We start from the raw sequence: 103,555 nt of genomic DNA, 5'->3' as shown, positions 1-103,555 counted from the left end.
ATGGATGATTAGAAGTTCAAAGTGATAAAAGCTGTAAATCGATACAAATTCAAAATCTCATGATGCAGTATAAGAAAATTGAAACCTCATGACTCATTTTAAAAACCACCTCAACAACAGAGGGTGTAAAATGTAGCTAACTCTATTAGAAAAACAAGAGAAAATTAGAAATTGAACCCGCAAGTGTAAAAATTCTACAAGGCAAAACGATGTTTAAAAATTCTACACGTGTAAAATCAGAATATGAATTTGTTGGGACTAGTGTGCATGTGCCCTCTTAAAGTGGAGAGTTTTATTAGCTTGGGGTTGCCTTTTAGTGTGCATGTATGATGTGAGTAAGGCAGAGTGGAAGGGAAAAGGTAGAAAGTTGGAGGAGAAGCGATACGGAGGTGCCCTGCGACAAGATTCGATATACAAACTAACAAACTTGGAAGGATATACGTAACAAAAATGTGCATACCATTACCATAGGCTCTATCCCTATTGTATTCTATTTATTTATGATGAACTTAAATCTTTATCATGAACATGTACACACCATAGCTGTATGAGCAATAGACATCAATGGCTCCAAAGAAAGCGACGGACGCGCAGACAGGACTTTCCTTGTTGAATTGTTTGTAGTTTAGTCTCACTTGCTGGCCGTATCTTGTTCCATTTTTATTCCAATTTTCAGTTTCCATTTCCCCACTAACATTTATAATTCAGACTCTCCAGAGTAAGAGTGGGGATTGTATTAACAATAGTGTATATATCGTAAAGAAGAATAAAGGAAGCACTCAGAGAAAAGAAGGAAGTTTAGAGAGAGAAGTAAAAGGGTTTCTTGTATATTCAATCATATGTGACCAATGGTCTGTATACCATGGTTATATACCTATCATCCATATTACAACAATGACTATAATACCCTCTGGTAGTTGTACTTCTAACTAATTCTGTTTCCAACTAACTCCCAATTGTAACTAACTCAACTTCTTACAATATAACAACTCTCACTCTCTTGTTATATCTAATACTCCCCCCTCAAACAGTGCTGGGATCCTCACAGCAGGGTTTGACTGATGGAAACTGTGGAGATGATGAACTTGGAATCCCTATATGAAGACTCCTACAATGCTTGAGATACACAGGACTATGTAAACCTTTAGTAAGCACATCTGCAACCTGATCTTCTGTTGGTATATACTGAACCAACAAATCTCCTTTCTGGACCCTTTCTCGAACAAAATGATAGTCGGTATCTAAATGCTTAATCCGAGAATGGAAAACCGGATTAGAACATAAGGCTAAGGCAGACAGATTATCACAATGTAATAGAGGAGGAGTGGATATAAACTGATGAACATCCTTAAGGAGTGAACGAATCCAGAAAATATCAGCAGCACAGTGAGCAAGGGCTTTGTACTTTGCTTTCGTAGAACTTCGAGAGACCGTGGATTGCTTCTTAGATTGCCATGATATAGGATTGGATCCTAGATATACAACATATCCAGTAATAGATCTCCGTGTGTTAATATCAGCTGCCCAATCAGAATCTGAAAAGGCTGAGATATGAAACTCATCAGACTTTGTATATCGCAACCCACACTCCAATGTACCATGCAAATAACGGAGGATTCGTTTCACAAGATGCATATGTAAATCATTCGGACTTGTCATGTATTGACATACAACGTTCACTGCATGTGAGATGTCTGGTCTTGTAAAAGTAAGATACTGTAAAGCACCTACTAAGCTGCGATAGTGAGAGGGGTTTGATAACAATGTTCCTTCAGTTGTAAGTAACTGAGAATGAGGCTTCGAAGGAGTTAATGTGGATTTACAATTTTCCATTCCAGCTTTCTTCAATAATTCCTTGGCATATTTCGACTGATTGACAAATAATGAGCCATCGGAACTATACTGAATTTGTAGCCCGAGAAAATATGTTAACATTCCCATGTCTTTAAGATCAAAAACTTCTGCAAGCTGTGTAACAACTGATTGAATCTTGGTAACAGATGACCCCGTGAGAATAATGTCATCCACATACAGTAAGAGAAGTATCACATCGCCTTTGTCAATCTTCACAAATAGACTGGAATCAGATAAGGACGTTTTGAACCCCAATGCTGGTAAAAAACTTGTAAATTTAGAATTCCACGCTCTAGGCGCTTGTTTTAAGCCATAAAGTGACTTAATTAACTTGCACACATGGTTTGGATGTTTAGAATTCACAAAACCCTGAGGTTGCTTCATATAAACCTCCTCCTCAAGGTCGCCATGCAAGAACGCATTTTTAACATCAAGTTGTCTTAACTGCCAGTTGAATTGAGTTGCCAAAGACAAAATAAGTCTCACAGTTGTATGTCGAACAACCGGGCTAAATGTTTCGAAATAATCTAATCCTTGTTCTTGACTGAATCCTTGTGCAACTAACCGTGCCTTGTACCTCGACACTGTCCCATCAGGATTTCTCTTCACTTTATAGACCCACTTACTTCCAATTATACCCCGATCTAAAGGAGGAGGAACCAGTTTCCAAGTGCCCTGTGATTGTAAAGCATCAAACTCTTCCTGCATTGCATTCTGCCACTGTATAACACTAGAAGCAGCTTTGAAATTCTTAGGTTCATTAATATCCTGTGTATCAGCAAGAAGTGAGAAGCCACATATGTTTGTCCCAAATATATCCTCATCAGTGTAATCATGTAATCGGAGGGAAGATAATTCAGGTATAGTGGTCAAGAAGGCTGAATAATCTTTTCTAGGTATAACACCTGTCTTCAGTCTTGTTTGAATAACATTGCTTGAGGAAGGTACACTAGAGTGCATATCAGAGGTAGAAATAGGAAGAATTACCTGAAGTTGCGCAGGACTGAGGACAGGAAGCAAAGAAGGTGTATCAGTTGATGAGGAAAGAGTAGGACTTGAGCTTGACAATGACTGTGATCCAATCTGTTGAGAATCGACAACTTGCTCATCTGAAGGCAGAGAAGAATTGTCTATATGTTGGTGTAGCCCTGAAGACTCTGAATGAACATGGTGACCACTGGAAGATAATGAACTGCTCACTGGAATAGGAATTGGTACTACTGTATGTGTAACTGAACTAGAAGATATACCAGATTGTTTATTTTGGAGTGTACTCTGAGATCTTGAAAAAGGAAAATCACTTTCATAAAAAATGATGTGGCGAGATATGATACACTTTCTTGTGACTGGATTATAGCAAATGACCCCTTTATAACCTCTACAATATCCGAGAAATACACAGACTTCAGAACGAGGCTGCAATTTATGATCATTATATGGGCGAAGCCAAGGGTAAACTGCAGATCCGAACACTTTTAAAGATTTCAGCTCAGGTGGCTTCTTATACAATCTGATATAGGGAGAATCCAATAATAATGACTTACACGACATCCTGTTGATGAGAAATACTGCATGAGCACATGCATAATACCAGAAAGAACTTGGTAATCCTGCTGTTGTAAGTAGTGTTATTGCTGTTTCTACAATGTGTCTGTGTTTGCGTTCTACTAAGCCATTCTGCTGTGGAGTATACGAACATGAAAGTAACTGTTGTATTCCTTTAGCTGCAAGAAATGCTTTGAATGAATGACTGGTGTATTCCCCACCCCCATCAGATTGTACAGTCTTAATAGTCACACCAAACTGATTGAGAACATATGCACAGAAGTTCACAAAAATACTAAAGACATCAGATTTGTTGCTCATAGGAAATATCCAAACATATCGTGTATATTCATCAACAATGGTTACATAATATCTGTGACTTTCGAGAGATTTTACAGGAGATGGTCCCCATATATCAGTGTGGACCTTTTCAAAAGGAAAAGAACTCCTATCAGTCCTAACAGGAAATGAAAGTCTAGACATCTTGCCTTTGATACATGAAGTACACATACTATGTTGACTGTCTATATCTACTGGTATACTAGAGTTTCTCAACATCACAAACATTATTTCATTAGTTGGATGACCTAATCGATGATGCCATATGCTGGATTTGACCAATTGTCCAAGATAAGCAGCTGAACCTTGAACCACAGATTGCATTCCCTTCGACCTTTTGAGTACTGGAATCTGAAACAGTGATCTGGGCCTACTCTTTCCTTGATACAGAACCTCCTTTGTCTTTTTGTCCTGCACAAAAAATTGTTTATCATCACAAACAAACCAACTATGATTATCTGCACATAACTGTTGAACAGATAATAAATTGCGGGCTATTGTTGGAACATGCAGCACATTTTTAAGCATAAGAGCATGTGAATTGGTGTGAATAGTTGTAGAACCAGTATTGGCAATGTGTAAACATGTGCCATTTCCAATTGTAATTCTGTCAGAACCTTCAAAAGGTGTAACATTGTTCAGAGCATCCACATCAGCTGTGATATGATGTGATGCACCCGTGTCAACAACCCAAGAATCTTGAGGAACATAGTGAGACATTTGCTGTGCAGCCATAGCATTAAGAGATGGTGGTGGAGGTTGACCTTGAAAGGCATAATTTCCCCTGTGATAACATTCCAGTGCAGAATGTCCTCTCTTGCCACAAATTTGACACTCAAGCAAATAACCAGTAGATGGAGTATTAGAATTCCTATGAAAACAAATCACAGCTGTGTGTCCTCTCTTATTGCAAATTTGGCACTCTATGACTACATTAGATCTATTCTCTGCATTACCAGACCATGTTCCAGTACTATTCTGCCTTGAATTTCCAAAAGAAGAACCACCAGGAAACCCTCCATTGAAGTTCTTGCCTTTGAACCCCCCATTAGTTCTGTAATTATTTCCACCATTAGACTTGTAATTATGACCACCATTAGACCTGAAGGTACTGCCTCCATTAGAATTATGACTCCCATTCTGACCAAATTGTTGTCTTGGATTTGTATGAGACATATTCCCTAGAAACCCGAAACCAAGAGATTGTTGTGGATACACAAGAGATGATGGAGTAGGAAACTGTTGTGACATCTGAGAATTATATGGCTCATGTGGAAATTGTAATTGAGATGGATTGAGATATGGAGATGGAGTAAGAACACCTCCTGTAGTAGACGGCAACTGACAGTGTCCTGCAGGATTTGAACCAGAAGCAGAAGACGAGCCCTGTGAAATACTAGATCCCTGAACATACAATGCAGACAGATTCTGAGATAAGACATTAGTATCCCCTTCTATTTTTTTTTCCGCCCCCAACAATTGAGCTCGAAATTCTTTTAGAGTTATAGATGATTCTCTAGCCAAAATGACAGTGCGAATGATAGCATATTCCTTTGTTAAGCCTGCAAACCCTGCAATAATCACATCATTTTCAGACACAGATTCTCCAGCTGCAATCAATTGATCTTTGATACTCTTCAACCTCAACAAGTATTTATCAACCGAATCACTCCCTTTTTGTATGGTATGCAGCTCAGTCTTTAGATGATTAACTCGGGATTTAGACACCAATGCATATCTATCAACAAGATTAGACCAGGCTTCAAACGCAGTTCTGCAACCAAGAACATACTCAATAGCTTCATCAGAAAGTGTAGCAATCAACAAACTCAGTAAGGCCATATCCATAGACTCCCATTCAATATATGCATCAGTAAGCCTATCAGTTACTCCTTTTTCCGTATCAATGACAAATTTGGGTGGACAAACAGTATCCCCATCAAAATGACCAAACATCTTATACCCTCTCAAGACTGATTGAAATTGGAACGCCCATTTAGCAAAATTATCATCCCTCAATTTTATAGTCAACATTCCCAAAAGATTCTCAACTTTGATATTCATATTCGCCATGATCAACAAAAATTAAGAATGACTGAAACGTTCAGATAGCAATGCAATTCAAGTTCACGAAAGACTGACACTTTCGTATTCAAGAAAGACTGAAACTTTCTGTAAATCAAATGTACGAAAGACTGACACTTTCGTATACAAGAAAGACTAAAACTTTCTTCAAGCAACTGGGAAGCAAGACAAATTGACGAAAGACTGACACTTTCGAAAAAACAAGAAAGAATGAAACTTTCTTCCAATCAAACTTTAACCAAGACACGAAAGACTGACACTTTCGAATCCACCAAGAAAGATTGACACTTTCTTATAGCCAAGAGAGATTGACACTCTCAATCTAATACTTTGAAGTAGGAATCATCCAATTATCACACAACAATAGGAATAACAAAATCCCCAAATGAACATAGCACAGAAACGAACACCTTGAATCTGTAAATCAATCAGCAACACAGAAAGCGAAACATCGGAACAAAATCACCTGAAAGATTTCTGCACTTAGAACACCAAACTTCTGCCCAGTTTCAACTTCCATTCTTCTCTGAATTTCTGATGAAGTGCTAACGAACCCACGATCACAACTGCAGTACAGCGGAAGAACCCTAGAATCGGAATCGGCAACGAACCTCTCCCGGCTCTGATACCATATTAACAATAGTGTATATATCGTAAAGAAGAATAAAGGAAGCACTCAGAGAAAAGAAGGAAGTTTAGAGAGAGAAGTAAAAGGGTTTCTTGTATATTCAATCATATGTGACCAATGGTCTGTATACCATGGTTATATACCTATCATCCATATTACAACAATGACTATAATACCCTCTGGTAGTTGTACTTCTAACTAATTCTGTTTCCAACTAACTCCCAATTGTAACTAACTCAACTTCTTACAATATAACAACTCTCACTCTCTTGTTATATCTAATAGATTGAGCTTTCTGGAGTTGCTGAAGCTATCGCAACCTCTCTCTCTCTCTCTCCATGACTTTCTCTCACTTCAGCACTCATAGATGTGTTAGAACCAATCAAATGTCACTTGTACAATATATAATAATTTGCATAGTTTATTTTCGAATGAAAACTTGAACAACAAATACAATATATCAAAATATAAACACTTAATGAAATTGCATATAAAATCACAAATCACTGACTTGTTCTTTGAAGATAGAAGCTTGCAGAAGCTATCTCCTAAGATAGAAATTCGCCCCTATAACAGTGCAGTAGTTCAATGGACGTCTATCTTACAGGATACAACTATCTAATCCAAGTTCTTGCACTCGAACTTGGATTCTTGGCGAATTGGTTGTGGTGTTTCTTTGTGAAATATGGAAAAAGGAAGCAATGAAATTGTTGTTTTGGTTTCTGATCTAACGGCCATATTTATAATGGCGTAATGGAGCAGTTAAAGCCGTTCATTCTTATCTTTAAGAATGGTTGTAACTGTTTATATGATCAGTTTTATCCTTAAAGAAAAAACTGAATGCAAAAATCAAAAACGTAAAAATGATACTTGTGTTTTTCGTCCATCTGAGCCCCGAGGCCTAAGGCCCATCTTTGACATTTAATATATGCACCCAAACCCTTCAAGTCTAAAGCCCAAGGTACATGGCCTTGGCCTAATTCTTTTCAAACCATAAGTGAGTGAACTCACTCATAAAGAGATGTTTCTAAAAAGGTTTGGGCGATGTGGACTAGGAGTCCCTCACAAGTTCCAACAAGATGTTCCTCATTTTCCTCACCAGGTCTCTATCTCTCTTGCCATTTTTCTGTGGTTTTGGTTTTTTGTTTCTTTTCTTTTGTTTGTTTGTTTGATTGTTTGTTTTTTTGTTTTTTTTGTTTTTATAATGTTTTTTGGGATCATGCATGATTTTCTCAAATTGGGTATTTTTATTTTTGTGTTGAATCTTTGTTATCTTGAAAAAGCTTGTGCCCTAATGACAAGATTCTAAAAGACATTAGACGCTTGTCGGGAGGTGGGCAGCGCCTAGGCGGGCGGTTAGACGGATTTAAGTAATTTATTATATATCGTTTAATAAGCCTAATTATACTTAGAAACATACATAATTGTATTAGGATATATAAATTACAAAATAAAATGACATATAGAGTAAAATATGGAGAACAAACATATAATGAGTATTCATTCAAGTATTCAAGAAGTCTCTTTCAATTATTGAACAAAAATAAAATCCAAAATGAAAGTTATCGATTTTCTGTCGGAGTGAGAGTTGCCACCTAAGCGGATGCCTAGGCGAGGCGGATGTCCAAGGAGGTCTAGGCGCATTTTTTAATTTGTAAACGTCTAGGGATTGATATTTAGGGTTGTGGTCAGCCACCTAGCGCCTAGGCGGGGGCCTATGTGGCACTAGACGAGAATTTTAGAACAATGCTTGATGGTATTGATGTCCCAATTTTAGAACTTCACTTGTCATAGATTGGTAAAACTGTAATTTTGAGTTGTTAGTGAATTTATTGTCTAGGTGGGTTTTATGGGACTTTTAAAGTTTGGGTATGATTTTGTAGATATGTGTGTAGCTAAGTTGACTAGAGTGTGCTTCTCAAGTATCAATTATGACGTGATTGTTGATAATTGAATTATTACTTAAATATTAATTAATGTGCTCATTTCTTATTGATGGCACACATACCTAACATTACTCCATGCTTATTACAAGTAAGAGGCCAACTTAAAGTTGCTTTCCGTTTCATTGTGTTTCATTACGTGGCCTTTGTTTTGATACGGGCTCTCTTCTTTTGTTACGAGGATTTGGATCCTTTCCGAGGCAACTGGTCGGGATCATCCTGACTAGTGCTCGTGGACTGTTAGATTTTTATCCAACGGCTACAAACATGGGAGCCCTCTAAAAGTTATAATAATTGTAACCGTTGGATAAAAATCCAACAGTCCACGAACACTGATCATGAGGATCCCAACCAGTTGCCTCGGAGATGATCCAAATCCACGACTTGTTTGACTCGGCCTGATCCTGTGCAATCGGCTATTTGGTTGTATGACAATTAGTTACATTGAGATTTGGTGAGCTTGAGACTCTTCCATGGGATATCATGTAAGCCAACGAGACACCAAAACTGGGACAACAGACCAACAACCCATTTAAACCATATTGACTAAAAAACTCATCAATTAAATGGATGATTAGAAGTTCAAAGAGATAAAAGATGTAAATGAATACAAATTCAAAATCTTATGGCGCAATGTGAGAAAATTGAAATTTCATGACTCATTTTAAAAATCACCTCAATATTAGTGAGTGTAAAATGTAGTTTAACCGATTACAAAAATTAAAAAATTGAACCCGCAAGTATAAAAATTCTACAAGCCAAAACGATGTTTTAAATTTCCACGCGTGTAAAATTGGAAATTGAATGTATAGGTTAGTGTGCATGTGAGTAAGGCATGGTTAGGAAGGGAAAATGTACATCCCACATGTTGCAGGAGAAAAGATTCGGAGGCGCCTTGCAACAAGAGTCCATGTATAAACTAACAAATTTGGAAAGATAAACGTATACCCAAAAAAAAAAAAAAAAACTCGATATCAGTTCAATTTTTTAAATTATATTAAAAATAGTTTAATTTATTAAAATAAGTTTAATTCCTTAAATTCAAAATTATTTTATATCAATAATGATTTATTTGTTGATAACATTTACTGTAAAATTTAATTTCTTTTTCTTTGTTATTTCTTGTCCTTTTGCTCCAAACCTCATTAATAATTTTATTTTTATTTTTATAATCAACGTCTATCACATGTTAATTGTATTTATCTACCTATATGAGAGATTTTATTTTTATTTTTTATTTAAAACTGTATCACTGATTAATGTATCTTATTTGTAGGTGTGGTATGTTTTTGTATCTTTTAGTTAGGTTTCATATTTCGCTTATAGATATTATGTTTAATTTTTTATCTACCTATGACCTGGATTTTTGTTCATAGTTTACCTATAACACAGATTGTATTACGTATTTTTTCTTTTTATAATCTACCTTTATCACAAAAGTTAATGAATTTAATTATTTTATCTAAAAAAGACAAAATTAATATAAAAATATGTAATTAGATAAATGAACTCAGTGTAAAAAACAACCTATATTTTTTAACCCAGATATAAACGCCCTAAAAAAATGTGCATACCATATTACCATGTGCCATTCCATATTGTATTCTATTAACATATGACCACGTGATATGCCATGTGCTATAGCATATTACCATGTGCTATCCCATATGCCATATTGTATACTATTTATTTATGATGAATTTTTTACGTTATATAGCAAGTCTAAATTATAAATGTAATATATAATAAGACTCTCCAGTGTGAGAGTGGAGATTGAGCCTTCTGGAGTTGCTGCATCTTTCACAATCGCTCTCTCCATGACTTCCTCTCACCTCAGCAATCTCAGATGCTCCACCTTTCCCCCACGAGGTCTCTCTCTCTCCCATCTCTGGCCATTTTTTGTGTAGTTTTGTTTTTGTTATGTTTTTTTGTATATCATAATGTTTGCCGGGAAATTTAGAAAAATAACAATATTTTAAATCCGTATAGAATTATAACCATTATTATAATTTTATGATAATTATAACCATTATTATAATTTTATGATAATTATAACTAAAACTTGATCTCACAACAACCAAAACACAACCTTTAAACTACCTTACAATGAGAAATTAATCTCCATCATTTTTTGTTTTCATTATTCCCTACAACTTTTGAACTACTTTGCAACTTTCGCATTTCTCACCTTAAATCAGAAAGAATGAAAGCATCCTTCAATTTTATATAAGCAGCAGGGATTTTGCATAACACAATATAGTGAACTTAATTGGGGCTATGGGACACAGCAGCCTTTTTTGATCTCACAACAACCAAAACACAACCTTTAAACTACCTTACAATGAGAAATTAATCTCCATCATTTGTTTTCATTATTCCCTACAACTTTTGAACTACTTTGCAACTTTCGGATTTCTCACCTTAAATCAGAAAGAATGAAAGCATCCTTCGATTTTGTATAAGCAGCAGGGATTTTGCATAACTCAATATGGTGAACTTAATTGGGGCTATGGGACACAGCAGCCTTTTTTGACCTATGTCTTTGCAAGCATTAGAGATTTTGTATAAGCCGCATGGACGCGAGGAATATATTCACTTTGCATAACTTTGATTTTTTTTTTGTTTTTACTTCATCCTTTCATTCTGGTTTAAAGGTTGCAGACAATAATGAAAACAAAAAAGTGATCGAAATTAATTTCTCCAATTGGAGCCAATTTTTAAAAAATAATGTGGGAACTCGAAAAACTCTCTCCATCTACATTCAAATCTGGGAAATTTGGAAAAATAACCAAATTTTAGACCACATATAGAATTATAGCCACCATATTAATTTTATGATAATTATAACCAAAACTTGATGTAAAAGTACTAATATACCCTTAATATTAGGGTTTCTCACAACAACCAAAACAAACCATTAAACTATCCTAAAATGAGAGGATGGGGGCCTAGTGCAGTGGCACTAGAGCCAAGAAAACTCCCACCTCATCCAAGGTTCGAATCCCCCCACCCCCAAATTTAACTAATGACAAAAAAAAAAAAAAAACTATCCTAAAATGAGAAATTAATCTTCATCACTTTTTTGTTTTCACTATTCACTTTGCATATGCAATTTCGTATTCTTTCTTCATCCACTGGAAAAATATATTGGAATGTATGCAATTTAGTCAGTGAAACACTAAATCGAAGTATCTAATTACAACAACAACAACAACAACAAAGCCTTTTCCCACTAAGTGGGGTCGGCTATATGAATCCTAGAACGCCATTGCGCTCGGTTTTGTGTCATGTCCTCCGTTCGATCCAAGTACTCTAAGTCTTTTCTTAGAGTCTCTTCTAAAGTTTTCCTAGGTCTTCCTCTACCCCTTCGGCCCTGAACCTCTGTCCCGTAGTCACATCTTCGAACCGGAGCGTCAGTCGGCCTTCTTTGCCCATGTCCAAATCACCGGAACCGATTTTTTCTCATCTTTCCTTCAATTTCGGCTACTCCTACTTTACCTCGGATATCCTCATGCCCAATCTTATCCTTTCTCGTGTGCCCACACATCCCACGAAGCATCCTCATCTCCGCTACACCCATTTTGTGTACGTGTTGATGCTTCACCGTCCAACATTCTGTGCCATACAACATCGTTGGCCTTATTGTCGTCCTATAAAATTTTCCCTTGAGCTTCAGTGGCCTACGACGGTCACATAACACGCCGGATGCACTCTTACACTTCATCCGTCCAGGTCGTATTCTATGGTTGAGATCTCCATCTAATTCTCCGTTCTCTTGCAAGATAGATCCTAGGCAGCAAAAACGGTCGCTTTTTGTGATATTCGCTAGATTGCTCCGGTCATTAGTGTGGATAAGTATATAAATGAATAGAGATAGGAGAGCAAACACAAGATGTACGTGGTTCACCCAGATTGGCTACGTCCACGGAATAGAAGAGTTCTCATTAATTGTGAAGGGTTTACACAAGTACATAGGTTCAAGCTCTCCTTTAGTGAGTACAAGTGAATGATTTAGTACAAATGACATTAGGAAATATTGTGAGAGAATGATCTCGTAATCACGAAACTTCTAAGTATCGGAGTGTGGTATCGTCTTGACTTGCCTTATCTGTCTCATAGGTAGATGTGGCATCTTCTCTGGAAGTACTCTTCCTCCATCCAGGGGTGGTATCTTTAACTGGTGGAGATGCACAAGGTAATGTATCAATTTCACTTGAAGCTTACTTGTAGTTTCAGGCTTGGTCAAGCGCGATACAAACCATGTAGTAGGAGTCTCCCAAGTCGCCGAGCTAGGGGATCTGCTGAAAGAGGTGACAGACAAGGTAAGCAATCAGAGCTCCGGCTGATTGTTCACCTTCTCCCCATCTTGCAGCAGCATGAAGGATAAAGAGAAGAAAGATGAGAAGAGATGATATGGGATACTTTTGCTTTTGAAGAAGTAACTTTCCACAGGCTTATTCTTGAACTGAGCTGGAGGGTTTTCTGGTTTCCTCCAGGGCCGACTGAAGAATTTGAGGGTCAAAACAAGTCCATCAAATCTAGAGTACGTTCGACCCTGCTGATATGGGATACTTTTGCTTTTGACAGAGTAATGGATGTATCGGCACGTGTGCTGTTACGCTTGTCTCCACATGCTTCCTTGTATCCTTCGCACTTGCCCTATCTGTTCCTCAAGCAGATGCGGTATCTTCCCTGGAAACATAAGATGTTGAAGATGAGTACTCGAGAGCAATGCCAGGTAAGTAATCAGGTAAGGGGTTCCAGGCAGTCAGTTCCTGGCTGGAAGCTTGATTCCAAGTGCTGACTGATTGCTCTCTTTCTCCTTGTCTTGCAGGTAACAACAAGGCCAAAGGAAAAGACAGGGAAAAAGCATGATATGGGATACTCTTGCTTTTAACCCTGATGATATGAGATATTCTTGCTCTAGTATAGCTTGTTTGCAAAGGTATTATCGGGGGGAAAGAAAGCTGAATATTTCGAAAGGCTTCGTTGGGAGTGCCCTCTCAAATATGAGGAAGGGTTGAACATTTTTGCAGGTCTGCCTGTCCGTTGGGGATGGAGGTCGACATATATAGGAGTCTCCCTAACAACAAGTAGTAATGCTATTCCTTTACCCTGCTTGGTCATAGCACGGTAGTGGGAGCTGCCAGCTTCACATGTTTTAACTCTGTCAGAGCACTTTGAAAAAGTGGTATGTGCTCTCGAGAAGTCTTCGACAGAATGCCCATAATTTCCGCAAAGCTGAGTGTGCGTGTGACAGGTGCTGACAAGGCTAGAAAAGTAGGGGCCTCTTCGATTTCTGAGATCGGCCCTCGTGGTCTCTGAGCAGCCCAGCTTTTGAGAAAGCGAGCGTCTTTTCGATTGATTCGGAGAACGATGCATCTTCGATTTTTAAGAAAGCAATCATGATGGGGGTCTGGCTCTCGAGATTCGGAGAGCAGTGTCACTTCGATTTTTGAGAAAGTAATCATGTTGGGAGTCTGGCTCTCGAGATTCGGAGGGCGGTGCCTCTTCGATTTTGGAGCAAGCAATCTTGTTGGGAGTGTTTTCTCGAATGTGAGTAAAGGTTGGGCATGTTTGCTAGTCTACCTTGCCACGAAGCACAGAGGTTGACACACAGGGATTTTCCAATTATCCAGCAATGGTACTGTTCCTTTACCCTCTCTTCGATTTTTGAGAAAGTAGTCATGTTGGGAGTCTGGCTCTCGAGATTCGGAGGACGGTGCCTCTTCGATTTTGGAGCAAGCAATCTTATTGGTAGTGTTTTCTCGAGTGTGAGTAAAGGTTGGGCATGTTTGCTAGTCTACCTTGCCACGAAGCACAGAGGTTGACACACAGGGACTTTCCAATTATCCAGCAGTGGTACTGTTCCTTTACCCTTGTGGGTAATAATATGGTAGCTAGACCTTCAAAATTTATGGGTCTAAACTTTGTTAGTGCTGTTTCTTTGCTATTCTTTTACCTTTCTTGGTCAGAGCGATGTAGTGGGAGCTGCAAGCTTTACGTGCTCAATTTTGGCAGAGAACTTTGGCAAAGTTATCTGTGGTACCCATGAGCTAGTGTTGCGTGTGGGAAGTGGGTGATTGAACAGTAAGATTCATGTGTTTTCTACTTCCTCAGAAGTCTTCGACAGAATGCCCATAATTTCCGCAAAGCTGAGTGTGCGTGTGACAGGTGCTGACAAGGCTGGAAAAGTAGGTGCCTCTTCGATTTCTGAGATCGGCCCTCGTGGTCTCTGATGAGCCCAGCTTTTGAGAAAGCGAGCGCCTCTTCGATTTCTGAGATCGGCCTTCGTGGTCTTTGAGCAGCCTAACTTTTGAGAAAGCAAACGCCTCTTCGATTTCTGAGATCAACCCTCGTGGTCTCTAAGCAGCCCAGCTTTTGAGAAAGCAAACGCCTCTTCGATTTCTGAGCAGGCGCCTCTTCGATTTCTGAAGATCCGTCGAGTGCAGATTTTTATAGGGGCTGGCATTAAGTTCCAAAGCACACTTGAATCTCCACCAGTAGAAGCTCCATTCTTGCACTTCTAAGATCTTGATTTGTCCAACCTCTTCTCTCTTCAACACCTTTGAAAATGTCTGGCCCCTCCGACCGTCGTTTTGACTTGAACCTTGTTGAAGAGGCAACCCCGCCTTCTCCAGACAACATATGGCGCCCATCCTTCGTCTCCCCTACTGGTCCTCTTACCGTTGGGGATTCCGTGATGAAGAATGATATGACTGCTGCGGTGGTGGCCAGGAACCTTCTCACTCCCAAAGATAACAGACTACTTTCCAAACGGTCTGATGAGTTAGCTGTTAAGGATTCGCTGGCTCTCAGTGTTCAGTGTGCAGGTTCTGTGTCTAATATGGCCCAACGCCTATTTGCTCGAACCCGCCAAGTTGAATCATTGGCGGCTGAGGTGATGAGTCTCAAACAGGAGATTAGAGGGCTCAAGCATGAGAATAAACAGTTGCACCGGCTCGCACATGACTATGCTACAAACATGAAGAGGAAGCTTGACCAGATGAAGGAAACTGATGGTCAGGTTTTACTTGATCATCAGAGATTTGTGGGTTTGTTCCAAAGGCATTTATTGCCTTCGTCTTCTGGGGCTGTACCGCGTAATGAAGCTCCAAATAATCAACCTCTGATGCCTCCTCCTTCTAGGGTTCTGTCCAGTACTGAGGTTCCGAATGATCCCCCTCCGGTGCCTTCTCTTTCTGGGGCTCTACCGACTGCTGAGACTTCTCCTAAGCAACCCTTGTGAAGGCTCCCTCTTGTTTGTTTATTTTGACTCATGTATATGTACACATTTGTAGCTTATCGGGGATATCAATAAATAAGTTTTCCTTCATTTCAACGTATTGTGTTAAATACACCAAAACCTTCTTCGCTAAGTTCTTTGAATTTTCTTTTGTTGAAGCTTGTATGTTGAAGCTTTCTGAGTGGAGCATGTAGGTTGGGGTAGTGTTCCCTTAATTTCCCGAGTGAGGAAAACTTCTCGATTGGAGACTTGGAAAATCCAAGTCACTGAGTGGGATCGGCTATATGAATCTTAGAACGCCATTGTGCTCGGTCCTGTGTCATGTCCTTCGTTAGATCCAAGTACTCTAAGTCTTTTCTTAGAGTCTCTTCCAAAGTTTTCCTAGGTCTTCCTCTACCCCTTCGGCCCTGAACCTCTGTCCCATAGTCGCATCTTCTAATCGGAGCGTCAGTAGGCCTTCGTTGCACATGTCCAAACCACCGTAACCGATTTTCTCTCATCTTGCCTTCAATTTCGGCTACTCCTACTTTACCCCGGATATCCTCATTCTTAATCTTATCCTTTCTCGTGTGCCCACACATCCAACGAAGCATCCTCATCTCCGCTACACCCATTTTGTGTATGTGTTGGAAGTATCTAATTACAAAAATAATAATTAGCTATGGAATTAGTACCTTCTGAAGAACATTCTCATAGGTTGTCTTGCTAATTAAAGAGAAAGTTAATTCAGTGGCCTCAATCTGCAATAATCCTCAACATTTTAAGGTAGTTTAAAGGTTGTGTTGTGGTTGTTATGAGAAACCCTAGTATTAAGGGTATATTAATACTTTTACATCAAGTTTTGGTTATAATTATCATAAAATTAAAATGGTGGTTATAATTCTATATGAGATCTAAAATTTGGTTATTTTTCCAAATTTCCCTTCAAATCTGCAATCTTATAGGTTGTGTTTTAATTGGTGAGAAACCCTAAAATTAAGGATATATTAGTACTTTTCCATAAAGTTTTGATTATAATTATCATAAAATTAAAATGGTGGCTTTAATTCTATATGAGACCTAAAATTTGTTTATTTTTCCAACTTTCTCATATTTGCCCCCTCCCCAATTCTTTTAGAAAAAAAAAAAAGTTTGATCTTTACATAATAATCAACAAAAATTTTCAAAAAAAATCATGCACTTAATCACCTCCAATACCAGAGCTCTTTCAAATGTTTTAAAAGAAGAAAAAGAGAACGTGTTCATCACTGATATTGAAACGAAAAGAAAGTAAATTTGTATATTTATCTTTGCGCATTCCCAGTACATTTGAGAAATTTTTTCTTATCAACGAAAAGTAAATCACACTAACGCGCTTAATCATAGCACGCAGAGATTTGTAAACAAATTAATATTTCCAAACCACTATGAGAATTACTTATAATAAACCTATCTAGAAGTTGAAATTCAACCCAAAATAAACATTAGGCACATCACTAACAGTTTAGAAAGAGCGAAGGTGGATAAAAAAAACATAAACCCATAACTCACAATGAATCGATACTCAAAAGGCAGCAGCACAACAATTAAAAAAAGGTCGTACCCAGTGCACAAGGCTCCCGCTTTACGCAGGGTCTGGAAGAGGTGAATGTCGGCTAACCTTACCCCCATTTATGGAGAGCAGCACAACAATTGCATTAAAAAAATACATGTTTCACTAAACATTTGCATGCATATTTCACTTATAAAACCTTCAACATATCCATATCCAAAGCAGTTGAACCCACACGGTAAAATAAGTCTTTCAGTTTGGATCTACATTCTATTAACTTTACATGAAGAGCTTATGTACAATAAAAAAGGCGGATCTTTGAGTTTCAACTATATACAATTTCAAAAATTGCCCACATTGATTAGTCTTTCAGTTTGCACTTACATTTTACTGACTCTATATTAAGAGCCCATGTACAACAAAAAAAGGCAGACTTCAACAACGTAAAGGATGGACTTCTAAGTACCAAATATATACAATTTTAAAAATTGCCCACATTGTTCTATTTTCCATGACTTAATTTCTAAGTTATCTGTTCTTGGGCTCATCACAAACTTTTCACATTGTTCTGTATTGCCAACGAGCACCTCGCTCGTCTTTGTACTTCGTTTTCCTGTAGAGACACTTTTATTTCATTGAATATATTGTATGGCTGATACATTGCCAGTGAGATTTGTGTTCAAGTACGTTCATTTTTGAACCAACAAATACTATGTTGCCAACTGAGAAGACCCAATCTCAACCCAATTAGTAAGCAAGATCTGCCCAAAAAAAAGGATTGGGGTACCATCACCTACAAACAACCCATAAGTTGTTATGATCTCTATGGCATTTGAAGTGGTATGATTGTACACAAAGAGTTTGGAATGAAATTTATGTGCTGTTTGATTTTAAATTTTTCGAACTGCAGTTGAAGTCTTGAAGGTTTTCTCTCCATTTATGTCCTAGTTCCTATCCATCCTAAAATAAAAATGACTAAAACACTGATCTTGTTTCTCTCATATTTGTTCTTTTCTCTTCTAGCGTAACATACATTGTAAAGTTGCTTCTTACTGAAGTGTGTATGGGCAAGAACTATGTATTGAGAGAACTAAACCAGTCACAAGTTAGTTACAACAGTAAATAGTTAGTTGTGGTATTTATGTAATTAGTTGTAGAAGATAAGGTCGCTTGTGTAAGAGTCAGGATCAGCTTGCTGACATCCACACCAAGTCTCTGTCCAAGAGTCGATTTACTGCTCTCAAATCCAAGCTTCCTCTTGGTTCTTCAACTGCTCCCAAGCTCAGCTTGAGGGGGTGTATTGAGAGAACTAAACCAGTCACAAGTTAGTTACAACAGTAAATAGTTAGTTGTGGTATTTATGTAATTAGTTGTAGAAGATAAGGTCACTTGTGTAAGAGTCTTTGTGACTATATATATCCCTGTGTACAAATCCAAGTCAGTTCAGCTGCAGTGTGTGCTAGAGATCTGTATTCGGCTTCTGTGGATGACCGTGCCACAGTAGCTTGTTTCTTGGCACTCCAACTGATAAGATTGGATCCCAGAAAGATATTATAACCACTAGTAGAACGGCGATCAAAGAGACAGCCAGCCCAGTCCGCATCGGAGAAGGCTGTGAGATTAGGTGCACATTTTCTGAACCATAGACCCTCAGAGATTGTACCCTTGAGATAACGAAGAATGCGTTTGGCAGCTTGCATATGTTGGTCTCGAGGAGCATGCATGAACTGACAGATTTGATTCACAGCAAATGAAATATCTGGACGTGTCCATGTCAAATACTGTAAACCACCAACAATGGATCGATACTCAGTGGGATTGGATAAAAAAGGACCACTGTGATCCAATTTGTTAGAGCCAAGGGGAGTGCAGCAAGGCTTTGCACCAGCCATATTAGTTTTCCCAAGAAGATCCAGTAAATACTTTGTTTGATGGAGGAAGAGACCTGTGGAAGATCGTTGAATCTCTAAACCTAGGAAGTAGTGCAGTGGACCCAAATCCTTGACTGGAAAGATAGCACTGAGGTTTTGAATGAACAGATTGCATATGGAAGAGTCAGGTCCAGTGACTAATATATCATCTACATACACAAGCACCATGACAGGAGTAGGACTAGGGAGAACAAATAAGGAAGCATCAGAAGAAGATTGCTGAAAACCAAGTCGAAGAAGAGCTTGAAACAGTTTGTCAAACCAAGCCCGAGGGGCTTGCTTAAGACCATAAAGAGATTTCCTTAATTTGCAGACATGATGTGGCAGATTGGGATCAGAGAAACCCGGAGGCTGCTGCATGTACACATCTTCCTTCAAATCTCCATGAAGAAAGGCATTACTGATGTCTAACTGATTTAAAAACCAATTGAACTGCACAGCAAGGGACAAAATGATTCTAATCGTGACTGGTTTAGCCACAGGACTGAAGGTCTCTTGAAAATCGATACCTTCCTGCTGATGATACCCTTTTGCAACCAAACGAGCTTTAAAACGCTCAACAGTACCATTAGGATGCTTCTTGATTCTGAACACCCACTTGCAGCCAACAACATTGTAGGAGGATGAGGGAGGAACAAGGGTCCAGGTGCCTGTGGATTGTAATGCATTAAACTCATCTTGCATGGCAGATCTCCAATGAGCATGCTTAGAGGCTTGCAGATATGTAGTCGGAATATAGTCAATATCAGATGGAAGAGGATGTTTGGTAGCTGCATATACCTTGGGCTTGAAGATACCAGCTTTGGAGCGAGTGATCATAGGGTGAGTATTGGGAGGGGGCAGTGATGTAGTTGGTGCAGGGGAAGAGACAGATGCAGTAGACAGAGAATCTGTACTTGGAGCAGCAGTAGGAGGAATGGACTCTTGAGGAATGACATTGTGCGGACTTGAAGGAAAACACTCAGAGGTAGAGTGCAATTCTGGAACCAAAGATCCAGGAGAGGCACCAGGACGTTGAGGAACCGAGAACTGTAGATCCATGGGGGCGGAGACAAAGACTGAAGACATAACATGAATGGTAGGAGAAGACTGAAAATGATATGTTGCTTCATCAAACTGCACATGTCTGGAAATGTAGAGACGATTAGTGACTGGATCAAGGCATCGATAACCCTTGTGCTGTAAACTGTACCCCAGAAAAACACAGCTTTTGCTTTTTGCTTCTAACTTGGAATGAGTATAAGGTTTGAGCCACGGGAAACATCGACAGCCAAATACTTTCAATCTTGAGTAATCTGGTGGCTTGAAGAAGAGTAATTCCCAAGGAGAGGTAGAGAGGCCAGAGATTGGCAACCTGTTAATAAGATACACAGCCGTAGAAAAGGCTTCCACCCAATAGAGATGGGGAATATTAGAAGCAACAAGTAATGTACGAGCAGTTTCCACAATATGGCGGTGCTTTCTCTCAGCACAGCCATTTTGTTCAGGAGTGTGAGGACATGTTAATCGATGAAGAATACCATGAGTGCGAAGAAAAGACTCAAACTTAGCACCAATGAATTCACCCCCTGAATCGGAATGCACAACCTTGATTTTATTGCCAAGTAGATTTTCTACATAGTGTTTGAATACAACAAAAGTAGAATAGGCATCAGATTTTGCCTTTAATGGAAAAAACCAACTATATCTACTGTAATCATCTACAAGCAACAAGTAGTACTTAAAGCCATTAGGAGAAATGATGGAGGCAGGACCCCAAATATCACAGTGTAGTAGTTGAAGACTGTGATTACTTGTAGAACTGGCAGATGCAAAAGGAAGCTTGTGACTTTTAGCTAAAGCACAATCTGAGCAGAAAATATCACCAGTAGGTTTGCCTTGCACAACAAGCTTATTTCCTGAAAGAACCTTTCGAAAAATAGAAGAAGATGGATGACCCAATCTTCGATGCCAAATCTGTACAGGAGCTGTGACACTTATTAAAGCCGAGGGTGATGAAGAGGTGGGATGACCAGAGCCTTGAAGAGGATAGAAGCCATCTTTAACTGGTCCCCGCAAAAGCGTCTTCCCCGAAACTCGATCCTTTACAGTGGATCCATCAGGGTCAAGAGTCAAGGCACAATTATTATCTTTTAAAAATTGATATGCAGATAATAAGTTGTGTTTCATAGAAGGTACATGTAAGACATTACTCAACTTAAAAGAAGTATGAGATGTATCTAAAGTAGAGGTACCAATATTGTGAATAGGCAGACCTTTACCATCTCCTATATAGACCTTGTCTTCACCAGTGTAAGGAGAGGCAACAGAGAGATTTGCAATGTCATTTGTGATATGTGAGGTGGCTCCAGAATCCAATAGCCAAGATGGGGATGGTTTGGATGAGTAGTGAGCACAAAGAGCTGCAAGCTTGGCTGGTGGCACTCGTCCAAAGATTTCAGGATTCATCCTGTCAAAGCAATCAATTGCTTCATGGCTAGTTGAACCACATATTTGACAGGTGGTCTTGTGACTGGATGAAGAACCTTGGTTGTGAGATCGGGAGCCTGAATGAAAGGCACGAGGCTGATTTGGACGATAAGGACCAGTGGAGTTGCCACGTGAATTACTAAAATTGCGATTTCCTCTGAAATTGCGATTGTTCCGGCCTCTATTAGAATTGTAACGAGATGCAGATTGAAGAGGCTGATTATATGCAGCGAAGGCCTGTGAATAAGGCGTTGGGAGCAAAGGTGCTTGAGACTGAACAGAGAATGCTTGAAAAGGCTCAGTAGTAGGAGTGGACAGAGTGTTCTTACGACGAGCCATGGAAAGCTCTTTGGTTAGCAACAGACCATGCAATTCATCAAGAGAAGTTGACGACAACCGTAACATGATGGAGTCAATAAAGGACTCGAATTCATCAGGAAGACCGTGAAGTGTTGCAGCAATGAGATCACGATCAGAAACAGTTACACCAGCAGCACTGAGAGAATCTGAAATTTCCTTGAGTTGCTGTAGATATTCCGAGATCGATTGAGAGCCTTTTTGAATTGATTGAAGACGAGAACGAAGCTGGTGAATATGAGCTTCAGAGACTCCACCAAAACGTTGTTCAAGCTTCTGCCAAAGCTCTCGAGACGTGGACACCCCTACCGTGAATGGAATGAGATCTTCAGATAGAGTCGAGTTGAGCCAAATCAAGAGGTTTTGATCTTTTTCAAACCACTGCTCAAATGCCGGATTCAGTGAGCGATCAGGGAGAAGAGGAGCCGGACATGGCTCAGTACCGTCAACAAGACCAAGAAGTTTGTACCGGCGCAAAATCGGAGCAAACAATGCTCGCCATGGAAGGTAATTGGTGCGTTTGAGTTTGATTGGCACCATGCTACCAATGTTTTGGATCGTAAGAGACATATATGAGTTCTGAGGTTGAGGATTTTCAGAGGGATTAGGGTTTGGTAGTGACGATGAGATCGGCGGAGACGAAGAGCCAGATGGGGAGGCCATGATAGACAAGCGCAAAATGTGAGAGAGGAGGAAGAATCAAAGACAGAAAGCACAAGATCGATCACGAAATCAATCAAGAAATCGATCGAGAAAGAGAGAAAACGATCGAGAAATCACCGACTCAAATATATCACCGACTCAAATTGAAAGAAATTGCTGAGTAAAACTACCAAGACAGATCAAGAACAGTGATCAGAATACAAAATCAACGAAGAAATCTGATCAATTTGAACAGAAATCAGAGAAGTGGAGCGGAAGAAATGGAGGATCGAATGCCGGAAGGCGATTGGCGATGAAACCATGTAGAAAGTATTGACGAAGATATTTTCATTGTACTCTGAATTGTCAGTACACAGGGATATATATAGTCACAAAGACTCTTACACAAGTGACCTTATCTTCTACAACTAATTACATAAATACCACAACTAACTATTTACTGTTGTAACTAACTTGTGACTGGTTTAGTTCTCTCAATACTATGCTGTTATGTTTTCCTTTGAATGATCTTTTTCCAAATCCTTTACTGAAACGTGTTTCTAATTTTCGAACATCCTAATACATGGATAATGCTGCTTGGCCAGCAACTCTCCTTGCTCTGCTTCTTTTAAGCTCAAAACTTTCACACTCAATGAATCAAGTAATCCTTGTTTTTAATACCCTTTTGGAGTTTGATTTTGAAGTTGTTAATTTTTTTTTTCTGATTTGAATAAAGGAAGGAAAATAATTTTGAAGAGGAATATTTTTGTCGTTTTTGTGCTTAGAAGAGTGTTTTTCCTTTTTAATTTTAGTATATATAATTTTGTAGATAAGTGCGTAGTCAAGTTGACTAGAGTATGTGCTCTCCAAATTAATTCGGCTATGGCATGTGCTCTCCACCCTACGCGTAGTGTTGTTTTTTTTTGTTTTTTGTTTTTTTGTGCGTGTGTGAATAAACGATGTTATCTACACTAAGGGAAAATGGTGAGTCTATCCTCATAATGGACTAGCAATAATGTGATTCATATTCACCTTTAACGAGAATTGAACCTAAGAACAATAATGTGATTCATATTCACCTTTAGTGAGAATTGAACCTAAGACCTCTATTTATAAGTGAAGATGAATACCACTAGACTGTGTCATTTAGTACTACCGTCAAGTAGTATTCCTCTACACTTGTAAGTCAGAGATCTTAGGTTTGATTCTTGCTAAAGGTGAATTTGAATTATATTATTGTTAGCCCATTGTGAGGCTAAGTCTATACCCTTCCCTTTAGTGTAGATAATATCATTTGTTAAAAAAAAAAAAGTGGCAACACCCTACGCGTAGTTAGATTAATTAGAACATTGCACAGAAGAAGAAAATATAGAATTGATTGCAACTAGAAGAACCAAAAGAAAGTTCTTTAAAATGTACCTTCTTTCTTGCCACAAGCAGCTCCAACATCGCCGATATTAAATGAGGCAGCGGAGGTCAATGCCGCTGTTTTGGTAAGATTATCCTCCTAGTTCTATGATTTCCCACACTCTTTTATACTGTTTACGATATAAAAGTTTGCTTTTTTAATTTAAGCAGAGTTTTGAGGGGACTACACTAAGAATAAGGGAGATGTTCGACAAGATTGATCTCTCGGTTTCCTCATACGACACAGCTTGGGTAGCAATGGTCCCTTCTCCGAATTCCCCAAAGTACCCGTTTTTCCCCGAATGCGTAAACTGGTTATTGTGTAATCAACTCCGTGATGGCTCATGGTGTCCTTCTAATTTGTATCCCTTGTTCACGAAAGACGCTCTCTTATCTACCTTAGCATGCATCCTCGCACTGAAACAGTGGAATGTTGGGAAGAACAAATTAACAAGGGTATAACCGTTGTTCTTGGTTTCTTGCTAAGTTTCCTCCTTTTATGTTCTATAAATGAACACCTTATAGAACATCCATCTTGTTCTTTTAGGGCTACACTTTATCGAATCAAATTTAGCTTCAGCTGCTGATGAAGAACAACAATCCCCTGTTGGATTTAATATATTATTTCCTGCGATGATTGAATCTGCAACGAATTTGAAGATGAACCTTCCCTTCGGTGGACCAACGCTAGATGCTTTATTTCACAGAAGAGACTTTGAGCTGAAAAGGTATGTTTTCATTTTGTTTTCTTTTCTTGTTTTAAGTTCGGTTCCATCTTGTAGTAATTTATTTATTATTATATCGTGCTATCATTAAGCAAGTGACCCCATTGAGCTCACCGTTTTAGATGTGGCTTTGGCTTTGTTTATTAGAACCTCACGAAGTGTTCATCATGGATGTTCGCAATATAATCAGTTCATATGCGAGTCAGAAAAATAGAAATGCATTGGAAAAGGGAAGAAATATTTTTTTTTGTAGGCTAGGGTTCAGGAAACAGAAAACCGAAGCTCTCATACCATGTAGAATTGTAAAGTATTGATTCAATTAATATCACAATGGTACAAATATATACTAGTCAAGCGCCTTGTTGTACAAGTAAGCCTAAGCCCATGGGAATTTACAAAACCTAACCCCAACAGAATCCTAACCGGATTCTCCTATACTAACAGTTTTGCATCCAAAATTATTCTAATTGAAGATCTCTGCTCCAAAATGTTATTATTTAGAGGTTATGCGAGCAACTCAGAGGGGTGGAGAGCGTTCTTAGCATATATTTCAGAAGGATTTGGAAGCTCGCAGGACTGGGAGCTGGTCATGAAGTATCAAAGGAGGAATGGATCTTTGTTTAATTCGCCAGCAACCACCGCCTCTGCTTTTACTCACCTTAAGAATGCTGATTGTCTTAAGTACCTACGCACACTCTTAGAAAAGTTTGGGAACGCAGGTTTCGTACTAAATATTTTCCATTAATTTTTTAGGTGAATTTATTTACTATACTACATCAGGATAAAGCTTCCAATGTTTTAAACCTACCCTTTTCAGTTCCAACGGTTTATCCTCTACATAAACATGTCCGTCTTTCTATGGTTGCCAGTCTTGAAAGTTTGGGTGTTGATCGACATTTCAGGGAGGAAATTAGAAGTGTACTGGATGAAACATACAGGTAATTTTTGCCATATATGTATACCCCAGTTTCGAGATTTTATTAGTTTTCATCCATGGGGAAGCATGACATTAGCCAACAAACAGATGCTGGCTGCAGGGTGATGAAGATATATTTTCAGATGCTGCCACTTGTGCAATGGCATTTCGACTCTTACGTGTGAATGGATATGATGTTTCTGCAGGTATTTTCAATTTTGGGTACCTTGTCTTTCATGACTTTGTTTTGGCAAAAACAAATGCAACTGATTTATGCTGTCTTTTAGATCCATTAACTCAATATTCAGAAGATCGTTTCTTCAATTCCCTTGGAGGGTATATGATGAACATCGGTGATGCCTTAGAATTGTTTAGGGCTTCAGAAACCATCATACATCCAGATGAATCCGTTCTAGAGAAACAACATTACTGGACGAGTCATTTTCTGAAACAGGAGTTATCCAATACTTTAATTCAGGGTCATAGACTGAATAAGCATATCGGCCTAGAGGTAGCTTTCTGTGATAGACCTATCTTATTTATCTGGTGCCTTTAATTTCTTATATTCTCAAGATAGTTCATAAAATAAAGCAATTTTTTATTGTTTTCAGGTGGATACAACAACAACAACAACAACAACAACAAAGCCTTTTCCCACTAAGTGGGGTCGGCTATATGAATCCTAGAACGCCATTGCGCTCGGTTTTGTGTCATGTCCTCCGTTAGATCCAAGTACTCTAAGTCTTTTCTTAGAGTCTCTTCCAAAGTTTTCCTAGGTCTTCCTCTACCCCTTCGGCCCTGAACCTCTGTCCCGTAGTCACATCATCGAACCGGAGCGTCAGTCGGCCTTCTTTGCACATGTCCAAATCACCGGAGCCGATTTTCTCTCATCTTTCCTACAATTTCGGCTACTCCTACTTTACCTCGGATATCCTCATTCCCTTTCTTATCCTTTCTCGTGTGCCCACACATCCCACAAAGCATCCTCATCTCCGCTACACCCATTTTGTGTACGTGTTGATGCTTCACCGCCCAACATTCTGTGCCATACAACATCGCTGGCCTTATTGCCGTCCTATAAAATTTTCCCTTGAGCTTCAGTGGCCTACGACGGTCACACAACACGCCGGATGCACTCTTACACTTCATCCATCCAGCTCGTATTCTATGGTTGAGATCTCCATCTAATTCTCTGTTCTCTTGCAAGATAGATCCTAGGTAGCGAAAACGGTCGCTTTTTGTGATCTTCGCTAGATTGCTCCGGTCATTAGTGTGGATAAGTATATAAATGGATAGAGATAGGAAAGCAAACACAAGATGTACGTGGTTCACCCAGATTGGCTACGTCCACGGAATAGAAGAGTTCTCATTAATTGTGAAGGGTTTACACAAGTACATAGGTTCAAGCTCTCCTTTAGTGAGTACAAGCGAATGATTTAGTACAAATGACATTAGGAAATATTGTGGGAGAATGATCTCGTAATCACGAAACTTCTAAGTATCGGAGTGTGGTGTCGTCTTGACTTGCCTTATCTGTCTCATAGGTAGATGTGGCATCTTCTCTGGAAGTACTCTTCCTCCATCCAGGGGTGGTATCTTTAACTGGTGGAGATGCAGAAGGTAATGTATCAATTTCACTTAAAGCTTACTTGTAGTTTCAAGCTTGGTCAAGCGCAATACAAACCATGTAGTAGGAGTCCCCCATGTCGCCGAGCTAGGGGGTCTGCTGAAAGAGGTGACAGACAAGGTAAGCAATCAGAGCTCCGACTGATTGTTCACCTTCTCCCCATCTTGCAGCAGCATGAAGGATAAAGAGAAGAAAAATGAGAAGAGATGATATGAGATACTTTTGCTTTTGAAGAAGTAACTTTCCACAGGCTTATTCTTGAACTGAGCTGGAGGGTTTTCTGGTTTCCTCCAGAGTATAAGGCCGACTGAAGAATTTGAGGGTCAAAACAAGTCCATCAAATCTAGAGTACGTTCCACCCTGCTGATATGGGATACTTTTGCTTTTGACAGAGTAATGGATGTATCGGCACGTGTGCTGTTACGCTTGTCTCCACATGCTTCCTTGTATCCTTCGCACTTGCCCTATCTGTTCCTCAAGCAGATGCGGAATCTTCCCTGGAAACATAAGATGTTGAAGATGAGTACTCGAGAGCAATGCCAGGTAAGTAATCAGGTAAGGGGTTCCAGGCAGTCAGTTCCTAGCTGAAAGCTTGATTCCAAATGCTGACTGATTGCTCTCTTTCTCCTTGTCTTGCAGGTAAAAACAAGGCCAAAGGAAAAGACAGGGAAAAAGCATGATATGGGATACTCTTGCTTTTAACCCTGATGATATGAGATATTCTTGCTCTAGTATAGCTTGTTTGCAGAGGTATTATCGGGGGGAAAGAAAGCTGAATATTTCGAAAGGCTTCGTTGGGAGTGCCCTCTCAGATATGATGAAGGGTTAAGCATTTTTGCAGGTCTGCCTGTCCGTTGGGGATGGAGGTCGACATATATAGGAGTCTCCCTAACAACAAGTAGTAATGCTATTCATTTACCCTGCTTGGTCATAGCACGGTAGTGGGAGCTGCCAGTTTCACATGTTTTAACTCTGTTAGAGCACTTTGAAAAAGTGGTCTGTGGTATCTGGCTCTCGAGATTCGGAGAACGATGCCTCTTCGATTTTTGAGAAAGCAATCATGCTGGGGGTCTGGCTCTCGAGATTCGGAGAGCAGTGTCTCTTCGATTTTTGAGGAAGTAATCATGTTGGGAGTCTGGCTCTCGAGATTCGGAGGGCGATGCCTCTTCGATTTTGGAGCAAGCAATCCTGTTGGGAGTGTTGTCTCGAATGTGAGTAAAGGTTGGGCATGTTTGCTAGTCTACCTTGCCCCGAAGCACAAAGGTTGACACACAGGGACTTTCCAATTATCTAGCAATGGTACTGTTCCTTTACCCTTGTGGGTAATAATATGGTAGCTAGACCTTCAAAATTTATGTGTCTAAACTTTGTTAGTGTTGTTTCTTTGCTATTCTTTTACCTTTCTTGGTCAGAGCGATGTAGTGGGAGCTGCAAGCTTCACGTGCTCAACTTTGGCAGAGAACTTTGGTAAAGTTATCTGTGGTACCCATGAGCTATTGTTGCGTGTGGGAAGTGGGTGATTGAACAGTAAGATTCATGTGCTTTCTACTTCACCAGAAGTCTTCGACAGAATGCCCATAATTTCTGCAAAGCTGAGTGTGCGTGTGACAGGTGCTGACAAGGCTAGAATAGTAGATGCCTCTTCGATTTCTGAGATCGGCTCTCGTGGTCTCTGAGCAGCCCAGCTTTTGAGAAAGCGAGCACCTCTTCAATTGATTCGGAGAACGATGCCTTATCGATTTTTGAGAAAGCAATCATGCTGGGGGTCTGGCTCTCGAAGATTCGGGGAGCAGTGTCTCTTCGATTTTTGAGAAAGTAATCATGTTGGGAGTCTGGCTCTCGAGATTCGGAGGGCGGTGCCTCTTCGATTTTGGAGCAAGCAATCTTGTTGGGAGTGTTTTCTCGAATGTGAGTAAAGGTTGGGCATGTTTGCTAGTCTACCTTGCCACGAAGCACAGAGGTTGACACACAGGGACTTTCCAATTATCCAGCAATGGTACTGTTCCTTTACCCTCTCTTCGATTTTTAAGAAAATAGTCATGTTGGGAGTCTGGCTCTCGAGATTCGGAGGACGATGCCTCTTCGATTTTGGAGCAAGCAATCTTATTGGGAGTGTTTTCTCGAATGTGAGTAAAGGTTGGGCATGTTTGCTAGTCTACCTTGCCACGAAGCACAGAGGTTGACACACAGGGACTTTCCAATTATCCAGCAGTGGTACTGTTCCTTTACCCTTGTGGGTAATAATATGGTAGCTAGACCTTCAAAATTTATGGGTCTAAACTTTGTTAGTGCTGTTTCTTTGCTATTCTTTTACCCTTCTTGGTCAGAGCGATGTAGTGGGAGCTGCAAGCTTCACGTGCTCAACTTTGGCAGAGAACTTTGGCAAAGTTATCTGTGTTACCCATGAGCTATTGTTGCGTGTGGGAAGTGGGTGATTGAACAGTAAGATTCATGTGTTTTCTACTTCCCCAGAAGTCTTCGACAGAATGCCCATAATTTCCGCAAAGCTGAGTGTGCGTGTGACAGGTGCTGACAAGGCTGGAAAAGTAGGTGCCTCTTCGATTTCTGAGATCGGTCCTCGTGGTCTCTGGGGAGCCTAGCTTTTGAGAAAGCGAGCGCCTCTTCGATTTCTGAGATCGGCCTTCGTGGTCTTTGAGCAGCCCAACTTTTGAGAAAGCAAACGCCTCTTCGATTTCTGAGATCAACCCTCGTGATCTCTAAGCAGCCCAGCTTTTGAGAAAGCAAACGCCTCTTCGATTTCTGAGCAGGCGCCTCTTCGATTTCTGAAGCTCCGTCGAGTGCAGATTTTTTATAGGGGCTGGCATTAAGTTCCAAAGCACACTTGAATCTCCACCAGTAGAAGCTTCATTCTTGCACTTCTAAGATCTTGATTTGTCCGACCTCTTCTCTCTTCAACACCTTTGAAAATGTCTGGCTCCTCCGACCGTCGTTTTGACTTGAACCTTGTTGAAGAGGCAGCCCCGCCTTCTCCAGACAACATATGGCGCCCATCCTTCGTCTCCTCTACTGGTCCTCTTACCGTTGGGGATTCCGTGATGAAGAATGATATGACCGCTGCGGTGGTGGCCAGGAACCTTCTCACTCCCAAAGATAACAGACTACTTTCCAAACGGTCTGATGAGTTAGCTGTTAAGGATTCGCTGGCTCTCAGTGTTCAGTGTGCAGGTTCTGTGTCTAATATGGCCCAACGCCTATTTGCTCGAACCTGCCAAGTTGAATCATTGGCGGCTGAAGTGATGAGTCTCAAACAGGAGATTAGAGGGCTCAAGCATGAGAATAAACAGTTGCACCGGCTCGCACATGACTATGCTACAAACATGAAGAGGAAGCTTGACCAGATGAAGGAAACTGATGGTCAGGTTTTACTTGATCATCAGAGATTTGTGGGTTTGTTCCAAAGGCATTTATTGCCTTCGTCTTCTAGGGCTGTACCGCGTAATGAAGCTCCGAATGATCAACCTCTGATGCCTCCTCCTTCTAGGGTTCTGTCCAGTACTGAGGCTCCAAATGATCCCCCTCCGGTGCCTTCTCTTTCTGGGGCTCTACCGACTGCTGAGACTTCTCCTAAGCAACCTTTGTGAAGGCTCCCTCTTGTGTGTTTATTTTGACTCATGTATATGTACATATTTGTAGCTTATCGGGGATATCAATAAATAAGCTTTCCTTCATTTCAACGTATTGTGTTAAATACACCAAAGCCTTCTTCGCTAAGTTCTTTGAATTTTCTTTTGTTGAAGCTTGTATGTTGAAGCTTTCTGAGTGGAGCATGTAGGTTGGGGTAGTGTTCCCTTAATTTCCCGAGTGAGGAAAACTTCTCGGTTGGAGACTTGGAAAATCCAAGTCACTGAGTGGGATCGGCTATATGAATCTTAGAACGCCATTGTGCTCGATCCTGAGTCATGTCCTTCGTTAGATCCAAGTACTCTAAGTCTTTTCTTAGAGTCTCTTCCAAAGTTTTCCTAGGTCTTCCTCTACCCCTTCGGCCCTGAACCTCTGTCCCATAGTCGCATATTCTAATCGGAGCGTCAGTAGGCCTTCTTTGCACATGTCCAAACCACCGTAACCGATTTTCTCTCATCTTTCCTTCAATTTCGGCTACTCCTACTTTACCCCGGATATCCTCATTCCTAATCTTATCCTTTCTCGTGTGCCCACACATCCAACGAAGCATCCTCATCTCCGCTACACCCATTTTGTGTACGTGTTGATGTTTCACCGCCCAACATTCTGTGCCATACAGCATCGCCGGCCTTATTGCCGTCCTATAAAATTTTCCCTTGAGCTTCAGTGGCATACGGCGGTCACACAGTACGCCGGATGCACTCTTCCACTTCATCCATCCAGCTTGTATTCTGTGGTTGAGATCTCCATCTAATTCTCCGTTCTTTTGCAAGATAGATCCTAGGTAACGAAAACGGTCGCTCTTTGGTATTTCTTGATCTCCGATCCTCACTCCTAACTCGTTTTGGGCTCCATTTGCACTGAACTTGCACTCCATATATTCTGTCTTTGATCGGCTTAGGCGAAGACCTTTAGATTCCAACACTTCTCTCCAAAGGTTAAGCTTTGCATTTACCCCTTCCTGAGTTTCATCTATCAACACTATATCGTTTGTGAAAAGCATACACCAAGGAATATCATCTTGAATATGTCCTGTTAACTCATCCATTACCAACGCAAAAAGGTAAGGACTTAAGGATGAGCCTTGATGTAATCCTACAGTTATGGGAAAGCTTTCGGTTTGTCCTTCATGAGTTCTTACGGCAGTCTTTGCTCCTTCATACATATCCTTTATAGCTTGGATATATGCTGCTCGTACTCCTTTCTTCTCTAAAATCCTCCAAAGAATGTCTCTTGGGACCCTATCATACGCTTTTTCCAAATCTATAAAGACCATGTGTAAATCCTTTTTCCCATCTCTATATCTTTCCATCAATCTTCGTAAGAGATAGATTGCCTCCATGGTTGAGCGCCCTGGCATGAACCCGAATTGGTTGTCCGAAACCCGTGTCTCTTACCTCAATCTATGCTCAATGACTCTCTCCCAGAGCTTCATTGTATGACTCATTAGCTTAATACCCCTATAGTTCATGCAATTTTGTACGTCGCCCTTATTCTTGTAGATAGGCACCAAAGTGCTCGTTCGCCACTCATTTGGCATCTTCTTCGTTTTCAAAATCCTATTGAAAAGGTCAGTGAGCCATGATATACCTGTCTCTCCCAAAAGTTTCCACACTTCGATTGGTATATTGTCTGGGCCTATTGCTTTTTTATGCTTCATCTTCTTCAAAGCTACAACCACTTCTTCCTTCCGGATTCTACGATAAAAAGAGTAGTTTCTACACTCTTCTGAGTTACTCAACTCCCCTAAAGAAGCACTCATTTCATGTCCTTCATTGAAAAGATTATGAAAATAACCTCTCAATCTGTCTTTAACCGCGTTCTCTGTAGCAAGAACCTTTCCATCCTCATCCTTGATGCACCTCACTTGGTTTAGGTCCCTTGTCTTCTTTTCCCTTACTCTAGATAGTTTATAGATATCCAACTCTCCTTCTTTGGTATCTAGTCGTTTATACATATCGTCGTAAGCCGCTAACTTAGCTTCTCTGACAGCTTTCTTCGCCTCTTGCTTCGCTTTTCTATACCTTTCACCATTTTCATCGGTCCTCTCCTTGTATAAGGCTTTACAACATTCCTTCTTAGCCTTCACCTTTGTTTGTACCTCCTCATTCCACCACCAAGATTCCTTTTGGTGTGGGGCAAAGCCCTTGGACTCTCCTAATACCTCTTTTGCTACTTTTCGGATACAACTAGCCATGGAATCCCACATTTGGCTAGCTTCCCCCTCTCTATCCCACACACATTGGGTGATTACCTTCTCTTTGAAAATGACTTGTTTTTCTTCTTTTAGATTCCACCATCTAGTCCTTGGGCACTTCCAAGTCTTGTTCTTTTGTCTTACTCTTTTGATATGTACATCCATCACCAACAAGCGATGTTGATTAGCCACGCTCTCTCCTGGTATAACTTTGCAATCCTTACAAGTTATACGATCCCCTTTCCTCATTAGAAGAAAATCTATTTGTGTTTTTGACGACCCACTCTTGTAGGTGATCACATGTTCTTCTCTCTTCTTAAAGAAGGTGTTGGCTAAGAAGAGATCATATGCCATTGCAAAATCCAAGATAGCTTCCCCATCCTCGTTTCTCTCCCCAAAACCATGGCCACCATGAAAACCTCCATAGTTGCCTGTCTCCCTGCCCACGTGTCCATTTAAATCTCCTCCTATAAATAACTTCTCCGTCTGAGCAATTCCTTGCACCAAGTCTCCAAGATCTTCCCAAAATTTCTCCTTCGAACTCGTATCCAACCCTACTTGAGGTGCGTACACACTAATCACATTGATAAGTTCTTGTCCTATTACAATCTTGATTGCCATGATTCTATCTCCTACCCTCTTGACATCTACAACATCTTGTACCAAGGTCTTGTCCACGATGATGCCAACACCGTTTCTCGTTCTATTTGTGCTCGAATACCAAAGTTTAAACCCTGAGTTTTCTAGATCCTTTGCCTTACTACCAACCCACTTAGTTTCTTGTAGGCACATAATATTTATCCTTCTCCTCACCATAACTTCCACTACTTCCATAGATTTTCCCGTTAAGGTTCCTATATTCCACGTTCCTAAACGCATTTTGCTCTCTTGAACTCTACCCTTCTGTCCTAGCTTCTTCACCATCCCCCGTCTAATAGGATCAAAGTACTTCTTTTGTGTGTCCCGGGTAAAGTTGATAGGAGCATATGCTCCCAAACAACTTTGAGTGGAGTCGTTCGAAAAGAAGTTTCTATAGCCCCCTTGCTCATTTAACACTGCATCCGGGTGCCGATGGAGATACAGCGACCCTTGCTCACTTATCACTGTGCTTGGGCCACACAGCGCGCCACTTACGGGTGACGCCCTAGCTTTAGCGCGATTTTGTTCTGGATTCATTTTCATAAGGATTCGACGTGATCATGAAGTGCCGGCTGTCGACTACCTGACGCCCTATTGTTTTCAGGTGGATGATGCTCTTAAAATTCCTCGTTACGCAATTTTGGGTCGGTTGTCAACCAGGACAGCTATAAAATATTACAACACAGACAGTACAAGGATTTTAAAATCTTATTATCGGTAAACTTCTAGTATTTTCTTCGACAGCACCTCTTCTTCCTTTTCGCTTCTTTTAAGAAGAATTTGATTTGTTTTGAATTATTCTGAAGGACCAGTGCATATAACTTATTATTCCTTGCGCTCGTCTTAGGTTAGTTGTTTGAATATTGGAAATGAAGATTTCCTAAAGCTGGCTGTGGATGACTTCAATAATTGCCAATCTATACACCGTGAAGAACTCAACCATTTTACTAGGTACGTACAGTACTCTCTCTCCCAAGCCGAGCTTCTTGTTACTAGAGTTTCCACCTGATCTTTATTTTTTGTAAGTGAAGGAGAGTGCAGTACCTAAGCAGGTCGTTTGAGGAGTACAGAATAATCTAATTTATTTTTTGTGATTTTACCTAAGCAGGTGGGTTGAGGAGTACAGATTAGACAAGCTAAAATTTGCTAGGCAGAAGCAGGCATACTCTTACTTCTCGGCTGCTGCAACCCTTTTTCCTCCCGAACTATCAGATGCACGCATATCATGGGCCAAAAATGGCGTCCTTGCGACTGTGGTCGATGATTTCTTTGACGTTGGAGGTTCCGAAAAGGAACTGATAAACCTCATACAATTGGTTGAGAAGTATGTTTCCTTTTCCCATTTGTATCTTATTTCTGTTGGACCCATTTTTGGGCAACAATTCCCGCTTGTGCTCGTAGTCATTGTTAGTTGTTTCTGACATGATGGTCTTAATTTTCATGTATTTGGGCTTCAGGTGGGATGTGAATGTGAGTGTTGATTGTTGTTCCGAGAATGTTGAAATTATATTTTCAGCACTCAAGAACACAATCAACGAGATTGGAGCCAGGGCATTCACGCGGCAAGGACGCAGTGTGACAAGTCATGTGATAGAGATTGTAAGTTGAAATATTTTAATTTGTCCTTGTCATTGTTGTTTCGATTCATATAAAATGTTTTTTCTTAGAGCACTAGCTGTCTCCTGAACTACTTAAAATGTTTCAAGTACTTCACTTTCACGAAGTGTCTTACAATAACCCGAACACTCCCTTAACATTGATTCTGATGGTACTTTATCGTGACTGTCTAGTCGATGATAAGACCGTTATTTGAGTTTTCTATTCATTGACTTCATGAAAAGAGAGTAAAGGGATGAAATGAGCTCTGTTTGATTTTCCAGTGGTTGGATTTGATCAAGTCTATGTTCAAGGAAGCCGAGTGGTTGAGAAACAAGTCAGTTCCAACAATGGAGGAGTATATGGAAAATGCATACGTATCAATTGGCTTGGGACCAATTGTCCTTCCTGCTCTCTATTTGGTTGGGCCTAAGCTTTCAGAGGAGGCTGTTGGCAGTTCCGAATTCCATCATCTGTATCGACTTATGAGCACTGCTGGGCGCCTTCTCAATGATATCCAAGGGTTTAAGGTAGACAACATCCCCCCATTCTCCTATAAAAGTAATAGTATCCCATCTAAAATTGTTAACTCTTAACTCTTGGCTACGTTGCAGAGAGAATCTGCAGAAAGGAAGCTAAATGCTGTGTCCTTGGCCATGATTCATGGCAGCGGTGTTACTGAGGAAGAGGCCATTAGCGAGATGAAGAATGTAATAGTCAGTAAGAGAAGAGAATTGCTAAGATTAGTTTTGCTTGAGAAGGGTAGCGTAGTTCCGAGAGCTTGCAAAGATTTGTTTTGGAACATGAGCAAAGTGCTGCACCTGTTTTACGCTAAGCATGATGGATTCACAGCACATGATATGATGAAGACGGCATACGCAGTAATAGAAGAACCCATCCTTCTCAGTGAACTGTAACTTTTGGCATGTGTAATAGAGCTACAAATAACTGTCTTCTACAAGTTTGCATCTTTTTTTCTGAGATAATATAAGTTTTCATTTATATAATTTTTACCAAATCCAAATGCAGATTCAGAAAACTTGCTTATCCAATGCTATTAACAAAGTTAACTAAGTTTCAAGTCTACGAACCAGTCTCTCCCAAAGCAGCCATTGCCATCTCTGCATTTGCTTGCTCCTTTCTCTAAGAGCTCTCCCTCCTTCCGACTCCATCAACTCCCTCACTTTCCTCTCCAATTCGTCCCCGCTCAGGAATCCATCTTCCTCTCTCTGCTCCACCCCGGTCGCTATTTCCATGTCCTTCACCAGATTATTCCTGTCCAGATGCTGCTCCGCGTACAGTGGCCAATCAATCAATGGTACGCCGGAAACCACCGCTTCGAGCACCTAGTTCGGGCCACAATGTGTCACAAACCCACACACCGATTCCTTCTTCAACACCGCTGCTTGCGGAGCCCATGACTTCACCACCATGCCCCTGTCATTGGTCCTTTCCAAGAACCCTTCAGGCAACAGACCCTCCAAATCAAAGTCGTTGTCAACTCCATGAAGCTGCTTTGTTTTCACATCTGCCGGCGGCTTCTTCACCACCCACAGAAACCTCTTCCCATCCCATTTGTCTCCAACCCTTTTGCTATCTCCTTCAGTTGAATCAGCGAGAATGATCCTCTGCTTCCGAAACAAAGAAACATCACGCTTCAACTTTGCTGCTTATCTAGCCACTAGAGGCAGTCCTCCTCCACCTCGGTGGCAACATTACCAGATTGTTTTTCTTTTTCGATGAAGGATCCAATGCAGTATACAGGTGGAGTGGGGCGATCAGAAACGCACAGACCTTGAACTATAGCCTTTTAGGGTGGAAGTGGGCTCGAGCTCTTCAAATGTGTTGTCAATGATTCCGTCGGATTTGAGAAGATGTGAGCAGAGGTAGAGCATGTCGTCCCAGTAAGCAGGGCGGTCTCGGTCGAGCATTGGCTGGACATTTGGATGTCCTTCAGAGGGGACTTTAATCAGGGGATTACGAAAACAGTGTCGGTGAGGTCCTTGAAACTCTTGGTGGTTTGTTCATGGAGTTAAGTGAAGTACAAGAAAGCCGCAAGAGCTGCTGAACCAGAAGTGTAGAAGTAGTAGGTGGGAAGGTGCAGTTCCTTTGCTATGGGAAGCGCAGACGTGGAGAAGAAGTTGATGATCAAGCGCGAATGGGGAGTGCTTAGAACCGTGGTTGATGATTTTGCTGACATTGGAGGTTCCGAAGAGGAAAACGTAAACCTGATGATACAATTGATTGAGAAGTATGCTTCCCTTTTCCCGTTCATTTCCCATCTCCATTAGATCCATTGTTGGTAAAAAATTTCTGCTTGTGCTCCTGATTTTGACTTTCCTGCATGTAAATGTGAATGTGATTCACTTTCCCATCTCCATTGATCGATTGTTGGTCCTAAAGTTCCTTGTATTTGAAACCTCAAGTGTGTGAGCGTCGATTGTTGTTCTGAGCACGTTGAGATAATATTTTCAGCACTTAAGAATGTGATCAATAAGATTGTAGCCAAGGCATTGGCACGGCCGCACCGTGACAAGTCATTTAATTGGGATTGTAAGCCGAAATCTTTTAAATTGTTCTAACAAGGGAATCTAAGGCTTGTTCTGGTTTGCTATGTAAGAAATACTTACGTTCGTAAACAGGATAGAAATGCTTTTATTAGAAGCATGTTGAAATTAGTATTGAAAATCCAAGTGATTTTTGAAAAAGGACTTGGAAGTACTTAGTGCTTATGACTCAAAGTACTTTTAGGTTTTTCTTGTCGAAACGTAAACTACCTTTGTTGGCCGACCCACAAGGCCTTTTTAGGGAGATAGAGAGAAAGTGAGATGTGACTCATAAAACAATAATAAATTGAACACATTTCTGTAAGGACATGCTAGAAACGGGTCGGGCTGGGGGCCCGTTCACTCCTATTTTAAGAATCGCCCCGCCCCAATAAATTCATATACCCGCCCCGCCCCGTCCCGTTTGGTGTTCTGAAATTTTGGACCCGTCTCTTACCCGCCCCAAATTGCGGGTACCTGCCCCGACCTGCGGGGTCCTGGACCCCCCACCCCTAGATCCCACAAGTTGCAGGAGAAAAGATTCGGAGGCGCCTGGCAACAAGATTCCATGTATAAACTAACAAATTTGGAAGGATAAGCGTATACCCAAAAAAAAAAAAAAAAAAAAAAAAAAAACTCAATATCAGTTAAATTTTTTAAATTATATTAAAAATAAGTTAATTCCTTAAATTCAAAATTATTTTATATCAATAATTATTTATTTGTTGATAACATTTACTGTAACATTTAATTTCTTTTTAATTATTTATTTTTCTTTGTTATTTCTTGTCCTTTTGCTCCAAACCTCATTTATAATTTTTTATTTTTATTTTTATAATCAATGTCTATCACATGTTAATTGTATTTATCTACCTATATAAAAGATTTTTTTTATTTTTTTATTTTAAACTGTATCACTGCTTAATGTATCTTATTTGTAGGTGTGGTATGTTTTTGTATCTGTTAGTTAGGTTTCATATTTCGTTTATAGATACTATGTTTAATTTTTTATCTACCTATGACCTAGATTTTTGTTCATAGTTTACCTATAACGCAGACTAAGAGCTCGTTTGGATGTGCTTTTAAAATGATTGAAAGCGCTTTTAGAGAAAATATTTTTGAGTTTTAAAAGCACTTGAAGTGCTTTTTACAAGAAACACCAGTTATGTGCTTCATGCATGAATCACTTTAAGTGTTTTTTTTCTTTAGAATTTACTAGCATTTTTATTAAGGATTGTTTCAAAAAATATTTTCACAAAAAACGCTTTCAGTCATTTTAAAAATACATCCAAATAAGCTTTAATTGTATTACATATTTTTTCTTTTTATAATCTACCTTTATCACAAAAGTTAATGAATTTAATTATTTTATCTAAAAAGACAAAATTAATATAAAAATATGTAATTAGATAGCTGAACTCATTGTAAAAAACAACCTGTATTTTTTAACCTAGATATAAACGCCCTAAAAAAATGTGCATACCATATTACCATGTGCCATTTCATATTGTATTCCATTAACATATGACCACGTGATATGCCATGTGCTATAGCATATTGCCATGTGCTATCCCATATTGTATACTATTTATTTATGATGAATTTTTTACGTTATATAGCAAGTCTAAATTATAAATGTAATATATAATAAGACTCTCCAGTGTGAGAGTGGAGATTGAGCATTCTGGAGTTGCTGCAGCTTTCACAATCGCTCTCTCTATGACTTCCTCTCACCTCAGCAATCTCAGATGCTCCACCTTTCCCCCACGAGGTCTCTCTCTCCCATCTCTGGCCATTTTTTGTGTAGTTTTGTTTTTGTTATGTTTTTTGGTATATCATAATGTTTGCCGGGAAGTTTAGAAAAATAACAATATTTTAAATCCGTATAGAATTATAATCATTATTATAATTTTATGATAATTATAACTAAAACTTGATCTCACAACAACCAAAACACAACCTTTAAACTACCTTACAATGAGAAATTAATCTCCATCATTTTTTTGTTTTCATTATTCCCTACAACTTTTGAACTACTTTGCAACTTTCGGATTTCTCACCTTAAATCAGAAAGAATGAAAGCATCCTTCGATTTTGTACAAGCAGCAGGGATTTTGCATAACTCAATATAGTGAACTTAATTGGGGCTATGGGACACAGCAGCCTTTTTTGATCTCATAACAACTAAAACACAACCTTTAAACTACCTTACAATGAGAAATTAATCTCCATCATTTTTTTGTTTTCATTATTCCCTACAACTTTTGAACTACTTTGCAACTTTCGGATTTCTCACCTTAAATCAGAAAGAATGAAAGCATCCTTCGATTTTGTATAAGCAGCAGGGATTTTGCATAACTCAATATAGTGAACTTAATTGGGGCTATGGGACACAGCAGCATTTTTTGACCTATGTCCTTGCAAGCATTAGAGATTTTGCATAAGCAGCATGGACGCGAGGAATATATTCACTTTGCATAACTTTGATTTTTTTTTTGTTTTTACTTCATCCTTTCATTCTGGTTTAAAGGTTGCAGACATCTAAAGATGTAGTTAAAGGTTGCAGACAATAATGAAAACAAAAAAGTGATCGAAATTAATTTCTCCAATTGGAGCCAATTTTTCAAAAATAATGTGGGAACTCGAAAAACTCTCTCTATCTACATTCAAATCTGCAATCTTATAGATTGTGTTTTAATTGGTGAGAAACCCTAAAATTAAGGATATATTAGTACTTTTCCATAAAGTTTTGGTTATAATTATCATAAAATTAAAATGGTGGCTTTAATTCTATATGAGACCTAAAATTTGGTTATTTTTCCAACTTTCTCATATTTTCCCCCTCCCCAATTCTTTTAGAAAAAAAAGAAGTTTGATCTTTACATAATAATCAACAAAAAATTTCAAAATAAATCATGCACTCAAACACGTCCAATACCAGAGCTCTTTCAAATGTTTCTAAAAGAAGCAAAAGAGAACGTGTTCATCACTGATATTGAAACGAAAAGAAAGTAAATTTGTATATTTATCTTTCCGCATTCCCAGTACATTTGAGAAATTTTTTCTTATCAACGAAAAGTAAAATCACACTAACGCGCTTAATCATAACACGCAGAGATTTGTAAACAAATTAATATTTCCAAACCACTATGAGAATTACTTATAATAAACCTATCTAGAAGTTGAAATTCAACCCAAAATAAACATTAGGCACATCACTAACAGTTTAGAAAGAGCGAAGGTGGATAAAAAAAACATAAACCCATAACTCACAATGAATCGATACTCTAAAGGCAGCAGCACAACAATCGCATTAAAAAACATACATGTTTCACTAAACATTTGCATGCATATTTCACTTATAAAACCTTCAACATATCCATATCCAAATAATTCAAAAACTAATCAAAGCAGTTGAACCCACACGGTAAAATAAGTCTTTCAGTTTGGATCTACATTCTATTGACTTTACATGAAGAGCTTATGTACAATAAAAAAGGCGGATCTCTGAGTTTCAACTATATACAATTTCAAAAATTGCCCACATTGATTAGTCTTTCAGTTTGCACTTACATTTTACTGACTCTATATTAAGAGCCCATGTACAACAAAAAAAGGCAGATTTCAACAACTTAAAGGATGGACTTCTAAGTACCAAATATATACAATTTTTAAAAATTGCCTACATTGTTCTATTTTCCATGACTTAATTTCTAAGTGATCTGTTCTTGGGCTCATCACAAACTTTTCACATTGTTCTGTATTGCCAACGAGTACCTCGCTCTTCTTTTTGCTTCGTTTTCCTGTAGAGACACTTTTATTGTCATTGAATATATTGTATGGCTGATACATTGCCAGTGAGATTTGTGTTCAAGTAAGTTCATTTTTGAACCAACAAATATTATGTTGCCAACTGAGAAGACCCAATCTCAACCCAATTAGTAAGCAAGATGTGCCCAAAAAAAAGGATTGGGGTACCATCACCTACAAACAACCCATAAGTTGTTATGATCTCTATGGCATTTGAAGTGGTTTGGAATGAAATTGATGTGCTGTTTGATTTTAAATTTTTCGAACTGCAGTTGAAGTCTTGAAGGTTTTCTCTCCATTTATGTCCTAGTTCCTATCCACCCTAAAATAAAAATGGAATAAAACACTGATCTTGTTTCTCTCATATTTGTTCTTTTCTCTTCTAGCGTGACATACACTGTAAAGTTGCTTCTTACTGAAGTGTGTATGGGCAAGAACTATGCTGTTATATTTTCCTTTGAATGATCTTTTTCCAAATCCTTTACTGAAACGTGTTTCTAATTTTTGAACATCCTAATACATGGATAATGCTGCTTGGCCAACAACTCTCCTTGCTCTGCTTCTTTAAAGCTCAAAACTTTCACACTCAATGAGTCAAGTAATCCTTGTTTTTAATACCCTTTTGGAGTTTGATTTTGAAGTTGTTAATTTTTTTTTTCTGATTTGAATAAAGGAAGGAAAATAATTTTGAAGAGGAGTATTTTTGTCCTTTTTGTGCTTAGAAGAGTGTTTTTCCCTTTGAATTTTAGTATATATAATTTTGTAGATAAGTGCGTAGTCAAGTTGACTAGAGTATGTGCTCTCCAAATTAATTTGGCTATGGCATGTGCTCTCCACCCTACGTGTAGTGTTTTTTTGTGTGTGTGTGTGAATAAACGATGTTATCTACACTAAGGGAAGATGGTGAGTCTATCCTCATAATGTGCTAGCAATAATGTGATTCATATTCACCTTTAGCGAGAATTGAACCTAAGACCTCTCACTTATAAGTGAAGAGGATACCACTAGACCGTGTCATTTAGTACTACTATCAAGTAGTATTCTTCTACACTTGTAAGTGAGATATCTTAGGTTCGATTCTCGCTAAAGGTGAATTTGAATTATATTATTGCTAGCCTATTGTGAGGTTAAGTCCATACCCCTTCCCTTTAGTGTAGATAATATCATTTGTTAAAAAAAAAAGTGGCAACACCCTATGCGTAGTTAGATTAATTAGAACATTGCACGGAAGAAGAAAATATAGAATTGATTGCAACTAGAAGAACCAAAAGAAAGTTCTTTAATATGTACCTTCTTTCTTGCCACAAGCAGCTCCAACATCGCCGATATTAAATGAGGCAGCGGAGGTCAATGCTGCTGTTTTGGTAAGATTATCCTCCTAGTTCTATGATTTCCTACACTCTTTTATACTGTTTACGATATAAAAAGTTTGCTTTTTTAATTTAAGCAGAGTTTTGAGGGGACTACACTAAGAATAAGGAAGATGTTCGACAAGATTGATCTCTCGGTTTCCTCATACGACACAGCTTGGGTAGCAATGGTCCCTTCTCCGAATTCCCCAAAGGACCCGTTTTTCCCCGAATGCGTAAACTGGTTATTGTGTAATCAACTCCGTGATGGCTCATGGTGTCCTTCTAATTTGCATCCCTTGTTCACGAAAGAAGCTCTCTTATCTACCTTAGCTTGCATCCTTGCACTGAAACAGTGGAATGTTGGCGAAGAACAAATTAACAAGGGTATAACCGTTGTTCTTGGTTTCTTGCTAAGTTTCCTCCATTTATGTTCTATAAACGCACACCTTATAGAACATCCATTTTGTTCTTTTAGGGCTACACTTTATCGAATCAAATTTAGCTTCAGCTTCTGATGAAGAACAACAATCCCCCGTTGGATTTAATATATTATTTCCTGCGATGATTGAATCTGCAACGAATTTGAAGATGAACCTTCCCTTCGGTGCACCAACGCTAGATGCTTTATTTCACAGAAGAGACTTTGAGCTGAAAAGGTATGTTTTCATTTTGTTTTATTTTCTTGTTTTAAGTTCGGTTCCATCTTGTAGTAATTTATTTATTATTATATCGTGCGATCACTAAGCAAGTGACCCCATTGAGCTCACCGTTTTAGATGTGGCTTTGGCTTTGTTTATTAGAACCTCACGAAGTGTTCCTTCATCATGGATATTCGCAATATAATCAGTTCATATGCTAGTCAGAATAATAGAAATGCATTGGAAAAGGGAAGAAATATTTTTTTTGTAGGCTAGGGTTCAGGAAACAGAAAACCTAAGCTCTGATACTATGTAGAATTGTAAAGTATTGATTCAATTAATATCACAAACTAGTCCCATGGGAATTTACAAAACCTAACCCCAACAGAATCCTAACCGGATTCTCCTATACTAACAGATTTGCATCCTAAATTATTCTAATTGAAGATCTCTGCTTCAAAATGTTATTATTTAGAGGTTATGCGAGCAACTCAGAGGGGTGGAGAGCGTTCTTAGCATATATTTCAGAAGGATTTGGAAGCTCGCAGAACTGGGAGCTGGTCATGAAGTATCAAAGGAGGAATGGATCCTTGTTTAATTCACCAGCAACCACCGCCTCTGCTTTTACTCACCTTAAGAATGCTGATTGTCTTAAGTACCTACGCACACTCTTAGAAAAGTTTGGGAATGCAGGTTTGGTACTCAATATTTTCCATTAATTTTTTAGGTGTATTTATTTACTATACTACATCAGGATAAAGCTTCCAATGTTTTCAACCAACCTTTTTCAGTTCCAACGGTTTATCCTCTACATAAACATGTCCGTCTTTCTATGGTTGCCAGTCTTGAAAGTTTGGGTGTTGATCGACATTTCAGGGAGGAAATTAGAAGTGTACTGGATGAAACATACAGGTAATTTTTCCCATATATGTATACCCCAGTTTCGAGATTTTATTAGTTTTCATCCATGGGGAAGCATGACATTAGCCAACAAACAGATGCTGGCTGCAGGGTGATGAAGATATATTTTCCGATGCTGCCACTTGTGCAATGGCATTTCGACTCTTACGTGTTAATGGATATGATGTTTCTGCAGGTATTTTCAATTTTGGGTACCTTGGCTTTCATGACTTTGTTTTGGCAAAAACAAATGCAACTGATTTATGCTGTCTTTTAGATCCATTAACTCAATATTCAGAAGATCGTTTCTTCAATTCCCTTGGAGGGTATATGAAGAACATCGGTGATGCCTTAGAATTGTTTAGGGCTTCAGAAACCATCATACATCCAGATGAATCCGTCCTAGAGAAACAACATTACTGGACGAGTCATTTTCTGAAACAGGAGTTATCCAATACTTTAATTCAGGGTCATAGACTGAATAAGCATATCGGCCTAGAGGTAGCTTTCTGTGATAGACCTATCTTATTTATCTGGTGCCTTTAATTTCTTATATTCTCAAGATAGTTCATAAAATAAAGCAATTTTTTATTGTTTTCAGGTGGCTGATGCTCTTAAAATTCCTCGCTACGCAATTTTGGGTCGGTTGTCAACCAGGACAGCTATAAAATATTACAACACAGACAGTACAAGGATTTTAAAATCTTATTATCGGTTAACTTCTAGTATTTTCTTCGACAGCACCTCTTCTTCCTTTTCGCTTCTTTTAAGAAGAATTTGATTTGTTCTGAATTATTCTGAAGGACCAGTGCATATAACTTATTATTCCTTGCGCTCGTCTTATGTTAGTTGTTTGAATATTGGAAATGAAGATTTCCTAAAGCTGGCTGTGGATGACTTCAATAATTGCCAATCTATACACCGTGAAGAACTCAACCATTTTACTAGGTACGTACAGTACTCTCTCTCCCAAGCCGATCTTCTTGTTACTAGAGTTTCCACCTGATCTTTATTTTTTTAAAGTGAAGGAGAGTGCAGTACCTAAGCAGGTGGGTTGAGGAGTACAGAGTATTCTAATTTATTTGTTTGTGAATTTACCTAAGCAGGTGGGTTGAGGAGTACAGATTAGACAAGCTAAAGTTTGCTAGGCAGAAGCAGGCATACTGTTACTTCTCTGCTGCTGCAACCCTTTTTCCTCCCGAACTATCAGATGCACGCATATCATGGGCCAAAAATGGCGTCCTTACAACTGTGGTCGATGATTTCTTTGACGTTGGAGGTTCCGAAGAGGAACTGATAAACCTCATACAATTGGTTGATAAGTATGTTTCCTTTTCCCATTTGTTTCTTATTTCTGTTGGAGCAACAATTCCTGCTTGTGCTCCTAGTCCTTGTTAGTTGTTTCTGACATGATGGTCTTAAATTTTCATGTATTTGGGCTTCAGGTGGGATGTGAATGTGAGTGTTGATTGTTGTTCCGAGAATGTTGAAATTATATTTTCAGCACTCAAGAACACAATCAACGAGATTGGAGCCAAGGCATTCACGCGGCAAGGACGCAGTGTGACAAGTCATGTTACAGGGATTGTAAGTTGGAAATATTTTAATTTGTCCTTGTCATCGTTTGGGTGTGATGAATATAATAAAATGTTTTCTTAAAGCACTAGCTGTCTCCTGAACAATTAAAATGTTTCAAGTACTTCACTTTCACGAAGTGTCTAACAATAACCTGAACACTCGCTTAACATTGATTCTGATGGTACCTTGTCGTGTCTGTTTGGTCAATGATAAGACCGTTATTTGAGTTTTCTATTCATTGACTTCACGAAAAGAGAGTAAAGGAAATTTAAATGTTCATTACTAAGTTCAACTTCCTTTATTCATTTAACTGGGGATGAAGTGAGCTATGTTTGATTTTTCAGTGGTTGGATTTGATCAAGTCTGCCTTCAAGGAAGCCGAGTGGTTGAGAAACAAGTCAGTTCCAACAATGGAGGAGTATATGGAAAATGCATACGTATCATTTGCCTTGGGGCCAATTGTCCTTCCAGCTCTCTATTTGGTTGGGCCTCAGCTTTCAGAGGAGGCTGTAGGAAGTTCCGAATTCCTTCATCTGTATCGACTTATGAGCACAGCTGGGCGCCTTCTCAATGATATCCAAGGGTTTAAGGTAGACAACATCCCCCCATTCTCCTTTTATAAAAGTAATAGTATCCCATCTAAAATTGTTAACTCTTAACTCTTGGCTACGTTGCAGAGAGAATCTGCAGAAGGGAAGCTAAATGCTGTGTCCTTGGCCATGATTCATGGCAGCGGCATTACTGAGGAAGAGGCCATTAACGAGATGAAGAATGTAATAGTCAGTAAGAGGAGAGAATTGCTAAGATTAGTTTTGCTCGAGAAGGGTAGCGTAGTTCCGAGAGCTTGCAAAGATTTGTTTTGGAACATGAGCAAAGTGCTGCACCTGTTTTACGCTAAGCATGATGGATTCACAGCACATGATATGATGAAGACGGCATATTCAGTTATAGAAGAACCCATCCTTCTCAGTGAACTGTAACTTTTGGCATGTGTAATAGAGCTACAAATAACTGTCTTCCACAAGTTTGCATCTTTTTTCTGAGATAATATAAGTTTTCATTTATATAATTTTTACCAAATCCGAATGCAGTTTAAGAAAACTTGGTTATCCAATGCTATTAACAAAGTTAACCAAGTTTCAAGTCTACGAACCAGTCTCTCCCAAAGCAGCCATTGCCATCTCTGCATTTGCTTGCTCCTTTCTCTAAGCGCTCTCCCTCCTTCCGACTCCATCAACTCCCTCACTTTACTCTCCAATTCTTCCTCGCTCAGGAATCCATCTGTTGGTATATGGTCTATCCCATGATGAATGTTCTAGACTATTCTAGTAAGCAAGAGAGGTGGCTGAAGCATGCTAGACAATTCTAGCATGTTATTAAGTCGATGAAAGAAGCTAGAGAGTACTAGTTTCCTTGGTTGCAAATGGAAAGATCTAGAAGCTACAATTTTCACCTATAAATAGGTGTGTGGGTGTTGCTAGCATAGTAGTGAGTAGCAAAGGATCAAGTCCAAAGCTAGAGTTCCACTCCAAGAGTGAGAGTGAGAGTGTTCCATTACACATTGTGTGAGTAAAGTTTAGAGTGAGAGAAAGTGTGTGTTAAACTTTCTTGTATCCATCAAGCCTTGTATTTGGCTTGGTAAGACTACTCTTGTTGTACTCATTATTTTCATATAGTGAAGATTGATCATTGTTCTGTGGACGTAGGCATAAATTGCCGAATCACATCTTTCTTGGTGTCCATTTTCTACTTTACATTGTGCATTCTCTATCTTGTAGTACCGACATTCCTAACAAGTGGTATTAGAGCCCGGTTGGCTCGTACTACGAGATGGAAGGAAGTGGCACTATGATCAAACTCACCAACTCCAATTGGGTAACATGGAAGCCAAGGATGGAGGACATTCTCTATTGCAAGGATCTGCATGAGCCAATTAAAGGAGATGCCACTAAGCCTGAGAGCATGTCCGATGTCAAGTGGAAGAAGATGTATCGCAAGGCAATTGGCACAATTAGACAATGGGTGGACAATAGTGTTTTCCACCATGTGTCTAATGAAACCAATGCCTGCGAGTTTTGGACGAAGCTTGAGTCCTTGTTTGAGAAGAAGACCCCAGCCAAGAAAACCTTATTCTTGATCAAAGAGCTCATCAATGTGAAGTACAAGGATGGTTTAAGTGTAGCAGAACACTTGAATAATTTCCAAAATATCATAAACCAGTTGGCTACTATGAACATGACAATTGAGGACGAGTTGCAAGCGCTCTTGTTACTTGGATCCTTGCTAGATAGTTGGGAGACATTTGTGGTGAGTGTAAGTAACTCTGCTCCTAATGGTGTTCTTACTCTTGATAATGTTAAAAATATCTTGCTCAATGAAGAAACAAGGAGAAAGACTTCTGGCACAGATAGCAGCCAAGTATTTGTCACAAAGAACCGCGGAAAAAGCAAGAGTAGAGGGCCTAGAGGTCGTGGCAGGAGTCTTAGCAGATCCAAGTCAAGGTTCAGGGGTGCATGCCATCATTGTAGCAAAGAAGGCCATATGAAGAAAAATTGTTGTTGAGTTTGGAAGAGAGAGCAAAAGGAAGGAAACAATTAGAAGAAAGATGATATTAGCAATACCACCGCTGTCATATGTGGTGATGTACTAGAAATATTGTCTGTTGGTGAATGTCTGCATATGGGTGATTCTAACAGAGACATTGAATGGATTTTTGACAATGGAGCTTCCTTCCATGCTATATCCAAACGGGAGTTCTTCATTACATACAAAGAAGGTGGCTTTGAAAGATGTGAGACATATTCCTAATATACGTCTCAATCTGATATCCATCGGTACCCTTAATCGACAAGGTTATTATCACCATATTGGCAAAGGAAAATTAAAGCTTACTAATGGTAGCAAGAGCATGACTTTGTTGTACGTTATACCGGTCAAATGGCAAGGTTTTGAAAGGTGAGTTGAATGTTGTGGAAGACTCATCTCTAGACCTATGGAATAAGAGGCTAGGCCACATGAGCGAGCCTACAAGTTCTGGCAAAGAAGTTTCACATTCCCTTTGCCAAAGGTACGTCGTTAAACTCTTGTGAGCACTGTTTATTCGGCAAACAAAGAAGAGTTAGTTTTTCTGTTCCATCTACAAAGAAAGGAAATTTGTTAGATCTTGCTTATTCAGATGTGTGTGGTCCCATGAAAGTCGAGTCACTTAGAAGAAATAAATATTTTGTTACTTATATTGATGATGCTTCAAGAAGGGTCTGGGTGTTTTTGTTGAAATCCAAAGACCAGGTGTTTCAGACCTTCCAGGAATTCCATGCCATGATGGAGAGGGAAACTGGGAAACCTTTCAAGTGCCTTCGTAGCGACAACGGCGGCAAGTACACATCTCACCAGTTTAGAGAGTATTATGTGAAACATGGCATACGTCATGAGGAGACAGTTCCTGGAACTCCATAACATAACGGTGTTGCTGAAAGAATAAACCGAACCATCATGGAGACAGTCAGGTGTATGCTGAGGATTGCAAAGTTATCTAAGCAGTTTTGGGGTGAAGCTATAAGGACAGTCTGCTATTTGATCAACCGATCTCCATCAGTACCATTAGGTCTTGATGTTCCAGAGAGAGTATGGACTGGTAATAATGTGTCTTACTCTCATCTGAAGGTGTTTGGTTGCAAAGCTTTTGTACATGTGCCCAAAGAGCAGGGATCAAAGTTAGACTACAAAGCTACACCATGCATCTTTCTTGGTTATGGCGGTGAAGATTTTGGTTACAAATTATGAGACCTATACCAGAAGAAGTTTATCAGAAGCAGAGATGTGATCTTTTATGAAGATCAAACAATTGGGGATTTGAATAAAAAGGCATAACCAAATGGCGCAGTCAGGTGTATGCTGAGGATTGCAAAGTTATCTAAGCAGTTTTAGGGTGAAGCTATAAGGACAGTCAACTATTTGATCAACCGATCTCCATCAGTACCATTAGGTCTTGATGTTCCAGAAAGAGTATGGACTGGTAATGATGTGTCTTACTCTCATCTGAAGGTGTTTGGTTGCAAAGCTTTTGTACATGTGCCCAAAGAGCAGAGATCGAAGTTAGACTACAAAGCTACACCATGCATCTTTCTTGGTTATGGCGGTGAAGATTTTGGTTACAAATTATGAGACCCATACTAGAAGAAGTTTATCAGAAGCAGAGATGTGATCTTTTATGAAGATCAAACAATTGGGGATTTAGATAAAGAGGCATAACTAAATGGCGCAGCCAAGTGTATGCTGAGGATTGCAAAGTTATCTAAGCAGTTTTGGGGTGAAGCTATAAGGACAGTCAGCTATTTGATCAACCGATCTCCATCAGTACCATTAGGTCTTGATGTTCCAGAGAGAGTATGGACTGGTAATGATGTGTCTTACTCTCATCTGAAGGTGTTTGGTTACAAAACTTTTGTACATGTGCCCAAAGAGCAGAGATCGAAGTTAGATTATAAAGCTACACCGTGCATCTGTCTTGGTTATGGCGGTGAAGATTTTGGTTACAGATTATATGACCCATACCAGAAGAAGTTTATCAGAAGCAGAGATGTGATCTTTTATGAAGATCAAACAATTGGGGATTTGGATAAAGAGGCATAACCAGATGGCGCAGTCAGAGGAGTCGATCCATTAGTTTCAGATGAAGAAAGTCACGGTGACATCCCTAAAACAGCTGCCAATGAAGTGCCTGCATAACTGGATAATGTTGATAAAGGGAAGCCTGATCAAAATGAGCCAGACCATGAAATTGCTGATCAAAGAAAGCCTGAAGAGCAGATTCAAAGGGAACCTAATCAGAGGGAGCCTTCAGCCCCACAAGAGAATGAAGACCAAGTCAGAAGATCTAGCAGAAATTGAAGACAGTCTACCAAGTATTCTTCATCAGAGTATATCATTTGACTAATTATGGAGAACCCGGAACTTATGAGGAGACTAGAGCCCATAACGATAGTGATAGATGGATGAAGGCAATGGAGTCAGAGATTGATTCCTTATTAAAGAATGATACCTATGAGTTGGTGGAGCTTCCAAAGGGTAGAAAAGCATTGAAAAACAAGTGGGTGTTTAAATTGAAAAGAGACAACAACATGACAAGGTACAAGGCTCATTTGGTTGTCAAAGGTTTTGGTCAAAAGAAATGAGTTGACTTTGATGAGATTTTCGCACCAGTGGTGAAGATGACTTCTATTCGAGTTATCCTTGGTATGGCAGCAAGCATGGATCTTGAGCTCGAGCAGTTAGACGTTAAAACTGCATTTCTCGACGACAATTTAGAAGATGAGATATACATGGAGCAAACCAAAGGCTTTGAAGTCAAAGGTAAAGAATACGAGATACTATTTGGTGTGCAAGCTAAAGAAAAGCTTATATGGTCTTAAGCAGGCTCTGAGACAGTGGAATAAGAAGTTCAACTCATTCATGGTGAGTAATGGGTACAAGAGAACTTATGCTGATTCTTGTGTCTATATCAGACAATTTTCTGGAGGTAAATTCATCATCTTATTGCTTTATTTTGATGACATGTTGATTGTTGGTCAAGATGCTTTTATGATTAAAAAGCTCAAAGAAGAGTTATCTAAGTCCTTTGACATAAAGGACTTAGGGCCAACCAAGTAGATTTTGGGCATGGAGATAATTCGTGACAGAAAATCTAAGAAGTTCTGGCTGTCACAAGAAAAGTATGTTGAATGAGTGCTTGAAAGGTTCAACATGAAAGCAGCCAAACCGGTAAGCTCACCTTTAGCTAATCATATCAAGTTGAGCAAAGAGTCGTGTCAAAAAACATATGAAGAAAAAGGAGAAAATGGTAGTTGTTCCCTACTCTTCAACGGTAAGAAGTATCATGTATGCAATGGTGCGCACACAACCAGATATTGCTCATGCAATAGGTATGGTGAGCAGGTTTCTCTCTAATCCAGTGAAGGACCACTAGGAAGTTGTTAAGTGGATTCTCAGATATTTGAAAGGGAATTATAAGATGTGCTTGTGCTTTGGCGGTTCCAAACCAATCTTGGAAGGTGACATGAGAGGTGACATGAGAGGTGACCTGGATGGCAGAAAATCTACGTCTGGGTCCTTGTTTACTTTTGCAGGGGGAGCCGTCTCATGGCAATCCAAGCTACAAAAGTGTGTTGCTTTGTCCAAAACCGAGGCTAAATACACAGTCACTATAAAAGCATGCAAAGATTTGCTGTGGCTGAAGTGGTTTCTCCAAGAGTTGGGTTTGAAGCAAAGTGATTATGGCGTTTATTGTGATAGTCAGAGTGCTTTGGATTTGAGCAAGAACACTGCATATCATTCACGTACCAAGCATATTGATTGTGAGATCCCACATTGCCCAGGGGAGAGTATCCTCTATGCCTTAAATGTACATGCTCACCTCCCATTTGCAAGACTCATTTTGGGAACTCATTGGCTCTGGATCCCATAAAAATTCTGAAGTTAAGCGAGTTTGGGCGAGAGCAGTCCTAGGATGGGTGATCCCCTGGGAAGTTCTCGTGCCGAAACCCAAGAACAAATCCGTGAGGGCGTGGCCCAAAGTGGACAATATCTTGTTATATGGACTGAGATGTGACAATTTGGTATCAGAGCCATTCCCTGGCCGAAAGTGTGCTGACGAGGATGTCAGGCCTCTAAGGGGGGTGGATTGTGGTATTTCACATCGCCTAGGGGAGGATATGCCTTATAATATGTATATGCTCACCTCTCATTTGCAAGATGCGTTTTGGGAACTCACTGGCTCCGGATCCCATAAGAACTCCGAAGTTAAGCGAGTTTGGGCAAGAGCAATCCTAGGATGGGTGACCCAGGAAATTCTCGTGTCGAAACCTAAGAACAAATCCATGAGGGTGTGGCCCAAAGTGGACAATATCTTGTTATGCGGACTGGGATGTGACATTGATATTCGTTATCACTGGATTAGAGATGCTATTAAGAATAAGTTGCTACAGCTGAAGAAGATTCATATCGATAATAATTCCTCAGACATGTTGACAAAGGTAGTCACAAAATCAAAGTTGGAATTCTGCATTAAGGCTGTTAGGATAAACTCCAGGTAACTTGGAGTCATGATCAAAATTCCTCCCTCATGGACTGGATGGGGAGATTGTTGGTATATGGTCCAACCCATGATGAATGTTCTAGATTATTCTAGTAAGCAAGAGAGGTGGCTGGAGCATGCTAGACAATTCTAGCATGTTATTAAGTCGATGGAAGAAGCTAGAGAGTACTAGCTTCCTTGGTTGCAAATGGAAAGATCTAGAAGCTACAATTTTCACCTATAAATAGGTGTGTGGGTGTTGCTAGCATAGTAGTGAGTAGCAAAGGATCAAGTCCAAAGCTAGAGTTCCACTCCAAAAGTGAGAGTGAGAGTGTTCCACTACACATTGTGTGAGTAAAGTTTAGAGTGAGAGAAAGTGTGTGTTATACTTTCTTGTATCCATCAAGCCTTGCCTTTGGCTTGGTAAGACTACTCTTGTTGTACTTATTAATTTCATATAGTGAAGATTGATCGTTGTTCCGTGGACGTAGGCATAAATTGCCGAACCACAACTTTCTTAGTCACTACTAGAATTATGCTTATAGGACACCATTTTTTTGCACACCATTTGCAATTGGTGGCCATAGATATAAACCACTCACTCTTAGCATTTTTTGGTGTCTTTACAATGGGATGCCACTGATATGGGTGGCTTTTAACATTGAGACACCAATGATTGGTGTCTGTTAAATAGTTTTATTTCTTAAAATTACTTTTCTTCTACTTGTTTATTTTATTATTTATTTTGTAGGCACCGATCGAAGTGGTGCTAGTTAATTTTTTTTGTTTTCAAAGCTGGGATATATATATTGCAGTTTTTTTATTTGGTAATAGCAACACCTAGCCAGTTTGTGTAGCTAGGGGCTTACCTCCATAAGGGTATATCAATTAATTAATGGTTTTACTAGGGATTACTTGATGGGAGGACTTCCTGCTCACCTTAACTATCTGCTGGAATTTGAATATTGGATTTCAAAAAGCAAACATGTATGGCGTAATAGATATCACTTTATTCACTTTGCTTGTTTAATTGCATCAAGCTATCAACTCAAACAAGAAAATATCTTGAGGGCATAGAGGTTTCATTGAAGCCATTTCAGGAGGTATCTATTACTCTTCTCTTCTTACCAGAAAATTAACTGAGGTATTAAGTAGAAATGCTTTTGTTACAAATGTTAATGAGATGAAGTTGAATGATAGATGAAAGAAGTACAAGGCAAACCTTAAGAAGGCATACTATACTCCATGCCTGCACTTACCATTAGCGGAGAGGTTCCATTGTCATGATGGACGTGTCAACTAAGGCCAATGGAAATTGTTAGTGCAGCTATGGGATACCGTAGATGCTCAGGTACCACACACAATCAACAAATGTTCTTCCTTTTTTATACACCATATATGCTTCATTTAGTTATGACATAATATGGATGATAAATGTATGGATTGTATGTATTGGAAATTAGGATGAATTTCCTTTCACATAGCCCTACTAATGCATGCTAAACTTGACATATGCATAAGCGTGCTGCATCATGTAGAAAGAACAAGAAGATCCTACAAATAAATCACACGACTGGAACCAAGACTTTTGCGCAAATCAGACACGAATATGTAAGGCTCTTCCAGGTGTTTTGTGTTAGGTAAATTAAGTACATGTTAGTGCAAATGGAATGAAGGTGCTGATTGATGTCAAGATATGAAATAATGTGGAAATTAGTTGTTTGACAATTTATGTTAACAGGAACAAGTAAATGGAAGCAAATCGGACTGCATTACATTCTTTACGCTGACACATACACGGAAGAATGGGGAACCAGTGGATGCTTGGTCACCTGCAATAATTGTAAGTATGCCATCAATTACCAGCTGCTACTATTTATATGTAGGTATTAGACGATATGGGATGACTGATGCTGCATAGGACTGATGCTGCATATAGGTGAATGATACTGCATATGGTTTTAGGGTTATTAGACAATATAGGGTGATTGATGCTATATTAGACGATATGGGGTCACCCATATGCAACATCAATCCTTTGCAGCATCAGTTACCCATATGCAACATCAGTCACCCCATATCGTTTAATAGTGGGCAAGATATATAAAAGGTTTGTGGATTCTGGACAATCAGGTGTTTTAGATTAATTGCTATTTAATGTCAGTGAAACGAAGAGCATAAGCCAACGACAACTTGCATTAGTGCATACAATGAAGTAATGAAAGAGATTCCTATGCATATAAGTTTATTGGTATGCACTATAGCCTGAAGAACAGAACAATCACTCATAGTACACGTATTATTGAGAAACATGGTTGGAATATCTTTGATTTAGAAGGCTTTCAAATTATATAAAGTGCATATACATTAATAATTAATCTTGGCAAGTACTTGCAGGATGATTTCAATACAAAGCTGAAACTGTACGAGGATAGGAATGAGATCATAACTGATGAGGTTCGCCATATTGTGTACGCTGATGTATTGGGGCCTGAGAGAAACAACCTTGTAAGAGGGTTTGGGACAGGGGTTGTGTGGTCTGACGTGCCAGGTATTATAACTGAGAAAAGGGGAATTTGTAAAGAGGTTGAAGCAATTAGAGCATCATATGAGGAGCAAAGAAAAACTGCTAATATTGAAATTGAGAGACTTAGGATGGAGGCAAGTGAGAGAGAGAGGAAAGGCAAAGGATTGAGTCAGCAAATGTGGTTGCACAATTGAGGAAAGAGCATACTGATTCAATGGTGGCACACAATAGAAGGGTGGACTTGGAAGTGGAGAACATGAAGCATGAAATGAGGGCTGAAATTATGTCCGCGCTGAAGAGGATTGCTGATGGAGGCATGGTGGAACCAAATGGAGTTGATGTGACTCAAGTTTGTGTCAATAGAATTGAACAAGGGACTGGTTTGGAGATCCAAGCAAGTGGAGAAGTTGAAAATGATGGTTTTGTTGTGCTGCAGAATATTGGCATAGATTATGAGATTGGGTATCATCCATGCATGGTGAATGTCACTGGCATTAGTAAGTGAAAAGTTAACTGTGATCCTTTTTGTGAATTTTGCTTGATGTATATAGTATAAATGCCATAGGGAAGGCATAGAACCAATTAGCAGATTTTGTTAGTTATTAGTTTGTTGTTGGTGGATGTGCATAGGTACATAGGTGTTATAAAATGTAACGTCATCACCCTTGGGTACTTGGTTGTGTTGGACAACAGCGTTGAATGTAATATGCTTTCTTATGTAGCACAAACCTTGTTATTGACAAATCTATTGGATATAAAGTGTGGTTGGTTGGAAATGTGAATCCTTTTGCAAATTTAAATTTAATGTGAATTTTATATTAAAAAGCTGAGTTTTAATATAGTACAGAGATATCACTAAAATGCATGTAATACAATTCGAACCTACTGGCCATTTGGAATGCTGTAGATTCACACCATTGTTGGTGCCTATAATTTAAAAACCACTGATCCTAATAGAGACACATATGATTGGTGTGTGTATGAGTATGAAAGGCACCAATGTTAGTCTTAAATCTAGCCACTAATAAGAGGGACAATGAGATATTTTGAATTTTAGAAATAATTATAAAACCATAAAAAAAGTTGTACTATTCACATACACACCAATGCAATATTGGTAGCCATTGCTACAATAGAGTCCTCTACATAGAACATGTTCTCTAGTTTAGTGGCTGCTTGGTGCCCATTGAGGTTTGCCACCAATGAGAGTGTCCACAAATGACAATAGACACCAATGAAAAGAGTGGCTTTTAGCCAAATTTCTAGTAGTGAGTGTCTATTTTCTACTTTACGTTGTGCATTATTTATCTTGTAGTACTGACATTCCTGACACCATCTTCCTTTCTCTCCACCACCCTGGTCGCTATTTCCATGACCTTCACCAGATTATTCCTATTCAGATGCTGCTCCGCGTACAGTGGCCAAGCAATCAATGGTACGCCTGAAACCACCGCTTCGAGCACTGAGTTCGGCCTACAATGTGTCACAAACCCACACACCGATTCCTTCTTCAACACCGCTGCTTGCGGAGCCCATGACTTCACCACCATGCCCCTGTCATTGGTCCTGTCCAAGAACTCTTCAGGCAACAGACCCTCCAAATCAAAGTCGTTGTCAGCTCCATGAAGCTGCTTTGTTTTCACATCTACCGGCGGCTTCTTCACCACCCACAGAAACCTCTTCCCATCCCACTTGTCTCCAACCCTTTTGCTATCTCCTTCAGTTGAATCAGTGAGAATGATCCTCTCCTTCCGAAACAAAGAAACATCACGCTTCGACTTGGCTGCTTATCTAGCCACTAGAGGCAGTCCTCCTCCACCTCCGTGGCAACATTACCAGATTGTTTTTCTTCTTCGATGAAGGATTGTTTTTCTTCTTCGATGATGGATCCAATGCAGTACACAGGCGGAGTGGGGCGATCAGAAACGCACAGACCTTGAACTATAGCCTTTTAGGGTGTGTTGAGAATTAAGCTGCCTCCTTGCTTTAGAGGTATCCTGCAGAAGGTAATCCTGCAGATGAAGTCAAAAGGAAGCAGGAAAGTGTGAAGAAATGAAGACCTTACTAAAATTAGAAGGAGCTTTTTAATTTTTTAACAGCTAGTTTCTTCCCCTGTTTTTAGAAAGATTACAGCTGGTGTTTTATCTTTTATTTGTACTGAGCATTCTCATCTTCCTCCAAGTGGATGGATGATATCCTCTGATAACCATTTATGATCGGAGAAGAGTACTAGGCCTCTAGATGTAGGTTCTGGTTTTTAGACCGGCTGTGAAACAAAAAGATATAGTCTTTGTAATTTGTTTTTTGGACCTCAAGAAAATATACAAAGTGACTCTTGCTCTTCTGTTTTCTCTCGAGCCAAAACAAACACAAAATTTCGTCAAACCTTTATTCAAGTTTCAATCTTTATCAACAAAAAACAATATGCCTGGTACCATTTCAAACATGGTATCAGAGCTCTTGGTCTGATTCCGAAGAAGGGCGTGATACTGTGGGTGAGATCTAGCTCCGAAGGAAACCCAGAAAATCTTAAAGGTGGTTCCTTTGTTGGTTGATTCACTGATACTCACTAAGAAATGGTGGGATCGAGTTCTTCCGGTGGAGATTTACGAACTCCACAGTTTGATGGTGCAAACTACGATTTTTGGGCTGTCAAAATGGAAACAATCCTCATAGCACATGATCTATGGGATGTGATAGAACTCGGAATACAGCCGCAGCAGACTCCCGAGGAGGAAGAAGGTTCTGTAGATGAATGAAGTGAGGCTGAGCACACTCCAGTAGAAGCACCCACTATCTCCAAAGAAGACAGAATAAAAAACGCCAAGGCGTTAAGCCTCATTCAGGGAGCCATAACTGATGAGCTCTTCCCTCGCATCAGAAATGAGAAGACTGCTAAAGGAGCTTGGGAAATTTTGAGAAGAGAGTTCAGAGGAGACAAAAAGGTAAGAGCTGTTAAACTTCAAGCCATTAGAGCTGAGTTTGAATATCTGAGAATGCATGATGGTGAACCCTTAGATGACTACTTGGCTAGGTTTTTTGAGATAATGAATAATCTGAAATCACTAGGTGAGGATGTGCCTGAGAAAAGGATTGTGCAGAAGCTATTAATGAGCTTAAATAAAAGATACAAATCCATAGTGTCTATAATAGAGGAGACAAGAGATCTGGATGTTATAAGGGTTGAGGAAGTCTTGGCCTCGGTTAAAGTCTATGATAAAAGGGAAGACCTGCATGATGAAAGGGACAAGGTTACTGGTACTAAGAGGGCATTTAGTAGTCTAAAGATTGGAGGTAGTGTTCATGGTAGTACTAGTGGAAGTTATAAAGGTGCACAGAGTAAACAGAACCATAAATGGCAACAAAACAAGAAAGGAAGAAATTGGTCACAAAGCAGTAACTGGAATGGCAATGGTAACTCTAGTTGGAACAATCAAAATGGTGGAAGTTGGGGAAATAGAAGCACTTTTCAAAGCAAACAAGGAAGCAGTAGTCAAGGTGTCATGAAACCACACTGTCAAACTTGTGATAAATATCATTTTGGCATTTGTAGGTATAAGGGAAAACCAAAATGTGGCAAGTGTGGCAGATTTGGACACACTGCAAAGGATTGTAACAATGACAAACAGGTTGCTAACTATGCAAAAGAGGAAGGTGTGACCAATGGCACAATGTTCTATGCCTGTCACGCAGCATCAACATCTCAGGACAGATCCGTGTGGTTTGTTGATAGTGCCTGCAGCAACCACATGACTTCTCAAGAGTCTTTGCTACTAAATCTTGACAGATCAATTACCTGCAAAGTTAAAATGGGGACTGGCGATCTGGTTCAAGCTACAGGCAAGGGAACACTTGTAGTAGATACAAAGCATGGGAAGAGATACATTAATGAAGTTCTGTTAGTTTCAGGATTAGATGAAAATCTCTTGAGTGTTGGTCAAATGATGGAACACGGTTACTATGTCCTGTTTGGTGGTAATATGGCTATAATCTTTGATGACAGCAATATTGAAAATGTGGTAGCCAAGGTAACTATGGCTGGAAATAGGTGCTTTCCATTGTCTTTGGAATCTATAAATCCAGTAGCTAAAAGAGCTTCAATTGAAGAAGGGTCATGGATCTGGCATAAAAGGCTGGGTCACTTGAGTTTTGACAACCTAAAAAAATTGCAAAGAGAGGGAATGGTACTTGGTTTACCCGAGCTATCAGAAATGAATGAAATCTGTGAGAATTGTATTGCTGGAAAAATGCACAGAGAACCATTTGATAAGGAGAAAGCATGGAGAGCAAGCCATCCACTAGAATTGGTACATACTGATGTTTGTGGACCAATGCAAAATGAATCCATTGGTGGGAACATGTACTTCATCACATTCATCGATGACTATTCAAGAATGTGCTGGGTGTACTTTCTTAGAAACAAATCTGATGTGTTCAATGTATTTAAAAAATTTAAAGCCTTTGTGGAGCTACAAAGTGGTTTCAAGATTAAGAAGCTGCGAAGTGACAGGGGAGGTGAATATACATCTCATGAATTCTTAGATTTCTGTTCTAACACTGGAATGGAGAGGCAATTAACAGTTGCATATTCCCCTCAGCAAAATGGAGTTGCTGAAAGAAGGAATAGAACCATTGGTGAAATGGCAAGGTCAATGATGGCCGAGAAGAATATCCCTGTAGTTTTTTGGGCTGAAGCAGTTGGAACTGCAGTATACTTGCAGAATAGATGTCCCATAACCTCAGTGAAGGGCAAGACTCCATTTGAAGCCTTCACAGGTAGAAAACCAGGCATAAAACATTTGAGAATGTTCGGATGCATATGCTATACACACATACCTTCACAGCTAAGAAAAAAGTTTGATGAAAAGGCAAGAAAAGGTATCTTTATGGGGTATGGAAGCTGCGAAAAAGGGTATAGAGTTTATGACCTGCAGTCCAAGAAAATAATCCTCTCCAGGAGTGTTGTATTCAATGAGGATCAGTGTTGGAGTTGGGAATACAGGCAAGTTGAAACACCTGTGATGTCCCTAGTCTTTGAGAATCAAACACATGGTGGTGATGTGCAGGAAAGTCCAAATGAGACTCAGGTTGAGACTGCTCAAAGCTCTCAACCAAGTTCGAGCCCAACCAGTGCATCAACTAGCCGAAGTGAATCACTAAGTCAAAACTCAACTCCTAGTTCAACACCTGTAAAACTAAGGAGTCTAGAAGAGATATATGCTAGATGTCACATGAGTTTTGTTGAACCAGAAGATTATCAAGAAGCAGCACATGATCAAGCATGGCAAGAAGCTATGAATGCAGAAATCGATATGATTGAAAAGAATGACACTTGGCAGCTAGTTGATAGACCCACGGATAAGCCTGTTATTGGGGTGAGATGGGTGTTCAAAACTAAATTAAATCTAGATGGAACAGTTCAGAAGCACAAGGCTAGACTGGTGGCAAAAGGGTATGCACAAAAGCCCGGAATCGATTACAATGAGACCTTTGCACCAGTGGCAAGGTTGGATACAATTAGGACCCTTATAGCTTTGGCTGCACAAAAAGGGTGGAAACTATTCCAACTAGATGTGAAATCTGCGTTTTTAAATGGCATACTTGAAGAAGAGGTATACATTGAACAACCTGAAGGTTTTGAAGTTAAAAATGCTTGTCATAAGGTCTACAAATTAAGGAAGGCCTTGTATGGTTTAAAACAGGCACCTAGAGCCTGGTATAGTGAGATTGATGCATATCTCACCAGCTGCAATTTCATCAGAAGCACAAGTGAAGCTACTTTGTACACCAAGTCCGATGAAGAAGGTGGTATACTTATTGTCTCAATATATGTTGATGACATTGTGTATACTGGAAGCAGCAAAACACTACTCAGTGAGTTCAAAATGGAGATGATGCAGAAGTATGAGATGTCGGATTTAGGCTTACTCCATCATTTTCTAGGAATGGGAATCCTACAAACTGAAAATGATGTATTTATTCATCAAAGCAAGTATGCAAAATCATTACTTGTGAGGTTTGGTCTTGAAGACTGCAAACCTGTCTCCATTCCTCTGCTTACTGGTGAGAAGCTCAAGAAGGTAGATGGAAGTGAATTGGCAGATGAAACCATGTACAGGAAAATTGTGGGCAGTCTTCTGTATTTGACAGCAACTAGACCAGATTTGATGTATGCTGCTAGTTTGTTGTCAAGGTTCATGAATGGTCCTACAAAGAAACATTTTGGAGTTGCAAGGAGGGTTCTGAGATATGTGCAAGGCACGCTGAGCTATGGAATTGAGTATGCAAAAGATAGTGATGCAATCCTTGTAGGATTCTGTGATGCAGACTGGGCAGGGAGTGAGGATGATTGCAAGAGCACCTCAGGATATGCTTTTAGCTTTGGTAGTGGGATTTTCTCTTGGGCGTCTGTGAAGCAAAATACAGTTGCTTTATCAACTGCAGAGGCCGAGTATGTCTCAGCAGCAAAAGCCACGGCCCAGGCTATTTGGCTAAGATTTGTACTCGATGATTTTGGAGAAATGCAAGCTGATGCAACACCCTTATTCTGTGACAACATGTCTGCAATCTCCATGGTGAAAAATCCTGTCTTTCACCAGAAAACCAGACACATAAATAGGAAGTTTCATTTTATAAGGGAAGCACTACAAGAAGGTGTGATTAATGTGAAGTTCTGCAGAAGTGAAGAACAACTTGCAGACATATTTACTAAAGCCTTGCCTAAAGATCGATTCAATTACTTGAGGATGAAGTTAGGAGTAAAGCCAGTAAGCAGCTTAGGAGAGGCTGTTGAGAATTAAGCTGCCTCCTTGCTTTAGAGGTATCCTGCAGATGAAGTCAAAAGGAAGCAGGAAAGTGTGAAGAAATGAAGACCTTACTAAAATTAGAAGGAGCTTTTTAATTTTTTAACAGCTAGTTTCTTCCCCTGTTTTTAGAAAGATTACAGCTGGTGTTTTATCTTTTATTTGTACTGAGCATTCTCATCTTCCTCCAAGTGGATGGATGATATCCTCTGATAACCATTTATGATCGGAGAAGAGTACTAGGCCTCTAGATGTAGGTTCTGGTTTTTAGACCGGCTGTGAAACAAAAAGATATAGTCTTTGTAATTTGTTTTTTGGACATCAAGAAAATATACAAAGTGACTCTTGCTCTTCTGTTTTCTCTCGAGCCAAAACAAACACAAAATTTCGTCAAACCTTTATTCAAGTTTCAATCTTTATCAACAAAAAACAATATGCCTGGTACCATTTCAAACAGGGTGGAAGTAGGCTCGAGCTCTTCAAATGTGTTGTCAATGATTCCGTCGGATTTGGGAAGATGTGAGCAGAAGTAGAGCATGTCGTCCCAGTAAGCAGGGTGGTCTCGGTCGAGCATTGGCTGGACATTTGGATGTCCTTCAGAGGGGACTTTAATCAGGGGATTACGAAAACAGTGTCGGTGAGGTCCTTGAAACTCTTGGTGGTTTGTTCATGGAGTTAAGTGAAGTACAAGAAAGCTGCAAGAGCTGCTGAACCAGAAGTGTAGAAGTAGTAGGTGGGAAGGTGCAGTTCCTTTGCTATGGGAAGCGCAGACGTGGAGAAGAAGTCGATGATCAAGCGCGAATGGGGAGTGCTTAGAACCGTGGTTGATGATTTTGCTGACATTGGAGGTTCCGAAGAGGAAAACGTAAACCTGATGATACAATTGATTGAGAAGTATGCTTCCCTTTTCCCGTTCATTTCCCATCTCCATTAGATCCATTGCTGGTAAAAAATTTCTGCTTGTGCTCCTGATTTTTCCTGCATGTAAATGTGAATGTGAAACCTCATGTGAATGTGATTCACTTTTCCATCTCCATTGATCCATTGTTGGTCCTAAAGTTCCTTGTATTTGAAACCTCAAGTGTGTGAGCGTCGATTGTTGTTCTGAGCACGTTGAGATAATATTTTCAGCACTTAAGAATGTGATCAATAAGATTGTAGCCAAGGCATTGGCACGGCCGCACCGTGACAAGTCATTTAATTGGGATTGTAAGCCGAAATCTTTTAAATTGTTCTAACCAAGGAAGAAAATATCGGTAATATCGGAAATATCGGTAGTTCGAAAACACGGAAATATCGATGGAAATATCGGGATAATATCGATATCGATAAAAATTACATGGAAACCACGGAAATTGTAAGAAAAACTTGGAAATTTTTAATGAAACTTTGCTGGATGTTTATTTAGTCAATTATCTATTAGTTTATCACAAAAAATTGGAAGGAAATGCATTGCATGATGGATTTAACTGATTTAAGTTGATTATATAGCGAGCTGGCAAATTTTTCACTCTTTGAGGTTCAAATTTTTCACTATTTCCCTGAAATTTTATATTTTCACTTTTTCCCTGAAATTGAGTCATTTATCCTAATCTAATCTGGACCCCCAGATTAATTTATATTTTCACTCTTTCCCTGAAATTATATAAATTGTGCAATTGAGTCCTTTATCCCAATCTAATCTGGACCCTCCATCTTGATTCTCACTCTCTGTCACGCTGCCACGTGGCAGACCACTAATCCTGACCCTATCTCTCTCTCTCTCTTTTCCCGAGTCCCTCTCGGACCCCTCACTCTCTCCCAGTTCTCAACTCTATCTCTCTCTCGAACTCTCGTTCTCTCACTCCATTTCCCCAATCGCACCCACACCCAGGCACACCCAAATCCGTCCACCTCGATGCCAGCGCAGCATCTCCACCACCCTCTTGAACTCTCCCTCCCTCTCCTCCATCTCTGGGAAGCACGGCGACGCGCAGAGGAAGCTCCATTTCCCCAATCGCACCCACACCTAGGCACACCCATTTCCCCAATCGCACCCACACCCATTTCCCCAATTGCATCCACACCCATTTCCCCAAATCGTTCGATGAAGAGAGCATCATCGGGGGACTATTCGATTCGGTGGGGAAAGGACGAGGTGAATCTGTCGCTCTCGCTTTTCTCAATTCGGTTTTACGAGAAGATGAACTACACTCGGTGGGTTTTTCCCTAAATTTCCCTACTTTGGATATGTAATTCTTGTTAGATCTTGAAGCTTTTTGTGTAAATTAAGGTAATTTTTGAATCATTATGCACTGTAATTCCATAATTTGATCTATTGGAATTTGGGTTTGCTTCAACTTCGTGTTTGTTTCTGGGGATTTGGGGAAATTTCGGCGGTGGTGATTGTGATTGGCGGTCCCGAGGAGTCCTCGCGGTCGGCGGATTTCGGCGGCTCCACTCCCTTTGCACCGTTCAGTAAGCCCTCCTCCGCCTCTTCCAGCTCTGCTCCTTCTTCTTCCTCGTCGGGAGCATCCTCCTCGTGAAAATATCGAAAATATCTCGAAAATATCGAAAATATCTCGATATTATTGATAATATCGATAATATCGCGATATTTGGACGATAATTAAGTGGATATATGTAAAAATATCGTTATCTCAAAAAAAAAACGATATTATCGGCGAAATATCGCCGATAATATCGATATTTAAATCCTTGGTTCTAACAAGGGAATCTAAGGCTCGTTCTGGTTTGCTATGTAAGAAATACTTACGTTCGTAAACAGGATAGAAATGCTTTTATTAGAAGCATGTTGAAATTAGTATTGAAAATATCCAAGTGCTTTTTGAAAAAGGACTTGGAAGTACTTAGTGCTTATGACTCAAAGTACTTTTAGGTTTTTCTTGTCGAAACGTAAACTACCTTTGTTGGCCGATCCACAAGGCCTTTTTAGGGGGTTGGTTCACTTCAACTTCCCGTCTCAAATCAGGTGATTTGACCACCTTTCGGTTGAAAACACTTTTAGCCCTTCTAGAAACAGTAACAAACACAGCCTAAACGCTCTTTAAAAACAAAAAAAACAAAAAAAAAAAAAAAAATCAAGTTGAGCTATGTTTGATTTTCTAGTGGTTGGGTTTGCTCAAGTCTGGAGTGAAGGAAGCTGAATTGTTGCAAAACAAGTTATTTTAAAAAAATTTAATATCCACGTGGGCCTATATTGACACGGGACGTTCAGTTATTATCCACGTGAGTGTCACGTCACCAATTAATACTGATTTAACAGCAACTTTAACGGAAGTATGAAAATTCCCAAAAGTATGACTTCAGGTACAATTTTAGAATTTGATGTATCAAATGTTAAAAACCAATAAACTTTATGATAGTAATTGAGATTATCTATAAAAGTAATTAGAAAAATAGGGCCTTAGTCAATTGTCAACGAGGACAACAATCTAGAAACCATAGGCCATTGAATTCACATGCCATATGATACAAATTAGTAATCCATTGAAGCTGATTGCAAGGATTTACGCATGGGGAGCAGAGCAGGTAAGGAAATTGGCTTGGTTTCCTCATTGGTTTCCATATCCTAAGGTTGAAGGTGATCTGGGTCTTCAGGACAAAGATAGGGTTGTGTTTGAAATTTCGGAGGTGTTTTTCCTAGATTTTTTATTTTTATTTTATTTTTTAATGTCCACGTGAGCCCAAATTGACATGTGGCATCTAATCATTTTCTACGTTTGCGTCACGCCATAAGTTAATGACTGTTTTAATAGAAAATTTAACGGATGTATGAAAGTGTTTCAGAATTATCACTTTAGGTACCAGATTGGAATGAAATAAATTTGATGTATGAAATGTTGAAAAATAAGAAATTTCAAGGTAATAAATGAGAATTATCCTAATTTTAATATATGAGATGGTTTCTTTCTCTGGGAAGACTTTGAATTTTCTTACACTTTGTGTTGAAGTCTTTGTCTCCTATCTTCAAAATTGAAATTGGAAAGCTTGCATTATTATTTTGAACAGTATTATTCATATTGTCAAAAAATGATAATGAAGTATTTGGTATCAATGGTATATTTATTCACACCGAAATCATAAAATAAAACAGTATTATTCATATTGTCAAAATGATAATGAAGTATTTGGTATCAACGGTATAATATACCGAAAATCATAAAATAATTCATGCAATCAAATTCAATACATCATAGGCAAACTCAATTTTAAAAAGCACATGAAGTTAATTTTGAAAATAAAACCTACATCTTCTTCCCCTTGTCTTCTTCTTTTGATTGCCAAGGAAATTAGAATCCCCTACAACTCTTTTTTATATCTTTTAGACTAAACATTTGTGCCTTTTCAAGATTTGATTAAAGTATTTTGACCAATAGACACCTCACCATTTTCTGTTAAATTAAATTACATGTCATTATTGTATTTTCTTAAAATAAAATGTTAATTATTAATTTCTAAATTTATCCTCTTAGGTTTTTGATGCCATTTTTCCTCTTATTTAGTGGGATATTAGTTATTAACTCTATTATCTCTTTTTCCAATTATAATTTTTCGATCAATATAATTTTTTTGTTCTACAAACATTAAATATTATCTCTTTTTTCAAATGGTTCGTTTTATTTAATTTTTTTTTTTCCAAATGGTTGGTGATCCAACATAAAAAGCACTGTGTAATTTTTTCATTTTTTTTAAACTTTTTTTTTTTTGCTTTTTTGTTTTGTTTTGTTTTTGTTTTTTGTTTACTTATAGTTGTTGACAAACTAGACGTTAACGATCCGAGCTCATCCCACAAATTGAGGCCAAGATTGACAAGCTAATCGAAGCAGGCTTCATTCGAGATGTACAATACCCCAAGTGGATCTCCAACATCATCATTGTCTTTAAGAAATTTGGATAAATACGTGTTTGCGTAGACTTCCGAGACCTTAACGATGCTTGCCCAAAAGACGACTTTCCCCTGCCAATCATCGAAATCATGGAGGACGCAACCACTGGCCATGAGGCACTGTTATTTATGGATGGCTCATTTGGATACAATCAAATTCGCATGGCTCCCTAAGAAGAGGAACTAACAGCCTTCCGCACTCCAAAAGGTATCTAATGTTACAAGGTGATGCCCTTTGGTCTGAAGAACGCTGGAGCTACATATTAACGCGCAATGCAGAAAATTTTCAATGACATGCTACACAAAAACGTAGAATGTTATGTAGACGACGTGGTGGTCAAGACAAAAAAGAAATCAGATCACTTGAAGGATTTGTGTATAGTGTTCAAAAGGCTGCGAAAATACAACCTCAAGATGAACCCGTTGAAATGCGCATTTGGCGTCACCTCTGGAAAGTTCATTGGCTTCATTGTCAAGCACTGTGGCATCGAAATGGACCAATCAATGATCAAGGCCATTCAAAGCATGCCTAAGCCAAGAAACCTACACGAGCTGAAAAGTCTGCAAGGACGGCTAGCCTTCATCAGACGCTTTATCTCCAACCTAGCAAGGTGTTGTCAATCGTTCAGTCGACTCATGAAGACGGATGTTTTGTTTGCAAGGGACGAAGCATGCCACAATGCCTTTGAAAGCATAAAAAGGTATTTATCAAGTCCACTTGTCCTGGGGGCTCTTGTGCCCGAGAAGCCGCTCATATTGTACATCGCCACTTAAGAAAGTTCAGTTGGAGCACTCTTGGCATAAGAAAATGAATCCCAGAAAGAATGAGTGTTTTACTACCTCAGTCGAACTCTCACCGATGCCGAGTTGAACTACTCCCCGATAGAAAAGATGTGCCTGTTCGCCATTCAAAAGCTCATACATTACATGCATGCCTACACCATCCACTTGGTTGCTAAAGCTGACCCAGTCAAATACGTCATATCCAAAGCAGTTTTGACAGGATGACTAGCTAAATGGGCATTACTTCTCAATCAATATGAGATCATTTACGTCCCAGCTAAAACCGTCAAGGGACAAGTGCTAGTAGACTTCCTTGCCAATCATTAAATCCCAACCGATTGGAAAATCTCAAACGACTTTCCTAACAAGGAGGTGTTCTACAGCGACATATTCCCAACATGGACAATGATCTACGATGGATCCATATGAATGGACGGAGCGGGGGCAGGAGTAGTATTCATGTTGTCACAAAGACAAGTATTACCATGTTCCTTCCGACTAATCAAGCTATGCTTCAACAACGTCGCTGAGTACCAAGCACTGATCATCGGACTCCAAATGGCGATCAACATGGAAATCACAGCCCTAGAAGTATATGGCGACTCCAAGCTCATAATCAATCAACTCTTGACTGAATATGAAGTGAGGAAGGATGATCTCATCCTGTACTTCCGGCTGGCAACTCAACTGCTACAAAAGTTCAAGGCCGTGACACTGAAACATGTACCAAGAAAAGAATATCAAATGGCAGATGCTCTTGCTAACCTAGCTTTGAGTATGGCACTAGGAGAAGATAAAGCTACAGACGTGCCAGTCTGCCAAAGATAGGTGATCTTGCTCGTCACTGAAATGATATTGAATGATACAAATGTCATCTCAGTACTTCCAGTGGACGCTGAAGAGTGGAGGCAGCCGTTGATTGACTTGGAGCATGGAAAACTTCCAGATAACCTGAGACACCACTCTGAAATACGTCGACAAGCATCTCGCTTCCTCTACTACAAAGGAACACTCTATTGATGCTCTTTTGAAAGAGTAGTTCTGAGATGCCTAGGTAAGGAAGAAACCAATCAAGCCATGAAAGAAGCACACTAAGGCATATGCGGGGCGCATCAGTCTGGACCAAAGCTACATTTCCAACTCAAAAGAATGGGTTACTACTGGCCAAGTATGGTGAAGGATTGCCTGGAACATGACAAAAGGTGTCAAGCCTGCCAATTCCATGCCAACTTCATATATCAACCACCTGAGCCATTACACCCTGCAGTTGCTTCATGGCCATTCGATGCATGGGGATTAGACGTCGTAGGACCAATTACACCAAAGTCATCTACATGAGAAGCTTACATCCTAGTTGCAATAGATTACTTCTCCAAGTAGGCTGAAGCTATACCCTTGAGGGAAGTTAAGAAGGAAATTGTCGTCCGTTTCATTAAGGAGCATATCATCCACCAATATGGTGTGTCTCGCTACATTATCACTAACAATGGAATACAATTCTCCAACCGACTCATGGACTAGCTATGCAAGAAATACAAGTTTAAGCAGCACAAGTCTTCCATGTATCATGCATCTGCTAATGGCCTCACGGAAGCATTTAACAAAACTCTATGCAACCTTTTGAAGAAGGTCGTTGGCAGGACCAAGAGAGACTGGCACGAGAGAGTAAGCGAAGCACTTTGGGCATATAGGACGACACATAAGACTCATACCCAATCTACACCTTATTCTCTCGTATATGGCGTGGAAGCTATTTTACTGCTCGAAAGTCAAATCCCCTCACTAATGATAACTATACAAGAATGCTTGATTGAAGAGGAAAATGCAAAGTTGCGTTTTCAAGAATTGGAAGCGCTAGATGAAAAAAGGCTTGAAGCTCAGTAGCACTTGAAGTGTTATCAAGCACGACTCTCTAGAGCCTTCAACAAGAATGTTCGCCCTCATTCTTTTCAAATAGAAGATCTGGTCCTTGCATTGCGTAGGCCTATCATCACAACACATAAAACGGGAAGCAAATTCACCTCGAAGTGGGATGGAACTTACATAGTACAAGAAGTCTATATAAATAGTGTTTACAAGATCGTGGATGAAAACAGCTTGAGGATTGGCCCCATAACGACAAGTTCTTGAAGTGGTACTATGCTTGAAAAGAAGTGGTGCTCCTCGTTTGCACGAGCCTAAAAGCCTACATCAACTGCTCCTCGCCTGCATGAGTTGAAATTGCAAACGACACCAAACTCTCATTGTTTGCACGTGTCGAAACTGCAAACGACACCAAAACCATAATAAACGCTCTTGGCCTGCAAAAGCATAAACTGTGTACGAAAAAACAAAACAAAAAAAATCCATCATTCATTTGAACTACGTCATGACTTGATGCCTCCTCAACCGAGGGTACGTAGACAACTTGAAACTTCAAAAACTTCAAGTACAGTCACATCATCAACAAAAACACAAGCACATTGAAGAATAAATAGCAAATTCAAAATATAAATACTTTATTTCTTTAAATGAAAAAGAAAAAAAAAAGAAAAAAATGTACCATATTCTGGTGAAATATATTGTATTTAGCACGATACAAGGAATGAAATAAAGCTCATTTATTAATATCTCTAGAAATTACATATATGTGCATACTTATGAAAAAAAAAAGAAAAAAAAAGGAGCCTTCACAAAGGTTGCTTATGTGAAGCCTCATCACTCGGCGGAACTCCAATAAGAAGAGGCGCCAGAGGTTGATTGTTTGGGGCCTCAACACTCGGTAAAACTCCAGAGGACTAAGGCAATAAGTGCCTTTGGAATAAAGCCACAAGCATCCGATGGTCACTCTGAATTTGACTTTCAAATTCCTACAGCTGGTCAAGCTTTCTTTTCTTACTCGTTGAGTAATTATTTGCGAGCATATGCAACTCTCTACTCTCTTGCCGGAGCCCTTTGATCTCTTACCTAAGGCTTGCCACCTCAGCCATTAAGGATTCAACCTAGTGAGTTGGCCCATATTCGATACAGAGCCTGAACACTGAACATTGAAAGCCAAAGAGTCTTGAACAGCCAGCTCATTAGACTGTTTGGAAATGATCCTGTTATCCTTGGGTAGCTACCACTGTAGTGGTTATGTCGTTCTTCATTATAGAGTCCCCAACTGTAAGAGGACCGTTAGGGGATAAGAAGGATGGTGTTATATGTTGTCTTGAAAAGTCATGTCTGCATTTTCCCCAACATTCAAATCAAGACGACAGTCAGAAGGGCAAGCCAGTTGCAAAAAAAAAAAATGATGAAGGAAGAAGAGGTCAGATAAATCAAATTCTCAGAAATGCAAAAAAGAAAAAAGAAAAAAGGAGTTTCTACAGGCAGCAACTCTCTGAGCATGATTTTGGAACACAATTGATGCCTCTATATAAAAAAATGAGGTAACAGGGCCACTTGTTCAAAAATCGAAGAGGCAACAAAGCCGTTTGTTAAAAAATCAAAGAGGTACCGCTCTTCGAATTTCAAAAGCTAGCCACTTGTTCCAAAAATCGAAGAGGCACCGCTCTCCGAATTTCAAAAGTTGGCCACTTGTTCGAAAATCGAAAAGGCAACAAGGTCGCTTGTTCAAAAATAAAAAATGCATCGCTTTTCGAATTTCAAGAGACAAATTTTCTGGGATAAAGCTCGTCGACACATTTTAGATGCAACCTCAGCTTTTTAGATATCACGGGCAACTTTGTCAAAAAATCTCTGACAAAGTTGAAAACACATGAATTTTACTGTTCCAATTACCCTACTATTGCTGACAAAAGTAAAGTAATAGCACAAATCTCTGACAAAGCTGAAAACGCGTGAATCTTACTGTTTCAATTATCTAACAGTTGCCGACAAGAGTAAAGGAATAGTACCACTACTTGCTATTGGGCAATCCCTATATATGTCGACCTCCATCTTTATTAGCAAGACGGACCTGCAAAAAATGCTTCACTCTTCCTCACATCTAAGGATGCACTCCCAAAGAAGCATCTCGAAATACTCAGTTTTCTTCCTCTCTGAGAAAACCTCTTCAAACAAGTCAAACCAAAGCAAAAATATCTCATATCATGCTTTCTTCCTATCTTTTTCTTTGTCATTGTTCTTACCTGAAGAACAAAGAGAAAGAGAGCAATCAGTCAGCACTTGGAATCAAGCTTCCAGTCAGGAATCGACTGCCTGGAACCCCTTCCCTAATTGCTTACCTAGCATTGCTCCCGAGTACTCATCTTCAACTGCTAATGTACTTCCAGAGAAGATATCACATCCGGCTGGAGAACAGATAAGGCAAGTGAAAATGATACATTAAAGCATGTGGAGACAATCACAACAATACACGTGCCGATTCATCTGCTACTTCTTCAAAAGCAAAAGTATCTCATACCGTCAGGGTCAAAAGTACTCTAGATTTGACGGATTTGTTTTGAACCTCAAATTCTTGAGTCGGCTCGCTAAGACGTCGTGAACTATAGATGTCGATTCATCCCTAACAAAGCCGAAGGTCACTTGTCGTGAAATTGCTCGTGATCCCATTTCATTCAAGAACAAGCCTCAACAGCCCTTGAAGAAATCACAAGTTCGATTCAAGATCAAGTGTTCACCACCCTTGAATTAAATTCAACTCTAGATAAAAGGAGTACATTTAGACCTTTGGAGGAAGCCTGGCAGAAAAAAAAACCCTCCAACCCAGTTCAAGATTAAACTTGTGGAAAACTATTTACTCAAAAGCAAAGGTATCTTATATCATGCATTTTCCTTGTCTTTTCCTTTACCCTTACTCTTACCTGCAAGACAAGGAAAAAGAAAGCAATAAGTCAGAACCTGAAATCAAACTTCTGATCTAAAACTGATTGTCCATAACCTTTGCGTGGTTGCTTACCTAGCATTGCTCTCGAGTGCTCGTCTTCAACTGTTGATAGGTCTCGAGTTTCATTAACGAATACTTCAGAATAGTTGATATGATGTTGGCTCTTTACACTGAAGCTACCAAGCATGGATGAGTCGTTGAGAAGTGATGCTCTGAAGGACCATTCAAAGGCAAAAGGTTGCGCACCACTTCTGCCATGCAAAAGAAACAAGCAAAGAAGAATGCAGCATGGCGAGCTATAACAGATCATTATAGCATGGTGCCCTTCCCTGTATAACCACATAATCCAGATGGAGGAGTCTAAGTCAAATCCAAGCTTGGCATTGTTGCTCTAATTGAAGAGCTCGAGAAGCTTCAACAACCTTTCGCTGGCATCGTCGCCGAAAAGCAAAGTCTCGCTGTGCAACGCCATCAAATCGCCACCACCGCCAAGGAACTCTCCTCTTCCTTGCTTGGATCTCAAACCCAGTTCAAGAATAAGCCTGTGGAAAGTTAACAATTGGAGGAAACCAGAAAATCCTCCAACCGAGTTCAAGATCAAAGCTGTGGAAAGTTAACAAGCGCAACAAAATACGTGCCGATTCATCCATTACCAAAGCCAAAAATCAATACGTGCCGATTCATCCACTACCAAAGCCAAAAATCATCTACCACATGAAGCTCCTTGTGGTCCAATTTCATTCAACATCAAGCCTCGACAGCCCTTAAAGAAATTTCAAATAAAATCCAAGAACAAGCCTCAACGACGCTTGAAGAAATTTGCAATCCTTTTGAGATCAAGCATCAACGGCCCTTGAATCGACTTTTCCATCAAGGTATCAATTCACCAATACAACAATATATTTCTCTACTCCCAAATTGGAAGATAATTTCCCAAATCCTTCAAGCTTTGAACTCTAAAGCTTTTAAGCATCCAACCTCCCAAATTCCCAAGAATCCCTAAGGATCAAGAAAGCTCTCTTCGTTCTTTGTCAAATCCACACAAATTGTTCATCATGATCAAGCCCCGAAGGCACTTGAAGATCCGTTCATCCTCGTTCATCAAGATCAAGCCTTGAAGACCCTTGAAGATCCGTTTATCCTTGTCCATCAAAATCAAGCCCAACGACCCTTGAAGAAATCCACACAAACTGCTCATCAAGATTAAGCCCCAAAGGGCCTTGAAGATTCATTCATCAAGATCAAGCCCACCGGCCCTTGAAGAAATCCACACAACTGTTCATCAAGATCAAGCCCTGAAGGCCCTTGAAGATTCGTTCATCCTTGTCCATTAAGATCAAGCCCCGAAGGCCATTGAAGAAATCCACACAAACTGTTCATCAAGATCAAGCCTCGAAGGCCCTTGAAGATTTGTTCATTCTCGTTCATCAAGATCAAGCCCAATGGCCCTTGAAGAAATCCACACAATTGTTCATCAAAATCAAGCCCCGAAGGCCTTTGAAAATCTGTTTATCCTTGTTCATCAACATCAAGCCCAACGGCCCTTGAAGAAATCTACACAACTGTTCATCAAGATGAAGCCCCGAAGGCCCTTGAAGATCTATTCATCCTTGTTCATCCTAAGATCAAGCCCTGACAACCCTTTGGATCAACAACATCAACAAATCTGCACCACTATTCATCCCTAGATCAAGCCCAACCTTTTGGATCAACAACCCATCCACAAATCTACACCTTACAAAGATTGAATCAGGGATCAAATTGTAAAAGAGATTGTAACCCCAAAATTAATACAAAATATTACTTTGTACACGTGTTCTTGTTTCATTCATCGTAGGAATTTTCCGTGTTTACAAAAACAATAGCAATAAAATGATGCGAATCACATAAACAATGCTGGCTTTGTCAACCATTGTTTCATATCGAGATACAAGTTTGGCTCCTTCATTCTCTGACTACATATATATAATGCGATCTCTAAGACGCGTTAGAACTAGTATTGCATGCTAAATCAAGGGTTTTGCCCATTAATTATTATTTTATGAGAGTCTTCCATTGTTCCATAAAATATAGATTATGCCATGAGAAATTTCTTATATGTGATTGATCCCAGTCCATCTCAAATTTATGACTTGTACAAAAAGCTCGAGATGATAATATTATACTTATCAAATGATATAATTATTTTCGCTTTTCTTTATTTAACAACGTTTGGAGATAGGATACGGATGAATCTTTTTATCAGAGAGTTAGGCATTTCTAATCGTTCCGAACTCTTGGTTCTTTTCATCCATCTTGTGTGGGTTTAGAGAGTAAGGCTCCTACTATTGTAAACAAACGACCAAGCTTTATATATAGTTCGACTCGCTTAATGCATTATAATCCCTTCATTAAAAAAAGAAGACTAGTTTTTGTGTAAACATTGTGTGTGTTAGGTGTTCAAGGCAATTGGTAAGGTATATTTACATTTTTTCCCTAGATAATGATATATTTGGTATCGATGGTAATGTCATGCACCTAAATGATAATGATAATTACCGTAAAATTGTAAGACTTTGTTGTTTTCTTTTCATCTTTCTTACTTTATCTTTTCATCAGCCTTTTGCTGCAAAATCAGACAAACAAATAAAACAAAACATGCATAAGAGGGCTGAAAAGTATAAGGATATTTGCTTGCAGTCAATCAGTGAGCTGGACTAAAACCGCCGTTTTCTTTGACCAGAAGGCGAAGACAAACAGTCTTCCTTCATCGATTTTCTTTCTCGCTTACATACTCTTACGTCTGGTTTGATTTTCGGTGCTTTTAAAAAATAACAGTGTAATTTATAATTTATAATTTATAATTTATAATTCATAATGTCAAGAGTTGGTAAACTAAAACACAGCAGATTGGTTTAGAAGTTGTGGGTCACTGACAACAGCTTCCGGTTTGGTTTTTGATGCTTCTAAAAATAACAGCTTAATTTATAATTTATAATGTTAAGAGCTGTTAAACTAAAACAAAGCAGATTTATGTCATTCAGTACTACAGTCTAGTAATATTCCTCTTTACTTAAAAGTAAAAGATCTTAGGTTCGAATCTTGTTGATGGCAAATTCGATACCAAATTAGGCTGCCTATTATGGCTTAGCCGAACTCTCCCTCTCCTTAATGTAAAAATATAGATGTACTAAAAAAAAAAAACAAAGCAGATTTGTTTAGAAGTTGTGTCGTGGGTCATTGACAACAACTTTAAGAAGCAGTCAAGAGCGTGCTTCTAAATGTAAGGGAGATTAAAATTTTAAATTAAATTTTACAAATAAAATAACGTGGTTGTTGATTAAATTTTAAAAATTTGGTCTACCTAGTATTGTCATTTGAAGTAATAAATTTTAACACTCATTTTTCTTTCAAAATTTATGAGAGTCTTTGTTCTCGAGACTCACATACACCTCAAAATAAAAGAAAGTTGAGATTTCACTATAAAATTAATCAAGAACATAGGGAGAAGTCTAATTACTAATAAGCACATGCTTTTTTTCTTTCATTGATGTGAGATTCATATTCTCAACCTGCCCTATGGGTTCATACTTTCAACACATCCTCTAAGAGAATTTTCAAGCCTAACACGATATTGGATTCATAGCCTCAACACTTTGCTCATGTATGACAAATTTTCAAGCTTAGCATTTGAACACACAAAGCGGGTGACATAAAATACGTGTGACTGTTGATCCTCATACATAGAACAATTTGCTCTGAACCCACGCTTACTCATTAAAGTTGGAGAAAAGATTCTTTTAAAAATACAATTAACAATAAGCACTAACAACGGGAGGCAAGACGGTCTGAAACTATGGACTCATGGACATCCCTTTATCACTTTCACATGTATCCTATTTAGGGTTGCAACTTGTTTTCGATTCTGCAAATATTTTTTTTTAATTAGAATCCGAATGAAAATTCTAAATCCGAATATTTTAAAAAATTTGGAATAAAAATTAAAATGCACTTAGAAATTTCAATGATTCTGATCCGTCCCAAAATCATGCCTAATCCCACTCATGTCAAATAACCTAGGGCTCGTTTACGTAACTGAAATCAAAATAAGAGAAATTGAATTGAAGATGAATTGAATTGAGAAGTAATTAGAATCAAATTCTATTGAAGCCGTTTACTTGAATGTTCTGGAATAGAAATAAAAATTGTGTTGATTTCATTTGTGCTGTTTACTAATTCACAGAAATCGGAATGAATACCAATGTGATTACAAAAATGCCCTTGCTTATATAATGATTAATTGGATTATTTTTTTAAAGTAAATAATACAACAAGGAACATGACAATATTGATTTTTTTTTTTTTTGAACAAATGTTTACTTTATTGATAAAACTACAGATTACAAAACAGAAGGCCCAAATACAATAAATACACAAACAAAAAGATGAGCCTCCATAGTAACCCAACAACCCAAAACAAAGTTTTGAGCCCAAAATAGGAAATACACCAAAGCAAATCCTAGCAGCTTCCTACCTCCGCCGTCGAGTCTCTTGCCAAACGAACATCCCGTGCACCCACTTGAAATCCAAATAACTAAAGCCCCAAAGCTGGATGAAAAGAGAGCAACATCAGGATCCCAAAACAGAGCCTCAATATCACTTTTGTAGCAAGCTTAAAAAATTTCTTATTAAACCCAATTATAAAGCACAAAATCTTACCCAAAAATGAAAACAGAGACAAAAACAAAGCAAAAATCGAACAAAAAGAGATGGGTACCTTTGTTTTCCACTCCATATCTTCGGGTGCTTTGAATTTCTGCATACAAAAGTTGTAAAACAGTACCTACCCAAAGTAGGAAAACCAAAAACCAAAATGAAATAACAATTAGACAAGAACCAAAAAAATGAAAACGAAAAAGTAGAATCATAAGAGAAGTAACAAAGGTAGATGATATAAGAAAGTCCTTTCTTTAGTTAGATTGTGGAAAAACATTAAGAATTACACAAACAATGAAGCAGCACACAATAAAATATAACATATAAAACATTTAGCGCTATTAAACATGACATACCACAATTTAAAGAACTAATAAGGCTTAGAAAAATTGATTCAAATACTTTGTATTTATTTTGGTTATGTAAATCCACTGTAAAGTAAAATTGCATCCTAAGCTAATTATAATTGTAATACACAAAGTTTAGTGCAAGGGAGTTTGATATATAACTATTAAAATTCACATAAAATTCGGTATCCATGCAAAAAGTTCACGTTTGCAGAAGCAGAGCCTAAAAAATAACTAACCTCGTCGACAGCCCTTCCATTTGAAAGATCAAAGGCTGCAGAATTCAGCTTCACACATGCCCAAAACACAATTTCAAAGGCTTTGTCATCTCCACCTTTGTTACTTCTCTTATGATTCTACTTTTTTGTTTTCATTTTTTTGGTTCTTGCATAATTGCTATTTCATTTTGGTTTTTGGTTTTCCTACTTTGGGTAGGTACTGTTCTAGAACTTTGGTATATCGACAAATTCCCACGTTGTCCTACTTTCAAGCAATTCACATTTACAGGGTTCAACAAGGAGTTGATATTTCACGATCAAGGGTATAGTACTATTTGTAGTAGTGGTTCTTATATATCGTATTAACAATCGAAAGATGGTCGAAAGAAAAAATCTCTATTTGGCAGGGCTTCTTCCTATACCTATGAATTTTATAAAAAAATACAGATTTGGATCGTCATTAATTATTTTGAGATAGTATTTCAATACTATACGTATGTATATAGGTTTATCCTTCATCCTTTCTAAAGTTTCGATGGAAAGATCCTTTACCAACACAATGCAGCCATCTTTAGTAGGAACAAGTGCCCCTTAATTATTTTTTGTCACTTAACATTTTTTATAGGAGCCGGAATACCACTAGTGTAACAATAGCCGTAATGATTCCTCTGTCATTACAACCTTTACCACAATGATGCGGTCCATAGATCAAATTATTTCGTAGATTGGATTTCACTTGACTGTCTACAACTCCATTGCTTGTGCTTGGGGTAGAAATTTTGTATAAATGTATTGCCATATTATTAAGTATTTTGATTTAAGTTCTTTTCTTTCTAAGAGGTGGAATAGAATAACCCAGTTGAATTGTAATGATCATACGTCTATAATGCATTGTATGTCCCATAATAGTTCCCATTCTTCTACTATTTCCCAAGAGTCGATGACTATTCATAGCTATTAACTTGACACCAAAGAAAAGTTATACCTAATGCTTTATTTATGTCCTAGTTGATCCTGATTCGACATTAGAAGTATATTGATTTTTCTCCAATAACTGAATACTTTTGTCTGTAAACACTGCATATTTGATTCCATCCATAAATTTGTCTTCTTCCCTATGAGTTCTAGTCTAAATAAGAATGCTAGTTTTTACTGTTCATATGTTATGATATGAATATACCACACCAATTCGTTATGTATGGATAATGAGATTCCATTGATACACAACCAATTCCAATAGACTTATTAGAGGGTCCCATTGCTGTGCATCTAGTAGGAATTGAACCTACAAATTTGCCAATTATGAGTTGGGCGCTTTATCCATTCAACCATGGATGCTTAGTAGGGATCCTCTTAAATGGTGAATAACCAAATTCTAATTGAAATGAAATATTTAGGATAAATCAATGCAATTCAGGATGACGCAATGAAAGGACATCAATTCAAATCCTGGAGTGTTTGTGATTTGAAAATTGAAAATCATATATGAATTATTCTAATATATATGAAATATTCTTTGTGCTTTGGCTATGAAGGGTGTTAGCAGGTTGTTCCCTGTATGAGAAAATGATTGAAAAAGATGATTTTTTTATTTTATTTTATTTGTTGGTTGATTTGTGTATGGACTATGTTTTTTTTTTTTTTTTTTTTTGGGATTTTGTGTACAGAGTGCTGTGTGGAAACAACAATGCAAGGGTGAGATCTGATCGGTCGCACTCGAACAGGGGTTTGTTTCTCGAATCACATCCATTAGCTAGATTATTAATGTGCTTTGGTAGGGGTTTTCAATATGATTTTCTAATTTCTCTTTTTCAACATTCTCTTTTGGGTTTTTGAAGTATCTATGTGATTTATGATTGATTATAAAAGAAAAATTAATAAAACAAGAGATGCAGCAATTGGAAACATGGTTGCAAGTGATAAGTCAGAGTCTTTGTTTTAAATCACTATCACTTGCTACTTTTGTAGTGTGTACATGCGTAAGAGAAATTCAAATTGTAATACATGATCTTAGGGCTGTGCAAAATGGTGTACCAAAATACACGAGAATCAGAATTATGAAACCAAGTCAACTCTCACTTAGAAGTGTAAGTAATTTCATAATTTCTCCAAAACCTTGTACTTTCCTTCCATAAACTTGAAAGCAGGAAGCCAACTTTCCAGACTGCTCCAAGGGCTAGGAGGTCATCCTTGAACAACCTGGCACGAGGAATTTAACCGACATGGTTGGATTTCTGAACTTCATTATATTTTCCGCGTCTTTTTTCTTATATGGAATGTGCCTACTTGGGGATCAAAACAAGTCCTTTTCTGAATTTTCAAGGCATGAAAATTCAAGCTTAGGCGGTATTCCCATTCCAAGGCAAATGAGACCACCTGAGTATGGTAATCCAATGGCTTTCTTTGTTGCCTTTCCTTCATAGGTTATCGATTCCTTGCTTTTTACTGAGTATATGGCTGTGTATTTCGTATTCCTGAGCTTCAAGGCACAGTTGCCCAGTACATATACTTGTTGTCGTATTTTAATATTCAGCACCGCTTGCCTATTTATTGCATGAAAATTTTGAATATCAATGTCAAACTAAATTATGCTAGAAGTGGTTGTAACGCTAGAAGCCTTCGGGTAAATCAGTCTTTAATTGTCTGTCCACATAATTGATTTTCTATAATTACAGATGTGACGATCCGCCCTTAATTTTTTTATGTAAATTCTTTTCGAGTGTGTAAATTGACATTTATGCCCTTGTTGGCAAAGTGACATGGACGTGATTATGCAATTTTAAATTATTTTTCTCACTATCATAATTAAATTTTACTCATCGTTACGAGTGTGCGTTAAATTATTCAGTGTCAAAAACCTATCCTTTCTCTTCTTTAAATTTTTGATAAGGCACGGTAGATTTCTTGTGATTTCATCTGTACAAAATCCTATCCTTTCTCTTCTTTAAAACCAGACTCGTGCCTTACACCTCAGCACCAATTATTTTGCTTCCCTCATTATTACAACCAATTAGACTCACCCTCTCTCTTCCTTTTCCACCAATCAGAACCCATTTTCCCTCTCTCTCCTCACCCGAGCTTCTTCATCTCTGCAACTACAAGGACCTTCACCAAATTTTCATAGATCGAGTTTAAAAACTCCACCATCGCCCCTTGTCACCATGAACCCAACCATACAACCAAATCGTGAAACGGACGAGTTTTGACTCATCAACTCGAAAAGTTCGACTCAGATGAGTTTATTTCGACGTGATCCCAGCCGAGTCACGACGTTTTGAAGGTTGTAGGAGCTTCCTTTCAACTCCCTGAGGCCTTTAGTCAAGGTTTGAAGAAGCACTAACGTCATAGCAAGCAAGTTCAAGGAGTTGAGTTTTTGGCCGAGACTTTCGAACCATTTTCAGGCCATCTCCCATCCTTTTTTCGACTCCCAAAATGTATAATCTTGTTCATCTCCTCAAGATCTTCATTTCCATATAAAGTTGGTCAAAAATGGTTGAGAAATGAAGAAGTTATGCGAGTTTGAATTTTTCCCCAGAAACCGGCCTTTTTTCCAGTTTCCGATGAAACCAGACGGTAGGGGACGACGGTGACCCACCAGAGATGACAACGAATATACCGTCAGACTTGATGGAATATTCTAACGGCGTCAGGTAACGTCGTTACTATTTAATCGAATATTCCGTCAAATTTGATGGAATATTCCTAACGACCATAAGGGTTCTGTCAGGCGCATGCCTGCATGTGTGGCAGTAGGTTGGGCGGCCCGTGAAGGCGTGTCCAACCACCGGTTGGCAAGTGGTTTACACGTGCAAGTCCGTGACTTCGAGTAGAACATTTTCGTATATTCAAACCTTCCGTTTGAGCAAATTATGGAAAGTTTTTCCTAGCTTTTTCGTTATGTGTTATTTAGTTAATTATTATTATTTGTTTCGCTTATAGGGGAGACTTACCCTAAGGACGTACGTGGACAATCGAGGCTAGGGAGCTATAATTATTCTTAGTTGTTTCGCATATAGGGGAGACTTACCCTGAGGACGTACATGGACAAGCGAGGCTAGGGAGCTATGATCCTTCAACATATCAGTGAGTGGGCACTTTGTTATCATATATATATATATATATATAAACTTTATAGACATATATGCCATGATTTACTTAATTTTAAAAACGCTGTTATGTGGTTGAGATTATAAATTGTCATGGCATATCCATATGCATTTTACTTGCTCATAAATATTTTACTGTTGTTAAGTTCAGGTAAGTTTATTATGCTGATTGAAAATCATTGAATCATTATGGCAAGCATATATTCATATAGTTTGCTCATCATTGTTATACCCCAGTGTTAGTGTTCCCGCCCCGGGCCAGGGCCAGTCTTTCATGTAATGTTCACCTCCCGCACTGCACCCTTGCCTTGGATCCAAGTAAGTCCCAGTCCTGTCGAACAGGTCGCATTAGGCGACTCAGACTTGTAGGTGACCGTGATTAGTCTTCACATGAGCATAGCACTAGGGTGTATATTATTACACCCAGTCCTGTCGTATAGGTTGCACTAGGTGACTTCGACTCGTGTGCTATCATAGATTGATGAGCAATAGGTGCTGTTGTACAGGTCGCATTAGGCGACTCCGACTTGTGTGCACATGTTTATTTTTATATTGTTGATGAGATATGATGTTGTGGCATATTTCTGGATTTACTATTGGTATGCATTGGATTTCATACTTATACGTAGTATGATTTTCGGGAAACTATACTTGTTTTACAGTAGGGGGTTAGTATGTTCGGAAAATAAATGGATTTTATAAACCTTTATTTTTGTGCCCACTCACCCTTCTGTTTTTTGCCCCTCCAGGTCCTAGATAGCTGACCAACTCTGTGGCACTCGAGGATTACCCAGCGATTCTGACATATCTCCATTTTAACATAGGAACTTATTCCTAGTTGTGTAATAAGTACTTCTCTAGTTCGACTGCTTTACCCTTATGTTATCTATGCTCTGAATATTTGTAGCTTATGGGTTCTACCCATTACTGCGCACTTACTTTATTAGTTTAAATAAGTTCTAGTTTAGGTTTTAATTCATTCACATTTTTACAACACTCACATTTTTGGTTACGTCACTTTCGGGTGACGGCCATCACGCCTCGTCTCCGATCGGGATGTGTGGACAATAGTCGTAATTCATAGTCACAGCGGTTTGGAAAACATATGGTAAACCAATGGATAAAATGTTTACCTGATTATCTATTTGTGTGTATAAAGTTTTTTTTCTTTTTTTTTTGGGTGGGGGGGGTGGGGAATATTGTCATCTTTTCTGGTGTACAAAGGGATTTAAAATGCAATGTCAAAAAGAATTTGAGTTTTAGTTTACTGGAAATGTAATGTAATGTGTGTTTATATTTATGAGTTTTGGTAGTTATTACATCTTTTTAGTTATGTTCTTTCTTAGAAGTTTTGACCAGAGCATTGCTTTGTGACAATTGTGATTCATCTTGATTGGGAACATTTTGGCATGGGTTGAGAGGTAGCTTTTGTGTTATGATTCTTTGTGTCCTACAAATGAAAATCTTGAAACAATGTATCGTACTGATTTTTTTTAAACAAACTTGACTTTAATGGTTTCCCTACACCTAACTTGCAATGCTGGTCCAAACATTTTGTAGGCTCTGGACAAAAATAAAAAAGGGCCCATAAACCTACAATATGCACAAGAACATTTATGTTTTTATGTGATTTTTTTTCTCCTTTTCGATTGGGTATTTGAAGGTTTTTAAATCATTTGAAAAAGTATTTTTCTTTGTCGGACAATAAGTTCGTCATACATAAAAAAAAAAAAAAGTTACACCATAATACTTGGTCAATTGGTCATAAAGAAAAGAACATTGTCATATGGTAAAAAGTACTAATCTCTCTGTTAGTTCGCGTGATCGTCCTTACCCGCCTCCACAATAAGGTATAAATAAACTATATTCTTCATCCTTAAAATTATTTTATGTGCGAGTAACATTTTCTTTCTCTTCCTTCACACAAAAAGAAAAAGCAAACTAGCAATCCAAGCAAACAAAACACGTAGCAACGAAAAATAAACAAGCCACCTAATAGATGAGTATCTGCTTTGTTCTCTTCTTTTCTGCTTCTTATTTTTTTTCTGCATCTTCGTCTTATTCCTCTACCTCTGTTAGTTATGGTGTTCAAGTTCTGAATCACCTAGGAGTAATCCATTGGGATAAATCCTAAACTCAATCGAGCAATACTTGACGTTTAAATTGTCAAAGCACGGGACTTTGACAATGCAATTTTCTAAGCAAAAGCCTTGCATATTTGGAAGAGAAAGTTCCAATTTTTGCAGCTGCCTAAAAGTGATCTAATTTTTTGAATAATCTTCGCACTTGCCAAATTAAATTGGTAAAGACATACATGCATTATTTTGTTGAAGGTTAAAGTTGAATTGGAATGAATATCAAAAACCTATGCCGTTAGTTAACCTTCTTGATGAATTAACTAAATTTTAGTAGTTATAATCAAAGGTAAAAGAAATTAACAATCAAACAAAAATTAGTAAAAAAATTGGAACGAAAAAGGCATAAAGACCAGCTCGAACACGGGACCTCGATTATTAGTCTTTAGATTCATGTAATGGAACTAAATTAGTTGTTACTCTATTATTCAGTAAGATTATTGATCACACCTCTTATGCAAAATCATTAAAACTTACATGCATTCTAACTTAAATTATGCCTTTCTCACAAACATACTTGATCAGAATTCCGGTTGTACTTTTTACACTGCACAAACTTTTTTCTTTTGAAAGCATGAACTATTTGTTGTGATAGGAAGGAAGGTAGGTACAAAGTGATCAAATTGCTGAAAAAAGGTCCTCTCCGACGGATAGAAAATTAGATTCCTTTCCACCAATAAAAGTTATAAAACGCGGTGATAGGAAGGAAGGTCGGTAAAAAGTGATCAAATTGCTGAAAAAAGGTACTCTCCGACGGATAGATAGCCAGATTTCTTTCCAACAATAAAACGCAAAGTAAACATACTTTATTAATTTTTTTTTGGATAAATATCAGTTTACTACATTTAAGTTTTGTGGTTTTCAATATTTGGTACATGAAGTTTTTTTCGTCCCAAAGTTATACCTAAAGTAGTTAATTTTGGAACAATCTCATACATCCGCTAGTCTGGCTATTAAGTCTTCCATTAATTGATGATGTGGCGCCTATATAAACAATAACTGAGCATCACGTGTCATTAAGAAGGTCCACATGGAAATTAACAATTAAAAAAAAAAAAACACACCCGTCTTCTACCTCAACCCAACCCCTTCCCTGTTGGAATTTATTAGGTTTATTTAGGAAATTAATTAAGATCTGATTTGATTTTGTAGTAGGGTATTTTTGGCATTTAAGCATTAGGGTTTCTTAGGTTTATTGTTCTATAAATAGAGCTTGTAATTTAGTTTGAGAATAAAAAAGTTAGTCACAATGTAGTCTCTAGGGTTTTTGTAGCCGTCTCGGCATTCTCAGTTTGTTCAATAAAATTCTTATTATTTGTTAGTGTTGTTCGTTGCGCACTCTGATATTCAACTTGGTATCAGAGCAGGTTTGATCCTTTGGGATTTAATCTGCCCTTGATTCGTATCAGTTTGTTTGTTCGTCTTGTTCGTTGTTTAGATTGTCGTTGGTCTAGTTTGTTTTAAAAAAAAAAAAAAAAAAAAAAAAGGTGGAATCTGCCATCACCTCCGCTGCGCCTACCCCATCTGGATCTGCAGAACCATCCACCCACCATGTGATTGAACTCGCACGGTACCTGGACTCGATTCCTATGAGTTGGATCTGTCGCAACTCGTATGGAGTTCTTCTGCAATTGCATTGGAGTTGTTCTGTTGGCTGCAATCCATTTTCTTTCCCTTGACTTGGTTGCTGCATGAAGAAAGCAGAAGTAAAAAAAAAAAAGGGTTAGGTTTTTTAGGCCCATGCGGGCCAAAGAGAGAAAAAAAAAATTGTTGGATTTTTTTTTTGTTTGTTTGTTTGGCATCGGCATCGACATTTGCACTGGCACTAGCATTGGAATCTTGCACTGGCACTGACATGGAAATCTTGCACTGGCACTGGCATTGGAATCTTGCATTGGCATTGGCACTGGCACTGGCATTGGAATCTTGCACTTGCACCGGTGAAATTTCATATTGAAATTGGCATCGGAAATTAGCATAATGAAGTCTTGCAACCGCATTTGCTTGTTGGCAACCTCATGTCGTATACCGCCATGAGTTTGACGGGGGATGTTGGAATTTATTAGGTTTATTTAGGAAATTAATTAAGATTTGATTTGATTTCGTAGTAGGGTATTTTTGGCATTTAAGCATTAGGGTTTCTTAGGTTTATTGCTCTATAAATAGAACTTGTAATTTAGTTTGAGAATAAAAAAGTTAGTCACAATGTAGTCTCTAGGGTTTTTGTAGCCGTCTCGGCATTTTCAGTTTGTTCAATAAAATTCTTATTATTTGTTAGTCTTGTTTGCGCACTCTGATATTCAACTTTCCCACCCTCCCCCCTCCCTTCCTTCCTTCCTCTGCAACCCGTACCCTCCCTCCTTTCCTCTGCAACCCCCACCCATCATCCCTCCCTTCTCTCCTCGGACAACTACAAAAATGCAGATGTTCTCATCTTCAATACAGGTCGCTGGTGGACACATGAGAAAACTTCCAGCAGGTAATTCTCTTCCTCCATGCACCCCAGTCCCCACCTTGGCCTGGTTCAAACCCTTCGTCTCTCTCTCCTCCATACGCAACTTGTCTCCGGTCTCTTTGACCCACTCGAGTTCGGAATCGACCACATCAATGTCGACGAGGTTGTATTCGTTGTAGAGAGCTAAGATATCGCAACGGAGCTAAGCGGCCTTGGCGAGATCGAGGCGCTCGTGGTCGTCGGAGGCGAGGGATCCAAGCTTACTGGAGAGGCGGAGCGCTCTGATGGAGTTGGTGGAAAAGATCAGAGGAGGCATGGAGATTTTGGAGCTAGATGGTGAGGGTGAGGATGGAGGTGAGGGCGTCGGAGAGCTCGGATCGGGTATGGCGAATGGAGGACTGGAGGGCAGAAACAGAGGATCGGACGGTGGAGAGGGCAGAGAGCTGGGCGTGGTGGAGGGAAGAGAGCTGGGCGTGGTGGAGGGAAGAGAGCTGGGCGAGGAGGTCGGAGTGGCAGGTGAGGACCTCGGAACGGAGAGAAGGGAGGGAGGGGGTTGGGGGAGGTAGAAGACATGTGGTTCTTTTTTTTTTTTTTTAATTTTTAATTTCCACGTGCACTCTCTTAATGAAATGTGGCGTCCAGTCATTGTTTATATGGATGCCATATCATTAGTTAATAGGAAACTTAATAGCTAGACTAACGGATGTACGAGACTGTTCCAAAATTAACACTTTATGTATGATTCTGAGACAAAAAAAACTTCATGTACTAAATATTAAAAACCACGAAACTTGAGAGTAATAAACTGAGATTTACCTTATTTTTTTATACAATATAAATATGTTGATGTCAAAATTCATTGCAAGTTAGTAATTAATTTTTTTCCTTGCCTAGGCTGTTTTCTTGGCAATGAGAGTACTGCTGGGAAATTTTTTATGTTTCAATGAACAACTTTTGTCATATTTTATTAATGTAAATGAAACAATATTCCTTAATATTTTTGTGATGTAAATAACCCCAACGTTTCATAATTTTTTGTATATCTCCATCTAATCTTTTTTTGCATGTAGATAGAAAAAATCTATGATCTTCTGTATGTAGACTGTATAATCTTTTGTATGTAAAAATCTTCATAACATTTTCAATATAAATAGTATTAAATGACATAAGTTTATATATATATATATATATATATATCTTTCAACATAATTTTTCATACAATTTTTAGTCCTACTGCAATGTGCATGCACCAATTTCTAGTAAATACTAAATAGAATATTTTGATCTAACCATTTAAGTGGTAATACAAGTGGGACTTGCTGTTGAGCGAGTCCAGCTAGCACTCCTCCCTTATTCTCAATTTAACTACAAATATAACAGAGTACATATATGATGTATTTAAACAAGACGATCTGAATTTCGTGCAACTCAAACAATATCAAACGCAATTTAAATCTTAATGAGTTGTTCAAGTGTGATGTCTGGTCCTCCAGTGGAAGCTGCAGTTTGGAATGATAACGACTGAGAAACCATGTGCATTGTTGGCCTTGATTGCGGTCGCAAATCCCTGCATGTGATTGCTACCCTTGCAATGGTTGTCAGTTCATCTTCAACTTCAAGTGTAGGAGGTGGAAGCCGTTGGTCCAATACATCCTTCAGCAATTTGTTTTCACACGCAGATGGAGACGAAAAGGACGAGATTAAATCACCTAGTTTTTTTCCCATGATCACTTCCAGTGCCAGCACTCCAAAGCTATAAACGTCACATTTCTCAGTTACCTTCATTGTGTAGGCCAACTCTGCATAAAAATTAAGGGAGAGCAAGGCATTAGTACATGTTTAAATTTAGGAAATTGTTATTAGCACTCCAAAAATGTCATCCTACACTCCAAACTTTCTATATTAGGAAAGGAAAATACACTTGTGATGAGTGTAGAATGAGATTTTGGAGTACCAATAATACTTCCCTAAATTTATATTATCAAATTGCAACATTATATATTTTAACTATTTTACTTTACCTGGTGCTACATATCCATATGTGCCTGCAAGGGAGCTCCAATTCGATGAGTCTGGATTCAAAAGCTTAGCGGTGCCGAAGTCAGAAACACAAGGCTCGTAGTCGTAATCCAGCAAAATGTTGCTGCTTGATAAGTCTCGGTGTACAATTGGCGGCACGCAATCATGATGAAGGTAAGACAGTGCATGAGCTACGCCTTTTACAATTCTCACCCTCCTACTCCAATCCAATTCTTTTGCTTCGTCTTCTTTGCTCAAGATTGAAGCCAGACTACCCTTTTCTAGGTATTCATAGACCAGAAAGGAGTGCTGCGAATTCGAACAAAACCCACAAAGTTTCACAATGTTTCGATGTCGTATATTGATTAGTGCACATATTTCATTGTGGAACTCCTGCGATGTCTCCTCGCCTTCAAGTTTTTGATGGAGTTTCTTCACTGCAAATATGCTGCCTGATGGTAGCTTTGCCTTGTAGACACTTCCAGATCCTCCCTTCCCAATGCAAAATATGGAGTCAAAACCATTGGTTGCTCTTATGATCTCCCAATACAATTTTTTTCCATCAAAAAGAGAGAGTGAAAAAATTTCATCATGGATATCACTCTTTTCTGTTCCCGGCTCTTTCTTTCTTCTTGTTTTGATGAAGACAAATGCAAGGAGAGCAAGTAAAACTGCTCCCAAGATAGGGAAAACGATTGCAAACACGAGTTTTCTTTCGTTTTTTCTTTTTGAGACGTGCTTATTGCAGGATTCTAGACCTACAAAATTTCCACACAATCCTTCATTCCCTTCAAAGCTGTGAGCATCTTGAAATGCTTTGTTGTTGCGGATGGGACCCTGCAAGTGATTGTAGGATACGTCTATGTACGACAAGCCACGCATTCCATCAAACGTTGCCGGAATGAGACCGGAAAGATTATTGTGGGAAAGATTCAGCCGCTCCAAGCTCTGCATATTGCTAATTTCTGATGGTATCTTGCCGTCAAGTGAGTTACGACTTAAATCTAACTGTGACAGGTGAAATAAATTCCCCAACTGAAATGGAATTTCTTGACTGAAATTGTTGTTGCTCAAATTCAAGTAGTTTAAACTGATCAATTCGCCAAAAATGCTTGGAATTGAGCCATTCAACTTGTTGGTGGACACGTCAAGATATTCCAGTTCAGTGAATGCTCCAAATTCTGAGGGTATAGAACCCAAAAGTTGATTGCCATTCAACTTTAGATTCACCATAGAAGTCAATCTCCCCAAATCCTTGGGAACCACCCCAACCAGATGATTCGAAGAAAAATCAAGTTCTTGAATTTTAGTTGCATTGGCAATCTCAGATGGTATGCTACCAGTAAGGTTGTTCCCTGCAAATCGTAGGGTTGTTAAGTTTGGACACTGTCCCCAGATGTCTGAGATTTCACCATATAAGTTGTTGTGGCTTAGGTCTACAAACTGAAGATTCGGATGGACACCAAAGTCTTCAGATATATTGCTTTTAAGTTGGTTCCCTTGAAGACGGAGTCTGACTAAGCTCTTGCAACCCTTCAAGCTTTTGGGGACTGGACCTGTAAATTCGTTGTTTTCTGCGGTAAACCTTTGTAGCAGTCCACCACTACAAATATCTCGAGGCAAATAACCAGAAAATCGGTTAGCAGCCAGGTGTACTTCCTCAACAAATTTCAAGTTTCCAATCTCTTCAGGAATGGTGCCGGAAAGTTTATTACCGTAGAGAGAGAGATAAACAAGGTTTGTCAAATTGCCAAAAGAAGTTGGCATAGAACCAGAAAGGGTATTGTTGTACAACATCATGATGGTTAGATTTTTCAAGTTTCCGAAACTCAGAGGGATTGGACCTGATAAATAGTTGTCAAACAGGTCAACTTCAACCAATTTCGAAAGGTTTCCTATTTCGGGAGGAATAGAACCCGAAAGTTGGTTTCCGAAGAGAAACAAAGAAGTCAATTGGCTCAAATTACCCACAGAAGCTGGAATTGAACCCTCTAAATTGTTTAAGTTTAGAGCTAGCTCATAGACAAATTTAAGTTGGCCTATTTCTTGAGGAATTGAGCCGTTGAAATTATTTGCATTTAGGTGAAGGACCTGAATACTTGTTAAAAGACCGATTTCAGGTGGGATTTTTCCAGACATTTGATTGTAGGATACATCAAAATAGATGAGTTTGGTGAGGGAACTGATCTCAGGTGGGATTTGATCAAAAAGTTCATTGTAGCTTAGATCAACATATGCAAGATTAGGCAAGGACATGAAAGGAAATTCAAGTAGAGTACTTTGTATACCAGAATTGGTGAGGTTTAATCTGTTGACACTTCCAGCTGAGTTGCATGAAACTCCAATCCAAGTATTGCATGGGGCTTCATTTGCATTCATCCATGAGGTCAGGTCGTTTTGGGTTTGGTTTTGAAAGCTAGCTTTCCATTTGAGAAGTGCTTCTGCTTCAGTGGAATTGGCAGAAGCAAAAACACTTTTTTGTGATGAAGCTAGCTGAAGATACAAGATAAGGAAAGCTAGAAAGCATAGTTTATCACAATAAGTTGAAACTCTAGTCATGGTTTTTGTGTATACCTTTTTCTTAAGCAATTCAGGGCTTTATTTATAGTGAGATGTATTACCAATTTGCATATCCTCTATTTGTTTTTCTTATCTTTGACTTTTCATCCAAATGGTTAATTAAAAATTACAACCCGATGGTGTTTTTAAGTTTTTATTGTTAAAGTTAAAGAAAACGGGAGAAACCTTGAACTTTCTAGTGATTTTTTTAAGGGTTTTTTTTTTTTTTTTTTTTTTTTAATATGTCAAATTTTAAGATAAAAGATACCACCATGTAAATTAAAAAGTACGATTAATTTCAGTTTACTACCTTAACATTCTTGATTTCAATATTTGGTACAACAAGTTTTTTCATCCCAGAGTGGTACATAAAGTCGTAATTACATATAGGGGTGTGATATCCACACACCTCATTTTACTTCTCACACACCTTTTTATTTTTCAACCGTCGGATTAAATGAATTGAAAAAGATCAACGGATAGAAATTATCAAAGGTGTGTGAGAAATAAAATGAGGTGTGTGGATAGCACACCCCTTACATATATCCATTAAGATTACTGTTAAATCAACTGTCAACTGGTGATGTGGCTCCTGCGTGAACAATTACTGAGGACACATGTAAATATAGCCCATGTGTATATTAAAAACTAAAAACATTAAAATTTAGAAAATTTAAAATTAAAAAAAAATTAAAAAAAATTCTAGCCTCTCCTAATCCCCTTCGGCCATCTTCCTTCTCCCCCTCGCTTTCTTACCATCCACCATCTGTTGATTATTGACTCAAACAATGTAGTCAAAGATAAAAAATTTCGGCTACTTTGTGGTAATGGGAGACAAACAACAATTGTGCCTAACTCTTTTTGACTTGATGGTAGGCCTTTGGCCATTGATGTCCTTGAAGAGCCATTTTCTTTGGCTTTAAAAGGGGAGCAAGGTGCAGCCCGTAAGTAGGAAGAAGAAAAAGAGCAAGAAGCCTTTCGGCAGAGAAAAGATTTTTTCTCAAATTGTTTTGCTTTGTATTTTTGGTTTTCTCCCTTCCTATTGCAATGTGTGTGAGCTTGGGTTATTTGGGTCTTTGGGAAATTAAGTGATAAACACTATTGTATGTTCTCATTGATTATAGTGGAATACTCCGTTGTCTCCAAACTGGATGTAGGCATTGCCGAACCAGTATAAATCTTGGTGTTCTTGTTGGTGTTGGTTTTATTCTATTCTGTTTTACTTTTTCACTTACAGTTGGATGCCGCTTCCGCACAACAAGTGGTACCAGAGCTTAGTTCTGTGAATAGTGTTGGCGCTACAGTTCAGTAAACAGTGAACTGCTACAGTATCTGTGAACAGTATTGTACCTGTGAACAATGCCGTATTTGTGAATAGTGCCGAGTAGATGGCTGGAGATAAAGATGAATCTGTAAAGAAGGGGTCAGCATCGTCTTCGTCTACATCCAATAGACATCCAACTACTACTACAAGGTTAGAGATTGATAAATTCAATGGCTCTAATAATTTTGGTATGTGGCAATGTGAAGTTATGGATGTGTTGTATCAACAAGGGTTGGATATGGTTCTGGAAGATAAACTAGAAGATATTGATGATAAGCAGTGGACGCGAATTAATCTTCATGCTTGTGCTGCTATTCGATCGTTCCTTGATAAGGAGTTGAAATACCCGTATATGAAGGAAACTTCTGCTAAGGAGTTATGGACGAAATTGGAGGAGAAGTATATGACTAAGAGCGCAGAAAATCGTCTCTTCTTGAAGAAGCGACTCTTCCGATTTCAGTATCGTCCAGGTATCTCTATGCACGAACACCTCAATAATTATAATAAAATACTTGCTGATTTAGCAAACCTTGATGTGAAAATTCCTGACGAGGACAAGGCATTATGTTTGTTAAATTCATTGCCTGATGATTATGATCATTTGACAACTACTCTGTTGTATGGAAAATCTGAGGTGAAACTTGATGAGGTGTCTGCGGCATTGGTGAATCATGAGTGTCGTAAGAAGGAATTGAAGACTCACAATTCACAAACCGAGGCATTTGTTGCAAGGGGTCGAACAGAGGAAAGAAAATCTGGGAAGCGGGGAAAATTTCGTTCAAAGTCACGAGGGAAGTTTCCTGCTAAAGATGAATGTGCTTTTTGTCGCCAAAAGGGTCATTGGAAGAAAGACTGCCCCAAATTGAAGAACAAAAAGAAGGAGAAAGCGGGTTCTGAAGCAAATATTGCAAAATCTGGAGATGATGATGATTTTGAGTTTGCTTTGGCTAGTTCATATGCTGATGGTCACTCAAATGAGTGGATTTTGGATTCAGGTTGCACCTATCATATGTGTCCCATTCGGGAATGGTTTTCTAATTTCGAGGAGCTGGATGGTTGAGTTGTTTTGATGGGTAATAATAATGCCTGCAAAACACAAGGGATAGGCAAAATCTGTTTGAAGATGCATGATAGAACAGTCAGAGAATTAAGTGATGTTCGGTATGTACCGGATATGAAGAAAAATCTCATCTCATTGGGTGCATTGGAATCCAAGGGTCTCAAGATCACCATGGAAGGTGGAGTTCTTAAAGCTGTGTACGGGGCACTGGTGGTGATGAAAGGTACAAGACGAAATAACTTGTATTTCTTGCAGGGGAATACATTTATTGGTGGAGCAGCTGTCACCGAAGCTGCTGACACAAATAGCACAGACACCACGAGGTTATGACATATGCGTCTTGGGCATGCTGGTGAAAAAGCGTTGCAAGGATTAGTGAAGCAAGGCTTATTGAAAGGTGCAAAGGCATGCAAATTGGAATTCTGTGAGCATTGTGTGTTGGGTAAGCAAACTACAGTAAAATTTGGCACTGCTATTCACCACACTAAAGGCATTCTTGATTATGTTCACACTGATGTTTGGGGACCTTCCAAGAATGCATATTGGGGAGGTAGCCATTATTTTTTCTCCTTTGTTGATGACTTCTTTAGAAGAATATGGGTGTACACCATGAAGCGTAAAGATGAAGTTTTGAAGATATTCCTGAAGTGGAAAAAGATGATTGAAACGCAAAGCGGTCGAAAGATCAAGACTCTCAGATCAGACAATGGGGGTGAATATAAGTCTGATTTTTTTCTTGAAAGTTTGTCAAGATGAGGGTATTGTGAGACACTTCACGGTTAAGGAGACACCGCAACAGAATGGAGTGGCGGAGCGCATGAACCGTACCTTGCTTGAGAAAGTCCGGTGTATGTTGTCTAATGCTGGTTTAGGCAAGGCATTTTGGGCTGAGGCAATTACTTATGCAAGCCATCTCATTAATAGATTGCCAGCTGCTGCGAACGAGGGCAAAACGCCCATGGAGGTATGGTCTGGTAAACCTTGTACTGATTACAAGTTTTTACACATATTTGGCTGTTCTGCTTACTATTATGTCAGAGAAAGCAAGTTGGATCCAAGAGCAAAGAAAGCTATATTTATGGGCTTTAGCACTGGCGTGAAGGGATATCGACTCTGGTGTCCAGATGAGAAGAAATTTGTTGTAAGCAGAGATGTGACTTTTGATGAGGCTGCTATGGTTAATCAGAACAAGCATGAAGGTGAAACTGAAGCGACCGAGACCATGAGTAGCTCAAAGTAGGTGGAGTTACTGAAGACTCCAGTTGTTCCAATAAGGTCTGATGTTACAACCACTAGTCCTACAGTTAATTCTGATGATGAGGACGAGGATGATGAAGAGGAAGTACTTACCCAAGAGCCTCCACAGCAACAAGACTATATTGCAACCAGAAGATCGAGAAGGGAAATTCGAAAGCCTGCTCGATTTACTGATATTGTGGTATATGCACTTCCTGTTATTGAAGATGATATTCCATCCGCCTACAAAGAAGCTGTCATGAGTTCAGAGTGCGAGTTGTGGAAGAAATCTATGGATGAGGAGATGAAATCTCTTCATAAAAATGAGACTTGGAATCTGGTTCAGTTACCAAAGGGGAAGAAAACAATTGGTTGTAAATGGGTGTATGACAAAAAGATGGAATCTTTGGGAAAAGACAATGTAAGATTCAAAGCCAGATTGGTAGCTAAAGGCTACGCTCAGAAGGAAGGCATTGACTACAATGAGGTATTTTCTCCTGTAGTAAAACATTCTTCTATTCGTATTTTGTTGGCTTTGGTTGTGCAGTTTGACCTTGAGTTGGCCCAACTTGATGTCAAGACTGCGTTCTTACATGGTGATTTGGAGGAAGAGATTTATATGTCTCAGCCAGAAGGTTTTAAGGTTGCTGGAAAGGAAAATTGGGTTTGCAAATTGGAAAAATCATTGTATGGCTTGAAGCAGTCTCCAAGACAATGGTACAAGCGATTTGATCGATTTATGATCGGGCAAAAGTACACAAGAAGTCACTATGACCATTGTGTATACTTTCGCAACTACAAGATGGAACCTTCATTTATCTGCTTTTATATGTTGATGATGTGCTTATAGCATGTAAGAGCCAAGTGGAGATTGAAAGATTGAAGACTCAACTAAGTAATGAATTTGAGATGAAGGACTTGGGAGAAGCTCGGAAGATACTAGGTATGGAAATTGAAAGAGATAGAGCGAAGGGCAAGATTAGTCTGTGTCAGAAGCAATATTTGAAGAAGGTACTACAACGTTTCAGGATGAATGAAAATTCAAAACCGGTTAGTACACCTCTTGTCTCTCATTTCAAACTTAGCGCTTCTATGTCTCCTAAAACTGTGAAGAGAGTCAGTACATGGCTCAAATTCCTTATGCAAATGTTGTTGGTAGTTTGATGTATGCTATGGTGTGTACTAGACCTGATATTTCACAAGCTGTTAGTATTGTCAGTAGATATATGCATAATCCAGGAAAAGGGCATTGGCAAGCTGTGAAATGGATTCTACGGTATATTTTGGGTACTGTGGATGTTGGTTTATTGTTCCAGCAGGATAAAGTTATTGGTCAATGTGTTGTTGGATATGTGGATTCTGATTACGCAGGTGATTTGGACAAGCGTAGGTCCACTACTGGTTTTGTATTCACTATTGCTGGAGGTCCAGTAAGTTGGAGGTCGATTCTGCAATCTACAGTTGCTTTGTCGACTACTGAGGCAGAATACATGGCTGTAACAGAAGCTATAAAGGAAGCCATCTGGCTTCAAGGGTTGCTTGATGACTTAGGGGTTCAACAAGACCATGTGAATGTTCATTGCGACAGTCAGAGTGCTATTCATTTAGCAAAGAATCAAGTTCATCATGCACGTACGAAACACATTGACGTGAGGTTCCATTTTGTTCGTGAGATTATTGATGAGGGAGATATTCTTCTTCAGAAGATTGGGACCGCTGACAATCCTGCGGATATGTTAACAAAGCCAGTTTCATTGCACAAGTTTAAGCACTGCTTAGACTTGATTGTCATTTGTAAAATTTGTTGATTGCCCCATGGGGGATTGGGAGACGACCATCTTAGAGGGTTTGAGCCAAGGTGGAGATTGTTGATTATTGACTCAAACAATGTAGTCAAAGATAAAAAATTTCGGCTACTTTGTGGTAATGGGAGACAAACAACAATTGTGCCTAACTCTTTTTGACTTGATGGTAGGCCTTTGGCCATTGATGTCCTTGAAGAGCCATTTTCTTTGGCTTTAAAAGGGGAGCAAGGTGCAGCCCGTAAGTAGGAAGAAGAAAAAGAGCAAGAAGCATTTCGGCAGAGAAAAGATTTTTTCTCAAATTGTTTTGCTTTGTATTTTTGGTTTTCTCCCTTCCTATTGCAAAGTGTGTGAGCTTGGGTTATTTGGGTCTTTGGGAAATTGAGTGATAAACACTATTGTATGTTCTCATTGATTATAGTGGAATACTCCGTTGTCTCTAAACTGGATGTAGGCATTGCCGAACCAGTATAAATCTTGGTGTTCTTGTTGGTGTTGGTTTTATTCTGTTATGTTTTACTTTTTCACTTACAGTTGGATGCCGCTTCCGCACAACACCATCCTCTACCTAGCCTTCCTTGAATTCTACACCATCCCATTCTCAGTAACTCTCACAATTCCCACTATCGCTGGCATGACTGTTTTTACAATCCTTCCTTCTTTTTCTCCTCATCTCCTCTCTCTGTGCAATCAGGTTTATCACCCACAACGCATATTATGGATTCCATGATTGGCCCGTGGCAATTAACTTGGCGACCAAGTCGGATCTGGCTTCCTTTTTTCCTGGGTACTAAGCCTGTCAATTTTTGACATAAACCATTAACCCAACACGACACGAAATTTACAGGTTTTCGGATCGACACGATAATGAATCGGATCATTATCGGGTAAGTATATAAGAACCTGTTAAGATAACGGATTGGTCCAGATAATAGGTTAGATCGGCTGAGATTTAATCTCGGGTGTCTAATGTTTTTTTTTTCAGCCCTAAATCAGATTCTCTCTCATTCTTGAAGGCTTGAATTAAAGCAACTGCTCTCACTCGAACTGAACTCTCGAATCTCAGTTTCGAACTTCAATTCCTGCCAATCACGAGTTCATGACCACCCTCTCCAATCTCCCTCCACCACACCACTGTCACCACATATGACCTAGTAACCCAACACCAATCGATCTTCTACTTTTGTCTTTGCTTCTCTCTGGATCGAGCAAATCTTGAGCCCTAATCGAGGTAATTATTATTTCTTTCGAATTACTTTGAAAATATAGGGTTTTTCTTTGAATTAGTTTTCTATTGAAGATTGGTTTTGTTTCTTCAAATTGGGGTTTTTCGTTTCGAATTAGTTAAGTAATATTTATGTGGCAATGTGGTATGTGCAAATTTAGAAAGAAAAAAAAAATTCTTAACGAGTCATAACGGGTCGAGTCATTTTACTTGTTGGGTAAAATGACCCGACCTATTAAAAACCCGTTAAGATAATAGGTGTGACACCACGACCCATTAAGATAACAGATGTTACACGAAAATGACACAAAGCAGCAACGCACGACCTTTTTGCTAGGCTTACTGGGTACCGTTGTGGTCTCCCAAATTGTGATCTTGTGGATAGTGAATCGGCGGCGGGAAGGTTGAATTGAAAGGTGGGGTTAAAAAGTTGGAGGTGAATTGGGGGAAAAAATTGGGGATTGGGAAAGAATTAGGGTTTGGGAGGAACGTTCAGAGGTGGTTTGTCGGAGAGAAAGAGAGGGAGAGAGTGGAGTCGAAGAGGTAGAGGGAAGGGTGGAAGGGCTGAAGTAGGAGAGGTCCAGATTTTTTTAGTTTTTTTTTTTTTTTAATTTTCAAATCTTTTTTTTAAATTTTTAATTTTTTTAATGTTCACGTGGGCCTATATTGACACATGGTGTCGAGTTATTATCCACGTGGATCCCGCACCACCAGTGAATGATTGATTTAACAGCAACCTTAACGAAAATATAAAAGTATCCCAAAAGTATGACTTCAGGTACCATTCTGAAATTTGATGTCACCAAAAAAATTTCGTAGTAGTAACTGAGATTATCCGTATAAGTAATTAGAAAAATAGGGCCTTAGTCAATTGTCAACGAGGACAACAATCTAGAAAGCATAGGCCATAGAATTCACGTACCATATGATACAGGTGAGGAAGCCATTGAAGCTGATTGCAAGGTTTTACGAATGGGGAGCAGAGCAGGTAAGGAAATTGGCTTGGTTTTCCTCGTCGGTTTCCATATCCCAAGGTTGAAGATGATCTGGGTCTCCAGGACAAAGATAGGGTTGTGTTTGAAACTTCGGAGGTTTTTTTCCTAGATTTTTTTGGTATGTTTTACTTTTTTTTATTTTTTAATGTTCACATGGGCCTAGATTGACACGTGTTGTTCAATTATTGTCCACGTTGGTGCCACGTTATAAGTTAACGACTGTTTTAATAGAAAGTTTAACAGATGTATGAAAGTGTTCTAGAATTATCACTTTAGGTACCAGACTGAGATGAAAAAACAAATTGATGTATAAAATGTTGAAAACTAAGAAATTTTAGGATAATAAACTGAGAATTACCCTAATTTTAATATATGAGATGGTGTCTTTGTCTGGGAAGACTTTGAGTTTTCTTACACTTTGTGTTGAAGTCTTTGTCTCTTATCTTTAAAATTGAAATTGGGAAGCTTGCATTATGATTTTGAACAGTATTATTCATATTGTCAAAATGACAATGAAGTATTTGGTATCAATGGTATATTTAATCATATAATAATTCATGCAATCAAATGTTATAATTCAGTACATCATAGTCAAACTCAATTTTAAAATGCACATGAAGTTAATTATTAAAATTAAAGTCGAGTTAAGAATTTGCTTCTTTCCCTTGAGTTAATTTTGAAAATAAAACCTGCATCTTCTTCCCCTTGTCTTCTTCTTTTGATCGCCGGCAACACAAACTGAAAGCTAATTTGGCTACCAATTTCCAGCAGCCATCGTCACATATTGCCACTCCCCAGTAACCTCACCTAAATAAATGCTAATTTCTAAATTATCTTAATAAAGGCTTTGAGGGTGGGGCGGTGTCATTTCTCAACTTCTTATTGCTTCTTCTCAGCCATGTCTTCGAAAAAAGGAAAAGATAAATTATATTTTATCACCTTAACTTTATGTCAGATAATAAATTCATATCTCATTTTTAAACGTTGTAATATCATACATTAACTTATGAATTCATTAAAATATCATATCTTCATTAATCAATTCATTTATTTAACTGTTAAGTAATGACTTGGCATAAATTAAACCCCAATCTTTTCCTTATCCGGCGACTCAACCTCCAATCCCTTTGAAATTCATAAACTGGGTAATTTAGCTTCAATCCCTTCACAACGTAGCCGCAGCACACCCCTACCCTCCCATCGCCAGCCCACCCCCTCAATCACCATCAGGCCTAACTCCAAACACACCCAAGAAAACTCAGAAGAATTGAAGGTGGGCTTCGAATCAATTTGGTCTTCTAACTCGAGTCATTCATCGGATTCACCAGCGTCGTTCGTCGGATTTGTATTGTGCCACATTGACAAATACAAGTTGCTAGTGAGAGAAAGCGAGTTGGTGGTTGGGGTCGAAGTCGGGGTGCTGACTTCGTAGATCTCGAATTTGAAGTTGGGGTGATCGACTTCGTGGCTTCCCATGCTGACGGCTTGAGAAGGAGAATAAGAGAGAGAAAGAGGCATATGAGAATTTTTTGAAGAGGAAACGAGATTAGGAGAGCAGCTGGAAAACTTCAACGGCGACGGAGGGTGGAGAGGGATGGGGTTTGGCAGAGAAATTTGGGGTTGGCAGGTTGAAGACGAGCTTCGGGCAAATTGGCACCCCGAAACAACATTGTGGGAAAAAGGGGGGAGAAAGTTTTTTTTTTCAATTAATTTTAATTGTTAAATAAATAATAATTAATTAATGTTATAAATAGGCAAAAGTTAGAGATATAACTTTTGTTAAGGACAGGAGCAAAACGAGTGCAAAATATCATACTGTTTAGTTTTGTAACTATAACACAAAAGGATTGCAGGTAAAAAGAGGAAGTGAGGGATACTAATAGTATTGCTTTAAGCTCTTATCTTTTGCAGTGTGTAGTGATCACACACAGAGTGCTCTTTAAATAGAGTCACTCCTGTGAAAACTTACAAAGGTAAAATAAGTGTTCTTTGACAAACTTCATACAACAACAACATGATCACTATTCTAAAGTCTTCTCACCTTTTTCCAAAAGTATGTGGGCATTCACCCCAAAACTTTTACAATACTCCCCATTGGATGCCCACATATCAACATTAGTTGCCTCGTTAAAACCTTACTCGGAAAAACCCAGTGGAAAAAAACCATAGCGAAGGAAAAAAAGTACAATTTTACCTGCATTGTTGATATAGTGTTAAACATACTTATGTTGCCTCGTTAAAACCTTGATAGGAAAAATCCTAGTCAAAGGAAAAAGAGTACAACAAACATGTATCATGGATGCTCCCCCTGAATTGTATCTCTTCCTGATTCTACATTCTTCAAATTTAATTGATTGGTAAGTTGACGTAATCCGATACCCTGCACTAGCTTCTGAAATGTGCACTTTAGTAGAGATTTGGTGAACAGGTCTGCCAGATTTTATTGGAATGGATTTGTCTGACTTCAATAACTTTAACCTTATGAAGCTCATGTGCACTAGAGATATATGTTTAGTCTTATTGCCCTTGATGAATCATTCCTTCATTTGGGCAACATAGGCTACATTATTTTCATGAATGACGGTTGGAGTGTCTGTCTTTGAAGGTAGACCACATGAATTCCGGATATGATGGATCATTGATCTTAACCAAGAACATTCACGACTTGCTTCATGTAAAACAAGTATTTTCGAGTGATTGGAAGATGTAGCAACTAGTTTGCTTTGTTGAGCACCATGAGATTGATGTATCTTCATTAGTGAACACATATCCAGTTTGTGAGTGGGCTTTATATGGATCAGAGAGAAAATCAGTATTTGCATATCCAATAAGAATCTGGTCAATTGTGGATTTCTCTGAGTAGAAGAGACTCATGTCTGTTATCCCACAAAAGTATTGTAAAACATCTATGACTCCCTTCCAATGATGAATTGTTGGAGTAAAGCTATATCTTGCTAACAAGTTGATTGAAAAGGCTATATATGGTCTAGTACATTGTGCTAAATACAATAAAGCACATATTGCACTCAGATATGGTACTTCTGGACCAAGGACCACTCCATCATCTTCTTTTGGATGGAATGGATTTTTTTTAATGTCCAAAGAATGAACGACCATTGGCGTGCTGAGTGGATAAGCCTTGTCCATGCCAAATTGCTTCAGGATTTTTCAATGTAAGCTGATTAATGAACCAAAATTTCATTAGTACAATGCTCGATCTGCAGGCCGAGACAATATTTTGTTTTTCCAAGGTCTTTCATTTCAAATTTGCTTTTCAGATACTCAACAGTTTTATTGAGCTCTTCAGGGGTTCCAACTAGGTTCATATCATCCACATATACTGCCACTATTGCAAATCCAGAAGTTGATTTCTTAATGAACACACAAGAGCAAATGACATTGTTGGTATATCCTTCTTTGATCAAATACTCACTCAGATGATTATACCACATTCGTCCAGATTACTTGAGCCCATATAATGATCGCCTTAATTTGATTGAGATCATACCTCATGGTTTGTTAGTCGTTTCAGGCAACTTAAGTCCTTCTGGGACCTTCATATATATGTCAATATCTAATTCTCCATATAGATGCATGGTGATGACATCCGTAAGTCGCATGATAAGTTTTTCTGAAACCACTAAACTTATTAAGTAACGGAATGTAATTGCGTCCATTACAGGAGAGTATGTCTCATCATAATCAATTTCAGGTATTTGTGAAAAACCTTGTGCAACGAGTCGTGCTTTATATCTTGCAATCTCGTTTTTCTGATTGCGTTTTCTTGTGAATACCCATTTGTAACCCACGAGGTTTACACCAGGCGGAGTTTGGACTACTGGTCCAAAAACACTTCGCCTTTCCAAGGAATTTAATTCTGTTTGGATTCATCTTTCCACTTAGGCTAATATTGTCTCTGTTTGCATTCATCAATAAAGTGAGGCTCAATATCATCGCTTAATATGATTTCAGTGGCTACTGCAAATGCGAACATGTAGTCGACGATTATTTCATTTCAATCCCAAAATTTGTTAGTACATACATATGTTGATGCACAAAATCAGTGAGGATTTTGGTACAACAGAAAGTGTTAAGTTTGTGATCTTCCCTAGATTGCTCTGGTCACTAGTGTGGATAAGTATGTAAATGGATAGAGACAGGGAAGCAAACACTTGATGTACGTGGTTCACCCAGATTGGTTACGTCCACGGAGTAGAGGAGTTCTCATTAATTGTGAAAGGTTTACACAAGTACATAGGTTCAAGCTCTCCTTTAGTGAGTACAAGTGAATGATTTAGTACAAAATATTGTGAGAGAATGATCTTTATTTATACAAGAGAGTTTCTAGTTTCA

At 38.8% G+C, this 103,555-nt stretch overlaps 3 protein-coding genes and 2 pseudogenes across 3 annotated transcripts; 2 read left to right on the top strand and 3 right to left on the bottom strand.

The window, feature by feature from the left end:
- Window positions 1–24,610: 24,610 nt before the first annotated feature.
- On the top strand, window positions 24,611–36,236 carry LOC103415767 (ent-kaurene synthase-like 1). The gene is made up of 10 exons (XM_070806362.1): window positions 24,611–24,705; window positions 25,204–25,421; window positions 25,520–25,640; window positions 25,727–25,824; window positions 25,906–26,129; window positions 34,571–34,674; window positions 34,832–35,047; window positions 35,181–35,322; window positions 35,604–35,849; window positions 35,934–36,236. The coding sequence occupies exons 1-10, from the start codon at window positions 24,611–24,613 to the stop codon at window positions 36,234–36,236; spliced, it is 1,767 nt and encodes a 588-aa protein (XP_070662463.1).
- A 127-nt stretch (window positions 36,237–36,363) lies between these two features.
- LOC103415765 (UDP-glycosyltransferase 88F4-like) lies at window positions 36,364–37,681 on the bottom strand (annotated as a pseudogene).
- A 1,847-nt stretch (window positions 37,682–39,528) lies between these two features.
- Window positions 39,529–47,275, top strand: LOC103400427 (ent-kaurene synthase-like 1). The gene is made up of 14 exons (XM_008339076.4): window positions 39,529–39,636; window positions 42,987–43,039; window positions 43,126–43,411; window positions 43,503–43,683; window positions 44,141–44,358; window positions 44,457–44,577; window positions 44,664–44,761; window positions 44,843–45,066; window positions 45,167–45,279; window positions 45,415–45,513; window positions 45,672–45,887; window positions 46,011–46,152; window positions 46,488–46,733; window positions 46,821–47,275. The coding sequence occupies exons 1-14, from the start codon at window positions 39,585–39,587 to the stop codon at window positions 47,121–47,123; spliced, it is 2,352 nt and encodes a 783-aa protein (XP_008337298.2). The 5' UTR covers window positions 39,529–39,584; the 3' UTR covers window positions 47,124–47,275.
- LOC114827455 (UDP-glycosyltransferase 88F4-like) lies at window positions 47,250–63,388 on the bottom strand (annotated as a pseudogene).
- A 24,954-nt stretch (window positions 63,389–88,342) lies between these two features.
- Window positions 88,343–91,630, bottom strand: LOC114827454 (MDIS1-interacting receptor like kinase 2-like). Its single transcript, XM_070806971.1, has 2 exons — window positions 89,004–91,630; window positions 88,343–88,781 (listed from the first exon to the last, which is right to left on the bottom strand). Exons 1-2 carry the CDS (start codon window positions 91,558–91,560, stop codon window positions 88,432–88,434), a joined length of 2,907 nt encoding a protein of 968 aa, XP_070663072.1. The 5' UTR covers window positions 91,561–91,630; the 3' UTR covers window positions 88,343–88,431.
- Between the last annotated feature and the right edge of the window lie 11,925 nt (window positions 91,631–103,555).

Source organism: Malus domestica, chromosome 10 (assembly GCF_042453785.1).
Source record: "Malus domestica chromosome 10, GDT2T_hap1".
Lineage (NCBI taxonomy): Eukaryota > Viridiplantae > Streptophyta > Magnoliopsida > Rosales > Rosaceae > Malus > Malus domestica.
This window is presented reverse-complemented; position numbering and strand designations above follow the sequence as displayed.

Excerpts from the sequence above, each read along its gene's own strand:
- LOC114827454 (XM_070806971.1), bottom strand. The coding sequence starts at position 91,560 with ATGACTAGAGTTTCAACTTATTGTGATAAACTATGCTTTCTAGCTTTC. Across the intron at positions 88,782-89,003 it reads ATATGGATATGTAGCACCAG|AGTTGGCCTACACAATGAAG; the intron begins GTAAAGTAAAAT and ends ATTTTTATGCAG.
- LOC103415767 (XM_070806362.1), top strand. The coding sequence starts at position 24,611 with ATGATTGAATCTGCAACGAATTTGAAGATGAACCTTCCCTTCGGTGGA. Across the intron at positions 26,130-34,570 it reads ATAAGCATATCGGCCTAGAG|GTTAGTTGTTTGAATATTGG; the intron begins GTAGCTTTCTGT and ends CGCTCGTCTTAG. Across the intron at positions 35,323-35,603 it reads CAAGTCATGTGATAGAGATT|TGGTTGGATTTGATCAAGTC; the intron begins GTAAGTTGAAAT and ends TTGATTTTCCAG.
- LOC103400427 (XM_008339076.4), top strand. The coding sequence starts at position 39,585 with ATGACTTCCTCTCACCTCAGCAATCTCAGATGCTCCACCTTTCCCCCA. Across the intron at positions 44,762-44,842 it reads TGGATATGATGTTTCTGCAG|ATCCATTAACTCAATATTCA; the intron begins GTATTTTCAATT and ends GCTGTCTTTTAG. Across the intron at positions 46,734-46,820 it reads ATGATATCCAAGGGTTTAAG|AGAGAATCTGCAGAAGGGAA; the intron begins GTAGACAACATC and ends GCTACGTTGCAG.